Source organism: Dromiciops gliroides, chromosome 6, assembly GCF_019393635.1.
Source record: "Dromiciops gliroides isolate mDroGli1 chromosome 6, mDroGli1.pri, whole genome shotgun sequence".
Lineage (NCBI taxonomy): Eukaryota > Metazoa > Chordata > Mammalia > Microbiotheria > Microbiotheriidae > Dromiciops > Dromiciops gliroides.
Genome location: NC_057866.1, coordinates 9,575,218 through 9,712,829, shown reverse-complemented (window position 1 = coordinate 9,712,829; position 137,612 = coordinate 9,575,218). Strand labels below are relative to the sequence as shown.

The 137,612-nt window shown below is 52.7% G+C and overlaps 6 protein-coding genes and 1 long non-coding RNA gene across 15 annotated transcripts in view; 5 read left to right on the top strand and 2 right to left on the bottom strand.

Annotated features, from left to right (window-relative positions):
* The window catches only part of POLA2 (DNA polymerase alpha 2, accessory subunit), a 22,241-nt gene extending 11,945 nt beyond the window's left edge, over positions 1-10,296 (top strand). Inside the window, exons 8-18 of the mRNA XM_043969663.1 lie at positions 348-503; positions 757-819; positions 1,407-1,449; positions 2,359-2,483; positions 2,922-2,960; positions 3,325-3,398; positions 6,335-6,443; positions 7,607-7,713; positions 8,556-8,615; positions 9,072-9,198; positions 9,906-10,296. Of these exons, the coding sequence (XP_043825598.1) occupies positions 348-503; positions 757-819; positions 1,407-1,449; positions 2,359-2,483; positions 2,922-2,960; positions 3,325-3,398; positions 6,335-6,443; positions 7,607-7,713; positions 8,556-8,615; positions 9,072-9,198; positions 9,906-10,055 (1,053 nt within the window). The 3' untranslated portion in view covers positions 10,056-10,296. The remainder of the gene's footprint in view (positions 1-347; positions 504-756; positions 820-1,406; positions 1,450-2,358; positions 2,484-2,921; positions 2,961-3,324; positions 3,399-6,334; positions 6,444-7,606; positions 7,714-8,555; positions 8,616-9,071; positions 9,199-9,905) is intronic.
* Positions 10,297-30,163: 19,867 nt separating this feature from the next.
* CDC42EP2 (CDC42 effector protein 2) lies at positions 30,164-35,158 on the top strand. The gene is made up of 2 exons (XM_043969656.1): positions 30,164-30,306; positions 33,234-35,158. The coding sequence occupies exon 2, from the start codon at positions 33,557-33,559 to the stop codon at positions 34,208-34,210; it is 654 nt and encodes a 217-aa protein (XP_043825591.1). The 5' UTR covers positions 30,164-30,306; positions 33,234-33,556; the 3' UTR covers positions 34,211-35,158.
* A 10,148-nt stretch (positions 35,159-45,306) lies between these two features.
* On the top strand, positions 45,307-56,793 carry DPF2 (double PHD fingers 2). 3 transcript variants are annotated; one of them, XM_043972463.1, is made up of 12 exons: positions 45,307-45,434; positions 49,141-49,301; positions 49,599-49,706; positions 49,913-50,076; positions 50,499-50,588; positions 50,814-50,892; positions 51,433-51,474; positions 52,650-52,787; positions 53,022-53,150; positions 53,383-53,495; positions 53,661-53,742; positions 55,525-56,793. In XM_043972463.1, exons 1-12 carry the CDS (start codon positions 45,403-45,405, stop codon positions 55,599-55,601), a joined length of 1,215 nt encoding a protein of 404 aa, XP_043828398.1. In that variant the 5' UTR covers positions 45,307-45,402; the 3' UTR covers positions 55,602-56,793. The 3 variants fall into 3 exon arrangements, with proteins under 3 accessions (XP_043828398.1, XP_043828397.1, XP_043828399.1); XM_043972462.1 differs by having other exon boundaries at positions 50,496-50,588; XM_043972464.1 differs by lacking the exon at positions 51,433-51,474 and having other exon boundaries at positions 50,496-50,588.
* A 3,888-nt stretch (positions 56,794-60,681) lies between these two features.
* On the top strand, positions 60,682-65,451 carry TIGD3 (tigger transposable element derived 3). Its single transcript, XM_043971374.1, has 2 exons — positions 60,682-60,814; positions 61,858-65,451. The coding sequence occupies exon 2, from the start codon at positions 61,873-61,875 to the stop codon at positions 63,286-63,288; it is 1,416 nt and encodes a 471-aa protein (XP_043827309.1). The 5' UTR covers positions 60,682-60,814; positions 61,858-61,872; the 3' UTR covers positions 63,289-65,451.
* A 629-nt stretch (positions 65,452-66,080) lies between these two features.
* Positions 66,081-82,808, bottom strand: SLC25A45 (solute carrier family 25 member 45). 5 transcript variants are annotated; one of them, XM_043969818.1, is made up of 7 exons: positions 82,694-82,808; positions 82,100-82,170; positions 80,844-80,887; positions 80,511-80,582; positions 79,556-79,741; positions 67,142-67,400; positions 66,081-66,921 (listed from the first exon to the last, which is right to left on the bottom strand). In XM_043969818.1, the coding sequence occupies exons 2-7, from the start codon at positions 82,134-82,136 to the stop codon at positions 66,653-66,655; spliced, it is 867 nt and encodes a 288-aa protein (XP_043825753.1). In that variant the 5' UTR covers positions 82,137-82,170; positions 82,694-82,808; the 3' UTR covers positions 66,081-66,652. The 5 variants fall into 5 exon arrangements, with proteins under 5 accessions (XP_043825753.1, XP_043825752.1, XP_043825757.1 ...); XM_043969817.1 differs by having other exon boundaries at positions 82,591-82,721; XM_043969822.1 differs by lacking the exon at positions 82,100-82,170 and having other exon boundaries at positions 82,591-82,808.
* Positions 82,809-89,999: 7,191 nt separating this feature from the next.
* FRMD8 (FERM domain containing 8) lies at positions 90,000-110,614 on the top strand. Of its 2 annotated transcripts, none has more exons than XM_043972918.1 (11): positions 90,000-90,101; positions 91,042-91,126; positions 95,060-95,224; positions 99,833-99,934; positions 100,477-100,535; positions 100,735-100,901; positions 101,624-101,842; positions 101,915-102,038; positions 102,749-102,895; positions 103,757-103,964; positions 108,714-110,614. In XM_043972918.1, the coding sequence occupies exons 2-11, from the start codon at positions 91,042-91,044 to the stop codon at positions 108,830-108,832; spliced, it is 1,395 nt and encodes a 464-aa protein (XP_043828853.1). In that variant the 5' UTR covers positions 90,000-90,101; the 3' UTR covers positions 108,833-110,614. The 2 variants fall into 2 exon arrangements, with proteins under 2 accessions (XP_043828853.1, XP_043828852.1); XM_043972917.1 differs by having other exon boundaries at positions 95,057-95,224.
* A 5,055-nt stretch (positions 110,615-115,669) lies between these two features.
* On the bottom strand, positions 115,670-135,127 carry LOC122730433. 2 transcript variants are annotated; one of them, XR_006353506.1, is made up of 4 exons: positions 134,379-135,127; positions 123,039-123,532; positions 116,985-117,044; positions 115,670-115,848 (listed from the first exon to the last, which is right to left on the bottom strand). It is a non-coding gene; the product is annotated as an uncharacterized LOC122730433 (long non-coding RNA). The 2 variants fall into 2 exon arrangements; XR_006353505.1 differs by lacking the exon at positions 115,670-115,848 and having other exon boundaries at positions 116,858-117,044.
* Between the last annotated feature and the right edge of the window lie 2,485 nt (positions 135,128-137,612).

Genomic DNA, 137,612 nt, shown 5'->3' with positions numbered 1-137,612 from the left:
CACATTGGCCTGACCTGAACCTCGAGTCTGAGTGGCTAGACACTACTGGGGGCAGGGGGCTGAGGGCCAGCTGCAGCCCCACTCCTAAGTGGGGTCCTCCCATCGCTTTCCTTTCATGTACCACTTGTATGAACTGAACCTGCTCCCCCGGGGTGCCGTGGCCATCTAGATTTCCCAGGGACCGTTGGCATCGCTAAGCCTCAGGTTCACTTGGGTCAGGGCCATGTGGAGAGCTACGGTCCTGTTCGTTCGTTCCCCTGAACAGCTCTGGGAGCTGGGGGGGGGGGCGGGGCGGGGGGGGTCCCACCTCAGGCTGCCATCTTCCTGTTACCTCTTTTCTTCCCTAGGAACCAGTCACTTTGCTGGGACAGATTGGCTGTGACAGCAATGGGAAGTTGAACTCGAAATCAGTGATTCTGGAAGGAGACCGGGAGCACTCCCTAGGGATGCAGATCCCAGTGGATCTCTCGGAGCTCAAGGAATATTCGCTCTTTCCTGGCCAGGTGAGGCTCCATCATCATCCTTCGGGGACACGGGGCTCAGAGCAGCCTCCTGGCTCTTGGCCCTAGTGGGATGGAGGGAGGCCTCCTCTCAGGAGCTCCCCAGGTGTGAGAGCCAGACAGCGCCAGAGTCAGCTAGTCAGGGGCTGCTCTGCTGGGCATGGGGAGGGCCTAGGGAATAAGCCCCTGAACACATTTGGAGCTTCCTTCAGAGAAGCCTCCTGAGGGGCTGGGGGTTCTGCTCTGTGTGTTTCAGGTGGTCGTTATGGAGGGAACCAACACGACAGGAAAGAGGTTCATTGCCACCAAACTCTACGAGGTGAGACCGAGCTCTGTCCCAGGGTGGCTCCTCCTGGGGGTCGCGCCCCCTTCCTAGGCCTCACAGACAGGAGGGAAATAAGCTGCTGACCACGTGGCCAGAGACGGCCTCCACAGGGGGCTTTTCACTTGCTTCTGAGGCACAGGAGGCCAACCTATGACCTTTGGCTTTAGTGACCCTCAGGGGCCGGACACCCCACACGCAGTCACGGGCAGCACGCGTTAAGCGCTTTGAACGCTTCCAAAGGACAGCCATGGTCCCAGCTTCCTTTCCTTGCCGCCGTCTCTGCACCTTAGCAAGGTGGCAAGAACCAGTCATTAGCCTCTGAAATGATTGAGTGGGGGGCAGCTAGGTGGCGCAGTGGATAAAGCGCTGGCCTTTGATTCAGGAGGACCTGAGTTCAAATCCAGCCTCAGACACTTGACACTTACTAGCTGTGTGACCCTGGGCAAGTCACTTAACCCCAATTGCCTCACCCAAAAAAAAAAAAAGATTGAGGGAGAGGGCTTTGCCACCTCCCCCCAGCCCAAGATTCCTTGCTCCAAATGCAGCAAACACCCTTAATTGAACTTGTTCTTGTTTTTAAGGGCGTGCCTCTTCCCTTCCACCAGCCCACAGAAGAGGATGGAGGTGAGTTTGGGTTTAAAAATAGAATTCCTGGGGGCAGCTAGGTGGCACAGTGGATAGAGCACTGGCCCTGGAGTCAGGAGTACCTGAGTTCAAATCCGACCTCAGACCCTTGACACTTACTAGCTGTGTGACCCTGGGCAAGTCACTTAACCCCCTTTGCCCCACAAAAAAAATAGAATTCCTTTTGGGGAAAGCCGGCAGGGCCACCCTGTAGCTACAGGCCAAGGGTCCTCAAGCGTGGATTCTCCATCATAGAGCGAACATCAGTAACAATGGTGGAGGGAGCTGGGGCTGGTCACATGTGGTTGGGACACTCATGGTTGGGGCCACAGGAGGGGCAGGTGCATGGCCCAGTGCTGATGTATTTGGAACTGGCCAAAGAATTCCTAAGCAGAGGCAGGGTTTGCATGAGGATGTTCTCCCACCACTCTCCCATTGTGGGCTCAGCCCCGCCAGTCCAGGGAAGCCCCTGACCCACAAGAAATGCCAGACCACTGGGGAGCTGCAATCTGCAATGGGGGGTGAAGTCTCATGTCCTGGAAGTGCTGAAGCCCAGATGAGAAACAGGAGGGGAAATAACGTTTGTCGTGAGCATAGAACTGAAGCCCCCCTCCCTACAAGCAAACAGACCCTTGGGGATGGCCACTACCTTCAAGTTCTGGTGCTCGTGTTTAGTGAGCAATGCAGGAAATGATTCCCAGCGGGAGTCAAGGGGCAGGGGCAGTGCAGGGCCCAACAGAGGAGACAGGTCGTCCCTTTAGAGGCATGAAGGGGTGCTGCCTAGCAAGAACCTGGGGGGCAGCTCCCAGCAGAGCTCTGTTACTCCTTTCCCTGAAGCCCCCGGACCCCCCACAGTGCTCATAGCATCAGTCATGTCCACAGCCTCTTGAGTCCTGCTGTCCTTCCCAGATTCAGATCAGCGGATGGTCCTGGTCGCCTGTGGGCCTTACACCACGTCTGACAGCGTCACCTACGACCCCATGATCGACCTGATCAGTGTCATTGCCAGAGACCAGCCGGACGTCTGCATTCTGGTACAAGGCCCCTGGGTAGCTGTGGTGGCCTGAGAGCTGGAGCTATGCCCTCGGGGACTGGCGGCCTGCCTGGCTCCCCCAGCCTGAGATGCTTGGAGCTTGGCTCTCGCCTTGGTTTCCTCTGGCTCTGCCCTGTTCAGGGAGGTGGACGTGTCTCCATCTGCCTTGGGCCGACTCGTCCAGTAGGGAATTGGTTCCTTTCCTCCCTCCTAGGCAGCATGTGGGGGGGTGGGGCTAGCCCCCTCCAACCACGCCCACAAGCATGGCAGCCCTTCTACCTGCGGCTGAGCCGAAAACAGGATTCTGGGGAGGCCTCCCTGTGCCAGGCAGGCTCTGGAGAAGCGTTCCAGTTTGGGGGACCCTCCTTTGTCCCCCACTGTTTGGCTGGTCTTCCCATCAGCCTGCCCTGTTGACACCTCTGTTTCTCTTTCTCTGCAGTTGGGACCTTTCCTTGATGCTAAGCATGAACAGATTGAGGTAAGAGAAGCCACCTGGGAAAACCCTCAGGCCCTCCCAGCAGGCTAGGAGAAGGCTGACCGCCTCTGAAACGTCTACTCCTGCTTGAGAATATACCCGGCCCAGAGGGTCCAAAGGGCCCCTCCCTCCTGGCCAGGACCCTAGCAGAGCATGCTAATGAGGTGTCTCTGGGGCACATCACGTGCCCAGCAGGGCCTTGATGCCAGCACTGAGGAAAGGCTTCCCACCCCACTGACCTGGGCACAGAGCCCTTCAAAGGGCTCTTCCCAGGGACCAGCTTGGTTTTCAGGATGGTGGCTTTGGGGCCCCTGTGGGCAGCACTTGCTGTCCCGCCACCTTCAGCCCATCCCTCCCCTTCTTACAGAACTGTCAGCTGACCACCTCGTTTGAAGAAGTGTTCAGACGTTGTTTGCGGACAATTATCGAAGGGACCAGAAGGTGAGGTTTTGAGTGTGCCAGCTAGCAGGGTCCATAGAAACTTCCACCTTCCCAGATTCCCCACCCCCACTTCATCACCCAACACTGTGTGGGGTATTGATGGTCAGCAGTGAGTGGGAGCTGGTGTCCCCTCCTGCTGTCTCCCTCCTAGGGGCCCACCATGGGAATCTTTCTGGGGTGAATCCTGGAGAAACATTGGAGGGCTTCTCTGGCCTAGAGCCTCAGTCAGGAGCAGGCCACCCATCCACGTTCTCCGGGTCCTGCCCCGACTCCCCTCTCCTCCCTCTCGCTGTTGCTGTGGCAAACGGGGGTGGCAGCTAGAAGCCGCTAACAGTAACAGTAACAAGTTAGAGCAGAGTTTTTGAGCTATTCTCGTAAAGCAGCCTCTAAAAGGGTCATATCAGATACGAAAGAGAGGCCGCATCTAATTTGGGGACTAGAAAGTCATTCAGGAAGCAGACGTCCTCGGCCCCAGGCCTGCCTCCCTCGGGGTGGGGGGGGGGCGCTCACTCTTGTCTGAGAGCAGAGGATGAGCCTAGAAAAAACAAGTCCCTGTCACCAAGGTTTTCTCCAAAGGAGAGGCGTGGCCTTTGCCCCTTAGCCGAGAACTGATCCCTGGATGTGATTAGTAATTGGAGCACTTCCTAACCAGGGAGGTGGAGCCAGGCCTGACCTCAGGCTCCTAGGCAGGCCTTCAGCTCTCCCTCCCAGGGGCCGGCTGGCCCCAGGGGCCGGAGCGCCAGTAAGATCACGCACTGGCTAAGTGAGCCCCCTCAGCGGCTGGGGCAGGTGCTCTTCCTGGCTGCCCTTGGGCCTTCCCAGGGCTCCAGCAGGGCCCGGAGGGTGGGGAGATGCCCGCATGGGAGGGGTTGGTTCTGGTTTTGGCCTCCCACCACTGTGTGGTACCGAGAGTAACAACAAAGAACAGACCCGACATTGTTCCCAAAGGGCCGTACAGGGCACCACCAGGCACTTTCATCTGCTGCTAGTGACTGTTGGGGGGGGGGGGCACCTCCCAAATTTTCCAGACTCCTCAGTGGTGGGATGTCTCTCCCTCCCCTTCCCTTTAGAGAAGTGTCAGGCCCAGCTGAGGTGTGTCCTTGGCCCTGAGCCCGGCAGTCAGTGAGGCCTGGACCCAGGAGGCTCCTGCTGCCCTTGTGGCTCCGGCCAGGGACCGAGTACCCTTGTTCCCATGCTGGGGACTTGAGGAAGAGCCTGTGGGAACCCTCCCACCACGATGTGTGAAGTTGTGAAATCCCGGAACATAGTTGGAATTGTCCTCCCAGTCCCTCCCCCTGCAGCTGGCTCAGAGCCACAAGCAGCCAGGCTGTTTTCTCCTAACAAACACTCTCTGAACGCCTCCAGGGAAGCTGGGCAGCACACACGGCCCCGGGGCCACCTCGTGGACTGGGGCCCCCGTGGGGCCTACCTCCTGGCAGCTCCCACAGAAGCCAGCTGCATAGACCCCTTTGTGAGCGTCACTCTTCAGGATGGGGACAGCTACGACTGATGGGAAAGTCATTCAGGCCCCAGAGCAGTGGTCCAGAGCCCCACCACCCATCAGCCTTGCTGGGCAGCCAGCTTCCCGGGGCCAAAACTTTCCAAATGTCCAATTTCCTCAGGATGAGCTTTCTGGTTCTCCAGTCCATGGTGTTTGTGGAGCATCTGCCGTGGACACGACCTCATCCCTGAGGACCCAGGGACAGGACAATGAGCTGTGGGTGGACATGCCTCCAGTATGGCCCTAACGTGGCCATCTCTACCACAGGTGGCTCATGGAAGCCACAGGAACAGGGTCCCATGTCCTCTGTCTCCTCCCGCAAAGGCACACGACTGAACTCTGAGGGCTTGGCTTTTGCTTTTTGCTGTAGCTCTAACGAGACTGAGCGCTGCTGGTAGCAGCGTGGCTCATTTTCTGTAGGTGGTCTGCAGAGCAGTGCTGGTGGCGGGGGGGGGGGGGGGGGGGGGGGGGGGGGGGGGGGCGCAGGGGGGGGGCGGCTCCACACATAATTAAGTGAAAATGGAGCTTGGTTCTTTCTCCGTCCAGACTCCCTGGAGTGTGCATCTTTATCACCTTGTGGTTGTGACACAATGTTTGCATTAGCAGTATTAGGACCTGTGGCCCAGTGTGAGTCAGCCTGATTTTTCCCAGGAAACAGTGTGAGGTGCCCGCCCCATGCCACTTTACTAGACAAATGGTGAGTCAGGTCCCAAGTGTAGTAAGAACTTGCAGGTTCCTGGCTCTACCACCAGTGAGGCCTCTTTTCCTATGATCTTCCATGGCAGATGGTAAAAATCATCCCTGAGCCTTCCCAGGCAGGGCACTGCCACCAAGGGTCAGGTTTTAGGTGATGAGTCCCCGTGAGAGTCTTGGAACCATCAGATCACAAAACCAAAAGGGTCCTTCAAATAACCTGGAGCCATGAGCCCCAGGGAACTTTCACAACTGACTCAGAGCCAGCCCCAAGCCTGAGCGATCCAGGAGCCCTGCAGACGAGGCCCCAGCAGTTAGGAGGTGGCCCAGTGGTAGGGTCCTTGACCTGCCAGCTCCATGTGGTGTCACTGCAGACTCCACAAACACCAGTGGACGTGAACATTTCCCTAACCAAAGAAGAGGAGGGTAGGATCACCTTTAGATCATGTGTGCGTGTGTGGCTCCTTGTTGGCATCACTGTTCATGTGCACACATGTCCCTTTACAATCTGCCCCCAAAACCCTTCCCTTTTAACCAATGCAGCCTGGTAAAGCAGACTTGCAGGGCTGGCATCTACAAATGTCTGTCTCCCAGTGATTCCCAATCATTCCTCCCTCAGTCCCCCAGGAAAATAGGCCTCCCTGAAAACTTCCCCTGGGAGGTTGGGGCACTGCCTCCTCCCCTCCTGTTCAGCAGCTTCCTGTCATGACTCAGCTGTACCTCTCTGTTCTCTGATGCATAGTTCAGGCACCCACCTTGTGTTCATCCCATCCCTGCGAGATGTGCACCATCAGCCCGTGTACCCCCAGCCACCTTTCAGCTTCCCGGACCTTCCCAAAGAGGACAAACAGGTACTGGTTAACCCCCGCAAGGCAGAGGTAAATCTAAGAAGAAATGGACAGTCTCACCTTTGGGCTTAGAAAATGAAACTTCTGGGGCAGCTAGGTGGCGCAGTGAATAAAGCACTGTCCCTGGATTCAGGAGGACCTGAGTTCAAGTTTGACCTCAGATACTTGACACTTACTAGCTGTGTGACCCTGGGCAAGTCACTTAACCCCCATTGCCCTGCGCAAAAAGAAAAAAAAAGAAAATGAAACTTCTGGATCTGAGATGGGGAGGCTCAGCAGTGAGAAGTATCTGGGGTTTGAGTGGCCTGCCAGTCAGAAGCACGGTGGGCTGAGTTAGGCCAGCCCAGCTTCCAGGGACAAAGGGCACGCTGCGCTGCCCTGGTCAGCCTCCTTCCCTCCTGAGCGTGTGACCTTGAGTGCCTGCCTCCAGTGGAGGGGCAGTTAAAGAGGGCTCTATCAGAAGACACAACCAGGACCGGGGGTGTGAGACACAAAGTGCTTGGGAAAGACTTGAGGCTTCATGTGAAGATGACAAATGGGGCTGTTGAGCGGGGATGTTATGGACAGGGAAGTTCTCGTTCAGGCTTGGGGTCCCTGAAATTCAGTGCTGCTCCATCGGCACATAGGAGATCTGCTTCTCACACGTCTCTTTGGTATCTTGGTAGTGTTCCCAGTGTGCTGGGCAGGTGTGTGTGTGTGTGTGTGTATGAATGTGTATCTATTTGTGTGTGTGTCTGCATGTGTGTATGTGTGTCATACATGGATCTTTTTGTGTATATCTGTATGTGTATTTGCACTTGTGGGTATCTCCATTGTGTGTCTGTGTGGGCATCCACATTGTGTGTATCTGTATTTGCACATGTGTGTATCTGTGTGTGTGTGGGTATCCATATTGTGTGTATCTGTATTTGCACATGTGTGTATCTGTGTGTGTGTGGGTATCCATATTGTGTGTATCTGTATTTGCACATGTATGTATCTGTGTGAGTGTCTCTTAGCACACAAGGCCTCCTGACCTTGCTGTCAGGGATTTTGCCTTTCCTTCCTTGCTGACACACCCAGCTCAGTGGGAGGGCCTTAAAGAGCCCGCCTTTTGTGGGGACAGGGGCCGCTATAGCTTCGATGTCTAAGGAAAGCACCTTTATTTCCATTCTTTCTCCCTTCAGCGGGTACACTTTATGTCTGACCCCTGCACCCTCTCCATAAATGGAGTGATTCTGGGCTTGACCTCAACGGACCTGCTGTTTCACATGGGAGCAGAAGAAATCAGTAGGTGAGAGAGCTGGGGAGCTCATGGCCCAGCAGGCAAAGACGTGGATTCTGGGCCCGCCCCCTCCCCAGGGCCCCTCACAGGGCTAGCGATGGCCTAGGGTGTTGTCTGATATCAGAGGGTGGGCCTTCTTCACAGCCACATTCCCCAGAGGCCCTTGGCAGGTGGCCACCGGCACTCTTGACATTGTCCAGGTGGCAAGGTCATGTTTGTTGCCTTGTTTATTTCCCTTGGCCGGCTCAGTGGCCTATGTCCCTGGCATTCAGACTACTCCTGTCCTCTTTGCCTTCTCACTTCACCGGGCAGGGGTCCCCAATCAGTTTTCTGACTCTCCCACCCATCCCATCTTGAGTTGGAACCTAGACGGGTTGATTTATTTCCACAAAAGTCTCCGGGCCTCTCTGAATATTGTAAGGGGGGAAGCTCCATGGTCTGGGGCTTCCTCCTCTGACTGGAATGGCATGCAGCTCTGGGAGGGGACCAGATCACGTTCAGCCAAGTATTTGAGTTTGGACTTGGAAGCTCAGCCTTCCTAGCACATCATCTGGGGGAAGGAATGTTGGCTGCAGGCGTGGGCTAAGTCAGATGGGCGTGTGCTCATCGGCCGGGTCACCAGGGGATCATAAAGCCTGGCTTGCACAATGTTGTTTCGGGGTCTTCTTCGTGACCGCCCTTGAGTTGGTCCTCAGGTCCGCAGGGAGGGGCCCCTTCACCCGATGAAGACAAGCCGGGTTCTTTTCCCATGTTCGTGAGGGGCGTCCTGCCACCTGGGTCTGTCACAAACCATGACTGGCCCCATGCCAGGTGCCCAGACTGACATGTGTCTCTGGCCCTTCCTTCTCCAGCTCGTCCAGCACCTCGGACAGATTTAGCCGGATCCTCAAACACATCCTGACCCAGAGGAGGTGAGGCCAATCCCTGCCCACTATACCTGAGATCAGGTGCCAGGTTGGAACATGGGCCCTCAGTGGGCCTGGATTCAGGAGCTTTGGCCAGGCTATCGCTGTGACTGATGGCCCCCTGAAGGGGTGGTGGCCTGCAGTGTGGCCATGGACGGGGCAGGAGCCAGCAAGCGATGTTGGCACTGGTGAGAAGAGCCAGGATAGGAGAGCACTGGGTTTGTACCGGAACAGAACATCATGTGGTATTTGTCTTTATGTTGTCCAGCATCTCCCAGTCACATTTAACCTGGATCCAATCCCAGCTCTAGCCCAACTCTCTGTGCCTCAGTTTCCCCAGCTGTACACTGAGGAGGCTGTGCCGATGTCCCTCGTGTGAGCCTCGGCTCTGGCCAGGCCAGCCGGAGAAGGGCTCAACCTCCCCCATGTCGATGTGAACTTGTTCGCTCTGTGTCTCTGCAGCTACTACCCCCTGTACCCCCCCTTCGATGAGATGAGCATCGACTATGAGCATTTCTATTCCTATGCCCAGCTTCCTGTCACACCGGATGTCTTCATTATTCCGTCAGACCTGAGATACTTTGTCAAGGTCCGTTTGAAGTCGCCGTGTCTGACACAGTCCCAAGGGGAAGGAGATGTCGGGGCAGTTACCGGGCCATTGGGGGGCACATGGGCGGGGGCCAGCTGCTTTTCCCCCAGCCACCTGGCTGTGTTCCCGCTGACCTCCTGGTGGGGAGGCGGCAGGAGAGGAGGCCTCTCTGGAAGCTGAGCTGCCAAAGTCAGCCGGATTTGCGCCTCCCATCTTCCCTACCAGCCCAGTGAGGACCTGGCTCACCGTCTGGTTCTCTGGCTTGTTTGACCTTGGCAAGTCACACACTACTTGGGCCTGTTTCCTCATCTGTAAAATGGGGGATGAGAAGGCCTTGAAGGTCTCTTGCAGCTCTATACTCCCTGTGGAGTGGACCCAAGATGGCTGGGCCCCTTCCCAGGGTGGTTGTGGGGAGGGTGATGTTTGTGAAGCACTTAGCACCCGTGCTGGGCACATGGCAGGCTGTTAGTCACTGTTAGAGGTCGCCCCAAAGGCGGCTGCCCAGGAAGGCCTTCCTCTGAGCAGGCCTTAAATCCTGGGCCTCAGAGTCAGCAGACCCTGGATTCGAGATCTGCCTCTGCCCTGACTTCCTGACCCTAAGCCTGTCTGCAGCCAGAGGATTTCCTCTCACGGGTGACACCACAGGCCACTTGCACCCACCCCCAGCCCCTGAAGCCCTCCCGACCCATGTTCTCCTTTCTTTCCAGGACATCTTAGGTTGTGTCTGCATGAACCCGGGCCGCCTCGCCAAGGGGCAGGTAGGGGGCACCTTTGGGCGTCTGTACATCAGCAGGCCGGCTGCCGACGACAGTGGGAGGAAGGGTCCGTGCACGGCGGCCCAGGTGGTCAAGATCTGATTCCCCCTCCCTTTGGGACCCCGGCCCCTGGGCACTGCTAGTGGACAATGGGGGCTCTGGCCAGGGAGACCTTGGCAGTGCCTTTGGCCCAAGTGGGCCCCTCCCTACAGGAGGAAGCAGCCTCCCCTCTCTTAATAGGTACATGTGCACACCCAGCCCTATGTTTGGGGAAGGAACAGGGCAGGGATATTTTCTACATGAAACAAAAATAAACATTTGTAAAAATTCAATCTCTTTACAATCCTGCTTGTGGATGTGATCATTTTGTTCCTGTCTTGGGCTGTCCCTTTTTCTCTCTGAAGAGCATGCTTCCCACACATCCTGTACACAGAGAACAAGAGCATCAGTGGGGCTTGGTCTTTACCCCTCCCCAGTTGACCCTACTTCCAATCCCCTAGGCCCAAGCTGCAGACGAGGGGCTGTTAGAGTGACCGGCCGGCCCGCTTCCCCCCAGCCCCTCCTGTATGTGAGCCGGGAGCGGCGGCCCCACCCCTCTCCATCTGGAGGGGAGGAGACCCCACCATGCGGATTCCCTGGGGATGCCACTTTGCCAAGACACGGAGCAGCCTGTGGCTGGGGGCTCTGGGAGGAGAGTGAACCTTTGCAGCAGCCCCAGCTCAGCCAGCTGCTTATGCCCACGTGGTCTGACCCCAGGCCCACAGGACTGGCCCCTTCTACAGGAGGGAGCTGCTGGCAGGGATGGGTGAAAGGGAGTCATCCTATTGGACGTTGGATCAGGTGGCGGCCCTCCTAACTGCGGGGGTTCCCTCTGGCCCTGATAGCTGCTAAGACCAGAAAGACAGGGCCCTCAGCTAATGAGCACCGGGGCAGCAGAGCCCAGCTGGGGTGGCCTCCCAGACACTGAGAAGGAGGGTTGTGACCTTTGGGCCCCTCTTCCAGAACCGCCAGTGTTTGCTGGAGCCAGAAGCAGGCCCCCTCCCTATCTCAGGGGTGAAGATTAACCAGCGGGCCCCTGGTTAAGATCAGCCAAGACACCAGACCTGCGTGTCCTCTCTGGCCTTATCTCCCACTGCCCACCTACCACCACTGGGAGCAAGCACCTCGTGGGCCCAGATGCCAGGCGGGCATTTAGGCACTGGGGGCAGAGGGCAGTCCATCCCATCCCCCCAACTTCCCTGGCAGAGGCCTAGGAAGAGCTAGACTGAGGGGGGGCCTTCAGGATGCCCCTTCCATTTCTCCTCTCCCCCTCCCCCACCCCCAAGATGGCATCCTGGAAGCTTCTGCTAATGGACATTGGGATCTGGCAACCAACGCAGGTGAGCAGGTGAGCAGACTGCTGTGGAAAGCTCCCTCCCTCTGGACTAGGCCTGGCTTCCAAGCCAGGGGACTCTGGTCCTCAGTCTCTTCTGCTCTAAAAAGAGGGTGAACGAGCAGCCTCCCATGCCCCCTGCGAAGGTCGCCCGAGGTCCCACTCAGATCTCTCCAGGCCCAGCTTTTCATTACTGGCTTTTCGGGCCATCCCGCCCCATGGGGCTGGTGAGAACAGGGGAAGGGGCATCCATTAAAATGCAAAGAGGAGGGCAGGACTTAGGAGTCAGTTGTGGGCCCCAGAGTGCAGTTGCCCCAGCAGGCATTTCAGAATTAAAAGAAGGGGTGCACATGCTTGGCAGAGGACAGGCCTTGGGGATGCTGCTGCTCAGCCATTAGCATGAGGCCTCCTGGGGTCCCCAGACCCCTTCTCTCCCAGGTCACTTCCCACTTCCTCTTCGTGGTGTCTCCCTCATCCTAGAGAATTCTGGCCCCTGCCCCCTCTCCTACAGGCCTTTTAAAGGCCAGGGCAGGGAGGTGAGTGGTGGGCACCAAAGAGTCCTGGACGGGCTCACCCGCAGCCTCAGGGCCTCTAAGCTTTCCCTCCCACAGAGCAGAGGCTGAGGCTCCCTGTGAAATAAGGGCACAAGCCCTTTGTGGACTAACTAGGAGAGGGCAGAGAGAGGAGGGCACACTTCCTCTCACCGTCCTCCTACCTGTTTGACCTGCCTTCCTGCTTCCCTTACCCCTCCCCTGGCATCCATCTGCCCCTTCACAGGGCACTGTTTGGGATTTCAGCCACAGCTGGGGGAGGGAAGGAAGAACAGAGGGCCCTAAGAGCTCGTGGGCAGCAGGCACATGGGAAACCAACTGGGCACCACAGAATCCCACTGGGCCCTCACTGAAGGGGGGAGGGCTGAGGGCAGGGGCCCAGCCTCCGGCCCCACCATCCCTCCCTGACATCTGCAGACCATTCTGGCCACCCCGTGCTTCCTTTCCCTTGACCTTCAGCAGGGGTCACCACCCGGCCCTGCTGCTTCCCTTTGGCTGGGAGTCATCCTCTTGGCTGGGTGGGTGGGCCGTGACTTCTTTGCAATTATCTCCCTTTCCCCTCAGAGGGGCCAGCCCAGGGAGGGGGCAGCATGCAGTTCCAACCACTGGGCTGGGCTTCCTCTTAACCTGCTGTAAGGGGACAGCCTCTTGACCCTGGCACAGCCCAGCCAAGCACAGGAGGAACCTTTGAAGAAACCGGGGAGAGGGGGAAGATGTGCTTGGCTGTCCCTCACTCTGAGAACGGAATTCACAGAATCCGAGTGTCAGGTTTGGAAGGGACCCATAGAACTCTCCCCACAACATGACGGACAAAGGTTCTCCAGTCTCGGCTAGGCAGCCACTAGTGAGACAGTACGGTGCCATGGAGGAGTCCTGGGTTGGGAGACAGGGGTCTTGAGTTCGAAAGCTGTCTGTGCTACCTTGAGCAAGTCACTGACCTCCTCTAGATCTGTTTCCTCATCCATAAAGTGAAGTAGTTGGATTAGGTGCCCTAATTCATGCCCCTGTAACCCTAAATCTATGGTGCAGACAATGGGAGAGCCTCACTTTGCCTCTCCCCCAAATTGATGCTTTTGTAACAGTAAAGGGGCCATCTTTTGTCCCAGTCCTTCGTCACCGAATGAGTGTTACCTCCGACAAACTGAAACCTGGGAAAGACCTTCATTTGAGAAGATCGAGGTCCTCCGCTGCATCCCAGCCCATGACCAGTCATCTTGACTTTTGTCCTCCTGCTGGACTCCCTCAAACCCGATTCACTCGCCAGTCAAGACATCACCCTCGTGATGTCATTCGTCATCCTCAAATAAAGAACATCTGCCTTTGAGGCCAAAAGGAATAAGTCTAATAACTCTTCGGACTTGACAACTCTTCAGATATTTGAAGAAAGCTCCTATGTCACACCCACCAACCCCCAAGTCTTCATGAAACACATTAACCATGCTCCAGCACCGAGCTAAGCACTGAGGGCAAGAATAGAAGTAAAAGACAGTCCCTGGGGCAGCGAGGTGGCAAAGTGGATAGAGCGCCAGTCCTGGAGTCAGGAGGACCTGAGTTCAAATCTGGCCTCAGACACTTAACACTTACTAGCTGTGTGACCCCGGGCAAGTCACTTAACCCCAATTGCCTCAAAAAAAAAAAAAAAGACAGTCTCTGCCCTCAAGGAGTTTACATTCTAATGACTTATTGAACAACAACAACCTTATTACACTGGTCCTTGGACAGCAGTCAGTCAGCAAATATTTATGTTGTTATATATTGCATTATAGTTGTTGAATTATTTTTCAGTTGTGTTTGACTCTGTAATCCCATTTGGGGTTTTCTTGACAAAGATTACCTGAGTGGTTTGCCATTCCCTCTCTAGTTCATTTTATAGATAAGGAAACTGAGGCAAATAGGGTGACATGACTTGCCCAGGATCACACAGATAGTAGGTGTCTGAGGCCATATTTGAACTCATATCTTCTTGATTTCATGCCCAACATTCTATCTACTGCACAACCTAGCTGCCCCATGTTGGTATACAGCAGGTACTTAATAAATGCTTGTTGCTTAATTGATTTGAGAGCTCAGAGCCACCTCCATGTCACAATGAGGAGGTCAGTGAAATAAATGAAAAAATGGAAATGAACATACTTTAGTTGTAAATCACCGTCTGAAGGGGACGCTCATTTTTAGGGACAGGTTTTTCCTAAGTGAATCTACCCACTCTCCTTGTAACAGCTAGAAGACAGAAGTGGTAAGATGTGACGGCTGGCAGCTGGCACCAGGGAAGGTAGGTGCCCAAGTGAGGGTTGAAGTCATAACTTGTAGTTCATTGGTCCTGAGAGGGGCTGGAGACAAACACAAGGGTATATTCACTGAATTGGCTCAGTCAGTCCAGCTGGTGGGAAAGCCTGATACAGGGTTACAGTCCATGAGTCATCGGGAAAGAGGGAGGAAGTAATCAACGTCATACTGTTAGCAACCCAGGGGGAAAGTGGGGGATTTCTATCTTGGGGCCCACTGTGACCATCAAATCACTTTAGGATTACTCTGTCCACCTGCTTCTGCTCCACCCCTCCCCCACATACACAAGAAGGACAACATTTAAAAAGAAGCTGGGGGCAGCTAGGTGGTGCAGTGGATAGAGCACTGGCCCTGGATTTAGGAGGACCTGAGTTCAAATCTGACCTCAGACTCTTGACACTAGCTGTGTGACCCTGGGCAAGTCACTTAACCCCAATTGCCTCACCAAAAAAAAAAAAAAAAAAAGAAGCTGTGGGAGGGGACAGGCAGGCACACAGGCACACACTTGTGCATGCACACACACACACACACACACACCCTGGACCCTAACTCCCCTCCTCAGCTTCTCTTCTCTGGCCTCCTGCTGACTCAGGACTAACTCAGTTTCCCCAGCTGACCCATCTTGCCATCTTGTCCTATGGTTGGGCAGCTGCTTCTCAATGACCCTGCTTCAGGGTGGGAGGGGAAAAGGATGAAAGTTCTCCTTAGAATCACAGATTTAGAGGTTGACTCTTTCATTTTACAGATAAAGAAACTGAGGCCCAGAGAGAGGAAGGGATGTGCCCAGGGTCACACAGCTAAGTGTCTGAAGTGGGACTTACCCCCAGCTCCCAAGTCCAATGCTCTGTTCACTACAGCTCACTGCCCAGTATACCTTGATCTCAATGCTGCTGGGCATCCTAGGCAGACTAAAAGGCTTCCTGCCCTGTGTACACCTGTGACCCCCAGCTCTACTACTTACTGCCTGTGTGACCTTAGGTGAGTCTCTTCCTCTTTCTGGACCTCAGTTTCCCTATCTGTAAGCAAGGATGGGCTCAAAATCAGAAAAGGCTCTGTTGGCCACATATACACAACAGAGGAATTTTACTAGGGTAGGAGAAGATAAGGACCTTGTTCCCTTGGCTTAGAGTCCATCGATCAGAATTTATGAAGGTCCTACTGTGCGCCAGGCCCCCTGCTGGTGCTAGGGACACAAAGACAAAAACAAAACACTGGCTTCAGGGTGCTTACTATTGTCAGGGGAGACAACAGAGACAGATAGAAAAATAGAGTGGGAGAGGGAGCGTTGGACAAATGGATAGGAAAACAGAGACTGGGGAGAAAGAGACCAGAAAGGAGCAATGGGCGGCAGAGCCAGAAGGAGCTACAGTCCCTGGCTCTGTACCATTGTAGATGTAGTTGCCACTCCACACATGTTCCCGACGTGTGTATCCTTCCACATATGTTCCCTGGCCAACATGTTCCCTAAGTGCCTGTGCATGATAGCATTAGTCTGTATCCTCTCCAGGGCGCTACATGTTTTGGAACAGAGTATGCCCCAGATTGATGACAGAAATATTTTATGGCTACTTTTCTTTCTCGGTACTTCATTAAATGTCTTTGCTTTAAATTGTGTCCTCTGGTTGATTCGTAAAGATAACCACACCAGTGGGGGCTTGTGAGCTAGAGGGTTTTTTGGTTTTGGTTTTTGGTTTTTAGTGAGGCAATTGGGGTTAAGTGACTTGCCCAGGGTCACACAGCTAGTAAGTGTTAAGTGTCTGAGGTTGGATTTGACTAAGGTACTCCTGACTCTAGGGCCGGTGCTCTATCCACTGCACCACCTAGCTGCCCCCTGAGCTAGTTTTGATACCTCAATCCTGGAGTATTTTGGTCTAGGAGATCCATGTGTCCCCCAGAGGGAACTCCCAGGTGCTGCTACATGTAAAACGAAGGGAGTGGATGAGATGATCTCTAAAGTCCCTTCTGGCTCTAAGCTAGGTTCCTAGGAATTGGTTGGAGAGAGATGACAAGGAGAGGTTTGTAAATCACCGTGTGACCTCCTTTTCCTTCTTTATTTGTCCTTCCCTCTCCTCTGTTTGGTTTTTGCTTTGGGGGCTTCACCCTTCCCTCTACCTGTTTGTATCATGGGCTTGCTTTCAAATTGCTTCTCTTAAAAAAAAGTGGGGTGGGGGACAGCTGGGTGGTGCAGTGGATAAATCACCAGCCCTGAATTCAGGAGGACCTGAGTTCAAATCTGGCCAAAGACACTTGATACTAGCTGGACAAGTCACTTAACCCTCATTGCCCCACCAAAAAAAAAAATGCTTCTCTTTTTTGATTTCTCTCTCCTAAGTTTTCTAGCATCTGAGGCTGGTGTCAGACACAGGCATCACTTTGAGCCCGAGCCCTGGACCAGTAATCCCAGGGTCCGGCACTCAGCTGCCCTGGGAATGGATATCTACTTAGGATATGAGGCAACCCTTCCCAGCTGGTCCAGGAGCCTCACGGGCCCTGGGGCTGCAACTGGGCAGCTGGCTCTCTCTTGTCCACCAGACTGCCAAGTTTTATGAGCTTGAAAACTCTGAGACCTGGAACCTGGAGATTACTCACAAGGACTCTCCCCTCCCCCTTCTCTCATCTCTCTCCCTCTTTCCCCTTCCCCTCCCCCTCTCTCTTCCCCCTCCGCCTCCTCTCATCTCTCTCCTCCCTTCCCTCTCCCCCCTCCCCCTCCTCTCCCTCTTTTCCCCTCCCCCTTCTCTCATCTCTCTCCTCCCCTCTCTCTCCCCCTCCCCCTCCTCTCCCTCTTTTCCCCTCCCCCTTCTCTCATCTCTCTCCTCCCTTCTCTCTCCCCCGCCCCCTCCTCTCCCTCTTTTCCCCTCCCCCTTCTCTCTCTCTCTCCCCCCTCCCCCTCCTCTCCCTCCTCTCCCTCTTTCCCTCCCCCTTCTCTCATCTCTCTCCTCCCCTCTCTCTCTCTCCCCTCCCCCCTTCTCTCTCTTCCCCTCCCCTCTTCCCCTCTCCCACTCTTTCTCATCTTGTTTCTCTTTTCGTTTTCTCTTGCTCTCTGTCACTCTCTGTCTCTCCTTATCTCTCTCTCCGTGTCTCTCTTGCCCTTAGCCCTCCACAGGCTCCCAAGGGAGCTCCCCCTCATTCTTGCTGGAGCTGGAAGGGGCCTCCTCTGAGGCCCACAGTCCCAGTCCTGTGTGTCCCTGCCTTGTCGGTCAGGTGCGGCCCAGGCTCAGCTGGGAGCAGAGGAGGGGCCCGCAGGTCACCCCGCTCCCGCCCCTGGCCATTTCCCTGCCCTCCAGCCTAGATGTCAGGTCCGGGCCCCTTTGTCCTTGTGGGGTTTGGGGTTTTGAGGAAGGGAGGGAAGAAGGGACTGGCTCTTCCTTCCCCCAGCCCCATGTCCCAGCACAGCTGAGTGTCCCTGTGACTGCCCATTGATCTCTTCCCCGCTAGGCAGCTGGGAGCAGAGGGGACATCTGTGGGTGTGTGACCCTGCCTGACCTCTGAACCCAGCGCGAAGGGCTCTGTGAGAACCCAGGCAGGCCGCCAACTTGGGGCCGCTGCTCCCTTGGCCTCCTCCTCCACTCCCTGCAAATGTTCCCATGCTCGGAAGCATTTCCTGTTGGTAGAATGAACCGGGCACATCCAAGGCCTTTCCAGCCGCCCTCCCAGGGTAGGGCTTCCCCTTCACTGGGAGGGAGCAGGCCTGACAGGCTGACCCCGGTCCAGCTCAGGAATCACAGAACTTCAGGGTCGGACTAGGATTTAGCCACACCCGAAGAATATTTCCTGCTGGAAAGACCAAGGCCTGATAGCAGGGCTTCTGGGCCCAACTCCAGATGAGTGAGCCCTCTTCCGACCCCCCTCTGTCCAGGGAGCCACTAAACCTGGCAGTTCTGCAGGGCCACGGGTGTGTCTGTGGTCCTGACCCTCCATTCCGCCTCTCCCCCCTCCTCATATACACCCTTCCGGTGCAGAGTTCTGCCTGCCCACCACGATCTCTCTCATATCCATCATTCCCTTCTCTCCATTCTCCCAACCCTCATGAGGTCTTTATCGCCTCTCCCCACCTTGCCTCTCTCCTCTCTCCACTCCATTCTCCACACAGCTGTGAACGTGACCCCCTAAAACCCAGCTCAGACCACATCACCCCAGCCCACGAGGATCCAGAGGGCCCCCAGGATCCTCAATCGGTCATCCCTGACAGCCCGTCTTCTGGTTCCAGGGCATCTTGTCTCTGCGGTCTTATTTCACATGAAATGCCCAGTTCACGTGCTCCCCTTTGCACATTCTCCATTCCAGCCAAACTGGCCTGTTTGCTGTTCCCCTCAACTCCATATTCCTTCCCAGGCCTCTGAATCCCAGCCTGGAATGTGCCCCCTCCCTCCTCACCTCCCCTAAGATTTCCTGGCCCACTTCCAGACTCAGCTCAGCCTCAGGCTGAGGGATCTCTCTCTCTCTCTCTCTCTCTCTCTCTCTCTCTCTCTCTCTCTCTCTCTCTCTCTCTCTCTCTCTCTCGCTCACAAATTATCTCGTGTTTACTTCTCCAGGCAATTCTCCCTAAGAAATGTAAGCAACTTGTGGGGAGGCCAGTGAAGTTCGGGCCAAACACCAGGTAAGCACTTAATGCCAATGGAACATTGGGCTTTCCCAGTGCCTCACAGTTCTATTTACCAGGATGTTAACCCTTCAGGGATTGTCCAAAGTTCTTTCTTCACTTAAAGAGGATCCAAAGCAATTCTCACCACAACCCTCAGAGGTGAATACAACTGGGATCCTTAGTCCCATTTTATAGATGAGGAAACAGGCTCAAAAGTAGTATTTCTAGGGGGCAGCTAGGTGGCGCAGTGGATAAAGCACCAGCCCTGGATTCAGGAGGACCTGAGTTCAAATCTGATCTCAGACACTTGACACTTGCTAGCTGTGTGACCCTGGGCAAGTCACTTAACCCCCATTGCCCCCACACACACACAAAAAAAATGTAATTTTAAAAAAAGTAGTATTTCTAAGGCCAAACAAGTAATAATTATCAGACATACCTCCTCTCACTCCAGATCTGGTCCTCCAAGCCTCAGGTTCCCCACCTGCAAAATGTGGGTGATAATTAAGCAGCACACAGGGCTCCCCTGCTGGGAGAAAAGATCTCTGCCAACTTTAATGTGGGATATTAAAATGACAGATTTCCTGGCTTTCATTCATTCATTCAACAAACATGAATCAAGTGCCTGCTGTGTGCACCACTGAAGGAGAGAAGAATCTCCTGGAGCTCACTGTCTCTTAGAGGAAGGCTTCAGTATGTTAACAGTCCTAAGATCTTGAGATAAAATGTTCCCTCCCAAGAATCAGTCACTCTACAAGCATTTTTTAAGGATTCTTTTTTTAATGGATGTTTTCTTTCTTTCCGTCCTTCCTTCTTTCCCTTTCCTTCTTTCCTTCCTTCCTTCTTTCTTTCCTTCTTTCTTTCTTTCTTTCCTTCCTTCCTTCCTTTCTTTTGTATTTTATTTCCCCCCCACTTACATGTAAAGACAGTTTTAACATCTATTTTTAAAAACTTTGAATTCCAAATTCTCTCCCTTCTTCCTCCCCCCCCACTTTGGGATGGCAAGCAATTTGATATAGGTTATATATGTATAGTTATTCCCACATTAGTTCTGTTCTACAAGCACTTTAAAGGGCCCACTATGTGCCAGCAGAGATGCTAGGTGCGGAGGCTGTGAAGACAGAAAATAAAACAAAATAATCCCTGCCTGCCTCCAAGAAGCTCCCATTCCAATGGAGGAGAGGACAGGCACATATGTGGATATATAAAAAATAAATCATAATACAGGGTAATGGTGGAAGGTAAAAGTCCTTGTGGAGAAGGTTACTTGAGCTAGTTGAGGAAAATGGAATTTTAAGGAGTGAGACAAGTAAGACCAGCATGGAGGCAGCCTGGGCAAAGGCCCAGAGATAGACAATTGGAGGGACGTGTGCAGAATGGCAGGAAGACCAGTTGAACTGATCTAGAGGCTGTGGAGGTCATTGAGTAGAGAGCTCAAGGTAAGCAATGAGGTCAGGCCCAGGTTGTAAAGGGCACTAGATGCCAAACAGAAGACCTTAGGGGTAATAGGGAGCCAGTGAAGCTTATGGAGTAGTGGAGTGCATGCAGTCCAAACCCATTCACACCCTCTCCTCTTGTTCACTGCCCCCTTAGCTTCTCCAGGGTTCTTCATGTAGTACTCTGGAGCCTCTGCAGCAATGGGTGATGGGCATCCTCCCATGCTGCCACTCCACAGGGCAAGCTTGCATCTTCTAGCCCTCGATCTCACCCAGGACCAGGCCGCCTCCTTTTCCATCTAACCTCCCTCTGGTGACATCACACAGTTTGGGCCTGCCCTCCCGGGCCTCTCCGCTGCCCTTTGGACAACTTCCAGCTTGCATTCCTCCCAGAAGGCAGCGTTCCATGGCTGGGGGCCACACGCCATTACCCATGAGGTGCCCTTCTCTACAAGTTGGGCCCTTGTTTCCAGAGGAAGCCCGGGGTGGCTAAAGCTACTCAAGCAGTTCCCCAAAGCTGTCTGGCCTGCCCTCTGGTTCCTGCTCGCCCAGGGTCCAGCACAGAGCCAGGCCTTTAAGACATGCTTGCTGACTGACCGTTCTTTTCAGGTCCTACCTCCCTGGCCCTCAGCCACATGCCTCAGACCCCTCCACTGTTGCAGCAAAGGCTCCCACAGAACAATAGGCATTCTTCTGCTTGACTATCCCAGTGTGGAGGGCACCGGCCCCTTTCCTGGCCTCCTCTGCCTACTCCCAGGGCTTTTACCTTGGGGACCCCCGAGTCCACCACCACTGTGGCCCTCTGGTAAGCACCTAATCACTTACCAGCTGACCATCCCATTAGATCAGAGGCCCGTTGGGGGCAAGCACGAGTTTTCAAATCCCTGGAGTTTTAGCTCAGTTCTTGGGGGGACGTATGGAGTCCATGTGGACAGTGAGGCCAGAATTGCGCCTGACCCTAGGCCTCCATGCTAAGGAGGGGGATCTGCACCTGCTTTGCCACAACTGGTCTGGACAGTTTGCCTGGGGGCACTGAGATGCTCAGAGACTTGGCTGGCGGTCACCTCGCCCACCAGGCCCTGATCTTCCTGGGTCCGGATCAGTGCATTAGGAAGCCAAAGAAAACCTCCCTGCTCGTTAAGGGAGGGAAGGCTGGCTCCACTCCTGAAGCCGCCCAGGACAGCACCCTCACTCTCTGGAAGCCCAGCAGCTTCCTGTCCTCCCACAGAGAGCTCCCAGAGAAAGTGGGGGCTTCATTCTGGCCTTGGCTCAATGGCTCAATGCGCAAGTTTTTATTAATTGCCTGTTCTGTGCTAAGGCCAGCGTTAGGGGCCAGGCTGGGGAGAAAATAAAAAAACAGACAAAACAAAACAAAACACTACAACCCTGCCATGCTTATTCTCATCCCTATAGGGATGGGGAAACAAGCCTGTATGCAAGTAAGTCAAATCAAAATATACAGAAAGTAAATACAAAGTAATAAATTGGCTAGGATGCCTGGGTGGTACAGTGGATAGAGCTCCAAGCCTGGTGTCCAGAAGACCTGAGTTCAAATCCAGCCTCGGGTGCTTCCTAGGTGTGTGACCCTGGGCCAGTCACTGTTCCTCTTTCCTCATCTGTAAAAGGAACTGGAGAAGGAAATGGTGAACCACTCCAGTATCTCTCAAAAAAAAACAACAACAAACACAGTGAAGACATGAAGAGTCGGACACAACTGAACAACATAGGGGAATGGAAGGGAGAGCATCTCACCAATTGGGGAAATCAGATGGTCCTGGAGGTGAGAAGGAACAGCATTGCCCAGAGGTAGGAGATGAAATATCAGTCAGGTTTGGAGAACAGGATGTTGGCCGACTTGGCTGGAACATAGAGTGAGGGGAAGTAACATCAAATCAGCCTGAAATGCTGGGCTGAAGGGCTTTAAATGCCAACATGAGGAGCTAGAAGGGGGAGCCTCAAAAGCTTCTTGAGCAGGAGAGAATATCTCTGTGTTAACTGTGTGAAGGGCAGGCTGGAGAGAAGAGAGAGGAGAGAGAGCAGAACACTAATGCTCAGTAATTCGGGGAAGATCCGGACAGGGGTCCAAGTGAAGAGAAACAGGCGGATGGAGGAGGGTGATGTCATGACTTGCAGTAAATTGAAGTGAGGCTGGGCTGTGCAAGGTCACCAGCACCACACTCTCCTCCAGAGCCATCTGGGCCCAGGGCAAGTTGTATAACAAGATGACTGGAGATGTCCCCGGATGTTTAAGGCAATTGTGGTGAAGTGACTTGCCCAGGGTCACACAGCTAGTAAGTGTCTGAGTTAAGATTTGAACTCAGGTCCTCTTGACTCCAGGGCCAGAGCTCTATCCATTGTGCCACCTAGCTGCCCCCCCCCTTTTTTGACAAAAATAAGAAAGTTCTGAAAGGGGGAGGAGCCAGAGATAATGAGCCTGATATGGTTTGGGAGATGCCACCAGGACATCCTACTCCAGATATCTAAAAAGTAGTTGGTGGCACTGCTCTGGAGTCCCTGGTTTGGGGGGAACGATATCTCCCCTCTAAGCTGTTCTCATCCTGTTTGTTACCAAGGAAACCGTGGAGGCCGAGAGCGTCCTATTATTGGCCTTGGAAGAAGCTGGAGAGCTTGCCCAGCCTTTGTTGGGGACCAGAGGCTGCACGCCTGACCTTGTATAAAAGGAAGGAAGAGATGGGGAAGCAGTCAGGGTTGGAGATTGGCAGGGTGCTGAGGAAAGGAAGTAAGAAACAACCCAAGCAAGAAGAAATCACAGAGTCCCGGGGGTTATTTCAGGACACCGTGCTCTCTGGAGGCCAAAGTGGGGCTGGAGCAGGGCTTTGTGGGGAACGACCCTGACCTATCTTCTCTATTCCTCTCTGGTCCTGGGAAGAGGGGAAAGCATTGTTGGACCCTCCCAAGATCTCTGTTGGCCCCATCTGTACCCCACCCTCCATTCCTGGACTCCCGACCCTGGGATTCCTGGGGTGAATGACATCCTGGGCCCTACTCCAGCTAAAATGCAGCGACCAGAGAGCTCAAGGAAAGGGGCTGGAATCAAGCTTCTGGACAGTTTTGGAAGGGTGAGCATCCCTGTAGCCTCCAGTCCCTCCTTCTGTTGTTCCCATCCCCCAAACCGCCCCCTGCCCTAGGGCTTCCACCCTGACCCAGGCCTAGGCTCACAGATCTGGCACTGTCCTCATTAGGTTGTTAAGGCCTGACTGTGTACCAGACAGCAAGCTCGGCGCAGGGATGCAAGGAAAGGCCAAAGCAGGGTCCCTGCTCCCGATGTCTCAGTCCAGTGATTGTGGGATTCTGGGATCATGGGATCACAGAGCCTGGAGATGGGAAGACCTGAGACTTCACCTAGCCTAACTCCCCACATCTGGCAGAGGAAGAAATCAGAACCCAGCAGGGTAAGGGAGCCGAGGTCCTAGGGACGGGAGCTTGGGTGCTCCGTGTCTGGCTCCACTGGCAGCTTCTCAGAGTTAGCCCTGAGAGCACAGAGATCCCCTGGGACACACCCGCCATTTTAGCTGCGGGGAGCCTGAGGTCCAAAGAGGGCAGGTGTCTCCAGGTGTCCTTCGGGGCCTGCTCTCTAACCTCGGCCTCCATCCTCCCACCCCCCTGAACTATAAATGTCTTGGGCCCGGGGAGGCCTGAGCATCCTCAGAAGAAAAGGGAACTGGTGCTTTCTTGGCCCAGACTGGCACCTCCACTTGATTCAGGGCCGGGACCTGCGGATGAGAGGAAGCTGGCCAGTCCACCCCTTCCACTCCCTGCCGCGGCTCAAGTCCTGATGACAACCGCTGATCTCTGTGGAGGAAGCAAGAGTCACTGAGAGGAAGGAAGAGGCAAGGCCAGGGCCCAGCCTCTCATGGCAGATGGATAGGTGAGGCAGGACCAGCCTGGGGTGAGATGAGGGAGAGGGTCTCAGAGCCTGGGGCAGCCTGGGGGGCCTCCTCGGGCTTTTTGCTACTAGGGAGCACCATCTCCCAGATTCCCTTGCTTCAGGAAACCCCAAGGAAATGCCTCTGAGATGGTGGGACAGCAATGGGGAAAACTGGATGGAGGTGGGGGCAGTAGAGTATTGTGGAAAGATGCCCTGGACAGGCAGTCTGCTGATCTGGGGTCAAATCCCAGCTCTGACATTCATTGAACTACATGACCTTGGGCAAGTCACTTTCCCTCTCTGACCCACAATTTGCCCAACTGTAGAATGGGAATAAGCTTACCTGTACTTCCTCCCGTAAGATTAGTTGGAGTCAGGAAGACCTAGGTTCGGTTCTCACCCCTGACTCACTAACTTGACCATGGACAAGTCACACTTTTCTGAGTCTTTTTAGATTAAATTCATTAGATTAAATTACTTCATGAGTAATAATGATTAAATTAAGCACTCTAGGGAGGGCATCTTTTATTAAAGTATGTGCTCCCTGGCCAGAGTCTGCCAGCCCCCTGGGACCTGAGCTTGAGTGAGGAGAGGGGTTTGGTGAGAAAGTCCCCTTCCCCCACTCTCTATACCAGAAGAAAAAGAGGACATGTAGCCAGAGCTCCAGGCCCCTCAACTTCCCAAATGAATCTCCTGGGAACAGGCGAACAGCAGACGGACACTGTCACATCCTGGAAGCCGTGACTGTCTAGTTCCTGGGCTGAGTCGTCAGCTTCCTATCACATCACAGGGCCTGGGATTTTAGGGGAAGTTCAGCTCTGCCAAGAAACAGCAAGGTCCTTCACCCCCAGAAAAGGATGCTGGGCCTCCTCCTCCTTGCTGTGGGCCAGAGAGAGGCACCGGGAGAAGACTAACTCAGAGAACTAGGGATAAAACAAAATAGGGTAGGAGAAATGCATCAGGGTGCAAACACAGGGCTAGAGCAAGGTCCAAGGAGGAAGGGGTGGGGGGAGGAAAACAAGAGCAAGGCTTGTTTGGAGGCGGGGTAGGAGGGGCAGAAAATGACCCAGTTTGGCTAGGGCATAGTGTTCATGGAGTGGAGAGACTGGAAAAGTAGGGCTGTGTCAGATTATGGAGGGCAAAGAAGTGAACTTGATCGGACAACAGGCATTGTGCTCCTGAGAAATTGAATATGAGGCAAGGTTTTGTAAAATGGAACTCTAGTGTGTAATGGAACAGTATGCACCATAAAAAACAAAGAATTCAGAGCAGCAGGCAGTGACTTATATGAATGGAGGCAAGGTGAAGTAGGTAGACTAGAAAACAGTATACATAATGGTTGCAACAATGTACAAGGAAATAACAACAAAAACACCGAATGCGGGGTCAATACAGCAACCAAGCTTGGTCCTAGAGGGAAATCCCCCCCTTGTTTACTTGAGTAAAAAAGACCATGAGGCAGCTAGGTGGCGCAGTGGATAAAGCACCAGCCCTGGATTCAGGAGGACCTGAGTTCAAATCTAGCCTCAGACACTTGACTAGCTGTGTGACCCTGGGCAAGTCACTTAACCCTCATTGCCCTGCAAAAAAAATAAATAAATAAGACTGTCATGGGGTACAGAGCACCCCAGAATTTCTCTGGGGCACACCGAGGAATCTTCTCCTTGAGAGACTAAACCAGAGGACAGATAACGCCTAGAGGAACCAAATCGGACTGAGCTAGCTTGGGATTCCTACCCTTCATTCTGGTCTCCCTTACCCTGGGGAGATAAGTTTGGGTGTGGCTGCGGCCTTTGTGTCCTGAAGAGGGATCCGTAGCCACCCCTCACCCAATTCCTCTAGTCACTACTAGTGGGGGATGGTCCTCCACTCCTCACCCAATTCCCCCAGCTACCACCAGTGGGGGATGGTCCACCTTCATTAAAGGAACTTTCCACAACCCGTACCCGATTTCCCCCATATCAAGACCATGGATGTGAAACATTAGATAAACTATCCATCTCAATATCATATGCTATCAATCTCATCACTTGATGTGACAATTGGTTTTTAGTTTGCTGAACTGATTTTTGGTGGGGTTTTTTGTATTTTGGGGGGGGGGGGCAATGCGGGTTAAGTGACTTGCCCAGGGTCACACAGCTAGTAAGTGTCAAGTGTCGGAGGCTGAATTTGAACTCAGGTCCTCCTGAATCCAAGGCCGGTGCTTTATCCACTTCGCCACCTAGCTGCCCCACCTTTTGTATTTTTTGTTGCAAGGGATAGTTCTCTGGGCAAGGGATGGGGAGAGGTTTATTTAGAGGAAAAAAGGTGATGTTAAAAACAAAAGCTATGAAACAGTAAAAAGTAAATGTAAAGTGTTCCAAAGAGGAAAGGGAACAGAAGAAAATGGATTGCACTAGTTATAGAAAGGCCAGCATCCTATCATAGATAATGATGATAATAACAATAGCTAGCATTTATCCAATGCTTTAAGCTTTCAAAGCACTTTACAAATATTATTTCACCTTAGCCTCACAACAACCCTGTGAGGGAGATGCTATTATCATTCACATTTTACAGGTGAGGAAACTGAAACAGAGGTTTAAGTGTCTTAGCTATGGTCACACACCTTGTGTCTGAGGCAGATTTGAACAGAGCTAGCCTTGGAGTCAGGAAGACCTGGGTTCAGATTCTGCTCTGTGACCTAGGGCAGGTCACTTTACTCTTCAGTGTCCTTAGGCAATTCTGTAAAACTGTGTTACAAAGGGGATGCAAAAGAGGGCGGCTAGGTAGCACAGTGGATGAAGCACCTGTCCTGGATTCAGGAGGACCTGAGTTCAAATTCAATCTCTGACGCTAGACACTAGCTGTGTGATCCTAAGCAAGCCACTTAACCCTCATTGCTCTGCAAAAAAAAAAAAAAAAAAAGCAACAACAAACGGGGCAGCTAGGTGGCACAGTGGATAGAGCACTGGCCCTGGATTCAGGAGGACCTGAGTTCAAATCTGACCTCAGACATTTAACACTTACTAGCTGTGTGACCCTGGGCAAGTTACTTAACCCCAATTGACCAGCAAAAAAAAAAAAAAGGGAAAAAAACAACAAACCGAAAAACCAAAGGGGATGCAAAGACAACATTGAAAGGATCAGTCTCTGGCCTCCCAGAGACTACAGTGGAAGCAGCAATACATTTACTATACTATACATGCATGCATACATGCATGCATGCATATATATTTGTCTGTTGTCTCCCCCATAGGACTTTGAACTCCTTGAAGGCAGTGACTGTGTTTTTGCACAATGTCTGGCACATAGTAGGCACTTAATAAATGTTTTTTACTCGACTATATACAGAAATATGGAAAATGAAAAACTACAAAGTAAGGGTTTTTTCCACTTTATTTTTTTTTAATTCTGGACTTAGTAAACACCAAGTAAAAATAAGTTGTTTCCATATACACTGTAGAATGGGAGAGGGTTACACAGTATACTGCAAATCTCTGTGATGTAGTCTGCTTTTCTTTTTTAAGTGTATAATAAATCCAATCTGTAATTTTCAAAGCTCTCCAACCTGTCTAGGAGTCCTTCTGCCCTTCAGTTTTCTTCTCATTTTGGAGGGGGAGGGTGTCAATCCTATCCCTAGGTTCCCTTTTCCTTTTCCTTCCACCCCCCCCCAAAAAAAACCAGCAACTACTAGTGTAAGGATGTGGTGGAAAACCATTTAGATGCAAAGTCTGGCGATTTGACCAGAGGAAGACCCTTTGTGACTCAATCTGCAAATCGGAACTGAATGACCGGCTCTGCATGCCTCTTGGGATCCCAACTTTTTTGAGAGAGGCTAGACCCTACCCAAAGCAATTGGTGTAGAAGGGAGAGTTTTTATCTCTGGAGATCTCAGAATTTGTCTGTCTTTGTGGATGGGGGCTGGGGAGCGGTGGGATGAGCTTCTGAATGTCTGAATTCCACCGTCATTGGTTCTGCTATCTTGGCAGAGGACTCGGGAAGGTCCCCGGTCCTCTCTGGACACCACATACTATAATATGATCTGTTGTCCACTCTTTGGTTACCAAAATGTTCCCAATAAATTGAATTTTGCCTCAGGGACAAAGAGGTGTTTGGATAAAAAGCTTAACCCCTGCTAGATGTTGGGAATTTTCCTAACTGCAATTGTGATTGAACTCTGGGCTTTTCACCTAAAATAAACTCTCTAAGGGGGAAAAAGGAAGGACTTTTGCCCTTCCCTTTACTTGCGTGAAACTAAGAATTAGCTTCTAACATACTTTTTTTTGGAGCCATTTGGGGTTAAGTGACTTGCCCAGGGTCACACAGCTATTAAGTGTCTGAGGTCACATTTGAACTCAGGTCTTCCTGATTCCAGGGCCATCATGCCCTGAGCCACTCAGCCACTCCAATTTAAGCTTTGTGTCCATATGAACTGTCACATATTTACCTGATTTAAACTAGGGTTTGTCTTGACTCTCCCAGAAAGGATACATAGAATCCTTATAGACTCACAGAATTTCAGAAGGTCAGTTCATAGCAATCACTTTTAAGTAGGGCCCTGGGCCCAAGAACCCTATCTCCCCTTAAGCCAGTGACCCCAAAATTTCCCTCCCCACTTTAATCCAAACCTTGACATGCTCTAATAGCTTTCAGTCTCTATATCTCAGTCTCCTTATCAGTAAAATGGAGATAAAGAGGACCCATTTCACAGGTTGGTGTCAGGGAAAGTACTAAGTACAAAGGTACTAGATCAATCCTTAGTTTCTTTCAAAGTTCAGCTCAAAGGGTCACCTTCTACAAGAGCATTTCTGTGTGTCAGGTATTGGGCTAATGCTGGGGATACAAAGTTTAGAAGAGAAACAGTGCCTGTCCCCAAGCATACATTCCACCAAGGAAAGCTAAGAGACCTGGGGGCAAGATGATTAGGGAAGGGAAAGGCATCTATTTGGTACCTACTGTGTGCTAGGTGCTCATTTAGGGAAGGGGACGGGGGAAGAGGATGTTTGGAGAGCTCCCAGGAAGTTGTCCCAGGGTCTGCTATCTGGGGCCAGCCACGAGTGGGTTAGATGAGTTGGTAGATTCTCCCTCACAAATGACCTCAGTTGGGCTCTTGGGCTGAAGCTGCAGGGATATGGATTGACTTTCCCAGGGACCTGAGTGGGAGGTGGCAGGCTCCACAGCCTTCCCCTAAATAATCCCGTAGTCACGTTTTTGACTTTTTGTAGATTTGGTATCTATTTATGTATATCCAATAGGCCACGTGGCTAGCGACTGAGAGCCAGGATGGACAAAACTGGGAAGACTGGATTCCAGCTCTGGATCTGATTACTACTGGCTCCTAGGTAGGTCCCTTAACTTCTCACTATTAGAACTCCGGTGTTCTCAAGCTGTTTCAGCTCAGGTTCCCATTCCACTCTTAACTGGGAACTCCCCTCAATAATTAAAGAGCGAGCAAGTATGTGGGTCACAGGGAGCAAACCTTACCAGTCAGAATGGAAACGTTTCAGCAGCATTATCAAAGCAGTTTCGAGAACCACTGCTCTGGACAATGAATGGCCTAAGCTTCCAAGTGGCCTCGCGGGAGGGTGGGAGGTGGGGCGGGTAAGGTCCGGGTAAGGGCCTCCTGCCCAGAGCTTCCAGGGCCTGCCCGGACCGAATGTAAGCTTCTTGAAGGCAAGGATTGTGTGTGTGCTCCCGGCCCCTAGCTTGGCCACCCAGAGGGCACTTACTGGGTGTGGGGGCAAGACTGACCTCCTTTGGGAGTGACTGACTGACGGGTGACTGACGGGTCCGAACTCCGCGGCCCGACGGGCCCCAGGCGTCCTTCAAGGCCAAGCCCCAGGCCGGACACGAGCTGGTCTGGGTCCCTTGGGTCTTCCCTCCTCCCTCCTCCCCACACTCACTCCCTTTCCTCCCACTCTCTCCTTCTCCTCCCACCTCACCCCACCCCGGTCTCCCCACCCCACCTCGATGGCCCAGGCAGAGGATGGTCCCAAGCAGCAGCTGGCGGGGCGGGGCGGAGCCGGCTCGGGCCGGGCCTGGCCGGGCCGGGCCAGAGTCAGGGCGGCCATTGGCTCGTCTGGGCCTGGGGCGGGGCCCGCGGAGGCGGAGCTGCTGGCCCCGGGCCTGGGAACAGTTCGGTCCCCGCTTGCCGAGGGTCTTCTGTGCCGTCGCCGCCCGTCCTGCGCTGCTGGCACCGGGACCAGCACCGGGACTGGGACCGGAACTGCTCAGCTTGGCTGCGAGCACCTCACCGTAAGTCCCCGGGCTCAGTGAACTGAAGCAGGGCGGGCGTCCCGGAGGGCGGCACCGCGAGGTCTCCACGCCAGGCTGCGGAATTTCCCTGGCTGGAGGGGGGCCCGGCCTAGCCCAAATCGGGGGTGGGGGTTCCTTGGGAGGGGAAGGTTGGGGGCTCCCAGATCCTCCCGCCTCTTCCAGCCTTTTCTGTCCCTCCCACACTTTAGGGCACCTCTCCCTGCGCCACTCCCCCCCCCCCCGCCCCTCCCGGCAGTGTTGTCCCTTCTGCCTTCAGGGATCTCCGAGGTCCCCTCCCAGTCCGGGACCAGCCTTCCAGCTGAGCGCGCCCTTCCGCAGTACCCCCTGCCTGCCCTCAGCTACCACTCCTGATCCCGAGACCTGGCCCAGGGCTGGGCTGTGGAAGCCTCTGCCCCCACCCCACCCCACCCACGGCCCGCGCACTCTGTCCGGCCCCAGGGGGAGGGAGGGGAAGAGCGCCCCGTATTTTTAGAAAACGGCTGAGGTGTGTGCCTATCTTTAGCCATGCCCTGAAACAGATCCGGGCAGGGCAGGGCTGGGCTGGGCCGGCCGGGCTGGCAGCGCCTGCTGGAGGGCCCGGAGCAGGTCCCCCTGAGTGCTCCTGGCTCAGGAGGAAGCCTCGAGCTGGGGCGCCTTCGTTTTTCTTCGTGCTGGACCCCCGAGCCCTCCAGGAAGCTCACCTGGCGGGAGGGGGGGAGGGTCCCTCCACTTCCGAGGTGTAGCTGGTGAAGTGCTGGGGTCTGGTCCCCTCTTCCTCCCTGACCTGGGCGGGGGGGGGGGCTGCTTCTACCCCCGCCCCATTCAGAGGAAAAGGCACAGGCAAACGGGCGGCAGCCTCGAACTCGCAGCCCCGGCGCCAGGCCGTTCCTTCTCCATCACCCCCCCTCCCGCCCTCGAGTGAAACCCCGCTAGGACCAGGACGCCCAAGTTCTCACCCCTGTTCCCCAAGCTCTCGGTGCAGGGGAGAGCGTGGCGCCATCTAGTGGCCCCCTTGAGTTAGCCGCTTAGCTCCGGCCCCTAAGGGGAATCCGGGGCCACTCCGGGAAAATTCTCATCCTGAAGAATCCCAGGCCCCTGGAGAGTTAGGGGTTAAGATTCTGGGTGTGGGTGTGGGTGTGCTGGTGTCTGTGGGTGTGTGTCTCCTTGGCTGAGGGTCAAAGGACTTGGGTGACTGAGCCTCAGTTTCCTCCTCTGTCAAATAAGGGGGTTGGAGTCCACAGCCGAGGTTACCATCTAGTCACTGTGTGATGCCTCAGGGGGCTCCTATAGGGCCAAAGCTGGAATGGACCTCAGGAAGTGGTGGAGGCCAGTTTTCTAGAGCAGGCAGCTGAGGTCAGGGGGCTTCAGAGTGTCCACCAGAGCACCCAGCTGAGAAGTTGGCAGAGCCAGAGGTCAGCCTCGGGCCTCCAGGTCAGCCCTCTTTCCCCACTTGGTGCTCCCCTGTGAGGAAGGCAGGTTGATGTTCAACACTCATTCATAAAGCTTTGGGGCAATAGGCAAGGACAGGGTGGAAACAAGCCCGATTTGGGGCTAATCCCTCAGGAGGCCCCTAAAGGAAAAGGGACCTCCTGAAGTCACTCAGAGTAAGTGGAGGGACCCAGACCCTCATCCCCAAACCCAGGGCTCTTCCTCCCAGCCACCTGGTCTTCCTGCAGAGCCTGGTGGCCTGGCTCCCACAGGCCTCCCTCCCTCAGCTCGTGTGATTCAGATGACAGGCCGGCCTGGGGCCTGACACCCACAGGACAATTGGGAGGAACTGGTCAACAGCACCTTCCCATCCCACTCTTTCCCTGTTCAGTCCCACATCTGGAAATGGGTGTACACATCTGGCCCAGAATGAGGCAGCTGTCTGGCAAGCAAGTCTGCCCACCCATGGGGCTTAGTTTGTTGTGGAAACCACTTGATCTGTGGGAACAGCCCGATAACCTCTCAGCTGAGCAAGAGGAGGTTGTGCGCCACCCCCCCCCCCCAACTTGGCGTTGGGAAGGATCTGAGCTCTAGAGCTAATGGGGCAGATTTGGGGTGAATCTTACAGGTTACCCCCCAGGGCAGCACCTAGCAGACAGAATGGGCATGATGTCAGCCCACTGACCTGACAGGCCAGGCTGCTGAGAGGAGCGGGAGGGAGAAAGGTCCCCCCACTCTTCTGCCTGTCCTCGCCCTTGGCTCTGTGATGGGATTTCAAGGATGCTGGAGGTTTCTTGTCCTGTCAGCTGTGGCAGCAGGCCCTGGCCCGGCCCCTCTGGCTCAGATCCCCATAGACCTTCCACCATTCCACACTTGGTCCTCACTGGGTGATTCTGGTCAGTCATGGGCACCTCATTAATGAGCCTATCTGTATTTTTCCTGGGATCCCATACAAATGAGGGCTTTGGGAAAGGCGGTGCTAGGAGGAGGCTCCAGCTGGGGCTCTCCTTGTGGGATGCCTAGCTGAGCCCTCTGGGAGCTCAGGGAAAACCACAAGTCATACAGAAGGGCTGTGGTACATGACATGATTTCGGGACGTAGGAGGAAACCTGTGGCAGGAGCTCGGTCTGGATTAGAAGCTGGGAGTCAAGGGGCCTGGGTTCCAGTCTGGCTCTGCCATAGGCTTGCTGCGTCATCTCAAGCAAGCCCCTTCTCTCTGGGCCTCAGTTTCCTCCTCTGTAAAATGAGGGGGTGACACTAAATCCATAAGGTTTGGCTCTGACCATCTCTACTCTAACTCAGGTGTTCTAGAGTGTTCTAAGGTCCTTTCACTGTACTGACACTCTGTTCTAGGATCTGCAGTCCCTCCCTTTAGCTCTTGGGAAACCAGAGGCACTTGGTCTAACAGGATGGCATAGAAGGGTGGGATCCAGGACAAGAAATGGTGGGGACAGCTTCCCACCGAGTGGGCAAACACTCACTTGGATCTTCTCTTCCAGAGTGTGGCAGCTTCCAGACCTGTGGATCCAGGAGAAACAATCGTCTGCCCACTGAGGGAGCAGGGCAGGAGGGCTGCCTCCTAACACCAGCCAGGAAGTACATTGGCTGCTGCTCTGCCCCTCAGCCATTTTTAGAAGACTCATTGTTAACTTTTCCTCAACTTGCTGACTTCTCAATCCACTCTGGTTCAGGTTAGCCCTTGCCCTCTTTGGTCCTGTTCCCACTGGGGAGGCTTAAGGGCACCTACCCTCCAGTAACCATCCTAGCCTGGTGTGGGAGCCAGTCCTTGCTCTACTGGGCCCTTCGTGGATGGTACAGTAACATGTCCACCAAGGTGCCCATCTACCTGAAGCGGGGCAGCCGCAAAGGGAAGAAGGAGAAGCTGCGCGACCTGCTGTCATCAGACATGATCAGCCCGCCCCTGGGTGACTTCCGTCACACCATTCATATTGGCAGTGGTGGTGAGGGCGACATGTTTGGCGACATCTCCTTCCTCCAGGGCAAGTTCCACCTGCTTCCTGGCACAGTGGGCGAGGGGCCCGAGGAGGAGGAAGATGGCACCTTCAACATCCCCTTCCCGTTTGCCCGGACCACCACGGTCTGTGGGCGGGAGCCCTTGGGACTCTCTGATGGGCATTCCCCCCTGCTCAAGAATGCCATCTCCCTCCCAGTCATCGGTGGGCCCCAGGCCCTCACCCTGCCCTCAGCTCAAGCCCCGCCCAAGCCACCCCGCCTGCACCTAGAGCCTTCACTTCCAGCCCCCCAGGAGAACGAGAGCGTGGAGTTGTGGAGGACTCAGGATAGCGACTCTCCCCGAAACGGCTTCATGCCTGAGCAGGGAACTGAGGAGCCATTCCTGTCCCAAGCCAGCTCCCTCCTCTCCCTGCACGTAGACCTGGGGCCTTCCATACTGGACGACGTCCTGCAGATCATGGATCAGCGCCAAGATCTGGACAGAGTGGAGATCCCCACATAAAGCCCTGAGAACAGGGCAGGACAGGTGGTGGCGCTAGGCTCAGGGTGAGCCCGGGGGCGAGACGTGGTCACGGATGCCTTCCATTGCTCATAGCCAAGCCTTCACTTGTGTGGTTGGAGGCCTCCATTTCTCCCCACTTTGTCCCATGGGAAGAACAAACACCAGCAGGAAAGTGCTGTGCACTCCGTGGGGCAGAGGTACTGTGAAGGCAGCTCATCCTTGCTCAGGCAGCTCATCCTTGCTCAGGAAGCTCATCCTTGCTCAGGCTGCCTCAGCTCCGTCCTCAAAGACTCCGGCTGGCAGACTTCTCTTAGTTGTGGGGGGCACCTAGTTCTTCCTTCCTTCAGCCAGGGGGTGAGTGACCAGGAGATGCTCTCTCAAAGGAGTTGGCAGGATGGAGAAGGCTCAAGGACTGACGACAGGAATCCACCCAGCCCTGGGGGGGGGGGGACGGACTGTTTATCCCCTGGGGAGGACCTAGCAGGCAGTGTGGCTGTGGGGTCAGCCCCTCCCCCCCACCCCCGACTTAAAAGTGAGCTGTGATTGCAATAAACTATGCTGGATTGGTGACCGCCTCTTCTGCCTCAGCCTCTTCCCCGTCTCTCCATCTCAAAAACCAAACTTGTATTTAATATGTGCTAGATACCAAGGTGGGTGGCCAGAGGGGCTGAAGGCATGACCCCTGCCTCTAACCCATTTCTAGTCATAGGACTTAGAAGCTGTCTAGCCCAGCTCCTCATTTTACAAATAGGGAAACTGAGGCTCAAGTTTACACACCTTGCCAGAAGTAGGTGGCAGCTAGCTTCTCCAGTGCCAAACAGGACTTTCACCTAAACTTCCCACCCCGCTCTGCCGACCTCTCAGCGCTGCAGAGACCTGCACGTGTTATTTCTTTATTTCCTCCCTAGCATGCATGGGGCCTTGAATGCCGCTGACATTTAATAAAGATCTCCTGAATAAATATGAAATGAGTAATGAAAGATGGGTCAGATTGCAGGGCACAGAATGGGAGGTGGGTACAGTGCAAAAGAACCTCAATTCGAAATCAAAACACCCAGGTTTGGAGCTCTTTACAGCCTGTGTGACCTTGGGCAAGCCAGTAGCCCTTTCTGGGCTCCTTGGGTCCCTGAGGTCCCTCCCAGCATTACATGCCTTGTGATTAAACCAGGAAGGCTTCCCCAAATCCTTCCCCTCTCTTTGGGGGTTCCCTCCCTTTCTTGTCCCCCAGGTTGGGCTGCTGGTTCCTCTGTGGGGTCCTGCTGACCCCCTGATAACAGCCACCATTCCCTTCCCTGCTCCCTAATCCCTGAGTGGATGGTGGTTGCCAGGACAATGGTAGACTCTGGCTTTCTTGAAGAGCCAACAGGTCTTGTGGATAAGGGTGACCCTCGAGGATTCCAGGACGGGGAGGCTGGGGCTAGATGGGAATTCGCTTCCCTAACAAAGGAACCCCAATGAAACTGGTCTTAGGTATAACCTAACTGTGAGCTGACCCAATCATGGGAATTCTCTGAAGGCTGAGATATACTTGACTTTGCATGGCCTCCCATAATCCCTCACAAAGACTCTGAAACACCGCCCCCCCCAACAAAGTGCCTTGCATTTTGTGGGAACCTGGGCCACCACCCCCTTAGTCATATGACTTTCACACCCCATCTTGTGTGCACTTTATCAATTCCACCATTTTTTGTGGAGGGTACACGGATCTGGGTGTCCAAAGCCTACTTACAAAGGACTGGGAAGTAAGAACAAGAGGTCTTTAAAAAAACAAGTCTAAAAATGCATGTAGCCCAATGCCCAATGCCTGTTTCATTACATTCATATCCTAGTGCTAGCACCGAAGGGAGCCTGAGAGGCTATTTGTCCAGCCCCCTCCTTTTACATAGAAGGAAACAGGCCCAAAGAGGGCAGAGGACTTGCTGGGGTCATGGCTAGTAAGCAACCGAACCGGGATTCAAGTCCAGAGCTAGCGTCAAACAACCCTTTCCAATGACCTGACCACGCTTGAGCAATGCCTCCCTGGCTTGGAGGTTAGGGGGCCAGGCCTTGGTGGCCTGGCGGACAGCCCAGGAGGCCGCATTTGCTAACTCCTCCACCATGCAGGTTGTGACACCATTTGTACTGGGCAGGGATTCTCCCTTGCAGCAACAGATGGGCTGTTTCAGTGGAGTCTCTCCACTCTGGAGGGGCCACTGAGCATCTGAGTGACTAACAGTCCTAGGGATGGATAGTTAAACTAGACAGAGCCTCCAAAGATGTCTCCCAGATCTCACACACTGGCTCCCAGGTCCCTCCAAATCCAATATTTTGTGTTTCGAGGATCTTCCCAGCTCCAATAGTCTGTGATTCTAGTCTTTGGTAATATTTTTTAACTAAAAAAGAAATCTGGGGGGCAGCTAGGTGGCGCAGTGGATAAAGCACCGGTCCTGGATTCAGGAGGACCTGAGTTCAAATCCGGCCTCAGACACTTGACACTTACTAGCTGTGTGACCCTGGGCAAGTCACTTAACCCCAATTGCCTCACCAAAAAAAAAAAAAAGAAAGAAAGAAATCTGCAAAAGGGGCAGGATCCTCGAGATGGGAAGAGGACAAATCATGGACTTGGGACCTCCTTACCAAACCTCTATTATCAGACATTTACTAGATGTGCGACCCTGGGCAAGTTCACTTAACCCAATTGCCTTAAATATCCAGGGCCATCTCCAGTCACCCTGATCTATATCTCGCCACTGAACCCAGATGGCTCTGGAAGAGAGAGTGAGGCTGGTGACCTTGCACAGCCCTCCCTCACTTAAATCCAATTCACTGCAAGTCATGATATCACCCCAATGTCATGATTAACCACCACCACAAATCAGTTATTTCCTCTTTAGTGACTTCCATCCCCTACCCCCTCCCCCCTTCACACACACATACACACACCCCTCTCCCCTCCTCCAGTTAAGAATACCTGAGACTTGGGGCAGCTAGGTGGCGCAGTGGATAGAGCACCGGCCCTGGAGTCAGGAGTACCTGAGTTCAAATCCGGCCTCAGACACTTAACATTTACTAGCTGTGTGACCCTAGACAAGTCACTTAACCCCAATTGCCTCACTTTAAAAAAAAAAATAATTAATTAATTAAAAAAAAGAATACCTGAGACCCTCCCTCACAGCATGCATGGAGTATAGAGGATCATTTCCCTGTTACTGAGAGTGGACCAGAGGATATGCTTGGCAGTGTTGTTGCCTAGGGCCACTATTTTTGGTCAGACCTCCCTACCTTCTCTGACATAGTCCAGATTAATCAGGGCTGCCCAGCTCTTAGCAGAGAGGCCTGTGCCTAGGTGGAGTGTGAGTTAGGATTTTTGTGGTTTTTCAGTTGTGTCCAATTCTTCATGACCCCATTTGAGGTTTTCTTGGCAGAGACACTAGAGAGGTTTGCCATTTCTCCAGCTCATGTTACAGATGAAGAAACTGAGGCAAACAGGGTTAAGTGACTTGCCCAGAGTCACACAGCTAGGAAGTGTCTGGAGCTGAAATTGAACACAGGATGATGGGTCTTCCTGACTCCAGGCCAAGAGCTCTGTGCACTGTGGCTCCCCCTAGCTGCCCTGTGATTTCCCCCCCCCCATAGTCTTATTTGAGCTGACCAGGGAATCACTTTCCCTTTGAGACAGTCTCTTGTCACCACAGAAGGAGCAGTATTAGAGGGATGGTAAGACATTTTTTTTTTTTTTAGTGAGGCAATGGGGGTTAAGTGACTTGCCCAGGGTCACACAGCTAGTAAGTGTTAAGTGTCTGAGGCCGGATTTGAACTCAGGTCCTCCTGACTCCAGGGCGGGTGCTCTATCCACTGCGCCACCCAGCTGCCTCTGTGGTAAGACATTTTTAACAATGGCTCAGGTAGAGGCCAAGATGGCAGGCTTCTCAAAGGGGCAGATGACACCAGCCTGAGAGGGAGAACTCCTAATGGGTAACTGGGTGCAAAGAGGTCTGGGCCAACTAAAATGCCGGATCTAATCAGGAAGACGATATTTAATAAGGGCAGATATAACTATCTTTGCTTGGGCTCAGAAATCAACTTCCCAAGCCACAAGATGGGGAGGGTTGGACAGCAGGCATTGTGCTAAACACTGAGGCTACAAAAAGACAAAAGACAATCCCTGCCCTCAATGAGCTACAATCTTATGGGGAGACAACATGCAAACAAATGCTCAGACAAGCTTTTATACAGGACAAACTGGAGGAAATGGACAGAAGGAAGGCATCAGAATTCAAGGGGATTGGGAAAGGCCTTCTGCGGAAGGTGGGGTTTTTAGTTGGCACCTGGAGGAAATCTTAGGTTCATTCTAATCCGATGATGATGGGTGGTGTATATGGTAGAGTTATAGAGTCTCACAAGCTGAAGTTCATTAAAGGGCTTTGGAGCATGGAGATGGGAGAAGGGGTTACCTCAGTTTACCCAAAGCACATAAATAATGAAGGCAGAAGTGGTGTGGTGAATGACACCAATGGGATACGGTGGGCGTGGGTGGCCTGCAAAGAAGAATTCCTTGGGAAACACGGTGCCAAAAATGCTGACGGAGCATCTCAGGGATCCCCCCAAGAAAGGAAGTGGGTCAGTCATGTTTGGTATCCATGCAGGCAAGGCCTAGGTTTGGATACAGGCCCTGTAGTATGTCTTGCTGAGTAACCTCCCTGGGCCTCAGTTCCTTCCTATGTAAAAGGAGGAGGCTGGATTCTAATGTCCTTAGAATCACAGGCGCCAATAGGATCTCTTGACAGGACTCAAGTGGCTGGGGTTTACTCTTTGGGGAGCTAGCCTTTGCAAAGGTTTGCCAGCCAGAGATGGAATGATGAGGTTAGGGATGTCAAAACCAGTTCACTCGGAGCACCCAACCAGCTGTGTTTCAGTGTGAGGCACAACTCCTCCCCCTACCTATAAACACCAACTGGTTGGACCAAATGTTTGGATTCCCCAAGTGTGAGTCTAAACAGACCAATCCGGAGCTCTGCGCGCCCCCTAGTGTCTGGCTCAAGACATTCACTCTCAGCAACATCCCAGGGATCAAGTCACTCTAGCTATAACTGCAATCCCTGCTTCAGAATGCTGGACACCCACTCAGCTCTCTCATCCTGTCCACGTGCTTCTCAGGGGCTTAGCTATACCTGTCGGGCAGCTAGGTGGTGCAGTGGATAAAGCACTGGCCCTGGATTCAGGAGGACCTGAGTTCCAAGTCCGGCCTCAGACACTTGACACTTACTACTGTGTGACCCTGGGCAAATCACTTAACCCTCATTGCCCTGCAAAAAAAAATACATATATATACCTGTCAGGGCATTACTCTACCCCATTCTGCACCCCTAGTCCACCACCTCTGTTCTGAGAGGTGGTAGAAACCGCATTGATGAGAGTTTGGTGTCTCATGGATGTTACTTTCCTTTACATGACTGTAGCCATTCTGTAGATCTCTGTACCACTTACCACATCTCTGCATTGGTTCCTCAGAGTCTCCCGGAGTTTCTCTGAATTCATCATGTTCCTCATTTCTTATTGCAAAATAAAAGTCCTTTACCTTCTGAGGCTTTGGTGTGATCCACCTGTGGGCAGCCACACTGGGGCCATTTCTTGGCCACAACAACAAGCACTGCTCTGAATACTTCTGCACCTATGCATGCAGAATTATTTCTTTGATTAGAAATCATCAAAATTCGTCAAATTTTGTTTTCTCCCTTTTTTTTATTCCTTGGTTGGGGGAGTACAGTGATGTAAAAATAGAAGATATCAATAAACAGGGTATGTAAAGCCTCCAAAAGATCCCTCTTGTAAAGAGCAAGGGAAGTAAGAGCCCTTGGTCAGACCCCAACGGGAGGATTGTGTTACTCTGGGTGCCAAAGTTTAAGAAGGATGTTGAGCATCCAAGGGGAAGGTGATCAGCATGGGGAAGGGCCATGGCAAGAACTCTTGAAAAAACTGGAGATATTTGTGCTGGAGAAGGGGGCATTGGAGGAGGCCATGGTCGCCATAACTGGCTCTAGAGGGTGGCCAGGTGGTGCAGCGGATAGTGCCCAGGGTTACACAGCTAGAAAGTGTCTGAGATCAGATGAACTCAGGTCTTCTTTACTGCAGGCCCAGCATTCTATCCATTCTATCCACCTCACCTCCCGGGGACTCAGTTTCCTCATTTGCCAAATGCTAATAATGATACTTCCAATCTCACTGCACCACTTGGCCATAATGTATGGAGTTAAAAGGAGGCTTCAAAATAATTTGATACAGGGGCAGCTAGGTGGCGCAGTGGATAAAGCACTGGCCTTGGATTCAGGAGGACCCGAGTTCAAATCCAGCCTCAGACACTCGACACTTAACTAGCTGTGTGACCCTGGGCAAGACACTTAACCCTCATTGCCCTACAAAAACAAAAACAAAATAATAATTTGATACAAACCCTTCATTTTACAGATGGGGAAACTGAGGCCCAGGGATTAGAGTAGCCTGCCTAGGACATGTAGTCAATAGGTGGCAGAGCTGACTAAGCTGGATTCTCCCAGATCTTTCTACTCTACCCAAGGAGGCAGGATGATGTCCACGCACAGCTCAGCTTTGCCCCATCCTGCCAGCTATAAGTAAGTGCTCCCTCCCTCTGAACACTTTATGTACATGTCTTTAATTATCTGAACTTGGTCTATTCTAACTTTCAGGGAGTTTGTTGCCTGGGCAGGCTTGGCGCCTCTTCTGCCAAACTCTTAATTCCCTTTTCAATTCTTTCTTCCATAATTGTTATTTCTTTTACATTTTTTCTTCTAGAGCTCTCATTTTATTTGTAAAAATGTTTTGTCTACAGGAAAGAAAAGGAAAGGGTTTATGGAGTGGGGGGGGGGAATAGATGGAGGAGGAACAGGGCAATGAATGAGCCTTACACTCATCAGAATTGGCTCAAAGACCTTAATTTCATCAGAGTTGGCTCAAGGAGGGATTAGCATACACACTCAATTTAGTGGAGTAATCTATCTAACCCTGCGGGAAAGTAGGAGGGGAAGGGGATAAGGAAGGAGGGGTGAAAGAAGGAAGGGCAGATTGGGGGATGGGGCAGTCAGAAGCAAATCCCTTTTAAGGAGGAATAGGGTGAAAGAAGATAGAAAATAGAGTAAATATCATGGGAAAGGGAATAGGATGGAGGGAAACAGTTAACAATAGTAACTGTGAAAAGAAAAAAAAGTTTTGTACTCTTAAAAAATAATTTTTTTTTAGGGGCGGCTAGGTGGCGCAGTGGATAGAGCGCCGGCCCTGGATTCAGGAGTGCCTGAGTTCAAGTCCGGCTTCAGACACTTGACACTTACTAGCTGTGTGACCTTGGGCAAGTCACTTAACTTAAATTTATTTTTTTTGGTGGGGCAATGGGGGTTAAGTGACTTGCCCAAGGTCACACAGCTAGTAAGTGTCAAGTGTCTGAAGCCGGACTTGAACTCAGGCACTCCTGAATCCAGGGCCGGCGCTCTATCCACTGCGCCACCTAGCTGTCCCTAAATTTTTAAAAAATCAGCAAATGGGCTAAAGTCAGCCCCTAAAAGCCAGGTGGAAAGCTCTGTGAGTTCAGAGGGATAGAATTATAGGTTCCTCTTTAATCCGAGATTCCTACCCTGGTTGTTCTGCAGGCTAGGCTAGAAGCTTGGAACCAAGATCCTGTTCTGCCTCTGATATCTGTGCCACATTCCCACTGCTGCTGGCCTCTGAACTTGCTTCTCTCTAAATACACTGACTGGGGCCCTGAACTCCTTATCCCAGAATGCCAAACTTTTCTTCCATCCACCTTGGATGTGTGACCTGGAACTGGATCCAGTGGGCACCTGTTCCTGTCGGCTGCTCAGGGGCTGGGAATGCTCCTGGCTAAACCCTTTCACCAATGTCCACAGACCTCTCTGTCTGTCTCTGCAGGACAAACAGCTCAGTGTAACTTTTCCTTGATTTCTCCATCCAGATTAGATCTGACACACGTTCTATCTGCAAGGGGGGCACTTGGGAGGCACGGCACACCACAGTCCTGGTTGTGGGGCCTTGAGCCATTCTACTGTTTGGGTTCTTCCATTCTAATTCCCATAGGGAAGTGGGGGAGGGGGGAGGGTCATTTGGGTCCAGGAGGAGAGTCCACTGCACCAACAGCTGAGAAACTCATCTTTTTTTTTTTTTTGGCGGGGCAACGGGGGTTAAGTGACTTAACCAGGGTCACACAGCTAGTAAGTGTCAAGTGTCTGAGACCAGATTTGAACTCAGGAACTCCTGAATCCAGGGCCGGTGCTTTATCCACTGTGCCACCTAGCTGCCCCCAGAACTCATCCTTTTGAGGAATGGTTTCCTACAGATGGATTATTGTTCCTTGCACAGTCAGTCGCTTAAGAACCAGACTATTTACTAAGTGCTGAGGATGCTAAAAGACAGTCCCTGATTGTAAAGAGCTTACTTCTTCTTTTTTTTTTTTGTTTTGTTTTTAGTGAGGCAATTGGGGTTAAGTGACTTGCCCAGGGTCACACAGCTAGTAAGTGTCAAGTGTCTGAGGCCGGATTTGAACTCAGGAACTCCTGAATCCAGGGCCGGTGCTTTATCCACTGCGACACCTAGCTGCCCCCAAGAGCTTACTTCTTAATAGGGGAGGTGATGTGCAAACAACCATGAATAAACAAACAGGAGAAACAGGAGATAATCAGCAGAAAGAAGCCAGGGGCATTAAAGGGGGATCCAGAAGCCTTTGGGTAGAAGGTGAGATTTTAGTGGAACAGAAGTAAAAGTCATAGATGGGGGGAGGGGGGGGAACCAGTAGCAGAAACTTGGCCAGAGCCTATCCTGGTGGGTAAAGGTGAGGGGTGGCTCCCTATACTGATTCACCAAGGTAGGGAAGCACCGTCAGAGGCAGAGGGTAGGGAGACACAAGTTGAGTGGTCAGCAGCACTGCCAGAAGATGCCAGAGGGCATCCAATTGAATCCAATTGTTCTGAGCTTGAAAGAGGGTCAGATTCAGCAGTAGTTCATAAGATTCTAGATCTTGGCCTGAAAGGGATTTTATCTGGCCCCAAATCCTCATTTTACAGGAGAAGAAACTGAAGCCCAGAGAAACCGCCATTAAGTGACTTACCCAAGTTTGCTCAGATAGCAAATTATTTCAAGGACCTCAGCTCTGGTGCTGTGACCACAAATTCAGTGAACGCTCTCTCCACCGAGAAACAATAAAACTTTTTTTTTTTAACTTTAGGGTTTGTTTTTTTCCAAAACTAAAAATTATAAATCAGAGGGTTTGAAGTGGGTAACAACAATGTAGGTTGGCAGAAAAGATAGCCTTGAAAAGAGCAAAGAATTCAAGAGAGATATGAGATTTTTTTTTAATTTTTTTTTTTGTGAGGCAATTGGGGTTAAGTGACTTGCCCAGGGTCACACAGCTAGTAAGTGTTAAGTGTCTGAGGCCGGATTTGAACTCAGGTACTCCTGACTCCAGGACTGGTGCTCTATCCACTGCGCCATCTAGCTGCCCAGAGCCTATGTAGAATTAAACAAAAGCAGAAAAACAAATACCACTACAATAATGAAAACAGAAAGAATAGCAACAAAAGAAACTATAATAATCACGACCAAGCTTAAGGCAGAGAAGAGTTGAGAAAATGCACTTCCCTTTCTTCTTTGCACAGACCCAGGACTACAGGTGTAGAATATTGCACCTCCTGTCAAACACAGCTGATGCATGATTAGCTTTGCTGAACCTTTTTCTTCCTTTCTTCCCTCTTTTCTTTTAATTGTTAACGAAAAGATAGCTGGCTAGTTGGGAGGGGGGAGAGGGAAGAGGGTGAGCACTTGCACTTCAGAAATCTGAAATCCCTACAAATCAGGCCTTCATTTGTTGGAATTTTTTAATTGACTAGATTTTTTAAAGTGTAAATAATCAGATTTAACTTAAAAGTGTTTGTGCAAACTTTTTCTTTCCCCCCTGGAGTCTGGTTGTTAAACATTACCAGCATTCCTCTGGTTATATTCGGAAATGAAATTGGTGTGAAAATAGGGTAGAAAAATGCGAGTATACAAACACATACAAAGCAGATGGAGTAACTGGGTGGAGATAAATAAAATGAAAACAATGTAACTTTTTTTTTTTGGCAGGGTAACGGGGTTAAGTGTCTTGCCCAGGATCACACAGCTAGTAAGTGTCAAGTGTCTGAGGCCGGATTTGAACTCAGGTCTTCCTGAATCCGGGGCCAGTGCTTTAACTACTGCACCACCTAGCTGCCCCCAAAATGTAACTTCTTAAGCGTAGCGCAACCTTACGGGATTAAAGAGATCGCGCAATTCCCGGGGGTGGGAGAAGCAGTCCTCGGGTGACTGACTGGTTTTTACCTTTTTAGATATGCCCAGTTTTGCACGGTGCCCGGCAAACAGCAGGCGTTTAATAAATGCTGGCTGCCTGGTGATTCCCACCCACTGCAGAGGTAAAAGTTCATATTTGAGTTTTTTTGTTTTGTTTTGTTTTTGCTATTTTCCCCTCCCACTTCCCGTCTTGATCGTCTCTTCCACGACTGGGGAGCCGCCTGAAGCCCTCGGAGGGTAAAGGAAAACGCCCCAGAATACTCCCGCCACTCCGGCCCGAGGCAAGACCGTCCCAACAGCTAGGTAGGTAGCTTTCTTGGGGATTCAGCGCGCATGCGTCAAGAGACTACCAGGCTCGAACAGAGCGCGTGCGCATTGACTTCGTTCTATTTCCTTTTAACCGAGTACTGGCTCGGCTCTTGCTAATAAAAGAATGGGTCCCTGGCCTACCTTGCTGCGCTCGCGTGATTGGGCTGAGGCGGGGCGGGGAAGTGGGGAACATGGCTGACATTTTTGGTGCTTGCACGTTGGGGCAGGGAACTGCCCGCTTCCTCTGATGTAACTACGGGGGAGACGGAAAGCACTTCGATTTGGGGAGTAGGAGAGGGTGGGGTAGAGTGAGCAAGTCCTGTGGGATCGGCGCCTGCGCGCGGGGTCCACGGTGTGGGCGGGAGAGCAGGCGCGCTCTCCGGGCCCAGCGCACGCGTACTGCCTCTGGAGAAGCCTCGCTCTGCGGGCTGCACGCCTGCGTGCTGGGGTCGCAGCGGGGGCGGGGAGCGCGCGGATACGCGGGCGCGCGCTCCGGGCTGGGCGCCTGCGCACTTCGGCCCCGGGGGCTCCCGGGCTGAGGGAGAGGAGGAGGGAAGATGGCGGCCGTGGTGGAGAATGTAGTGAAGCTGTGAGTGGCGACCGCCGTCTCTCTTCAGAGCCGGGGCGGGCGGGGAGGGGGGAGCGGGCCTGGGCCCGGTGCCGCGGAGGGGGGCGTGGCGGTGGCCTGTGCGGGGGCGCCGCCGGGGCGGGAGTGGGAAGGCCCAGGCCCTGCCGAGGCCGCAGGGGCCGTTGAGCGCCCGGACGGGGCGCGTGGCAGCCTCGGGCGCGAGTACTTCCGGCGGGGGCGCGCGCGGGCCTGCTCCGGCCAGGCGCGCCCCCGAGGGGGAAACTGAGGCCCGAGTTCTGGCACCTGGAAAGGGACCTTAAAGGGGGGGGACCCAATCCTTCCGATCTGACCGAGGGGGTAAACTGAGGCACCTCGGGCAGTGCCGTGTCCAAGGTCACGGAGTCAGTGGGAGAGCCAGGATCCTAAGGCTCTGGAGTTAGAGGCGAGGTGGGGAGGGGTGGGGGTGGGGTTGGAGACCATCTAATCCAGCCTCATCGTTTGACAGGCGGGGAAACTGAGGCACAGAGTGGAACCGTGACTCACCCCAAAGCTTCTTAAACTGTGGGTCGCGATCCTCTAGGGGGTCGTGTCACGGAATGTGGGGTCACAAAGAATCTGGCCGTAGATGTTTTTGGTGAGGCAATTGGGGTTAAGTGACTTGCCCAGGGTCACACAGCTAGTAAGTGTCAAGTGTTTGAGATCAAATTTGAACTCAGGTCTTCCTGAATCCAGGGCCGGTGCTCTATCCACTGTGCCACCTAGCTGCCCCCGTAGATGTTTTTGTAGACCTATTTTATATCCTTGTCTACCTGGGGTAGAAGCCCTGATTTACCCACGTCCCCCTGGGCAGTCAGAAGCTGAGCTAAGATTTGAACTCAGGTCCCTTACTCTAGGCAAATCTCTTACTCCAGGCGTCCTGGGAGAGCATCCCCACAATGGACACTACTGGTTGCCCCGTCACCTTCGGACCTCAGCACCTCGGGCCTGAAAGGGTGGCCATCCTTTAGCCAGGAACCCCTCTTCCTGCCCCCACGAAGGGTCAGAGGCACACTACCATCAAACATTGATACCCGTAGTGCCACACACTGTGCTGAATGCCAAGGTCCAGACACTTGTCTGCTCTCAAGGAGCTCCTGTCCTCCTGGGGACAAAAAGGCATAGGACTGGGACGTTTGGGGAGGGCACTGCCCGCTAAGAGGCCCTCCAGGGACCCTGAGCTGTCATCACCATCACTGGCAATGGGTCTCTTTGCCTGCCTCCCCCTTTCTTTTTTGTTTGTTTTTTGTTTTTTGTGGGGCAGTGGGGGTTAAGTGACTTGCCCAAGGTCACACAGCTAGTAAGTGTCAAGTGTCTGAGGCCAGATTTGAACTCAGGAACTCCTGAATCCAGGGCTGGTGCTTTATCCACTGTGCCACCTAGCTGCCCTACCTGCCCCCCCTTTCTTGACAGGAGCCAGGAAGATTGTTTTAAGTTGGCCCCCAGAGCCACAAGATTGGATTTTGTGAAATAAGGAAAGTGACCCATCCCTGAGCCTGTGGGGTTTACCCTGGTTGGGGAGTTTGGGATACAAAATGTGGCCCCTCTAAGTGGGTTTCTGGAGTGAACTTCCTGAGGATCCAGCCTCAGGTGCACAGAAGTGGGAGGGGCCACCAAAATGGTGGCCACCCTGCCCGGCCCAGAGGAGCCAGGACCGGGCCAGAGGGCAGGCATCCACCTCTGTGTTCTCAGGGGCACTTGAGGTCGACTGCCTCGAAATCATGAAGGGCTCGCTCCGTGCCCTCGGCCAGCCACTGTGAAAGATGGAGAGTGGCCCTGGCCTCTTACCTGGGAGCTTAGCGCTTAGTGGGACTAGAAACACGACAGCTCACCCAGGAGAGGTCCGGCATGCTTTGTGTTCTCGAGGTGCAGGCTGTCAGAAGGGGTTTTCCAGGCCGACTCCTCGGGCTCTGCCCTTGCTTCCCTTTCTGAAGCACTCCCTGATCGCGCTCTGCACAGAAGCCTTTTTGGGGAGGGGGAGACACCCACTGCCTTTGAGCAGGGTTGGTTGGGGGTGCAATGCTTCCTTTCTGCTCTGCTGTCTTTCGAAGCCACCCACCATCCCTCTCCATCACTCGCTTTCTCTCCCATCTGCCCACTCCCTTTCCGCAGCCTCTCCTCCTCGGGCTCACATCTCCCTCGATTCAGAGATGATCATGCTAATCTCCCCCCTCTTCCATCCTCTTCCTTGGGTTTGTAATTTAATTTAATTTTTTTTTTTTTTTAGTGAGGCAATTGGGGTTAAGTGACTTGCCCAGGGTCACACAGCTAGTAAGTGTTAAGTGTCTGAGGCCGGATTTGAACCCAGGTACTCCTGACTCCAGGGCCGGTGCTCTATCCACTGCACCACCTAGCTGCCCCCTTCCTTGGGTTTGTACCCCACGGCCGCACAGCCCCCAGAGGACCCATCGCTGTAGCTTGTCTGGATCCCAGGGGGCATGGCAGGAAGTTAGGAGGGAAAGTTTGACAAAGGCAAGCTTCCTTGGGCAGGGTGTCAGCAGGCCCCTCCTGCAGCTGCCATCTTCTGAGGTGGCAGGCCTGGGTTTCTCCATCCCATCTCTTCAAGGCGGGGGTGGGATTTCAGGTTCCTGTACCCTCCAGGTGGGGAGCCAGCTACTTCTCAGTCCCATCTGCTGGGACTCATGGCGCTTTGACAGTTGAAGCGTGTTGGCCGGGCTTTCCTCCTTTTTCCTATTCTTTATCCCCACCCAGGGAAGCAGCTGTTGTCCCCGTATTCCTTCCAGCGCTATCCCCGGGCTGTTTGTTTTTGTTTCTGTTTGGGGGGGTAGGGGAGGGAGTGCTTAGCCTTAGATTGGGAAGCGGAACACTTCTGTGCTCCGTGTCTGCCAGGCGTCCTGAGCTAGCGCTCTCTCTCCTCGGCATAATGGATGGAAAGGGAATCTCTTTCTGAGGGCTTTTGTAAGGGAGCTGCCCAACTCCCCCAGACACCCAGGATCTGGGCATCCATGTTTGCCTGAGCTTTCTCTGTCCAGGTACTAGGAGCTATAGCAATCTCTGTCTGTTTCTTTCCCCCTGCTGCCCACCCCCTCACCTCCCGCCCCCAGTCATTAGGAGCCATATTCTCTGCCCTTTCCCAAACACATAGTGTTCTTTGAAAAAGCTGTATGGCCCATCTCCTGGTGTGTGCCCGAGGGGAGCTGCCCGGTTCCCAGTCCCTCCGTTGGCAGCCCCAGGATCTCCCTGCTCTCCTTCCATTTCCTTCTGAATGTCACTCTCAATCCCCATCAGTGGAAACAAAGGGGCTGTGCTCCTCAGCCTTGTTTATCCAATTTGCTTCTCTGGCGGGAGGGGTGTGGAGGCCGATTTCTGAAAGCAAGCTAATGTGGACCCATTGCCTCCTCCTCACAGAAGAGGCCTACCTCAAATTACAGTAATTACAGCTCATTGAATTAAGCCGGGCGCTGCCTTTTGGTTTGTTTTGGTTTGGGGGTGGGGATTTTTCCCAGCTGCTCAAAGCACTGAGCTGTTGAGAGCTGGGCAGATCACAGAGCTGGGACATGCAGGGGCAGCTTGGGCAGCCAAGGACTCGACCCAGCTTCGCTTCCTCCCTGTGACACTTGAACCAAGTCAAGTCCTCTATGGCAGAAGGGCCCGGCGCCCCCCCCCCAGCCTTCCCTCTGACCCGAGGCAGCTCCTGACCCCGTCTCCCGGCCCTCTTCTCCCCCTGCAGCCTGGGGGAGCAGTACTACAGAGATGCTATGGAGCAGTGTCACAATTACAACGCTCGCCTGTGTGCCGAACGGAGCGTGCGCCTGCCCTTCTTGGACTCCCAGACTGGGGTGGCCCAGAGCAACTGTTACATCTGGATGGAGAAGCGGCACCGGGGGCCAGGTGAGCACCTGGGGGTGGGAAGAGGTGTTCCTGGCCCTTCTCTGCTGGCTGCTTTTCGGAGGCCTCTGGCTTCTTCGCTTCCCTGCATCCTCTTGACAGACACCAGCTGATTCTGCTCCACTTTCTCCCCTCTCCCTCGTTCTTCCTTCTTTCCCCACCCAGTTCCCTACAGTCCTGCCCGTTATCTGGAATCTCTTCTCCCCACCATGATTACTCTAGCCTTATAGTGAGCAGGGAGTCCACTGGTCCAGAAGGCATTCCCATTCTCAGGTTACTGACCCAGATCATCTCCTACAGGATTGGCTTCAGGACAACTGTACTCCTATCCTGCCCGGCGTTGGCGGAAAAAGCGCCGAGCCCACCCTCCTGAAGACCCCCGACTCACCTTCCCATCCATCAAGCCAGGTAGGGGCAGGATTCTGCCGTGGGCCGGGAGGACAGTGCCCTGGTCAGCATCTGCTGGCTGAGAGAGCGGCTGAAGGGAGAGAATGCATAGGAAACCTGGAGGCTCTGGGGTGCTGGAGGGCAGAGGTGACTCCCAGTGTGACAGTCTCAGGGCTGTCTAGTCCCATGCCCCTTCCTGGCTCAGTGGAACCTGGCCCTGCTTTCAGACACAGACCAGACCCTGAAGAAGGAAGGCCTGATCTCTCAGGATGGAAGCAGCTTGGAGGCCCTGCTGCGCACTGACCCCCTGGAGAAGCGGGGGGCCCCCAATCCCCAGGCAGATGACGATAGCTTGGGAGAGTTCCCTGTTACGAACAGCCGAGCAAGGAAGGTACCAGCTTCTTTCCCAAACTGGAGGAGCCTCTCAGGAGACAAGGGACCCCTCACTGGAAGGAAGCTGGGGCAGCCTGGTTTAAACCAGCCAGGTGGACTTCCAGGGCGGGAGGGGGCCACCCAATATGATTCTCTCCTCACCCCTTGATTTCCTGGACAGTCCTAAGGAAAGCGTAGGCTCTCGGCTGCTGCTTCTCCTTGTTCCTCCCCGCTCGGGCGTCCCTCTGATTCCCGGGACCCCCACGGCGAGTGTAGCCCCTGGAGAAGTTTCTGACTCCCGAGTTAGGTTTGTCGCCCATGGGCAGGGTAACTGCCCGGGGAGGGCAGGTGGGCAAGCGGCGTGCCCGGCAGCCTCGGCTGGCTGGGGGGGTGGCAGCGCCCTCGCTCCTCGCCACCCAGCCTGCTCTCCCCCCCCAGCGGATCCTGGAGCCCGAGGACTTCCTGGATGACCTGGACGATGAGGACTATGAGGAAGACACGCCCAAGCGCCGAGGCAAGGGCAAAGCCAAGGTGAGCTGGGTGAGGCCTGGCCCGCCTCTCCTCCCCAGGTGGGGCACGGCCAGTAGGCCCATGCAGCGCCTCATTCCACAGATACTGACCAGGTACCTGGGGTGCCAGGCAAGGGAAGGGGGAGCACGGGTTACTGTGGAGAGATTTTCAACCACTTCTAGGGAAGCTCAGCTCACCAGGGCCTGAGCTCGGGCCTGAAGGAATCTTCTTCATTCCCATTGCCAGGGCAAAGGAGTGAGCAACGCCCGTAAGAAGCTGGATGCTGCTGTCCTGGAGGATCGGGACAAACCCTATGCCTGTGACAGTGAGTGCCTCTGGACCTGGGGGCGGGGGGAGGCCAGGGCAGTCCCTCCGTGGGGTGGGGGGAGGGAAGAAGGCATTCATTGCCTGCATCGTGCCCACCTTGGCACGTAGGCCCAGGCTGTCATCTCACTTTCTGCCATGCCCCTATCCTGTAACTCCTTGCTGCTGGGGGTCCCTGGCCTCCAGTGCCAAGTGGGCAGGTGGGACCCCGCACATTCTGGGAGGCATCAAACTGACCACAGAGTGGGGCCCATGGGATCCTGCCAGCTGGTGCCTTTGGAGCCCCCAAATAAGTCTTTTTAATGCACCATTCTCTCTTCCTTTCACTTTTTTCTCTCTTTCTCCTGCCTCCCCCCACCCCTTCCTGTCCCTCCAAGCGCCCCCATGCTGGGGGCCTTCTCTCCTTGTTGGGCTCTTATGCTGCAGCTGCTGCTCCTGTCGTGTGTGTCTGTGCACGTGGGTGCACGTGTGCGGTCTGGTGTGCGTGGATGTGTGCGTGTGTGCGTGCCTTCCTCTCACGACTTTTCTTTCTGTCTTTCAGATAGTTTCAAACAAAAGCATACCTCGAAAGCACCCCAGAGAGGTAGCCGTCCTCTCTCGGCACTCTGCCTTTGTGTTCCCCTTTCCCTTGCCTCCTTCCTCCGACGCTCCTCCTGCCTCTGTCTTCTCCTGCAGCTAGTCTGAAAATCTCGGGAATGACCGGGGGCGGGGCGGGGGGCAGGGAGGGAGTCTTTGCTCTGCTGCACTCCCTCGCCCCTGACACCTGCCTCTGCCCCATGGGTTATGCACAGACTTGCTCCCCTGGCACGCGGGCCCTGGCATTGGATGGCTTCTAAAAAGAGTTGGAGGGCACCAGTTAGAGTGCGTGGAAGGGGGTCTCCTAGGCCCCCGAAGTAACACTAGGTGGTGGGGAATTGATGTGTCTCCCTCCCTCCTTGCCTGTTCTCCCCTCCCTCCCTCTACCTTGTAGTGCTTCTCATGATAATGAAGGCAAGCTTTCGGGGCTGGGGGGCTGGGAGGCTGGGGGCTGGGGCCAGGGGCTAGCATGGGAGAAGACAGGGATTCCTGCCCGGTCACTGCCGTATTCTGCCTCTGTTGCCTGAGCAACCCCATGAGTCCTGGCCGACCATGAGGCAGGACCCTTAATGGGGCTGACTTTCCCAGCTCCCCACTTGACCCCTATGACCTACAAGCACACCTTGCTGGCCTTCATCCCACCTACCCTCCACCTTCCCATGATTCTTCTGTTACCCACAGCTTCCCCCGGTTGTGTTGCCTGACACCACTTGGGTCCATTTACTTTAGGTGGGGAGTTTGGTGGGTTCCCTGACAACTTAGTGCGTTCCAGGGCCCTGGGGCTGAGGGCATGCCTGGGAAGCAGCCTCCCACCCCTCCACCCTTCCAGCAGCCTGGCCCAAGAGGTTCCCTCTTTCCCATTCCCCCTCTTGGCCTGGAGCCGCTATTAGCTGTGCAGGGATGGAACAGAAGGCCCAGGCTTCAGAGCAGCCACTTGGGCATAAGTGGGGCCCACTCCTGAGGGTGGGATTAGGAAGGCCTGAGGAGAGCACACGTGCCTGGCCCACCCTCTTCCCTCATCGGTAACATCCATTCAAGCTCTGTCCCAGAACTGAGCTGATGTTCTGGGTTGGGGAGGGAGGAGTGGGTGCCTCCTTGCAACCTGCCAGAGCCCCAGACTTTGCAGGGAGCAGGGAAGCAGTGCTTGTGTCCTCATGCCTTTCTCCGGCATCTTCTCCCCAGTCTGTGGGAAGCGTTACAAGAACCGCCCGGGCCTCAGTTACCACTATGCTCACTCTCACCTGGCAGAGGAGGAAGGTGAAGACAAAGAGGACTCTCAGCCTCCCACCCCCGTGTCCCAGAGGTCTGAGGAGCAGAAATGTAAGATCATTGGGGCGGGGCTGGGGAGGGAGAAATGGGCCAACCCCCGTCTGCTCCTCACTCTTCCTCCTTGGTGTGGTCCTGCTCATAGACCCTGCCTGTCGTCCCCGGAGCCTGCCCTCTCTCCTCCAAAGCAGGAGTTGGCTCTTGCCTTGCCCTTCCTGCCACAGGGGGCCCAGGGGGGTTTCCCTTGGCTGGGAAAGTTGGCCCCACCACTTTCCTTTTTCCCCATAGCCAAGAAGGGCCCTGATGGGCTGGCCCTTCCCAACAACTACTGTGACTTCTGCCTGGGAGACTCCAAGATCAACAAGAAGACAGGGCAACCTGAGGAGCTGGTGTCCTGCTCTGACTGTGGCCGCTCAGGTACCTCGGCGGGCAGCCTGGGGGCTCCAAGGGTCGGGCAGGCCCCTGACTGGCCATTTGTAGGGTGCCTCCCCCACCAGGCACAGCCCCTCTCCCTCCCAGCACCTCGGCCTCTAGGTTCTGAAGCATGCCGTGGCCGGCCAAGGCCTGCAGGCTGGCTCTGTGTGGTGTGAGGGCGCTTGGGAGCCCGGCAGGCCTGGCTTCCCTCTGCTGAGACCTCTCCTGCCCCCAGGGCACCCGTCCTGCCTCCAGTTCACCCCCGTCATGATGGCTGCTGTGAAGACCTACCGCTGGCAGTGCATTGAGTGTAAATGCTGCAACATCTGCGGCACGTCTGAGAATGACGTGAGTGCCTCCTGGGCCCTTCCTTCTTGTGCCAGTCGCCCCCACGGGCCCCTGCTGCCCACTGTGGCCTGCTGCCCACAGCACAGGCTCCCCTGGCCCTCTCCCCATGATTCCTCCGCCCACGGCTTGACCAAGGCCTGTTAACCACCCCCACCCCCTTTCCAGGATCAGCTGCTCTTCTGTGACGACTGTGACCGTGGCTACCATATGTACTGTCTCACCCCCTCGATGTCGGAGCCGCCTGAAGGTGAGTAGGCCCTGTTTATTAAGCACCCTACTGTGTGCTGGGCACGTGCAACTGGGTACAAAGACACACACAAACGGTCCCTACTCTCACCTCAAAGTGTAGACACCACCAATCAGAGATAATTGGGGGAAGAAGGCTTTATGGCTTCTCCCTGAGCTCAGATGAGGAAGTGACAGGGAGGGCATGAAGGGGAGTGACGGGTAATGCCTGGTAAGGTCGTAAAGGACTTCAGACAGAGATGGTTCAACCTGCGGGTGGCAGGGAGTCCCTGAGTGACATGGGCAGACTTGTGGCGGCTTTGTGGAGGCTGGATTGGAAAGGAATGATTGGGGGGCCCCTGCAGTGTGAAGTGATGGGCCCATCCCCACAGCTGTGTGATGAGCAAGAAGAGTTAAGATGTACAGGAGGTTGGTCATCAGGGACCCCCAAGAACCCAGCTTGGCAACTGAGGAGGTCTGGGGGCTAAGGGAGGAGAAGGAAGACAGAGCCTTCAACAGAAAAGCGGCGAGTTGGGGTCAGGGGTTGGGCTTGAGAAGCCCCTAGCACAGCTTGTCGGGAAGAAAAGTCTTGTTCTACAAATTCAGATTGAGATTCAGAAAGAGAGTGGACACTAGGAAGCTCTTAGTGTCTGTAGGAGACGCTCTGAGCCCTGGCAGGACCCCAGTCCCAAAAGGAAAGAACAGTTGCCCTTTGTTGCCCTTCCCCCACCTGGCCCCTGGGAGAGGTTAACCAGATGAGGTGAGAAGGAAGGGCAGGGCTATGCACTGTGGGCTGACTGGAAGGTGACTGTTGGCTAGAAGAAGAGGAGCCCTGCCCTCACATCTTGGCCCGGCCATTTAGCTCTGAGGTTTCCTCAAAGTCTCTGTAACAAGGACATTGGACCAGGTGCCTCCAGTGTCCCTTGTGGTTCTAAATCGATGATCCTCAGGGAGTGGCAGGTCTTTCCTGAGGGAGTGGGTGACGGCAGTTGGCTCCACCAGTGCAGCCCTTGTCGCTGTTCCCAGCCAAGCTTAGGGCGGGCTCAGCCACTGGCATGGGTCTCATGTCAGGTCCTGCTCTCCAGCGTGGAGCAGCCACAGGGCAGGAGCTGCCAGCTGTGACTTTGACCTGGCACTGTTAGAAGGCCACAGCTTGTCTGTCTTTCCCAGGAGAACCTCAGAGTCAGCAGCCTGGGGTCCGTGGGTGGGTTTTTGGTTCTTGTGTGGGTGTTTTTAAATATTTTTATGACGATATTGCAGTAGAATTGCTTTTCTTTGGCATCTTTTACCCCTCTAAGAACATGTTTCTCAGAAGAGGCAGTGGAAGGTGAAAAGCCTCTGCTCAAGGGGGATGGCGGGGGAGGGGGGGCACTTGACTGAGGGAGACAGGCCTGGAGGGAATGCCAGAGAGGCCCTGGGGGCAAGTCCTAGTGCTGCCACGGGCCTGGCCCACCTGGAAACCTCTGGGCCTCCTTGGCGACCTCTGTACATAACTCACTAGGGGGCGCCACAGAGCACCTGGCCTGGAGTTAGCAAGAACCATCTCCGAATGTGGCCTTAGATACTTCCTAGCTGTGTGACCCTGGGCAAGTCACTTCATCCTGTTGGCATCCGTTTCCTCATCTACAACAGAAGGAAATGGCAAACCGCCCCAGTGTCTCTGCCAAGAAAATCCCCAGTGGGGTCATGAAGACTCCGACCCAAACGTCCAACCGAGGGTCCTTGCGGCTCCAGATCCCGCGGTGCGGTGTTGGGTCTTTACCAGAGAGCCCGGCCTCTGTGTAACCTGTGGTCCTCTCTGCAGGGAGCTGGAGTTGCCATCTGTGTCTGGACCTGCTGAAGGAGAAGGCTTCGATCTACCAGAACCAGCACTCGTCTTGATGTGGCCGGGAGTCCGGACACCCCGGCCCCTCCCACATGCGGGGCTCTGTCTTTTGAACCTCTCTCGTTTCCCGGTTTCTCCTCTCTCATCCTTCTCTTTGGCAGGCCCAGGGATGGCACTACCAGGTTGTCTGGGGCAGCAGGCAGGCTGAACTGGCAGCTCTGACGTTGTGGCCCCAGCCCCCACCCCACCCCCCGAAGGTGGGGGAGACAGGCTGCCCCTAGGAAGAAACGGGCCCTGGCTTCTCCTTGCTCCTTTGCTCTCCATAAAGTGCATTCACTCTGCCTGCCTTGGGCCCCGGCCCTGGTTCTCACAGGGTTCAGCTGTGCCCTCCACGCTGGAGCAGGAGGGCAGCTCACTTCTTTGCCAGCTCTGCCCACTCTGCCTCCTGGGTTTGCCCTCCTTCCTTTCTGAGGGCATCCATGAGGGGCTGCGTGAGCTGGGCAAGCCTGGGGGGTTCTCTGGCTCCCCCCACCCCCCCTTGCCCCTGCAGGGAGGCTCTCCGTGGCTCTCTGTGCCTGCTGCAGAAGGGCACCTGGGGCATGGCATGATGCGCTCGGGCACCCCCGCCCCTTGGTGCTGCCACAGCCGCAGCCTGGCTTCTCCCTCCCAGCTCATTTTCATAGCCCTCTTCAGTGGCAAAAGTGATTCTCTACCTTGTGCGTCCACTCTCTTTCCTCAATTCCCCTTCTCCTTGTTCTTCTTTTGTTTTGTGGGGAGAAGGGAAGCATCAGGGGGCCGTCCAAGCAGTGTGGGGGCCAGAGGGAGATGTTGGATAATGTGCCTGTTTTTTAACTCTACTTCAAGCCTACCTCCAAAATCCCCTTTCCGTTCTTCCTCCTCCCTCCCTGGGTCTTCAGCCTTCTGCCCTCAATTGAATTGGGAGCTGCCAGGCCCCCCGCCCCCTGCACCCGAGCTCCTCAGTCACAGGGGAGTGTCTCCGACATCCCCTCCTCCCCTCGCACGCTTGCTAGCAGCTGGTAAGGCCTTGATGCCCCTGGTTCCTCAGGCTTCTGCCGGGCGAGGCCGGCCGTGGGGTGGGAGGGGCACAGGACGTGGCAGTGCCCCCAGGGAGCCCTTTCTGCTCGGCGCCAAGGCTGGGCCTCTCTCACTGTCACTTTGGAGTCGAGGTGTCATTTTTTTTAAGTTCCGGTATTCCAGACATTAGTACAATAAACATTTTTACATGGAGCCTCTGCTGCTTTGTTGGGCTTGCTGAAGGGGAAGTTGCCTTTGGTGGCTGCTGGGACTCTCCGGCTCAGACTGGTGCTTTGGTCTTGTCAACTCATCAGACCACCTGCCCTGTTCACACCCAGTGTCTGAAGAAGGAAGTGTTTTGGGACACTCCTGTTTTGAAAGGGGCGGGGGGAGCGGGAATCAGTGCCCAATTGTTAGGTCTGATGGTTTTCGTTTTTGTTACAAGGGTATTTCCAGAAATGGCTGCCATGTGTTAGGTTTTGTTGGGAGCCCGTTAAAGGTGGGGCGGTGCCTTTGGCAGAACATCCAAGGTCTAAGCCTCCTGCCCTCTCATCTGTCGATCCCAGCATTTTGTCTCTCATCTGTCCACCCGCCCATTCAGGGCACCAAACAATTGTCTGTGCCCACTTGGTCCTGAGCACCTGAGCAGTAGTTACTTAGATGTCCTGTCTGGGGCTTGAAGTGTAAGGTAGCCCAGGGGATGGCTGGGACGTCAGGCCACTGGAGATCAGAGTGGATGGTATTTACTAGGAAGGAGAGAAGCCTCGGAGGGACTGGGCCGACTAAAGTACTTGGGGAGGTCTGCCTACGAAAGGGTTGGACTTAAGCCTGACTGCAGAGGGCAGAGCCAGGGAGCATGGGAAACGTTCTCTTCACATTCTGCCTCCCCCTGCAGAAATAGCCCAGGGTCATTCAGCATCTGTTTCCTACCTTCTCCTGGCAGAAGACTTTAGGGGTCAGCCTCTTGGTGATCAGCAAACATCGAGTGCCTGCTGTGTGCCAGGCACCATGCCTGATGCCAACCATCAAACGACCCTTCCCTGCTCCCAAGGAGTTTGGGGCCTTTCAGGGTTGATGTAAATAGGTACAAAATACAAGGGGAAGGGGGGATGCTTTTTGGAGTCAGCTCCAGTTGTTAAACTGGTAGTTTGAGCAGTTATGCCTCAGAAATCAAGTGTCACAAGGCAGAACTTGATGTGTTATTTTTAGGGATTCTAAGACGCAGAGGTGAGGAAAACATGGGTTCTACATCCTGGTGAGTGGAGAAGCAGTCCAGGCCAAGTTCGAGAGAGGAGAGACTTGTCTATATCAAGTGTGTGAAGGGGCGTGACATGGAACAAGCCTAAAACAGCTCCCTGAATCCCTGAATTCAGTTGAGGAAGAGCTTTACATGTTTGGTACTGATCCTGGAGGAGATAGGAAGCCACTGCAACATTGAGCAGTGGCCATCAGTCCATCCATTGCTGCTTAGGCTAGACCTTGACCAGACTCGAGGGCTGTGCTTTTCTAGCATGAGAGAACCTGCGTGAATGGGTGCCCAGCAGGCATATAAGTAAGATATTTAAGGAGGTTCCTGACTGCCAGTGGGAGGGAAGAAAACTCTGAGAAGACATTCTCTGCCAGTGTGGTAAAAATGGCACCAAAACCCCTGCCAGTCTTGGGGGGGATTCTGCATATGCTAACCTTGTAGAGCACTATCTAACGTTGCCATGGGGAGGGCTGGATGGCCTTTCTCTGCCCTCCCTCCACATTCCTGGGCAACCAGAAGACATCTCCCTGAGCTCCTGCCAGTCACCAGCCTCTGTCCTATCCAAGGAAACAGGTTGGACAAGCCTTGAAAGCTAGTGACCTCTTCCAGTTCACTCTCCTAGTCTGGGACTCAAGAGTTCAGATTTTATGTGGGCTTCATGTATCACACTGTGGGCTTTTGGTGTGGATGCAAAAGCACAAAGACACTTGTCCAGGTTTGGACCCTGGTGCTGGAGCCTCTTGAAGGGCATGGTTGTCCAGCAGTCATTTCCAGTCATGCCCTACTCTTCATGACCCAATTTGGGATTTTCTTGGCAGAGATACTGGAGGGGTTTGCCATTTCCTTCTCCAGTTCATTTTTTTGTTTGGTTTGGTTTTGGTTTTTTGGTTGGGCAATGAGGGTTAAGTGACTTGAAGTGACTTGTCCAAGGTCACACAGCTAGTGAGTGTTAAGTGTCTGAGGCCACATTTGAACTCAGGTCCTCCTGACTCCAGGGCAGGTGCTCTATCCACTGTGACACCTAGCTTCCCCATCCAGTTCCTTTTTTTTATAGATGAGGAAACCGAGACAAACAGGGCAAAGTGACTTGCCCAGGGTCACACAGCTAGTGAAAGTTTGAGGCCAGATCTGAACTCAGGAAGATGAGTCTTCCAGACTCCAAGGTTTATAATCTATCCACTTCACTACCTAGCTGCCCCTTGAAGGGGATATAGGTTAATTAGCCATCCCTGGATTGGCTCCCCATCAGCAAGGATTTTTCTGTTCAGGCTGATAATACAGGTGAGCCAGGAGATGCAGAGCTGTATCCAGGATTGCACCTTGGGCAAGAAGTTGGGTAGCTCACCTGAGGTGTTCCAGGGTGGAGGAAGCAAACCCTGACTTACCGCAAGGTTTCAATGCACCCCTGCTGAGGAAACAAGGAGGCAGGTGGGTCAGGGAACACAGGTGCAATGGCCTGAGGGAACGAATCTGGTTATAAAACAAGGCTGCCATCAAGGTGAGGAGCGGCTCATCGTAGGTGCAGCTATTTCAGAAGAGCTCAAACGAGATTCAAGTGCCTGGGATAAAACCCTGACTGTTCCACCCTAGCTACAGTTCTGAACAGAGAGAATGAACAGCCTCTCCGACAGGATGGGGCTTCCTTCCCGTCTGCTCTTCCCTCTTCTCCCCTTCTGCCCCGCATCCCTCTGCACCCCCAGCTCACTTAGCCCGGTTGGGTTCTAGCTCTCCTCTCACTCTCGGGCATCTAAGCACCCTCACTTAGCTCCATGTCTTCACACAGGACAGGAGACCCTCCCAACCCAACACCTCCTTAAGTGGTCAGCTTGAAGACACCCGAGAAGGGGAAACCACCACCTCCCCCAGACCTGGTTTGGGAGAGGGGTCAAGCTCAAGTCTGCCTCTTAGCAACGCCCCCCACTCCCAGGTGCTGGACCTGCCCCCGCCCCAGGCGCAGCTGAACCCGCCTCTCCTAAAATGCCCCGCGGACAAAAGCCTTAGGGCTCCGCCTGCCGGGGGCGGGGGAGGGAGGTTCTGGATGAGTGTTTACGCCCCTTCCCCTTACACCTGGGCCCCCTCCTCCCCAAGCCCGGTTCCCTGTCCATCACCTGTCAGCCCCGCCCTCTGGCCCTCCCTCCCCTCAATGCCCGCCTTTACCCCGCCTCCATCCTGTCCATCATCGCAAAGGACAGCCCCTGGCACCTGCCTGTTCCACCCCCCCTCCCCATTCCCTTAGGCCCCGCCCCTAGCATCTGCCTTACTCCTCACTTCCTAGTCCTGTCTATTACCACGAAGGCCCGCCCCTGGCACCTGCCTTTATCCCGCCCCTGTCCTCCCGTCAATCACCACGAAGGACAGCCCCTGGCACCTGCTGTCCCTCCCGCCCCATTCTCTTACGCCCCGCCCCCAGCACGGGCCTTACCCCCTCACTTCCGGGTCTTGGCCCGCCCCTGGCACCTGCCTTTCTTCTTATTCCCTAGTCCAGTCTATCCACACAAAGACCCGCCCCTCAACACCAGCCTTTCTCCTCACTGCCAAGCCCGGCCCAATAACCTTGGGCTCCGCCTCCAGCACCTGCTTTTCTCCTCACTCCTTGGTCCCGCCCCCAGGGGCGGGGCTAATGCCGGTTTTGTACCAAGGCGGCCAAACTGCGGCCTGGGCTAAACCCTCCCTTCCACGGCTGCCAATGAAGACCAATTGGAGGCGGGACTGGGTCACTATGGAAGCCAATCAATCATCTTGTTCTGGAGGGAAGGGCCCTGTGGCTTCTGGGTACCGGAGTGGTTGTCCCTCCCCTCATCCCGGAGCCCGGGAAAACCCGGAGCGGGGAGTAGACAGAGCCAGGCCAGGCCTGGCCGGGCCAGGCAGAGCCGAGCGCAGTCGGGCCCGGGCCGGGGTCGGCATCTGGTGGAGTCCTCTCCCACAAGGTCCCCCCAGCCCGACGCCACAGGGACCGGGCCCAGGGGGCAGGAGCGCGCCCGGGAGGTGGGTGACGGGGATTGTCGGGGGATGCCAGGGGGACCCCCGCGCCCCCTCTCTGTGCTCTCCCCCACTTTTGTGTCTCCCCCAGCCCTTCCCGACCCCTGACCCCCTCTTTCCCTCTCTTGTCCCCCCTTGTACCCCTTCTCCCTCACTCTTTTCCCCCCTCCCCTCCCCTACTTTTGGCCCTTCCTCCCCTACTCTTGATCCCCCCTTGTCCCTCCTCCCATCTCCCATTCTTGCCTCCCTCCCCTACTCTTGTTTCCCCCCACACACACTCTTGACCCCCATCCCCATTCTTCGCTCTCCCTGGCCTCCATGCCCTCAGTCTGGTGCCCCGCTCCCCCTCTCCTTCTCCCCAGGGTATCCCCCTTCTCTCTCCCCTCCCCCACTCAGTGGCCTCCACATCTGCTCCCTTTGTGTCCCCACCTGGCCCTGGGCTTCTCCATCCCCTTCTCTTTCCTCCCCCTCGGGCTCCCTCTCCAGTGGCCCCTCCTTTCCTCCATCACCCTCCACCCCATGGTCTCCCCTACCCGGGTCTCTTCACTGTCCCCTCTTCCCCATCTTCTCACCCCAGCGAGCCTCCCTCCATCTCTCCTCCTCTAACCCTGGTCCCGCCCCCTCCACGCTTGTCAACTCAGCACCCAGATTTTAGAGACATCCTTCCCTCCCGGGGACTTGTTTTGCTGAACAGGTGGGAGAGTATTCAATGACTGATCGATTGATATTAGCGCTGAGTAAAGACAGCATCACTAACAAGTGCTTCTCATGGTGGGCGCAGCAGCTCATGAGGTGATGAATAAGGACTTTCCCCCCTGCTCCCCTGTAGTCCCTTCCAGCTCTCCCCACCTGTTTTACACACACACACACACACACACACACACACACACACACACACACACACACGCCCCCTGTCCATCTACTCCTCCCCTGCCTGCTTCTCTTGCCTTGTTGCCTTGTCGACCCTCTCCTCTTCATCCACCCCACCTCCCTCTTTCCTTCTCTTGGCCCTCTCCACCTACCTGTCTTACGCGGCTCCCCTCTCACAGGCGCCCAGAGAAGCCATGGAACTGAGCGGCAAGAAGAAGCTTCACGCCCTGTCCCTGGCGGAGAAGATCCAGGTGCTCGAGCTCCTGGATGAGTCCAAGATGTCCCAGTCGGAGGTGGCGCGCCGTTTCCAGGTCTCTCAGCCTCAGATCTCCCGAATCTGTAAGAATAAGGAGAAGCTGCTGGCGGACTGGTGCAGCGGCACGGCCAACCGCGAGCGCAAGCGCAAGCGCGAGTCCAAGTACAGTGGCATCGACGAGGCGCTCCTGTGCTGGTACCACATAGCGCAGGCCAAGGCCTGGGACGTCACGGGCCCCATGCTGCTGCACAAAGCCAAGGAGCTGGCCGACCTCATGGGCCAGCACTTTGTGCCCAGCATCGGCTGGCTGGTGCGCTGGAAGCGCCGCAACAACGTGGGTTTGGGGGCCCGCCACGTCCTCCCCCCTCCTCACACTTCCCCAGAGCCTCCCACCATGGGCACTGACCCCCATACTCCCATTACCCTGAAAGACTTTTCCCCAGAGGATATTTTTGGCTGTACCGAGGTGCCCTTATTGTATAGGGCGGTCCCAGGTGGAGTGGCGTCAGGCGATCGGTTACAGGTGTTACTGTGTGCCAACAGTGGTGGCACGGAGAAGCGGCGGCTGGTGGTCGTGGGGGGCCGGCAGCCTTCTCCCCGGTGCTTCTTTGGGCTCAGCAGCGAGGCTCTGCCGGTCCTGTACCGCCCAGGGCCTCGGATCCCCTGGGCAGACTGGCTGGCCCAGCTGGACCACGACATGGGGCAGCAAGGCCGACAAGTGGCCTTGTTGCTGCCTGCCCACCCAGCCGGAGGGGCCACCGAGCTGCCTGAGCTTCAGCACGTGAGGCTGTTGCCTCTGCCTGCTGATGGCACCATCCCCTGCTTACCTGCTCCTGTGGTGCGGGACTTCAAGACCCGTTACCGGCACCGCCTCCTGAGTAAGCTGGCTGCTGGCTGCGGGCAGGAAGAAGGCACATCTCTGGCTGCTGCTGGGGCGGGCATCACAGTGCTTGATGCTTTGCACGTGATGGCAGCCGCCTGGGACAGAGTGCCCGCTGGCTTCATCAGGAGCAGCTTTGCCCTGGCTGGCCTGTGGCCCGGCAGATCTCCCCCATCTACAAGAGAAGTGCCCAAGATGCCCCCCCTGCCTGGCGGGCTGAGACCCGAAGAATTTTCCCGCTTTGTGGACCTAGAGGGTGAGGAGACAGACGAGGGAGGATGCAAGGAAGAAGCGATGAGTGAGAGTGAGGAGGAGAATGGGGATGGTGGCTTCACACCTTTGCCGACCAAAGCAGATGCCTTGCGGGCACTGGGCACCTTGAGGCGGTGGCTTGAGTGTAATGGGGCTTCCCCTGAACTTTTTGGGAAGTTTTACGACTGTGAAGAGGAGGTAGAACGAATGTGCTACCAGTGAGGGGTCCCCAGTCCCCTCAGAGTCCCCCGCCTTCTTGTTTCCCATGGAAACGCTACCAGGGGGCCCTTGGGGGAGTTCTTTCCAGTGGAAATAAGACTGTTTTGTGTTGAGAGGAGAGAAGCTGAGACACCCAAGGCCAAGCTATGAAGGTTTCTTCATCCTTGAGCAGAGGGTTTCAACTGGGACTGTCCATGGGGCAGATCATTCCAGATACGTTGCCTATTATTAATACCTTAACCCTCTTGGAAATTCTAGGGTGTTAGATAAGAAACCATCAACAGGCAAACAGGGAGCTTGGGTATGGGAATCTAGGCTTCACAGCCAGCATGAAACTCCATGAATTCTGACTTTAAAACCAGTTCTGCTGATGGCGGGGAGCTGGGTGTCCCTTGGCTAAAACCAGAGAGATTTGGGCAGTGAGCAGAAGGTGGCTCATTGACACCTGCCCATGTCCCAGACCAAGCCGCTGCCTCCTCCCCCTCAGATCACAGGGATGGTGCTGGGGCTCAGGCTTCTAATCAGGATGAGCAAAGAGAATTTCCTTTCAGAAGGATCCCAGAGGGCCTCAAGAGAAAGAGAAGCTGCATTAACCTCTCAGTAGATCCTTCATATCCCCTCAGAGATCCCTTGGAGTCCAAGAAATAACAGGGAAGGAGCGTCCCAGCCAAGGGGCCCTGAGTCCCATGGAGAAAACAAGAGGGAATGGTCCTTTGGCATATCAAGGCCAGGGCGCTAATTTTCCTTATGATGTTTTCTGGGTTTGGTTCTTACTCAGCTTTCTGTAGATGTCTCCTAGGAGAAAGGTCAGGAAGCTGAGCAACTGATGAGGACACTGGTCAGTCCTGTTACTTGTTCAAAGCTCAGAATTTCTAGACTAGAGGAGAGGACATTGGTCACCAGGGAAGCTGGTGGGAAGGGTTTTTTTTGTAACTCGACCTGGGTCTCCAAAGTCAGTGTGGGTCAGGAAAGACGCCAGACTTCCTTTGCTACCACAAAGGCTGAGGTATACACTCTGACCTCAACAGGGAGTATGCTCACACACAATCCCCCGCTCTGTCTGATGTTGGGAGAGGTGTACCAGGTGACTTTGGCCAACTCACCTCAGACTGGGTGGGTTGGAGTAGATACTGTTCCTTACATTTCTGACAGTCTGTTTTCTAAGGTAGCTTCAAACCGAGGGCCTGAATTTCAAAGCCCACAGTTTCAAGGGATTTTTGAGTGTTTTTCTTGCTGAATGCCTGGGGTAGTGAATGACTGAAAGCCACCTCAAGATTGTGGGAGAAAATCGTGCCCTACAGTCAGTGGTTATCTTCATTTCCTAGTCCATAATGCCCCGAGTGCCCAGCATGGTTCCTAGCTTCGGGGATAGGCCAGCCTGGGACAAGCCAGCGCTTGCACTTGTTTGACACCAGCATCTACTTGACCTTACATACCAGCTTTAGCCATGGGTATGGTAGTCCCAGCTAGCAAGAAGCAAACTTAAGAATATTTGTTGACAACTTTATACAAATGTCTTATCCAGCTGGAATGGGGAGGGAGGGAGGAAGTGTCTATTAGCCTGACGAAAGTGCCTTGATCCAGGTACTTCGGGATCCATCTACCTTACTCAGGACTGCACAGGCACGGTTTTCCTTCTTATCATCCCTCCTCTTTTTCTCCCCAGGATGTTAAGCCATTTTAAGAAAACATTCCAAAATCCTTTGAAATTTCCATTTCAGACTTTAGGTTAGGTATTATAGACACCTGCTCCACTACCACTGACCCTTTTAGTTAAAGGGTTCGGGGAGAGGAAGAACCCAAAGGGAAATGACAGCCATGAATGTCTTCTGAACATAGTAGGATCGAAGAGTAAAAGCCGGAAGGGACCTTGGGGTTAATTATTCCCTTTACGGATGATGCAGGAAGGCTCAACAATGATTTGCCCAAGGTAACATAGCTAGCAAGTAGCAGATCTAGTAATTAGCCAGGCCAGGATTTGATCGCTAGTCTTCTGACCCTATATCTAGTGCTCTCTAGGTAGAATCAGAGTAACTTCTCCCCTAGAATTAGAGAGTTGGAAGAAAGAGGTCATCTTCTCTGGCCTCTGCCCCTTGGAAGGTCCGTGATGCACCAATTTCTATTTTTAAAAGGTCTTAAAGAATAAAGATTCTATTTCCTCCCTTGGGAGCTTTTCCAGTGTTTAATTTTCTTTTCTTTTCTTTTTTTTTTTAATTTTTGCAGGGCAATGAGGGTTAAGTGACTTGCCCAGGGTCACACAGCTAGTTAAGTGTCAAGTGTCTGAGGCTGGATTTGAACTTGGGTACTCTGGATACTCCTGAATCCAAGGCCAGTGCTTTATCCACTATGCCACCTAGCTGCCCCCAGTGTTGAATTTTCTTACAGGCACATAGTTCTTCCTTTGATCTAATCTTAATCTCTTGCTGGAACATATTAGCCCTGACCTCTCTCTATCCTCACTGGAGATAAACTAGTTAATGTTTTAGGCTCATGAGAAGTCCTCCCATTTCTGGAGATGCCCATGAAGTCACTGCTTGCTTGGCCCTCTATTTTCCAAAGCACAGAGCCTCCATACTGCTGGTCTTTTTCCTCAGGGGTTATGTTTCCAGACCTTGAATTTCCTTACCACTTTTAAAATGTAGACATGTACATCAGACATGGCTTGATGGAGGCCAAGGCAAACATAAGGAAGAGCTACCATCCATCTCATATGTTAGCAGGAAAGAGAACGGTCATTCAGTTTCTGGTCCACTAAGACCTCAGGAGGAGAAGCAACAGAAAGGGAATGAGCCTTTATTTGTGACCCAGCCCAACCACTTATGCTAAATTCCACCACAGTCCTTCTCCAGTGGGGGAGAGGAGGCCTTGGGCACATTAGCAGTAGCAGGTCCTACCAGGCTAGAAAGGCTTCAGGGGTGAACCCAGGGACAGGCTGTCTGTCCCCGGAGGACAGACCTGTTCCCTGGCTGGCTGCAGTGGAAATTGATTTTTAGCCACAGGTGGCAGTGGTCAGACTCAGGTCATGCATCCAAATAAGCAGGCACGCCTCCCCAGTCACCTCCTTAGGATCCTCCTCTAGCGCTGGAAGGACCCTCAGTGGCCATCCCGGCTACCCCAGCCCAGCCCAGCCCAGCCCAGAATGGCCTGTTCTTTGCTGTCCTTTATGCTTGTCTTCATTCCCTCCATCCCACTCTTCATGGGTCACTGTCACCCAGGCCAAGCCCGAGTCCTTTTGCTCAGTTTAGGTAATGGAGGCAGATTGGCTGGTGGTCCTCTACCACTGACACCAGATTTTGGCTACCAAATTAGGATTCAGGCTCTCAGGGTTAGAACTTGCTGGGGGAGCGGCTGACACCACACAAAAGGCTCAGCTCATTAACCGGAGGAGATGCTCGTAGCTGAAGAAGGTCACGGCATTGACCGGAAAGGCCCGGGCGCTGTTGAGGGTCAGTCCCCGGAAGAAGACCCCTAGCCCTTCTTGCCGGGCACTGGTCACCATACAGTCCAGCAGCCCCCGGTACTCTCGATGCTTAAGCCCATCCATTTGCATCCGTGACTTGACCACATCCATAGGAGTGGCTGTGGCCCACGACATTATCCCTGCAAAGCCCCCAGCCACCAGCATTGTAGCTGAGCCTGCAATTAAGAAGTGGAGAAAAAAGACCTGAGAGCCAAGTGGGATCTGCCATCTTGGAGTGAGGGCATCCAACCTTCTCATCCCATCATGGCACCAGCAAAAGCCCAGCTCTTTCCCTACACACTCCTACCATCCCCGTCCCTCCCCCCACCTTCTCCAGCCATGTTGTACAAATGATGTATTCAGCCCCCCTCCCCTTCCTACCGAGCCAGTGCTCACCAGGTTCCTTACTGTCTGACGTAAGCCACCGACTGAGACCCTCATAAGTGAGGAAGTAGAGGCCCAGAGTCGGGGTATCCCTCAGCACCAGAGCCCAAGCTCCCCGGAACAAGCCTCGGGGCCCCTCCTCCCGGAGGATGGTCCTGGCGCAGTGCAGGGGACCCCTGTACTGTGGTGAGGCCACTCCTGGCCCAGCCCGTGGCTCTGTCTGGTTCTGCAAGCGAACTTTGATGAGGTCAAAAGGAGCCAAGCAGTAGGCCTGTAAGGAAGCAAAGGGGACCAGTTAGGGGGAGGGAAGGCCGGCCCACTGCAGCCTGCAGAGAGAACCCCTCTCCTGCTCACCAGAGGAGTGTGCAAGCAGGAAGAGGCCGAGTTTCACCTTGGGAAGATGACAGATAAGGAAATGAGACCCTGACAAAGTGAGGGACTCCCCCATGGTCACACAACTAATCAGTGATGAGGCTTCTGGCCCCTAAGGCTAGGGTTCTTCCTACTTGAATCCCCTGGGTGCTTAGCCTCACTGCACATGGTTATGTATATTGTTTTCCTGGTTCCGTTGACATCAGTTCATGTTTTCTTATGATAACCCTAAGCCATCTTCCCTAACCCTAACCAACTACCACCCTTTCCATTTTATCTTCTGGAAACTCAAATCTAATCCATACTACTATTGCTTCTGGAAAGGGCATGTCAGTTATGGTGTTCCCCTAAGCAGCACTGAGACTTCCCAGAGCAAAACCACCTTTCCTAGCCACCACTCTGCTATGCATGTCATCTGCCCCTTTAGAATGCTAGCTCCTTGAAGGCAGGAACTGGCTTTGCTTTTCTGTCTGTATATCTCTAGTGCTTATTAAGTGCTTTTCTATTCATTTATTCATTCTTTCCAACCTCAGACTGGTTCTTGGAGACTAGTTCATCACTGTGACCATACTCAAAGTCATTACAGCATAACAGATTCTGCCAGAGGTCTCTAAAACCCAGGCTCACCTCCTTGCCACAACATAGCATCAGCTCACTTCACATTGTGCTGTTCTAGTCAGCTGTATCAGTGCCAAAGGATCCCAGTTCCATGCCTTCATGATGTTACTCCCTGGTAACCCCAGTGGCTTTTTAAAGTCTCAGGACCTTGGTGCCTCAGTGGCCTCCCCCGTTCCCATAGAGGAGCATGATGTCATGACTTGCACTGAATTGGACTGAAGTGAGGGAGGGCTGTGCAAAGTCACCAACCTCACTTTCTCCTCCAGAGCCATCTGGGTCCAGTGGCACGATATAGATCAGGATGACTGGACATGGCCCCAGATGTTAAGGCAATTGGGATTAAGTGACTTGAAGTATCTGAAGTGAGATTTGAACTCCCGACTTCAGGGCCAGTGCTCTATCCACTGTGCCACCTAGCTGCCCCCAATTAGCAGCACTAGAAATTTTCAATAGAAGGTTGAATTAGAGAGAAGATTGTGGAAGCTTGTAGACTGGAATTATTGAGATTAGACCATGGGAACCTCACCAGCCCGTCACCAAAGTGATGGAGGGCTTCTGTTATCCAGCCATAAATTGGAGCACTCTCTGACCAAAACAGGATAACTGTTACCTCCTTGATTTGCCTTAATGATCATTTCATTGGGCAACGAGGTGGCACAGTGGATAAAGCACCAGCCCTGGATTCAGGAGGACCTGAGTTCAAATTTGACCTCAGACACTTGATACTAGCTGTGTGACCTTGGGCAAGTCACTTAACCCTCACTGCCCTGCCCCTCCCCCCAAAAAAATTATAATAATTTCATCTTTCAAAAGGTGAAGGGGCCACCAAGGGGAAAACACATGTCGAATCTGAGTCTCACTTACCGGGAGGAAATGGTTACTGGGATTGAAATGGAAAGAACCTTAAGGAAAAGTGACTACTCCCTCCTAGAGCCTGTGATAGAGGAAAGGAAATGCAGAAACAATATGATACACGCCCTCAGTTTGAGGAAAACTGATTTCAGGGGGTTTAGAAGAAGGCTAGTGTAATGGGGTTGGGACCACTACAATAGGGAAAACTTTATGGAGTCCTGCTCTACAGTGGAAGTCAGACCAGAAGGAATAGGAAATGCTCAAGAATGAAAACTTGAGGAGCCGCTAGGTGGCGCAGTGGATAAGGTACTGTCCTTGGATTCAGGAGGACCTGAGTTCAAATGTGGCCTCAGACACTTGACACTTACTAGCTGTGTGACCCTGGGCAAGTCACTCAACCCCAACTGCTTCACTAAAAAACAAACCAAAAAAACCCACCATATACCAAATAATAATTAGCACTTACATGGCATTTTAAAGTTTACAAAGCACTGTACACATCTCACTTAACTTTCACAGAAACTCTGTAAGGTAGGTGCTATTATTAGACCCATTCTACAAATGAAGAAACTAAGACTTGCCCAGCATCACTAGTAAATGTCTATCTTAGTAAATGTGAGATGGATTTGAGCACGTCTTGTTTTTCTGACGGCTGCTAGGGGGCGTTGTACTCTCACCCACTACACCACCACCTAGCTGCCTAGAAGATAGAACCAAGGTCAGGTATCAGAAGATGGATACAAGAGTTTGGAAGCATCCTATAAAATTAGCTTCAAGAAGGCTGAAGCTTAGGAGAAGCTGACGCTGGAGAGGAAAGCTAAGGACACTAAAAGGGGACAGGATGTGGGGGAGCTGTGCCAGGGGAAATAAAAGAAGAGATGGGATGATAACCAGCAAGAGGGGGATGGTTTGCTCCTCTTCTCTGCTGGAGAACGACTCAAATTGTCAGGACAAGAAATGGTTAACTCAGCGATAAGGAAGGAAGTGGTCAGAAAGCAGCTGGCAGCCCTGGATGAATCCAACTGAAGTCTACCTTCAGGTCCTGAGTGGGCAGACATGATGCCCCCATCAGTGATGGGTAAAAGGTCATAGAAAATGAGAGGGGGGAGAGAGAGAGAGAGAGAGAGAGAGAGAGAGAGAGAGAGAGAGAGAGAGAGAGAGAGAGAGAACAACACAAAATGGGAGAAGGGCAAATGTCCCAGTGTCTAAAAAGCAGGAAAGTGAGCTTTAGGTGAATGAGCCTGACCCCTAACCCCTTAGAGGCATTGTTAAAGAGAGGGCTGGCAAACTGAGAAAGGGAGACTGCGTTTGGACAGACAGCCTGGCTCCCTCAAGCGCGTCATGCCAGGCGGATCTCATTTCTTTTGTTGATAGGAGAATACTTCAATTTCAGCCACATATTTGATAAAGTAGCTCAGTATTCTTGGGGGGAAATGGAGTGATGTAGACTCCCAATAACACATTTGATGAGTTAAGAATTAGTTGAGTGAGCAGCTGCCAAGAACAGCCATTGATGGGTGGGTGTCAGCTTGGCAAGAGGTCCCCAGGACTCTGTGCCTGGCTTCGGTGTGGTTACTTTTATTGTTGATCTGTGTAAGTCACAGAGAGCATGTTCTGCAGATTTGCAGACGACATCCTTGATAACTGGACCATGATCCAAAAGTCGACAGGCTCAAGCATCAGACTCTAGTCAGATGAAATTCAACAGATACAAAATGTCCTACACTTGGATACAAAAAAATCAACTACCCAAGTGCAGGAGGATTTGTTAGCAGCTTGTCTGAAACAGAGCTGGGGCTTTAGCACACAGCAAACTCCCTATGTCAGCAAGAAAGCTAATGGGACCTTGGGCTGCATGGGGAGGGACAGAGAAGAGAGAGGGGAGAGTCCTCTAGTCCTCTGCCTTTCTCTGACCTCATCCGAAACACCAGGGTTAGCACCGGACACCATGGGCTCTCAATACACTGGAGAGTGTCCAGAGGGGGGCAATTGATACTTATTAAGTACCTACTATGTGCCGGAGTGATTAAGAGGCAAGCCCTGGGGCAGCTAGGTGGTACAGTGGATAGAGCACTGGCCCTGGAGTCAGGAGTACCTGAGTTCAAATCCAGCCTCAGACATTTATCACTTACTAGCTGTGTGACCCTGGGCAAGTCACTTAACCCCAATTGCTTCACAAAAAAAAAAAAAAGAGAGACAATCCCTTCCTGTGAAGAACATGCAAACAAGCCATATACAGGATGTGTGTGTGTGTGTGTGTGTGTGTGTGAAATATATTTTTTTTGTGGGACAATAAGGGTTAAGTGACTTGCCCAGGGCCACACAGCTAGTAAGTATCGGATTTGAACTCAGCTCCTCCTGAATCCAGGGCTGGTGCTTTATCCACTGTGCCACCTAGCTGCTCCTCATATACAGGATGAATAGGAATAATTAACAGAGAGAAGACAGTATCATTAAGCAGCACTGGGGAAGGCTTCTTGTGGAAGGTGGGGCTTTAGCTGGGTCTTAAAGGAGGCCTGGGAAATCAGCCAGCAGCGATGAGGAGGGAGGGCCTTGCAGGCATGGAAGCAGCCAGAGGAAATGCCCAGAGTTGGGAAATGGAGGCTCTGGTCTGTGGACCAGCCAGAGGCCGGTGTCACTGGTAGAAGAAAACATGTTGGGGAGTAAGATGTAAGAGTAACAGAAAGGTAGGAGGGGCTGATGATGAAGGGCTCCGAATGCCAAGCAGGGCATTTTGTGTTGGGTCCTGGAGGACACAGGGAGCCATTGAAGTTTACTGAGTACGGGGTGACATGGTCAGACCCGTGTTTTAGGAAAATCACTCTGGCGGGTGAGTGGCGGATGGACTGGAGGGCACAGAAATATTGGACAGGCCTCATTGGTAGATTGGGTCGGGGGGGGGGGAGGAGTGGAGGATGATGAGACCAGGGTGTACAAAGACCTTGAGCTCATGGCATGAGGACTGGGGCATGGAACTTGGCCTGTTAAACCTGGATCACAGAGGACTAGGTGGGGCTTAGGGTGGGGGACAGCACAGTAGCTGCCTTCAGATATTTGAAGGGCTGTCGGGTATCCAATAGGTTAAACTTGTTCTGACGGGCCCAGAGAACAGACTCAGGAACTTTGGGGGTAATGCTGAAGAGGCAAATCGAGACTGGATGGAATGGGTGGGGTTACCCCTCACTGGGGGCTTGGAAGCAGAGGGCTGCTGGACCACTTGTCAAGGATGCTCCTGCCAGGCATGCTGTGCAGCGGATAGCTGCTGAGCTGTCCCCCTGCTCTGGAAAAGTGAGATTCTGTAACAGATGAGGACCTGAGGCCTTGATTAGGCTGGGGGTGGGGGGAGTAGGCTTAGGTTTCACTCATTCTCTAAGTAATAATCAACTCTCACTGATATGAGTCTGCCTCACACAGGCCCCCTCCCTGTCAGAACATGTACTGATTGTTCCCATGTCACAGATGAAGAAACCGAGGTCAGTCCATTGGCCCACAGAGCTCCTGCCCAGGGCCCTGGACTTCATCTCTCCTTACTACCCATATGGCTTCTGCACCAAAACCTCAGGGATGCCACAGGAAGCTCTGGGCCGGCTCAGGCTGGTGAAAAAGAACAGGCCCCTAGAGAGAAGCAAGACGAATAGTGAAATGAGGGGATGGGCTGACTTATCATGTGGACCTGAACTGCTCCCGGGGTCAAGCCAAGGGTCGGACTGGACATCTACAAGGATCACACATGGGATTGAGGTTACGTTGGAGATGGAGTCTTGATTTCTGCCTAAACTTGAAAGCCTCAGTTCTCCTTAACCAGAGGACAACAAGCTATCGACTGTCAGCACAGCAGCTGGCCTGTCTGTTGCTGTTAGGCCAACCAACCCTCCTGGCCCTCCCTGGATGATGCCCCACCTGACAGTACCCACAATTCCTCATCATCGATTCTTGGCAGACAGGTGGCACAGTGGATAGAGTACCAGGCCTGGAGTCAGGCACACCTGAGTTCAATTCCAGCCTCAGGCTCTTCCTAGCTGTGTGGCCCTGGACAAGTTACTTTACCCTGTTTGCCTCAGGTTCCTCAATCTGTAAAAATGACCAGGAGAAGGAAATGGCAAGCCAGTCCAGTATCTGTGCTAAGAAAACCCCAAACAGGGTCAGAAAGCGTCAGACACGACTGAAACAAGTCAAGAAGAGCCAAGAATTCACCTCCTCCGAGGCTTAGAAAGAAACCTCCCCCCATTCCCAAACTCCCACTGCTCCATAATCTCTGTCCCATCCTTCCACTCCCCAGCCTCCCTCTCAGACTCTCCAGATATCTTTGTTTTCACAGCAAAGTCCGGTGACCTTGAGAGTGGGAGCAGGGGCTGAGCAGAGAGAGGAACTATGCCTGGAGCCCCTTTCATTTCTCTTCTAGGAAGGAGGCTGGCCTGTCCTTAGAGCCTAGATCACAAAGCACGGAGTTAGAGCTAAAAGGGCCCTGGGAGGTCACTGAGTCACACCCCTTCATTTCTGGGGGTAAAGAAACAGGCTCAGAGAGTAATCTGCCCAAGGTCACACAGTTAAGTAATTTATAGGGTCAGAATTAGACCCCAAATCTTCTTTCCCCAAGTCTACTACATGACACTAGTTTCTATCTTCACAATTTTGCTCACGTCCAACCCCAAGCTAGCCCCTCCAAACTGTCCAGTGCACATGCCATGGGGTACCAGTCCTTCTGCTCCTGTTGTTCAGTCGTGTCTGACTCTCCATGACCCCATCTGGGGTTTTCTTGGCAGAGACACTGGAACGGTTTGCCATTGCCTTCCCCACTATAGAACCTGAGGCAGACAGGGTGAAGTGACTTGCCCAGGGTCACACAACTAGTGACCTCACTAAGATGAATCTTCCAGACTCCAGGCCCACTCCTCTGTGCATTGTGGCACCACCTAGCGGCCTCTCCCTTCTATTGTCCCTATTACTATAGAGGGCATCACCATCTTCCTATCCTCAGGCTCACAAGCCGGGGTCACCCTGGTCTCTCTCACCCCCCCCATATCCAAGTTATTACCAAAGCCTGTCTATGTCACCTTTGCAGCATCTCTGGGACATGTCCCCTTCTCTCTGACCCTGCCCCCACCCCCAAGCAGGCCTTCATCCCCTCACATCTGGCCTACTGCAATGGATGCTGGTGGCTCTGCCCCTGCTGTCTACAAGTGAGCTGAGAAAAATGACTTGGGAGCTGGGCCAAGACTAAATCAGGCCCCAATGTCCTTGTTTTAGAGGACTCCAGTCTGGAGGCTTTGGGGAGATTAGGGGCCTGTACCCCCAGCCACACCAGGAATGAAGAAAAACTCAAAGCTTCTGGGGGGGGCTACAAATCATTAACTTCAGCAAACAACCCAACCCTTTGTCATCACTGTGGACTGTGATCCTCATTAGGAATGAGAGATGTTGGGGGGGGAGCTAGGTGGTGCAGTGGATAAAGCACCAGCCCTGGAGTCAGGAGGACCTGAGTTCAAATCTGACCTCGGACACTTAACACTTACTAGCTGTGTGACCCTGGGCAAGTCACTTAACCCTCATTGCCCCGCAAAACAAAAACAAAAACAAAAAAATAAATCCTCAAATCTGGCCTCAGACACTTGACACTTACTAGCTGTGTGGCCCTGGGCAAGTCACTTAACCCCCATAGCCCCTCGAAAAAAAAAAAAAGGAATAAGAGATGTGGTACTAAATAGAGCTTGGCTGAAGGGTCCTGGGGACTGAGCTAGGAGATGCCATGAATGGGGGAGGAAGAACTTGGGTTCTAATCCCTGTCAAATGGCTACAATAACACTCACTGTCCTGATGTGAGAAAAGCATCTTGTGAACCTCCAAAGTGCTAGCCGGCTCTTCCACTCTGATCCCTTCCCTACATGCTCTATCTAGGGGGAGAGCTACGCACTTGGCACACGTAGCACTTGGTAGTTGCTCATAGCATATGTTGTTGCTATTGCTCAGTCATGTACCCCTCTCAGTCACCCCATTTAGGCTTTCCTTGACAAAGTTACTAAAGTGGTTGGCCATTCCTTTCTCCAGCTCATTTGACATATGAGGAAACTGAGGCAAATAGGGTGAAGTGACTCGCCCAGGCTCACATAGCTATTAAGTGTCTGAAGCTGGATTTGAACTCAGGAAGATGAGTATCCCTGACTCCAAACCCAGTGCTCTCTGCACCGCATCCCCTGCATGTGGTAGGTGCTTAATGAATATTTATTGACCGACTACCTGATGCTCTTTCCTTCTCAAATAGCTCCCTCCTAGAACTTGACTCCCTTCAACCCCACCCCCAAAAGGCTCATGAAAAAAAGATTAAGGACAAAGACCAAAACCAAGTTATCTGAGTTACTTAATGATTAATATATTATCACCTCTCTCCCTGGGACCCGTGGAACCAAGTGTTTATTAATAGTCAAGCCGTCAGCAGCGCTACAGCGCTCTGGCTACTGGGCCTGGCCAGGAGGGAGCTGGGATTAGGGCGAGGAGAGGGAAGGATGTCAGGGTTACCTGTCAGTAAGGCCTCAAGCCTGGTGCTGGCCACATGGCTATCAGCATCCCATTGAGAAGAAAGGTCAGGTTTATTATAAAATAGAGCATTAGACTGCACAGTCCTTTAGGGTTTGTTTCGACAATTCATTTTTTTAAAAATACACTTATTAGACACTTACTGTGTGCCAGAGGCTGTGCTAAGTGCTGAGGGTACAAAGACAAAAGTAAAAAATGAGTCCCGGTCTGGCAGGACACCATGCTTTCTTGGGGAAGTACAACCAGCCCACTGATAAGTGGGAACAAGATAGTTTGGGGGGAGGGGGACACTAGCGACTGAGGGGAATCAGGAAGGGAACCTATGATGAGCCTTGAAAGACACTAAAGCGTCTAAGGAGTGGGCGTGGGCAGGGAGGACACTCTACACCTAGAGTATCACCTAGTGCAAAGATGGGATGCCCAAGGCCAGGGAGCAAACTGGCTGGCTGGGACAGAGACGCCTTCTGTGAGGGGGAGAATCAGAGAAGGAAGCCTAGGAAAGCTGAGCGGCAAATTGTAAGCTCCCTGAGGGCAGAGACCGTCTTTTGCCTCCTTTTGTATGCCCAGTGAATGGCCTGGCACAGAGTAGGCCCCTAATAAATGCTTATTGATTGATGGAGCCATTTGTAGTTTATCAAAGAGGCAAGAGGGAGCCACTGACAGCTCTGGGGCTGGAGCTGGCCTTGGGCAGACCCAGGCCTTAGGCAGATCCTATTGGCAACTGGGTGGAAGATGAATTGGAGAGAGAAGAGAGCACAAGTAGGGGAGACCAATTGGGGGCCGCAGCTGCTGAGCCAGGGCAGTGGCTACATGGGTAAAGGGAGGGGACAGGATTCAGGAGAGGTAGAACTGACATCTGGCAACCAATGAGACATTGGGGGAGAGGGAAGAGTCAAGTGCCACCCCAAGGTGGCACACCCAGATGACTAGAAGGATAGTAGTACCCTCACCAGAAATAGGAGAGTTTGAGTGTTTTTCTTTATCCTTGGGTTTTTGTGGGGCAGGCAGGGTGGAGTGGCTTATGTCTGGGGTTGGACGTGGGCTCGGGGCCTCCTGGCTCCACAGCTGGTGCTTTGTCCATTGTGTCACCTAGCTGACCCATGATGACATCTTCAAAATAAAGTTAAGGGGTTAGGGGAATGAATTGGAAGAAAGGGAAAGGGAGAGGTGGACTGAGGAAAAGTAGCTCACATAAAAGAAACAAGAAAAAGCTTATGGAGGGGAGGGGAAGAGGGGGAAGGAGCAGGGGAGTGAGTGAGCCTTACTCTCATCAGAATTGGCTTTAAGGGGCAGCTAGATGGCGCAGTGGATAAAGCACCAGCCCTGGAGTCAGGAGTAGCTGAGTTCAAATCTGGCCTCAGACACTTAACACTTACTAGCTGTGTGACCCTGGGCAAGTCACTTAACCCCAATTGCCTGACTAAAAAAAAAAAGAGAATTGGCTTTAAAGAGGGAATAACATACACACTCAAGTGGGTATAGTAATATGTTGTCCCTGAGGGAAAATGGGAGAGGAAGGAGATGGAGAGGGGGGGAGAGGTGAAAGAAGGAAGGGCAGATTGGGGGAGAGGGCAGTAAAAAGCAAAACACTTTTGAGGAGGAATAGGTTGAAGGAAGATAGAAAATAGAGTCAATATCAAGGGGAGGGAATAAGATGGAGGGTAATCCAGTTAGCAATAGTAACTATGAAAGAAGTGATGAGCAGGATGCTATCAGAAGAACATATGAAAAATACAAACCATCAACAAAGAACTGAGGGCATCTGAATACAGACTGAAGTACAATTTTATTTGTTAGCTTCTCTTTCTAAAGGTATTTTGTCTATTTTCTTTCACAACCTAACTGATGAGAAGATATTTTACATGGCTGCACATATATGACTTATACTGAATTGCTGGACTTCATAGGGAGGGACGAGGAGGCAGGGAGGAAGAAAATTTAGAACACAAAGTTTTAAAAAATCAAGGTGGGGGCAGCTAGGTGGTGCAGTGGATAGAGCACTGGCCCTGGAGTCAGTAGGACCTGAGTTCAAATCTGGCCTCAGACACTTAACACTTACTAGCTGTGTGACCCTCGGCAAGTCACTTAACTCCAATTGCCTCACTAAAAAAAAAAAATCAAAGTGAAGGGGTAGCTAGGTGGTGCAGTGGATAGAGCACCAGTCCTGGATTCAGGAGGACCTGAGTTCAAATCCAGCTTCAAACACTTGACACTTACTAGCTGTGTGACCCTGGGCAAGTCATTTAACCCCAATTGCCTCACAAAAAAAAAAAATCAAGGTGAAAAGTAATGATGAGGGGCAGCTAGGTGGCACAGTGGATAAAGCACCAACCCTGGATTTAGGAGGACCTGAGTTCAAATGTGACCTCAGACCCTTGACACTAGCTGTGTGACTCTGGGCAAGTCACTTAACCCTTATTGCCCTGCCCCCCCCAAAAAAAAGTAATGATGAGTAGGAGGAGTTCAGAGAAACCTGGAAGGACTTACATAAACTGATACTGACTGAGAGGAGCAGAACCAGAAGAATATTGTACACAGTAACAGCAACATTGTGTGATGAACAATGGGGATAGACTTGGCTCTTTTTAGCAATGTAATGTTCCAAGAAAATTTCAAGGAACTTCATGATAGAAAATGTTCTCAACATCCAGAAAAAAGAACTGTGGTTTATGAATGCAGATTGAACTATACTGTTTCTACTTTGGGGCTGGGTTTTTTCCCTTCTTTTTTGAGCTTTTTCCCTTGCACTCTGATTCTTCTTTCACAATATGACTAAAGCAGAAATATGTTTAATGTGATTGCACATGTATAATCTATATTAGATTGCTTTCTGTCTTGGGGAAGAGGGAGGGAAGGGAGGGTGGGAAAAATTTGGAACTAAAATCCTATGAAAACAAATGTTGAAAAAAATAGGAGAGTTTGGGGACAATGAGAAAATGAGTTGCTTGAGGCTTGCTAAGTTCGAGATGTCAAAGGGCCATCCAATGAGAGAAGTCCAACAGGCAGCTGGTGATGAGGGAATGGTGCTCAGAAGAGGGTGGGGCTGAACCTAAAGACATGGGAATTGTCTGCCTAGAGATGATGGTTAAACACATGGGAGTACAGGAGATCATCAAGGAAGAAAGTGTGAAGGGAGAAGAGAAGAGGCTCCCAACAGCACCTCAAAAGATACTCATGGCTAGGGGGTGGGAGAAGGATGACGGAAGGAGGCGAGCCAGGAGAGGGTGGTGACACTACACCAGAGGAAAAAGGGAAGTCGAGGAAGATGAGGCATGAGAAGAGAGTGGGCTTTACTCCTTGGAGCACGACCTAGAGCCAAAAGTAATCTCATCAGACTCATTCATCAGGGACTGGGCCAAAGTCACACAGAAAGCAAACATCAGAGGCAGGATGTAAACACAGCTCCTCTGATTCCAGAGCCCCACGAGCTTCCAAATAGTCCACCATTATGAGTCAAGAAAACACTTCCAGGGGTCAGGAGGTGCCACCCTAGGACTAGACTGCCAGGATGTTGACCCTAGGGTTAAAGATTAGCTTTCCCTCCTTGGTCACCTGGTCCTACTCTGAAGTTTCCCAGCTCCCTCCCTTGAGCCTCACAGTGCCCATCTTGGATCCAGCCGTCCTTGGGGCTCTTTCTAGACATCTCTCACTGCCTCTCTCCCGCCTCTGGTGCTCCTCACCTCTAGTGTCCAGACCCCAGGCCTGTGCAGACCGCCAACTTGGCCAGTATTCCAAGACAGCCTCCAGAAGTGGGAACAAGGCTCTTTCCTGAGAATTCTGCATTCACCCCAAGTGGAAGGCTTTGGGGTCTTCTGTAAGGGGGGAGGGGTTGGCTTGTCTTCTACAGAGAAACTTTGACCTTATCTGCCAGAGAAGAAGCCTTGAAGAGAAACATTCCTTTTCTAGTCATCTCTGGTGACGACATGACGTCATCACTGGTCTTAAGCTCAAAGAAGGGATGGCCAAGAGACGTGGCCGCCTCTGAGTGTGTGGTGGCCTCCAGCGGAAGGAAGGTCAACCTTCCTGGGCGCCAGCATGGTGGGCCGCACTTACCTGCACAAACCCTGCAATGCTGCCTGACACAAAGATGTGGACATAGTTGGGGGGCTGGGCCTTGCGGTCCTGGTGGGAGGTAGAGCTGAGCAGGAGCAGGGAGTTGCTGTAGGTCCCGAAGAGAACAGAGTTGACCACGGCCACGCTGCCGATGGGGAAGCTCATTCCCTTAAAGAAGCCCAGGACCTGCAGTCAGAGACACAGAGCGGCCTGGGCTGGAGACGGGCCCTGCTGGGCATGCTCAGATGGGCCTCCCAGGGGGCTGGCTCTCGGCCTTCTCATTCACTCCATCCATCCCACAGGCATTTATTAAGGGCTTACTATGGACCAGGCTTTGAACTAGGGGCTGGCTGCCCAAACTCCCCCCCCCCCCAATAGCCCCTGCCCTCAAGGGGTTGACACTCTACGGAAATAGAACCTACTCTTTGCCTGCAGGACCCAGAGGCGGCAGAAATCTTGAAGTCCTATCACAGTGCAGAACATCAGCACTGGAAACAACCCCTGAGGTCACCTAGTCCAAAGCCCCTCATTTGACAGGTGAGGAAGGTCGGCCCCAGAGAGGGAGAAGAGGAAGAAGGGAGAGGCCTGGCCCAAGCCTGAAGTCCTCTTCTGCACTCACTACCTGTGTGCCCTCACACCAGACGCTTTGAGCTCTGAAACTCAGTTTCCTCATCTGTAAAATCAGGGTGGGGGGTGTCAAATGACTCTAAGGTGCTTCTGGCTTTGGCCCTAAGGCAGCCAGTGGCGAGGCCCGGACAAGAACCTGGGTATCTGAGCCTCCCGGGCAAGGTCGTGTTTCCCATGGCATTCGCCCCTCCTTCCCCAGTAGCCCAAACCTCATCTCATCTCTGCATGGGGATGGAGGGGCGCTGGTGCACCCTGGGAGAGGGGAGGGGGAGAAGACACCTGCTCCTGCCCAGGCTGCCCCCTCCTCTGGAGAATCAGAGCTTCTTACTGACTCCCGGCGGTATGTTTTGATCACACAGTCCATGATGCCCCTATACGTGTTCTGGGTCTGCAGCCGAACCTGGAGACAGAGGAAACCATGGGCTCACCTTAGGAGGTGAAGGGAGGGCAGTGGAACTTGTCCCGGCGTGGGGGTGCTGCAGCCGTCCCCCACAAGCCAATGGATCCCTTGTAACTGTCTGTGTTCCACTGCCCAGGAGCCGGCCCAACTATTGCTTTGGGGGAGGGAAGGATTCCTGGGAAGCCACAAGCCCTGACCTCAAGTGGTCCCGGTGCTCGGCCCCTGCTGCCAGATGTTTGTCCCAGATTTTCTCAGTCTTACCTTCACTGTGTCTATGGGGTGTCCCAGCATCAAGCCCACAGCTCCTGTAGACAAGGAGAAAGAGCTGGGCCACAGTGCCACTGGGACAGAGGCAGAAAGAGAATGTGGCCCCTGAGGGGAGAGGGAGCAGAATACAACTTGGACCCGCTCCCCAGGAATCCAAGGAGCAGGAGCTGCATCCTCCTCTTCTCGGTCCCAGGGAGGACCAGGATGCTCCCAGGTGCTCTCACCTGCTGCCTCTGCTCTAGCACTGGGGGCTGGGGGCCATCTGGCCTTTGGTTTTCCTGACCCCCTTCCCACCTAGATTTCTTTGGTACTCCTGACTCCAGGGCCAGTGCTCTATCCACTGCGCCATCTAGCTGCCCCACCACCTAGATTTCTTAATGGGATTCTGATCTGGAAGGAGCTTCAGAGACCACGAGAGAAAGGCCAAGGAGGGGGTGGGGGGTGGAAAGAGGCTCAGCTTTCCAGCCTCCACTTTTTCCCATCCAACCCTCCTATCCCAGCCAGAGGCCAGGAAGGTATGACTTTGGGACCCTGGGGGGGAGATTTAAGGGAACCGACTCCCTGCATCTGTTTGGAGTGCTGAGAGGCCTACAGGGAGAGTGGATGGAGGGCCTTGGGTTCAGTGGTGAAGCCCACAGCTCCAGGGGCAGGTCTGCCAGGAGTCCAAGTTCCCAGGGTCCCCTGAGTAGGACAGTAGCCTGAGAAGCACTGGAGGCTGGGTCCTACACAGACTCACCAAGAAACGGGGTAGGGACAGCCATGATGAGTATAGATCAGAACTGGGAAAGCGGCCACCCTACAGCCGTGGCTCTGACACAGACAAACAGATGCCAGGTCAGACGACACCAAGGGGCACCTGGCCAGAAAGCCTCTTGTGTGCCATTTTCAGGGGGCACTATGGGGTGGTTGGGGAGATGGAAGAGAGTCAGGGTCTCAGAACAGGGGAAGCCCTTTCTCTAATGGTTGAATGAGTTAACATAGCCAGACACAGGAAGTCCAGCCAGCCCTATGCCCAACCATGGCTTATCACACTAGGCCTGGCCTTGGTACACAGCCCTCACTGATGTCTCCTCTCTCTCGTTCTCTCTCTCTGCTCTCTTGTTCTCTCACTCTTTCCTCTCTGTCTCTCCTCTCTCTTGTTCTCTCTCTCAATCTCTCTCCCTCTGTCTGTCTGTCTCTCTCTCACATGCCCCACATAGTGATGCCCTATTGAAGGGTACTCTGACACACCAGAAAGAAAAACTTCTCACCAGAGATCCAGCCAGCCACAAACTCTTCCACAGGCATTGTCCAAGGCACACAGGGCCAGGAACCAGGGGCTCTGGCAAAGGCGGAGAAGTTGGCCCAAGTGTAACTCAGCTCCTCCTCCAGGCCTGAGCTGATAGACTCTCACTAATGTTTAAACCTAGGTGCAGGGGGTGAGAAATGGCCCAGTGCCCAGACCCAAGGGCCTTGGAGGGGAGGGACAGATCCTGGGTAAAGTACAAGAAGGGAAGAAGGAGAAACTGAACTGTTCCAGAGGCGGAGACAGGAGATGAGCAAGTTTCCCAGAGGCCCCCTGGGCTCTGAGTCCTCAGCGCCATGACAGAAAGAACCCCCTCTTCATAGGCATGTTGGACGTCCACAGAGTGGGCCCAGTGTTTTGCCTCCCAGCCTGGGAAATCCTTAAGGAGTCAGCCATATGCCTGGCACATCCCAGTCTAGCATGGAAGTTGGTCTCTGCTTCCCGAAGCTTTCTTACCCCATTCACTCTGCCTCAGTCCTGTCATTAGCCGCTTTGAGGAAGCAAACTGGTCGGAGCAGTCGAGAGGGCAGAGAGCCACTAGATGGCAATGCCGACTCACCATAGGTAACAGAGCAGCCGGTCCATGGGAGTCACCTACCCCAATACTGGATGGGCTGTTTATGCCTCCCACATCTGAGTGACTCAGCCTTTCTTTCCCTGAGTCTGACGCTGGCCTGCCTCTGTTGTGCACGGAGGGAGGCCCTGGAAGGGGGAAGGGCCTAGTTCTGAGAGGCTGAAGCTTCCTTTGACCTTTGTGCTGCCAAGCCCCAAGCAAGGGGGCGGCACTGGGGAGGCCCAGGGAGCAAAAGGAGGAGCCATGCCAAGTGGTGCTCTCCAGGAGCACCGTGTGTCCTCTCCCGCCCGCCACTCAAGTCTTCGAGTCCTCTTGCCCAGCAGCTTCCCTATGATCCCTGGGAGCAGGGCCTCAAACCAGGAGCCCCCACGACCACCCTCAAACCCTTCTAGGCCTATTTCCTCACCTGTAGAAGCACAGCTTTAAAGCTGGGAGGGACCTACGGGGCCATTTGGTCAAACCCCTAGTTTCACAGATGGGGAAACTGAGGTCCAGAAAGGCTAAGAGACTTGTCCAGAGCCACACAGCTGGTAAGGGACAGAAGTGGGCCTTCCACGACTTTTTCTAGCAGACTGCACCCCTCCACCCTTGCCCTTCCCACAGGTCAGCCATCTCTTTTCATCGCACAATTTGGGGGTGACATCTTTTAGGGCTACCCTTTGGCATTCCTCATTGGTTATGGGTGTACACATGCTCTTGGGTTAATAGTATTCAGAGAAGTAAATGCAAACTAGTCGTTTCATGAGGGAGGGCACCAGTCACTAGTAGGAGCTGGGGGGGAGGGGTTCCTATAGAAGTTGGCCCTTGAACTGAGCTTCGAGGATTCTAGGAGGGAGACATGAAGGATGGAACCGTAGGAATGTGGAATAGCAAAAAGACTAATTTGGCCTTTAATGGAGAATGGGTGAAGGAGAGTCATGTGGCATCCACCTGTGAGGTAGGTGGGAGTCAGACTGGGGGGAAGACTTCATACTTCCTCCCAGAGGCAAGAGGCTACAGAAGCCTCTTGAATAGGGGAATGACCTGGTCAGACCTGTGCTTTAAGAATAGCAGGGGGGATAGGAGCAGCTAGGTGGTGCAGTGGATAGAGTACCAGTCCTGGAGTCAGGAGGACCTGACTTCAAATCCGACCTTAGACACTTGACACTTACTAGCTGTGTGACCCTGGATAAGTCACTTAGCCTCAATTGCCTCACCAAAAAAAAGAATAGCAGGCAGCTAGGTGGCACAGTGGATAAAGCACCAGCCCTGGATTTCAGGAGGACCTGAGTTCAAATCCAGCCTCAGACACTTGACACTTACTAGCTGCATGACCCTTACTTACAAATCACTTAATCCTCATTGCCCTACAAAAAAACAAACAAAACAAACAAACAAACAAAAAAGAATAGCAGAGATAAAAGGGAAAAGGATCCACATATACAAAAATATTTACAGCAGCTCTTTGTGGTGGCAAAGAATTGAAAGTTGAGGCAATGCCCATCAGTTGGGAAATGGCTGAACAAGTTGTGGTATATGAATGTGATGAACACAATTGTGCTGTAAGAAATGACAAGCAGGCAGATTTCAGAAAAATCTGGAAAGACTTAAATGAACTGATGCTGAGTGAAGTGAGCAGAACCAGAAGAAAATTGTATACAGCAACCGCAACATTGTGTGATGATCAACTGTGAAGGATTCAATTCATTTCAGCAATACAATGATCCAAGACAATTCCAAAAGATTTATGATGGAAAATGCTCTCCACATCCAGAAAAAGAACAGTGGAGTCTGAATGCAGATCAAAGCATACTATTTTCACTTTATTTGTTGTTGTTTTTTTCTTTCTTGTGGTTTTCCCCTTTTGTTCTGATCCTTCTTCTTTTTAAAATCTTAATGATATTTTTTCCATGTAGATAGTTTTCAACATTTGTTTTTATAAGATTTTGAGTTTCAAATTTTCTCCCTCCCTCCCCTCCCCCTCCCCAAGACAGCAAGCAATCTGATAAGAGGTTATATATGTACAATCACATTAAACATATTTCTGCATTAGTCATGTTGTGAACAAAGTGTTCTGATTCTTCTCTTACAACATGACTAATATGGAAATATGTATTACATGATTGTACTGTATAACTTATATCTGGTTGGTTGCTTGCTGTCTTGGGGAGAGGGAAGGGAAGGAAGGAGAAAAATTGGAACTCAAAACCTTATAAAAATGAATGTTGAAAACAATCTTTACATGTAATTGGAAAATAAAATACTACCATGATGATTAAAAAAAAAAAGAATAGCAGGGATGGATAATGAGTAACTGAACAAGGTGACCATGATGGGAGGGAGCCCTAGACTTAGATTTGGGAAGACAGAGGTCCACAATCTGCCTGATATCTACTGTGTGATCATGATCAAATCATACACTTTGGCCCAGTGGTACCACTGCTAGGTCTGTATCCCAAAGAGACCACAGAAAAGGGAAAAGGACCCACATGTACAAAAATATTTATAGCAGCTCTCTTTGAGGTGGAAAAGAATTGGAAATCAAGGGAATGCCCATCAATAGGGGAATGGCTAAATAAATTATGGTATATGAATGTAATGGAATACTATTGTGCTGTAAGAAACAATGAGTAGGAGGAGTTCAGAGAATCCTGGAAGGACTTATATGAATTGAAGCAGAACCAGGAAAACATTGTACACAGTAACAGCAACATTGTGTGATGAACAATGGGGATAGATGGCTCTTCTCAGCAGTGCAACAATCCAAAACAGTTTCAAAGAACACGTGATAGAAAATATTCTCAACATCCAGAAAAAAAGAACTGTGAATTATGAAAGCAGACTGAATCATACTGTTTCTACTTTTGGACTGGATTTTTTTGTTTGAGGTTTTTCCTTTGTGCTCTGATTGTTCTTTCACAAGATGACTAATGTAGAAATATGTTTGATACGATTGTACATCTACAACCTATATCACACTGCTTTCCGTCTTGGGGAGGAGGGAGGGCAGGGAGCGGGAGAGAAAATAAAAATTTGGAACTAAAAATCCAGTCTAAACAAATGTTGAAAACTATCCTTATATCTAATATGTAACTGGAAAATAATAAAATTAAATTTAAAAAAATCATACTCTGGGGGCAGCTAGGTGGCGCAGTAGATAGAGCACTGGCCCTGGAATCAGGAGTACCTGAGTTCAAATCCAGCCTCAGACACTTAACACTTAACACTGTGTGACTCTGGGCAAGTCACTTAACCCCAATTGCCTCACTAAAAAAAAAAAAATCATACTCTGAACCTTGGTTTCCTGGATGTAAAAAAAGCATGAAGGATACACCCTCAGGGTTGTCATGAGGCTGAAATAAGCTAATGTGAGTAAACTTCTAGGAAAACCCTAAAGCAGCTTTGTGGACAGGAGTTATGAATATTCCTACTGCCCTGCAAAGCCCCTGGGGGCACCATCTTCACAAGCCCCTTGGAGTTGGATTGTCTTCACTAAGAACTTAGCTCTCTATTAGAACTCTGCTGAATGTTCAAACTGGCCCTGAGGACCAGAGCACTGGAAGTCAGGAAGTCAGAAGACCTGGAAGCGAATGTTGACTCTGCCACTCACTCCCTGAGACTCTGGATAAACTATTTAGTCTCTTTGGGCCTGTTACCACATCTAGAAAATGAAGAAGTTGGACTAGAGCAGGGGTTCTTCACATGGGACCCCTGAACTTGTGTTTGGAAAATAATTTGAACACTTTAGTAGGTTTCCCCTGGAATGCTTTATAGTCTTACACATTTAAAAACATGATTCTGAGAAAGGCTTCTGTGACCACAGGCTTCACCAAGCTGCCAAAGGAGTCCATGACACAAACAAAGGCTACAAACCCCTGGACTGGATGGTCTCTGGGATCCCTTCTAACTTTAGATCCTGGGGCAGCTAGGTGGCATAACGAATCCCTGGATTCAGGAGGACCTGAGTTCAAATCCAGCCTCAGACACTTGACACTTACTAGCTGTGTGACTCTGGGCAAGTCACTTAACCCTCATTTCCCCCACCCAAAAAAAAGAAAGAAAGAAAGAAACAGAGGGGGAGTCCTCCACCCCTCAAGTCAGTCCATTTTAGATCTTGTGGTCCAGACCAGGCCTTATCAGTCTCTCCCTGCTCACCCCCAACTTCCCCTTAGATCAGGGAGTAGACTGAAACCCTCCTCCATTATCTGTAGAGGAAGGGACTCACTTCCAAGCCTTCTCCTAATCCCCATTCCCTAGGTGCTCCCCCATAGTTTTATTCCCACTACCTGAGCTGCAGGCTGAAGGCTGATATTCAAGACTTTCCCACGTTTGACTTCCCTTGGGGCTGTTTGACTTCACCCTGCTTCTGAAAACACCACTCACCTCATAGTTTGTTTGGGGAGGTAGCTCCGTGCCTACACTGAGATCTTTCAAGGGGTAGGAAGCTGAGAACAGAGACAAGGATCCTCCTAGCCCTAGGTATTTTTTCAGTGCCCACTCATCCACTAGGGAAGGCTAGGAGAGAGAATGACTTGTACTGTGGAGGGAGGGCAGAGGGTCATCTATCCAGCCAGGAGTGACTCTGTCTCTTGCCCCAGGTTTACAATCAACATCCCGGAACAATTCAGAGCTCCTTCCTGAACAGCTAAGACATGTTCATCCTCCATGACTTGTGGGGAAACAGGAAGAGTACTAGAAATGCCATGGGCTTTCCTGCTCACCATCCCCTAGTCAGTAGATACCCACTTTCTTTCTTGTTTTTTGGCACCACAAAAAGGGCTCTTCCAAATAGCTTGGTGCACATGGAGACTGTCTGTGTTTGAACTCCTTCAGAAGTTCAGTAGTAGTCGATCAATCAATCAGCATTTATTAAGTGCTTTCTGTTTGCCAGGCCCTGTGTAATCATTACGTCAAAGGGTAGTAACGGTTTAGTGATTTTTCTCACACAATTATTTCCCATATTGATGATGCCAATGCAATATATTCAGGTACCCGTCTTCCCACAGCCCTTCAGCATAGACTACTAACATCTCTGACCATCTTTCCTGTCTTGAGAGCTATGAAACGAAACTTCAGCTTGCTTTAACTTGAATTTCTCTTATTATTGGTATCTTGGAGGTCTTTCATATAGTGATTGATGGTAAGCAATTCTTTTGAAAACCATTCATCTCTTTTGACTTCTGATTTCTTTGTTCTCATCCATGTTTGTTTGTTTTTTTTATATCTTATGTGATTCTTGTCCATAACCTCTCACAAATCTTCCATGGAAGATCTGTCCAATGCATTGGAAGTCTTCCTCTACATCTTTAAGCATCTTGTGACTATCCAAGTGGCACTTGGGCTCTCCATCTCTTATCCTCTACCCTCATGGGTACATGATCAGTTCACCTCCTTTTCTGATCCTCAGTCTGGAAATGTATGCCTTTTATCCCACTACTCATGTCTAAGTCATATGGCAATATGACTGGTTACATGCTGCGTACTTCTCACCTTGCATCTTTGGGGTCATCGATAGTTTTGTTTGGAGATTCTTCCATGAGTTGCATCCCCAGAATATTCATGTTAAAACGCAATGAAAGAAGGGGCAGCTAGGTGGCGCAGTAGATAGAGCACCGGCCCTGGAGTCAGGAGTACCTGAGTTCAAATCTGACCTCAGACACTTAACACTTACTAGCTGTGTGACCCTGGGCAAGTCACTTAACCCCAATTGCCTCACAAAAAAAAAAAAACAAAACCCGCAATGAGGTTTTCTGTAGGAGGTGGTTTGGGATTGTGAAAGCACTGCGCAATTTCTGAAAAGCAATCTGGGGGCAGCTGGGTGGTGCAGTGGATAGAGCACTGGCCTTGGAGTCAGGAGTACCTGAGTTCAAATCCGGCCTCAGACACTTAACACTTACTAGCTGTGTGACCCTGGGCAAGTCACTTAACCCCAACTGCCTCACTAAAAAAAAAAAACAAATCCAGCCTCAGACACTTGAACTTACTAGCTGTGTGACCCTGGACAAGTCACTTAACCCTCATTGCCCCACCAAAAAAAAAAAGAAAAAAAGAAAAGAAAAGCAATCTGGACTGCTCTGTTCCTCTCCTCCACCTCTGGACCTAGCTCATTCACTATTTGCTTCCCAAGCCTCTGGGAGTCATCCAGTTAGTCAAGGAGATGTCTAAGTCCTACATAACACCAACTCACTGTAGTTAAAATATTCTCATTGATATGGATGTAGCTTCCAGCTTGATGCAAACTGCAGCCCATCTAGATGTTGACTAACATCTGGTCAACACAAGGGACTACCTCAGGTTGCTGGGTGGGTAGGGGCTCCCTTGCCTTCTCTCGACATGGCCAGGGTGCCAGTGGAGCCCATTGGGCATCCCTCCCTCTTGCCACGTGACCAGCTCATCTGACCCTTCGGCAACATCCTTGATTGGCTCTTCTTTAGAGTTCCTGGTCACTTGGTGCAGCTTGCCCACTAGATGCCCCTTCATTGCCTTCTACTCAGTTTTAGTTCCTGGGAGACTGTCTGTGTTACAGGACCTGCCCACCTGGAGTGAGTCATCCCGTGCCCTTCCTTGCCCCTGAAGGCCGCCTTCTGCCAAGGTCAGAACATCTGGCTCATTTTCTTCCTGGCCCTCCAGGATGATAATCAAAGCAATCAGTTCAGGTTCCCTGAATTTGGTTTCCTTGGTTGTCTGGGGCCAAACACTTTTATGAGGCCACCAAGGAATGGAAGCTATGGGAGGGCAGGCAGTCTATAAGTATTCATTGGGCGGCAGCAGCAGGCCCCCATTTGGGGTTTTCTCTGCATCTCCTTCTCTGGCTCATTTTGTTTTTGGTTTTGGTTTTGGTTTTTTTGTTTTTTTGGTGAGGCAATTGGGGTTAAGTGACTTGCCCAGGGTCACACAGCTAGTAAGTGTTAAGTGTCTGAGATCAGATTTGAACTCAGGTACTCCTGACTCCAGGGCCGGTGCTCTATCCACTGCGCCACCTAGCTGCACCTTCTCCAGCTCATTTTACAGATGAAGAAACTGAGGCAAACAGGGAGAAGTGATTTGTCTACGGTCACACAGTCAGGAGATGTCTGAGGCTGGATTGGAACTCAGGGGTCTATCCACTGCGCCCCAAGCGCTGCGACTACGGAGAAAGATAAAGGATGAGCTCACGCAGACCAAGGCGGTTTCACCAAGTTGCAGACCAAAGAAAGTATTCAAAACACCCAAAGTGCCCCGCGGGCAGAACCACGTGGGCGGGCTAAGGGGTGGGACCCAACAGCTCCAAGGCGCCAGAGAGATGCGCACGCGCTACATCCCTGCCCTCGGATTGGCTCTCTCGGGCCGCGGGGGCGGGAACCGTGGGGCTTGGCGCTTCCTGCTGCGGTCCCTTCCGTATACCCGAAGCCGAAGTCGCCGGGTTTGCTTCGAGGTGAGATTTCGGGCCGGCGGAGCAAAGGAAAGGGGTTGGGGGGACCGACCCCCGCCGCCCTGGGGTGGGAGCCCCCCGACCTCGAGTTCAGCTGTCGGCTGCCCGCCCCCATGGTGGCCGAGCTGGTTTCTCTGCCCCCTCCCCAGCCTCGCTCTGACAACCTCCTCCCCTTCCCCCCTCCCCAGCCTCACTCTCACAGCCTCCTCCCCCCTCCCCAGCCTCGCCCTGACATCCCGCTTTGAGCCTCCCTCTGGTCCCCCTCCCCAGCCCCCAGCCTCGCTCTGACAACCTCCTCCCCTTCCCCCCTCCTCAGCCTCCCTCTGACATCCCGCTTTGAGCCTCCCTCTGGTCCCCCTCCCCAGCCCCCAGCCTCACTCTCACAGCCTCCTCCCCCCTCCCCAGCCTCGCCCTGACATCCTCGCCCCCTCGACATCCTCGCCCCCTCCTCAGCCTCCCTCTGACATCCCGCTTTGAGCCTCCCTCTGGTCCCCCTCCCCAGCCTCACTCTCACAGCCTCCTCCCCCCTCCCCAGCCTCCCCCTGACCCCCTCCATCCTCTCCAAAGCTTTCTTTCAGAGCTTCCCCAAACCAGCATTGACCTTCCCCGTCCCAGTCTTCCGTGGACCTCAGCCCCCCCCCAACGAGGGGCTTGGGTTGTCTGACTCCTCAGGTCCCCCCTCCCAGGCCTGGCTCTGTGGTCCCAGGAGGCCTTGCCCCGACCCCCAGCCTCACCCTTCTCCCCTCCCAGCTTGGGCTCCCCACTCTCCCTCCCTGCAGCTTCTGGCCCAGCCCCGCAGTAAGTTAAGACCGGGCCTGAGTCCAATGTGGCCTCAGAGGCTCACTAGGCCAAGTCTGTGAGATGGGGAGGCCGGCAGCGCAGCCCCGGGGTGATAGCGAGGGCCTGGCACACAGTAGGCACCACATAAATGCTCTCTCTGCAGATGGATGGAGGCGAGGGGGGTTCCGGGCCACTTGGCCCAGCTGAGCGCTCCCATCGAAGCAGCGTGTCCTCCGTGGGAACCCGAGGTGGGTCCTCTTCCCCTCCCCTTCCTTTGGAAGTTCTACACCTTTGTAAAGGGGTCCTTGACTGAGGTGAAGGAGCCTGGGGCAGCCTGGGAGGTTGTGTCCAGCCAGGTGTGGCCCCTGAGGAGGAGGTGAGAGGTGATGGAGGTGGGCCTAGGATGGTGGCCTGGATGGAGGAGAAGGGGGCAGCCCCAGCTCTCCAGGGCCTCCTTTGTTTTCCTCCTGTGGGTGGGGTCTGGGGGGCCTCTGATTGGTCTGTGTCCCCAAGGGGACCTTCTTTCCCAGACCCTTCCCACCATGCCAAGGGTTTCTTCCCTTTATTGGAATTTTTTAAGTGGAAGTAATCCGAGGGTCATGGAGCTAGAAGGGGCCTTGGAAGCCATGCAGGCTCCCCATTCTGTGGCCCAAAGAGATGAAGGACTGATCCAAGATCCAACGAGTAGTGACAGAAGCAGAATCTGAACCCAGGTCCCTGAGATGCCTAAGTCTCATCCTAGCCAGGTGAGTGGAGGGCGTTGTGCGTCTCCCCCACACGTCTCGCTCCACTCCTAAGTTTTAGAACTTGAATCTCCCAGGGCCCTTTGTGAGCTAACATGGCGCTCAAACACTCCACATTTGGCCAAGATTGATGGACAGGGGCTGTGCACAGGCACCTGGGATGTGTGTCTTAAATGCCTGTCCCCCGACCCCTGTTCTTACTGCCCCTCGTTGGCTCCCGGGGGGCCTCCACGCAGATGAATCCAAAGCCCTGTCGAGAGAGGGAGTAGAGTTAGACTGGCTTGGAATCCCGTGCCTGGCCCTTAGGAGCCACATGCCCCTGGGCCCATCCAACCCAACAAGCTTCATTCACTGACCCCTGTGGGCCAGGCTCTGGACTAGGCCTGAGGAGAAAGAGAATGGTTTGTCCCTGCTCCTGCATTCCTCCTCCTCCTCCGGCCTCAGCCCATTGTGACCCTTCAATAAAGGCCGCTGGGCTTCTCTCCCTCAGCTCTTGCTCCTGGCCTGCAGGCGTCCATTTCCATCCCTCTGTTCATCACCTCCAGCATCCTGTCATCTTCCTTCCTCTCAGCCCCATCTGCCTCATAATTCAGGCCCTCATGACCCCTCACCTGGACCAGAGTCTCCATCCTCCTCCACCCACCATCTTCCCAGGGCACAGTCCCACCACAGACCCTGTAGTTTGGCTCCCTCCCACCAATCTGGCCAGACTAACTTCATGTGTGGCCCCTTTACACACGCTGAGTTCCAGCCAAATCGGCCTCTTTGCTGCTGCCTGAGTTTGGCACCATCTCCCATCTCTGAGCCTTTGCATAGGCTGACTCCTGGTCCTGGTCCCGAGTGCCCTCCCTCCTCCCTTCTGTCCTTTAGAGTCCCCAGTTTCTTTTGGGGCTCAGCCCAGGGACTGTTTCCTCTGGGAACAGGGCTCTTCTGAATCATCCTCAACCCAATTGTTAGTGCTGTCTCCCCTGAACCACTTAGTATTCTCTGTATACAAGTCCTGCAGTGGCTTCTAGCTGGGAAGAGGTGCCTAATTCCTGTTTGAGGTGAGGACCTGCCTGCTGAGAGGTGGGCCAGATGCACCGCAGGCCTTCATCTCTGACTGCTCTGCTGTTGTTAGTAAGAAAAAGCAGGGCAGCTAGGTGGCGCAGTGGATAAAGCACTGGCCCTGGATTCAGGACGACCTGAGTTCAAATGTGACCTCAGACACTTGACACTTACTAGCTGTGTGACCCTGGGCAAGTCACTTAACCCCCATTGCCCCACCAAAAAAAAAAAACAAGGAAAAGGAAAGGAGCCTGGGTAGGTACTTCATTTCTTAAAGGTCATTAAGTTAAACACAATGTATTAAGCACCTACTGTGTACTCCTACCAGACAGGCAGGAGAAAATGAACTAGGGAAGACTTTCTGGAGAGGGTGAAATGTTAGCTAGGACTTAAAGAAAGCCAGGGAGGTCAGTGGTCAGAGGAGAAGAGGTAGAGCCTTCCAGACCTGGGGGAAGGGCACAGCCAGAGAGAAGGCCTGGATGGGGGGGGGGGGCACGTGTCACTGGAGGATGTGGCAAGGGCCGTGTAAGGAGACTGGGAAGGTGGGAGGGGGCAGGTGAGGAAGGGCTCTGAAGGCCCCACAGAGGGCTTGTTTGCTCCTGAAGGGGATTGGGATGATGTAAAATATTTATTGCTCCTTCCTTTCCATCCCACTCACTTCCTAAGTGACCTTCCTCCCCCATAGAATCCTCCCTGGAGGGGAGGCCGAACCCATCCGGGCAGGCAGACGAGCCAAAACCTGGGCCTCATGGGGCACCTGGAATCTGGCCCGGCTCTCTCAGCTTCACCACCAGGCCCAGAGTCCGTGCTGCCCTGCAGCCGCCCCTTCCCTTATGACCGGCCAGCATCAGGGTTGTTTCCCTCCCCCTTATTTGCTGGGTGTCTATTCACTGGTTTCTCTGGCACTTCTCAAGCTCCTCTGAATCTATAATTTCTTACTCTGCCCAATTCCATTCTCAGGGTTTGTGGGACCATCCCCCCAAGGAGCCCACTTTGCTTCTTTTTATAGTATTCTTTTTTTTTTTTTAATTTTTTTGGTGAGGCAATTGGGGTTAAGTGACTTGCCCAAGGTCAAATGTAAGGTAAGTCAAGGTAAGTGTCAAATGTCTGAGGCCAGGTTTGAACTCAGGTCCTCCTGAATCCAGGGCTGATGCTCTATCCACTGCGCCACCTAGCTGCCCCCCACTTTGCTTCTTGTTTGCTGCTGTCACCGTCATCCTTGTGCCTCCCTCCCATCATTGGCTGCTTGGGGTGGGTGCTCAGAGTGGTGTCAGCAGAGCAGAAGGACCATACAATTTGACAACTTCTAGTGTGACACCAAATGGTTTGCCAGAATTGGGGGGTCAGGTCCCAGCACCACCCCATCATCAGTGGCTGTTGATATCACTCATTGTTTTTATAAAGGCGGAGGCCCCGGGGAGTTAGTGAATTTGCCTGAGGTCACACAGCTGGTGAGGTCAAAGGTGGGACATGGCCCCCCCCACCCAACCATACAAACATTACTGTACCACTGTGAGCCTTACAAAGCAGTGTCTTTCCCCTGTGTGGGAGGGAATGCAGGTATACTCATCTTCCAGATGAGTAAACTGAGGCTCAGAAAGATTCAGAGATTTGCCTAGGCTCCCACTTTGCACTCACAGACTGTGCTCCTTCAATTGATGAGCCAGCATTTATTAGGCCTCTACTGTATATACACTGCTCGACATTGGGGATACAGAGACAAAAATGAATGCGGGTCTGCCCTCAGGAAGCTGCCCTTCTCCCATGTACAGATACAGAGTGAAAATCAAGATGATTTGGGGATAAGCAGCTGCAGAAAGCAGCAAGGACTTCAAGTAGAAAGTAATTCTTGAGCTGAACTGTGAAGAGCCCAGAGAATCCTACAGGCAGAGACAAGGAGAGAGAATGTTCCAGGGATGGGGGACAGTGTACCGGCGGCAGCAGGCCGGCTGGTCTGGTGGACAGGGAGGACACTCGGTCAGGCTCCCATGCTGCCCTCCAGGGCCTGGGCCCTTCACGTGTCCCTCTGCCATCTCTGGAGTCCTGAGTATTGTCACCCCGCTAATAAGTGACTGTGGCCGTGATTGGAAGCAGACCTTTGTCCAGTGCTCTTCCCATTACACCTCTGTGGGTCTGCCATCACACACAGCGTGCTGGCCCCTGGAAGATCTTGGCACATCTGATTCTGCTCTTGTGGTCTGGGTCCCAGTCCCTAGGATCCCACAGAGATAGGGCCCATTTCCCTGGGCGTGCTGGGCAAAGGATGGCTGACAGAAGAGCTCAGAGACCCTCCCTGCCCTGCAGGCCCCCTTGGGGCTGGAGTGGGGAGAGTTGGCTTCTCTCTAAGAGGCCAGGACTGCAGCAGCTTGACACCGGTCTGTGTTACAGCAGCTGATGTGCTGGTGTACCTCATGGATGACTCAGTGGTGCCGCTGGCCGTGGAGAACGTGACCTCCATCACTGCCCAGGAGCTTCACCGCATCGTCCGCGAGGCCCTGCAGCTCCCCGACATTGCTGTGGAAGCCTTTGCCCTGTGGCTCATCTCACCCTTACTTGGTAAGGACCCTCAGGCATTATCAACTGAACAAGGGAAAAGGGGGCTGACTTTGAATCCTCCCTGTCACATTTCCGTACTATGGGGCCCAGTCACTCCCCCTCCCTGGGCCTCAGTTTCCTTTTCTGTAAAATAAGGGGGAGAACGATGGCTTCTGAGGCCCCTCAAGCTTGAGACCCGTGAGCCTATGAACCTGAATATGAGGGCTGCTTTTGGAAACAAAACAGTGTGTCGGGAGGTCGTATTCTTGGCCTCGAGGGGGAGAACTTGGTGAATGGGCCAACAGAAAAGGCCTTTCCAGGGTCCCCCAGGCCCTCACCAGTGTTGGATGGGGAGCGTGGAGGTGAGCATAGGGTACATGGCTTTGGACCCAGGAATGAAACCCAAGGGGGCTCAGAGACTTAGGGGGCAGGGGGGACAGAGAGCAGGAGCCAAGGGGATTTGGGGGGTGGGCATGAGGCCCAAGGGGATGGAGGGAGGGAGAATAGACAGCTCCCAGGTATGAGAGCTGAAAGTACAATGAAGGTTGCCGGCAAAGCATTTTCCAGACTTCTGTCTCCAAGCTTCCCGACAGCTGCTGTGGTTCAGACTCCAGGTGTTATTGCCCCTGCTTCTCAGGTGTGGCACCTGAGGCTCACCTGCCCATGGTCACAATTTGGACCCAGCTTCCTCCTGACTTGACTGATCTGCCAGGTGCTAAGGCTGTGCAGAAAATAACAGGCAGCTGGGAGACCTAGAGTCAGGAAGAACGGCTTAAGACACTTGAACTCTGTCTGCCTCAGTTTCCACATCCTTAAAATGGGGGTGATGCTAACAATAGCACCTTCCTCCTGCTGTGAGGACCAAGTCAGGCTGAGCCTTAGGATGCTGGAGCACTGTTTCCTGTTATTTCTGGTTTGGGTGTCCCAAGATAAAGGTTCGAATCCTTGGTTTTTTGATGTTTGACCTTGGGCTCAGTGTCTTCACCTGTACTCAGAGGGTTTGGGACCAGTCTCTAGACCCTTGGATCGCGCTTCTTTTTATTTGAGGGAGGGGCTCTGATGGAGCCTGGGCCCTGGAGACAATATGCCTGTGTATTTGTGGCCTTGGCAAAGGTTACCTCTGCTCTGCTCTGCCCTCCCCTTAAGGGGGTTGGCTCAGCCCTTCCCAATGGAAGTAAGAGCGAGCAGGGGCCGCAGGGGCCTTTGAACTGCTGTCCTCCATCACCTCAGACCCTAACCTTGGTTCTCTTCGGTTCTGACGCTGACAGCCACTGTACCAAAGGCATGGATTAGAGGGGGGCTGTGGGACAGGGATTCCGGCAGCCTGGCTGTTGGCATCGTTCCTGTCCTGCCCCGCCCGCCGGTCTGCTCTCCTCAGCAGCCTCCTTGCCAGTAGCCCCAGCTCTTGTCCTCACCTTCCCCAGGGCTTTTCCAAATCCTCCAGGCCCTGGGGCTTCCCTGGTTGGTTTGTGAAGGACTCTCCGGCCCTGGGGGTAAGGGGTGGGGGGCAGGGGGCGAGGCTCCCTCCCGCTGGCCTCCCAACCCCTTCCCCTCTCCACTCTGCTCCTATGGAGGGAAAAGAGGGGGCGTGCTGTCCCTGACAGATGGCATTCCGGGCTCTCCAGCTGTGGGAATCGGCTACTTGTCTAGCATGGGCTGACTGCCCCAGCTAGAGTCCCTTTTCCACCCTGGCCCTAGGCATACTAAAGAGGATGGATCATCGAAGAGACTTCTTCATGGCCCAACAAGTCAGGACCCTGACTGAATGCCCAGCATGGTATCAGGGAGCTTCCCTGGCAGTGCCCAGCCATGGTTCCCCCATAGAAGCCTGTTGCCCATGGCAGGAGAGCATAGGGAGGGCATGGCCCATAAAGGCCGAGTGAGGCATCTGGGGCCCAGGCTTCTGCCTCTATTCCCCAGGTGGGAATAAAAGAACTCCTGGCACCTGGGAGACTAAATGCTCAAAGACACCAAGATGATGGCAGTGGGTGCTTACCTTCCCCCCATGGGGCCAGGGGCCCAGGCCAGGGCAGCCAGGACGGGATCCATGTGTCTCAGTGACTCAGCCAGTGATATTGCAAGCAGGGGCCCACTGCTTGCAGAGCTGTGCCCCTAGGAGCTCATCCTCTCGAGGGAGCTGCTGTCTACAGAACTGTGTAGGGACACACTGCCAGCTTGACCCCGGGGGTGGGGAGTTGGGGGTTGGGGGGGCACTGGTGAAAACAAGGGGTTTTCAAATTGGGTGGTGTAATCTATTTAATCTGGGCAGTAAATGAGCCTAATACTCATCAGAATTGGCTCAAGGAGGGAATGACATACACACTCAATTGGGTGGAGTAATCTATCTAACCCTGCAGGAAAATAGGAGAGGAAGGGGATAAAGAGAGAGGGGGGCAAAAGAAGGGAGGTCAGATTGGGGGAGGGGACAGACAGAAGCAAATCCCTTTTGAAAAGGGATAAGGTGAAAGAAGATAGATAATAGAGTAAATACCATGGGCAAGAGAATAGGATGGAAGGGAAACAGTTAATAATAATCCCTTTTTCTTTTTTCTTTTTGGGGGGCAATGGGGGTTAAGTGACTTGCCCAGGGTCACACAGTAAGTGTCAAGTGTCTGAAGCTGGATTTGAACTCAGGTCCTCCTGAATCCAGGGCTGGTGCTTTATCCACTGCACCACCTAGCTGCCCCTAATAGTAATCCTGAAAAAGAGAAAAGGGGAGAAAATTGTACAAAAAATATTTCTAGCAACTCTTTGTGGTGGCTAAGAATTAAGAATTACGGGAATGTCCATCAATTGAGGAATGACTGAAGAAGCTGTGCTATATGATTGCAGTGGAGTGGTCTTGTGCTGTAGGAAATGACAAACAGGATGATCTCAGAAAAACCCGGAAAGACTCATATGAACTGATGTATAGTGAAGTGAGCAGAGCTGGGAGGACATTGTGCATAGTGACAGCAGCATTGTCCATGAGCAATTGTGAATGACTTAACTACTCTCAGCAATACAAGGATCCAAGACAATCCCCAGGGACTAATGATGAAGCATACTATCCACTCCCAGAGAAAGAACTGATAAAAAGAGCACTTGTGGATATATAACCTAGATCAGACTGGCTGATGTCTTGTGGAGGGGGAAAGAAAGGGAGGGAGGGAGAAAAATTTGGAACTCTAAATCTTATGAAAATGAATGTTGGGGGCAGCTAGGTGGCGCAGTGGATAAAGCACCAGCCCTGGATTCAGGAGGACCTGAGTTCAAATCTGACCTCAGACACTTGACACTTACTAGCTGTGTGACCCTGGGCAAGTCACTTAACCCCCATTGCCCCGCAAAAAAAAAAAAAAACCACGAAAATGAATGTTGAAAACTACCCTTACATGTAAGTGGAAAAAATAAAATAAATGTATAAATGTTTGTTGCATTGGGGGGGGAATTTTTTTAAAACAAAGAATGACCCTGGGCAAGTCACTTAACCCCAATTGCCTCACTAAAAAAAAAAAAAAGAAAGAAGACAGGTTTGGAGGTGGGAGATGAGAGAATAAGGCCACCAGAAAGAATGGTTTTGGCCAAGGGGATCGGAGAGCACTGAAGAATAGGGTTGGTGACATTAGGAATGGTTGGGGGCAGGGGCAGGACCCTGAAGATCAAGGAGAGGTCTGTGGGAGTCCCAGGCACAGCCACACAGCCCGAGGCCTGCAGGATTCCCAGAAAGGCTGTGCTTGGGCAGCTCCACCAGGGCAGCAGGCAGAGGTGCAGTGGTGCCGGGGCGGGGGGGGGGGGGGGGGGGGGCGGTGCCAGATCGGCAGCTGAGAGCCTGGGAGGAGTCGGAGCTAGGGGTCTAGTGGGGGCCACCGTGGGAGGAAGGTGGAAGGGGCCATGTGGAGAGGCGCAGCAGTGTAAAATGTGGTGAGGGGTGTGGAGGTGCTATAGACACTCAGGAATCACAGGGTCCTAGGCTGAGAAGAGCCTCCGAGGCCACTGAATCTGTACCCCTCAATTTACAGAGGGGAAAACCAAGGCCCAGGAGCTTACGTGACAGGAAAGAGGCAGCAGTGGGATCTGAACCCCATTGTTCCACTCATGCTATAATTCTTTTTTTTTTTTTTTTTTTTTTTGGTGAGGCAGTTGGGGTTAAGTGACTTGCCCAGGGTCACACAGCTAGTAAGTGTTAAGTGTCTGGGGCCAAATTTGAACTCAGGTCCTCCTGACTCCAGGGCCAGTGCTCTATCCACTGCGCCACCTAGCTGCCCCTGTTCCACTCATTCTAAATCCAGGACCCTTTCCACTATACCCAGATTCTGGAGAACAAAATCACTTTGTGAACTGTTAAGGACCAGGTGTCAACAGGACTCAGAGACTGCTGCCTCTGGGGGCGTGGGGGGCACAGCATAGACCCCCACAAAAGGGAAGTTGTGGGCTTGCTGCCCTGAAAAGGCCTGCCCGACCTCAGGTTTCTGGAGAGAGGGGCCTTGCAGGCTTGGCTCAGTCTGAGCCACCTGCTCAAGGCCTGAGCTGTACCCAGCAGCTCAGCCTTGTTGGAGGCATCCCAAGAGCCAGGACAGGAGGGAGCAGGGAGGCGAAGGAGGGACATCTGCCCCGCTGAAGGGCCCTTGTCTTCTCCCTTGTCTGCAGAGGTGCAGCTGAAACCCAAACACCAGCCGTACAAGGTGTGCCGCCAGTGGCCCGACCTGCTCTTGCGCTTCACGGATGCCCCAGAGGAGGACATTGCTGTGGGTCTGTAGCACTTCCCTTCTTCACCCCCTGGGCCTTTCTTCACCCTTTCTCCCTCCCTCCTATTTCCATTTTGGCTTAGCAGCAGCAGGTTTCCTGTTTAAATCAGCCCAGTTCTCTAATCATGAGACTGTTGGCCTTTAACCCTGGGGAAGCCCAAGCTGAAGATGGTGCCTGCAGCCAGGTCCTCCTGGCCTTGGGCCCAAACCTCTCAGAGCCCAGGCCCCTCTGGTGACCTGCTGGCCACAACTGCCAAGCCGGACCGGGCGGAGCAGGCCCGAGATGAGCCGAAAACCTCCTTGAGGCTCTGCCTGCCTAGCCTTTGCCTCTGCAGCTGGCAGAGGATTTGAAAGGCCAGCCATCGTCCCTGCCCCCTGGGGTGTCACTAGCGGGTCTGCTTCATGAACCATGGCACGTGAGGCAAGAATGGGGCATGGGAACAAAGGCAGAGCAAGAGAAACGGTGCCGGACGAAGCATTGGGGAGTTGGGGGAGCACAGCCTGGGAAGGGGGCAGGGCCAGTGACTGTCTGGTCTCTCTCCCCAGATGAGCCTTCCCTACAGTTCCGGCGGAATGTCTTTTTCCCAAAGCGCAAGGAGCTGCAGGTGAGGCTGCCTGGCCCCGCACGGCCCAGAACAGACTCCAGAGTGCTTCCTGTCTCTGCCTCCTCTCCTATCTCCCTCTGCCCTTCACATGCTCCCATGGCCCGTCCTGCCCTCCCTGCTCTGCCCCCCTCCCCCCTTAGGCCTCTCTCCTCAGGCCTCCCTGGCCAGGCCCTGTCTGAGAGGGTCCTTTGCTTCCTAGGTCAACCATGAGGCCATCCTGAGGCTGTTGTATGAAGAAGCCAAATCCAATGTGTTGGAGGTGCGCTATCCCTGTGACGCGGAGGACTGCGAGAAGCTCGGGGCCCTGGTGTGCCGGCTGGAACTGGGGCCTTACCGCCAGGGCCAGCAGACGGCCTGTGCTGTGAAGTAAGGACCACGAGGCTCATTGAGCTTGGAGGAGAAAATGTTTCTCTTTCTCTTCACTTGTCTCTAAGCGATACTTAGCGATTCCTTCGATTATTTAAAAACATCATGCACCAAGGGCCCCAGGGCTCACAGGACAGCCAGAGGGCTAGACCTCAGTGAAGCAGAGGCTCAGACAGGAGACTCCAGTAGGGAAGGGGCCGCCCCAGAACTTAGACCCATCTTCTGAGGGAGGCAGAATCGGGCGTGCCCTCACTGGGCCCTGACTCCTCACGGTCTGAGGAGGTTACCTGTCTCCTCTGAGGCTCCAAGGCCGAGCCAGCTCAGCTCTGGCCACCTCCGTGGGGGGCCCTGGGCCTCCCATGGTGGCCTGCTTGTCCCCTGCCCTGGGTTGTCCGGAAGGGCAGGTCTTCTCTCCCTCTGATGAGCCATTTGCTCCTCATCCTCCCAGGCCCCAGCCAGGTCCTAACCTGTTACAAGAGAGCAGTCCTAAGAAGGACAGGCTGTTGAGAACGACTTCTCCTGGGGCTTGCCCACACTCACTTCCCCAGGTGGGAAGGGGGCTGTGACCCGGGGGCAGTGCCCTCGTCTCACAGGAGGCAGTTCAGACACTCAGCATCTGGAAGAGAGGGTGGTTGTCGTGGCTGATGTCATCAGTGACAGCCTGACGGGGGCTCTGCTCCCTTGGGGAGGCCGCAGGGTGACAGCTCACATCTGCTCTCCAGAGAGAAGCTTGGATCCTTCCTGCCTGCCCATCTCTGCAAGAGGCCTGCCAGCCTCTTCACAGCCTTCCGCAGCCGGGGACCCCGGCTGGTGCCTGGGGAGCAGGGCCTGTTGAGGGCCTATCAGGAGGTAAAGGAAGAGGCGGCGGGCGCAGAGGCTGAGCTGCTCAGCCAGCATTACCATGCCTACCTGCACAAATGCCACGAGCTGCCTTATTACGGGTGAGTCACGGGGAAGGGGGCTCTCTGAGCAGGTGAGTCTCCGAGCCTAACGAGGGCCTCCTGTGCCCCCAGGTGCGCCTTCTTTGGTGGTGAGGTCGACAAGCCTGCCCAGGGCTTCCTGCACCGGGGTGGGCGCAAGGCTGTGACTGTGGCCATCAACCTGGAGGGTGTCCACGTCATTGACGTCAAGGAGAAGGTACGGTCCTGCTCGGGGCCCATTCTGAGTGTCCCGTCAGAGTCTGGGCTATGTCCGAGGCATAGTTTGCAAAGGGACTCACACCCAGACCCTTTGCTCTGCCATCGTACCATGGTATTTGGACCGTGCTGGGCTCTGATACCTTGGACATTTCTTCCCGGTGCCTCAGTTTCCTCTTCTGTAAGATGGGGAGCACTGACCTCCCAGGGTGGTTGTGGGCTCAGGTGAGACCATAGGAAAGCCCTTTGCAGATGCGGATGGCCCCAAGTCAGTCCCTCAGCCTTTATCGTTTCTCTCACAAAACTCTCACGAGTTCCTTTCTGGAGACTCAGGAGCGGGTCTGCACATCCCCTTGCCCATCTCCTCACCTCTTCCTGCTTTGCTGACCATTCCTCACCACCACCAGGACCCTTCCCTGGGGCAGAGAGGAGGCTGTGACGGTGATTTCAGAGCCCCAGGTTTGGGGAGTCTGGCAGAGTCCCATGGAGGGTTCTGAGGGAGGCCTTGGCCACCACAGCCCTCGAAACCTGGGGATGGGGGGGGAAGTCTCCTTCCTTTTAACTGATTGGCGACGAGTGTGTCCTCTCAGCCACTCCCCTGCAACAGGCGGGTCTTGCCCTGAAGCCGCATCCTCCCACGTGGTGTCCCTGGTTGGTGGCCGTGGCCTCGGCCCCTTCCTTCTGCCCATGCCCTCCCTGTCTCATTGCCAGCACGTCCTCCTGGGTCTGCGCTTTCAAGAACTGTCCTGGGATTACACCTGCTCAGGTGAGGACGACGAGCACATCCTGTGGCTGGAGTTCGATGGGGAGAGCGAGGGCACACCTGTCAACAAACTACTGAAGGTCTACTCCAAGCAGGTAGCGGCCTCGGCAGAAGGGACAGGCGCGTCCCACTCTGTGTCTAAACCCCCAGGGTGGAAGGAAACTCCCCCCTCTCCCCAGGTCATACAGATAGTGGCAGGATTGGAACCCAGGGCCTCTGGCTCTTTCCCCTGTGCCAGGCTGCCTCTCAGGGTCCTGGGCAGAGACGTTCCAAACCCAGGCAACCTCCAGTGGCTGGCACTGGCTCCAACCAGGAGAGGGTTTTGGTGGGTGGGAATGCACAGGCAGTTCAGGGGAGGGCTCCCCATGGCCCTGGGGTCAGGAGCCTGGCCTGGTGGCTTTGACGTCTCAGCCTGCCCACGTGTGCCTCTCGCCCTCCTCCAGCCTCTCGGCTGTTTTGACAGCTTGGAAGTGGCTGCTTTGGAGGCAAGGAAGGAAGCCAGACTCCACTGGGGGCTGAGGCCGCTTTGGTCTCTTGGCAGGGGTTTGGTTGGGGCAGGTTTCTGGGTTTTTTCCATCCTTTCATGATCTCCTCATCCTTGGTTCTCCTCAGTCCCCTTCCCTGTAAAAGGTGGGAGTCCAACTAATTGACCCTTGGATTTACAACCAGGGTTGCATAGCTTTATAACCCTGTGAAACAGGTGATGAAAAGATGGTTGGGCCCATTTTACAGAAGAGGACACTGAGTTTCAGAAGCGAGCCGACCTGCCGCCTGTCACAGAGCAGGAAGCAGGACTCGCCCTGCGTCCTCAGACTCAAAAGGCCCTTTGTGCATGGAGGGCGGGCAGGCGTGGGTGCCTCCTCTTGCAGGCAGCTCTGTCTCCTCTGTGGCCGCCAAGTTCCATCCGGCTGACTGTCGTGAGCCTACTTTGCCCTTTCCTTTTCTTGGCTTCCTAGGCAGAGCTGATGAGTGGCCTCATTGAGTATTGCATTGAGCTGAGCCTGGCCAAGGAGGCTGCCCCAACCCAGGAGACAAAAGTCAGCCCCACGGCCATCCCCGGGCCTCAGCCTCCCTCAGCCTCTCAGCGCCACAAGCTGCGGAGGCAGAGCAGTGTGGTCTGCAGCCGACTACAGCACCTGGCCACCATTGACTATGTGGATGATGGTGAGTGGCTCCAAGACCCTGGGGAGGGTCGTGCTATGGGCTTCCCACAAGCACCAGGACACCTTGATCCAAGGCTCAGAAGCCGTGAGGGGTGACAGGTCATCTGCTCGTGCACAACGCACTGGCAATGGGGCCCCAGCCTCTGCTCGAAGGCCCTCCAGGGAGGAGCAAGGAGGGAGCTGAGCAGCCCCTGATGCTCTTCAGCCTTTGTTAGACACATGTAATGGGCCAGTCTGGACCTCCTAAAGTAGCCCTTTCCACTTGGGCTTAACCAGTACGCCACAGCCAAGTCTGCCTCTTCCCAGCTTCTCTCCACTGCCGTGAGCTCTGCCCTCAGGTAGCCAAACAGAGCAGCCCCCTCCCTCTGACACCCTCTGCTCCACCTTCCAGTCGCACCAGCTAAGGGATCCTCGGTGTGCTCACTAATTGCTCCGCCTTATCCATCAGGGACCTTCCTGAGATAGGATACCCAGTGCTGGGTGAGAGGAAATGCCCAGATGTTATCTGACACGGGCACAGGGTCCTGCACGGCCTAAGTTTGCATTCCTGGCCGCCACATTATGTTATTGACTCATCACACTCACAAACCTGATTTGTCCCTCAGCCGTCACCCCGGGCCTCCCCCACCCCCTGTACTGGGGAGGTTGGTTTTCTGTGCCCAAGTAGAAGGCTTTCTTTCTGCCCCTGTTTAACTTCATTATGGTAGATTCTGCCCAACATTCTGGTCTTTCAAGACCTTTTTGAGTTCTGACTCAGCTAGCAGGGTGGCCATTCCTCCCGGCTTTGCGACATCTGCAGATTTGAAGAGCAAATCTGGCTCCTTCTGTCCAGGCTGGTGATGAACAGCATCGGGCCAAACTCACATCCCTCCTCCCAAGTTGAGAATAGGGTAGGAAGCCTGCCCTACTGCTCCTAGGGCTGGGCCTTTGGCCTCTTCCAGATGAGCCTGACCACATTGGTTCTCTCTCTCTCCCATCCCCTGCCCCCCATCCCCCACACCACCAATGGCATGAGACACTGTTGGTTTTTGCCAAAGTATAGGTGAATTTCTATCCATTGCGCTCTGCAGCTGCCAACCCAGTGATCTTGTCACAAAATTAGAGAGAAGGTCAGTCCGGCCTGCCTTGGTCTGATGCCAATTCCTCATGACTCTTGCTTTTTCGATGTCCACTACTGACGCCTTAAATGACACATTACAGAACCTCGAACAGAACTGGGTGGAGCTCACTGGTCCACCACCAGCAGACTCCATTCTCAGTGTTCACCAGCATGCACCTCACCTAGATGACACAGTCTCTCTTGGACAGCAGCTCAGCACTGACCAATTCTTTCAGGCTCTGCGGGTATGGTTCATCTCTGCCTGACCCCTTGAGCTCTTACGGGCCACTGGGCTCTTCCCATCGCTATTCTTGCCATGGGGAGTGGCTCCCGCTTGGCCGTGTTTGTGTGGTTTTCATTCTGAAAATCATCCTTGGCAGCAAAATGAGCCTTGGGCCACTCTGCTCACCTGCTCTTTGTCCCCTCCTCCCTGAGTCGGCTCCAGCCCTTCTACACGTCTTCCAGCGACTTCTCCTCACTCTCCCCACAGGTCCTCACACTTCGGACCCTATTTTTACAGAACCTCACTGTGCTTTTGTCTTCATCCCCTGTCACCTGCTCTGGGCTTCTCAGTCCCGTCTTTGTCTTATTTTGTTATTAAATACAGGTTAAATAATAGCATCCTAGGCACTCATTAAGGCAAGTACAGTCATAATAAAGGCATAACTGTCCGCTCGAGCCTGCGGGGAGCATGTAGGCTCAGCCTAACTCTGGCTTTGATGCCATTGGTTTATTCAGGAATATCTGTCACACTTGAAACTGCTTGTGACCCTCCTTCCCCTGCTGGGTCCCACAGATCATTTATAAGCACTTCACCTGTGTTCGTGTGGTGGTCCCCTTTGAGCCTCCAGCCAGTCACAGGACTCTCAGAGCTGAAGCCCTCTGTCATCTGACCACTTCTGCCCCTGTCAGTGCTGCTAAGTCTTCTGCCTGGTCTCAATCACCATGCCAGTCTCAGGCCTCTTAAGTCAAAGCTTCCTGGTGCTCAGTGACTCACTTTTCACTTCACAAATTACTAAATTCCCCCTAAGAAATTTACTGGGCCTGTCTTTTAAAAAACCTGGATTGGGGGGCAGCTAGGTGGTGCAGTGGATAGAGCACTGGCCCTGGAGTCAGGAGGACCTGAATTCAAATCTGACCTTAGACACTTGACACTTACTAGCTGTGTGACCCTGGGTAAGTCACTTAACCCCAATTGCCTCACCCACAAAAAAACCAAAAACCAAAACCTGGATTAGTCAATAATTCCCATTGCATCCACAAACATCTCTTTGGGTAACTCCCCTCCCCTTTTTCTTCATGATTTCTCTTTTTATCATTAGAATTTAATTCCCAAGTGCTTCCTTCCCCTCTTGGAATGTTTCCTCAGGGTAACTTCAGTGCATGGAATCCTACCTACCACAGCTCTCAACTCTTTGAGGTCTGCTTTCTCCAAGTCAAGGACCCATGTTGGACAGCACCTGGTTGTCCTCTGCTCTATCCCAGATTCTGAGATGCTCCTCTTTATCCCACGGTCCCCACCCTTTCCACCCCAGCAGTCAGATTCTCCTTATTGGTCAGTAAGCACTTACTAAGCACCAACTATATGCCAGGCCCTGTGCTGAGCACTAGGGATAGAGAGGGAGTTTCCACTCTAATGAGGGAAACAATAGGAAAATAACCAGGTCAGGGGCAGCTAGGTGGCGCAGTGGGTAAAGCACTGGCCCTGGAGTCAAGAGGACCTAAATCCAAATCTGGCCTCAGACACTTGACACTTACTAGCTGTGTGACCCTGGGCAAGTCACTTAATCCCAGTTTCCTAACAAAAGAAAGAAAGAAAATAACCAGGTCCATGTAAGATGGAGATAAAAGATAAATTCAGAATCAGCTCTAGGTGCTGGTTTCTCTCTTTTGAAGAATGAAGTTTTCATGAAAGTAAATCAAAGATTTATCCACTGCTCTGCTTCAGGCAGAGAGTGTTCCCCCATTCCTACTCTGCCATGCCCAAGCTGCAGGCTTGTTCCGTTTCTTCAACGATTGCCTCTGTTGCCAGTGGAGGATAATTATTGCTTCTCTTGTCCCTCCACTGGTTTTCACCCAAGTGCTCTCCCCCATCTACCACCCACCCTGGTTCCTCGATTTCCTCACATGAGTGCATTCGTTCATTCATTCATTCATTCAGGAAGCCTTCACCAAATACCTACTGTGTGCTGAGCACAAAGATGGAAGAGTCCCTGCCCTGGAGGGCTTGTGCAAAGAGCTGTCCCACCACCACTGCCACCACCTTACCTCTCTCTGCCTCTGCTATTTCTTCTTTTTTGTTTCTGTTTTTGTTGGGTTTTATTTTGGTGAGGCATTTGATGTTAAGTGATTTGCCCAGAGTCACACAGCTAGTAAGTGTCAAGTGTCTAAGGTCAGATTTGAACTCAGGTCCTCCTGACTCCAGGGCTGGTGCTCTATCCACTGTGCCACCTAGCTGCCCCCTCTGCTGTTTCTTCTTAAGAAGACAGACCTTTAGAGAGCCACAGTCAGTCATGGATGTCATCGCACTGAGGCTCGTGGATGCCTCTTGAGGTTAAATTTGCTTCCTTGCATTAGGGCCTCTCATTCATCTTGCTTGTTACCCATACTTCGTGTGTTTGTGAAGAGACATCTGAAGTTAAAAGCTTTATTAGGACAGGAGGGGAAAAGCCAGTATTTATTAAGCACCTACTATGTGCAGGGCACTGTGCTAAGCACTTTACAGATACTCTCTCATTTGTTCCTCACAACAACCCTGTGAGGTAGGTGTCACTATTATCCTCATTCTACATTTGAGGCAACTGAGGCAAAGAGAGGTGCCTTCCCAGGGTCACACAGCTAGTAAGTATCTGGGGCTACATGTGAGCTTGTCTTCCTGATTCCAGGCCCAGCCTTCCCCACTGGGCCAGAGCAGCATAGTAGATCAAGGACTCTGATTGGCTTCCTCTCCTACAGGCATCGGGCTTGGAGGGGATCAGTGTCCATCTGGAACATTGGGAAGCAGCAGTGCCTGCTCTCCTCCTGGGCCCTGTGGGGCCAGGTGGGATCTGGGTATAACATAGTCAGTTTTTTCCCTCCTCCTTCCCTTTCATTTTAAATCTCTTCTTGTATTTAGTAGGACACACCAGGCCATTACCTGTCCTTGTTAGGTACACTCCATCCTTGGGCAGTTATTCCCGTATTTTGTAGTGTGTTCTGGAAAGCCAAATCTCATTTTCAGACGCCATCTGAACACCACGGAAGGGAAAGGAGAGACCGCAGCCCCCATGGGTGCTGCTCTAATGACCCTGAGCAGAGGAAATACTCCTCTATTTTATTTCACACCAGTCTCAGCATACCCAGGCCCAGAGCAGGGCTGATGTACTGTTCTTGGCTGGATTTGATAAGAATGTCTCAAATCCCTCCTGCCAGCCACACTTCAATCACACGCCATCCCCTCTTGTCACCCCCCCTTCTCTGTGGCCCTCTCCCCCAGCTGTGTAGCACTAAGCTAAGCTGGTGGGCATGCCCTGGCCCATGACAGCTCTGTCTGAGCCCAGTGCTCTGGGACAGTGACCTTCAGACCATTCCCATCACCAGCCCCAGGCTAAAGGACTGAGCTGATCCTGGACCCCACAGAACCAAATCTCCTCCTTCCCTTTTCAATTGCAGGCAAGGAGATCAAGCGAGTGAAGCCCAAGCGTACAACTTCCTTCTTCAGTCGCCAGCTGTCCCTGGGCCCGGCAACGTATTCTGCGGTCCAGCCCACGGAGAGTCTGGAGCAGGGCTGAAGGGGAGAGAACAGAGCCCCCTGCCTGAGCCGAAGCCAGCACCAGATTGGGGGCACCTGTACTGTCTGTGCCACCCTTGACCGGGGAGACAGCAGAGACGCATGGACAGATGCATGCTCTGCCAAGTTATTCCTGTTACGTGCTTCCCTCTTGTGTGCAGCTGTGGCCAGGTGATTGGGGACTTGGCATTCTCAAACGCCAAATTATCAATACCTTGCATGACTGTGGGGCCTCGCCAGCTGGCTCGGGTTCATGCTTGGGCAGCCTATGGGGCTCCCCCAGTGTCATCTGCTCACCTGTGCCCTGGATCTGTGGGCATCTTCTCCACACCCAGAAAGGAGGGCTTTGTGCCTTCCCCCTCTGCAGAGGGGACCAGCCTTCTCCCCAAAGTGCCTGCTACTGTCTAAACAAGCTGGATCTGGAAGAAGCAGCCAAAGGGTCCTCCAGTTTGGGATCAAACCAGCAGAGTGTGGTTCAGACACCCCTCTCTGAGCCCAGTGGGGTTGGCATCTGCATCACCCACATTCCTTCTGCTACACACGTCATCACACTCCTGGGGCTGCTGATAAGAAACCAACCTCCAGGCTGCCTGCCAGAGGTCTTGAGCTCTGGCCCTTGCTCACCCTCCCGCTCACCCTCGTTGTAGGCGCTCCCAGCCTACTCCAGGATGCCCTAGCCTTTCCTCCAGCATGTTCTGCATGGCAGCTGTTGTGTGACAGAAGGCTGGCACAAGGGTGGGTTGGCGGCACTCTAGTGGGCAGATCTGGGCAGGGTTAGGATTCCTGTTGACCAAAAAACAAGCTCCTTTTCATCCGATGGAGGTTCTGCTTTCTGGGAAGAGGCTGAAATACCAGCAAGCCTGTGCCACCCATTGTGCTGCCAAGGGCTTCTGGGAACTCCAGCTCCAGCACTTTACTCAGCCTCCCTAAGTGGCACTGGGGCTCCACCAAGCCAAAAGAACTGAGAGCATTCGGATTCCCCAGGTTGGCTCAGTGACATCCCTTAGGTTGGAGAAAACATCAGTACCAAAGGCCTTCAGGGGCCCTGCTGCCATGGTTCTAAGCTGGTCAGCATCCTGCACTCAGTCTGGACAGCTGGAGGACTCCCTGTCACTTAAGGCCAGAATTCAACTCTCTCCCAAGCACAATTTGAATGGAAATTGTAATGAAAAATTGCTTTCTAATCAGTTTGGTTGATGTCTCCCTCCACCAGAACCTTTCAACGGGGACTTTTCCCCACTGCAGTCAGAATTGGGTTTGGGATTTCTTGCGAGGCTTTCCTGTCACTACTAATCCCATATGGAAAGGAAATCTGCCCTAGTGGAAAGGGGCAAGTGAGGCCACTGCCATTTACTTTGTGTTCCCTTCGTGTTGCTGGGAAAGGTGACCTGAGGTATATCCTCGACATAGGCTCGTCATCAGGGGCTCTCCCATCATCCCAAAGGTTTGGCATTTTGTTGCCTTCTCTGAGCGGCAGCATGCTTCAAGGAGGTTGAGACTGAGATGTGCCAGGAGGACCCTGGTGCCCACCCTTGGCACCTGTGGGAGCTCACCTGCTCTAGGCCATCTGTGGGTGAAAGCTGCCCCTTGGTTCTGAGCGAGTGAGTGAGGGGATTCTCTTTGGGTCCTTTTTCAGGAAGGGATGCAGGTCAGTGATGTACCTGTTACCAATCCGTGGTTTTTTCTTTATTCTCTCCCCATTCTTAGCAACAAGTGCTGTTTCTTTTACTAATTATTGTTACTCTTTAAGTGGACACACTAATTTTTTTGTATTCTATAAATAAAGAACAATAATAAAGATTGTTTCTAGCATGTTTTGGAGTCGTTTGTGGCACAAAATAATGATAAATTAGAAGTTGTTGATCGAAGTAGGAATCCGAGGTGTGGTGATCCTTGGGTCTTTCAGACATTGGCCAGTTGAGAAAGAAACCAGAATGACATTTCCTTGGTGTGTTTGGTTGGGGATGCAGAATTATTCCCACCCCAGCATCCCCTTTCCTGCTAGAGGTTGAGGTAAGACTGCTTCAAGCCCGAGGTGGAGCAGGGGGCTCTGCATTTGGGCCAGTGTAGAGGCTGAAGCCCCAGGGGCCTCTCCCAGACAGGCCTCTCTGACTCTTGTCTGGGGGCTGGCACCCCATTCTCCGTCAAGACCATCCACCTCTTCATATCCTCGATAATGACAGCTGACATTTCCACACCATGTTAAGGCAGGCTTTAGAGACTGGTTTAGAATGAGGGCTCCGGCACCCACCACCTAGAATCTTTGCCGCCCCTCGAGAGGATCCCTTCCATGTAAGTTGGGTAATCGCTGAGGTCTCTTCTAAATTCCATTCCGTGCCACAAGTAAGACCTTAGAGGAGGCCTAGGCGTCCTGGATGGTCACCCTCCATCTGAGCCCTTCCTGGGCCGGCACACTGGCCATCCAGCTGCAAGTACTCTGGTCGGTAAGACCTAGAAGCACTCTTAGCCATGCGGCCCGGTGAGCCGGGTCCTGTACCCGTCTTGTGGAGGAGGAGCTTGAGGACAGTGGCTCGCCCAAGGACTTTGGTCCTAATCACACAGCTAGTCAGTCCTAGGCTGCCGCCCAGACTCCTCTAGAATATGCTGATGTAGGAGCAAGGAGACTCCCATGAACTTCCAGAACCTGCCCCAGGCAAGCTGCTTCAGAAGGTAGTTACCAACCTCTGCCGGGAGTCTTGCCTATTGACTCATTCTTATTGCACCGAATCGCCAATGACAGGCATTCATTTCTAAATTGGATATTTTCTGTCAATGAATGGACAAGATACTCATTCAACAAGATCTCTGTTAGGCACTGGGATCAAAAAGATAAAACCCTAGGAGGAAATAAAATACTTGATGGACGACAAAAATTGGCCAACACTTCTGAGCACCTACTGTGTGCCAGACACTGGACTACATGCCGAGGATGCAAAGAAAGGCAGGAGCTTGTCCCTGCTCTCAATCAGAGAAGGCTTTAGCATGAAGGGGACCTGAGAGGCTTCATGCAGAAAATGGGATCTGGGCTGATAAGTGAGGGCAGCCAGGAGTCAGAGGTGAGGAGGGAGCAAGCACAGGGGCCAGCTAGGGAAAATGAACAGAGGTAAGAAATGGCAGGCACGGCTTGGGCATGAAAGAGCAAAGACCCCGGTGTTACTGAATGGCAGAGAATATAGAAAGGAGTCAGTTTTGGAAGACTGGAAAGGCAAGAAGCCATGAAGGGCTTTAAAAATCAAACAAAGGGGCAGCTGGGTGGTGCAGTGGATAGAGCACCGGCCCTGGATTCAGGAGGACCTGAGTTCAAATCTGGTCCCAGACACTTGACACTTACTAGCTGTGTGACCCTGGGCAAGTCACTTAACCCTCATTGCCCTGCCCCCCCTAAAAAAAATCAAACAAAGGATTTTCTTTTTTATTCTGGAAGTAATAGGGGGTGACATGATCAGACCGAGTGGAGGAAAGGCTATTGCAGGAGTCTAAGGTCACACCAGCAGAGCAGCCAGAAGGGGGCGTATTGCATAGATGCTGCAAAGGACATCAACAAGCCTTGGCACTATATTGGATAGGCCGAGAGGCAGGTGGGAGGAGTCCAGGACAACCGCTAGGTTAGGAGGGGGAGAGGCTGGGAGTGGGGCACAATAGGGAAGGTGGGCGTGGAGTTAAGTGGGAAGGATCATGAGTTCAATTTTGGGTAGGTTGAGTTTATAATGTCCGCCATTTCAAGATGTCTGAAAGGCAGCTGGGGACATGAGTTTGAGGTCAGCACCATCTAGTGGATAGAATGCTGGACCTAAAATCAAGAAGCACTGTGTTCAAATCCTGCCCACACTCAGCACCTGTGTGTCCCCATGGGTACCTGGCAACCTCTGAGTCTGTTTTTTTATCTAAGTAGGAAACTTAATCCCTGCATCACCTCACAAGGTTATTGTGCAGAAAGCACTTTGCCAATGTGATCGCACAATCTGAGTTCTATTAATTACTGTCAAATATGTATAAAATAAGTGCAAACTTGGCCTAGGGAGAGACTAGGGTGTGCTAGTGGGGGGGGGGGCACATAGGCCTCATGAGAGTCAGCCTAGAAAAAAGCTTCCAAAGACCTGACGTGTCTTGGACCAAGGGGATTAGCAATGGTATTCTCACTAAGACTACAGCTGTGTCTCCTTGAGGCAGTGTGGTCCAGTGGAAAGAGTCCTGGAGTTCTTCTTGGCCTTGAACAAGTCCTTCAAGTGCTCAGGCCTGTTCCTCCTTTGGGGAATGAGAGCATTGCTCTCAGCAGCCCCTAAGACATTTACTTCCCCTGCAGACTCTACAACTTGTACTGGAGACAAGGCTCCCACTCAAGTCTGGGCAGGGCAGGTCCAGGACCCCCTCCACACCAATACCCCCGCAGGGGCGGGGCTTCCTCCGGGCCTGTGTTCTTGATTGCTACAGTGACTGCTCAGACCCCAGAGCCAAGGGTCAGCTTCCTTCCTGAATTACTGCCATTGTGCCCCTGTCCTTGTTCTTCTTCTGAAGCCCCAGGAACAATCTTGGCATTGTCTCAGTGAACATTTATTGAGTGACTGAGTGTTGACTCTGTCTCCTGCACTCAGCGAAGAGCTAGGCAGAAGGGCAGAGTCACCCCGAGCAGCTCCACATGCGAAGAGCTGTTTTCATACAGGATACAGACAGGCTGCACGGAAGGCAATCTGACAGAGAAGGGACTAGGTGTGCAGGAGGGAGGGGAAGCTGAACTTGAATTCTTGAATTCTATACATTGGAGGCTGAACCCTGGGAAAGCCCGGAGGTAACGCCTGTTTTCTCGGGAAGGAAGAAGGTTTATTTTAAGTCTCTGAGCTCATTCTCACTGTCACACTCCAGTCAAGTCCTAGCTAAGAGCTCCCACATGCTCAGAGCAGGAAGTTGAGGGGGCAGCAGCAGCTGGGCCTTTGTTGTTCCTCTGAGGAGTGACATCAACAATGTGGAGGGTTTGGGCAAAGCATCTTGGGATCATCAGGAAAGGGGCTGGCCTTCAGCCCCAGCCTTCCTGACTCTGGACAGCAGCTCCCACCCAGGCTCCCCTGAGGCACTCCGACACTGGTGTTGGGGCCATCACACACACACCCAGATGGCAAAGATTGGGAGCCAGGGAGAGCTGCAGAGGACATCTGAGCCTACTTTCCCATTTAACAGATGAGGAAAGGAGGTTCACAGAGGGCTAGGCACTCATCAAAGGTCCCACAGGAAGGGTCAGAGGGAAGGATTTTAACTCAGTACTTCTGAATCCAGAGCCAAGGCTCTTTCCACTGACTTCCCCAGCTTGTCTGCATCTTAAAAGGGCTATACTTAAACGTTACTGCTGTTGTAGTCAGCCTCATCATCTTCCTTCCCCAGGATATCCCCCTGCCCTCTTCCACTCTTGGAGAGACATTTCTTATAACAAAGGATAAAAGGGGGAGACCCCATTTCAGCCAAATCAATCCATCAGCCCAGTCCAACATTAGAAATGCAGCCCTGGGGCAGCTAGGTGGTGCAGTGGATAGAGCACTGGCCCTGGAGTCAGGAGGACCTGAGTTCAAATCTGGCCTCAGACACATAACACTTACTAGCTGTGTGACCCTAGGCAAGTCACTTAACCCCCATTGCCTCACCAAAACAAAACAAAACAAAGAAATGCAGCCCTTCTGGTCTCCGAGGAAGACGCTGCCTGCCGGCATCCATATGCCAGAGGCAGCTTAGGCAAAGAGAGCCTCAGTGACCTGCCCACCAGCAATGCACTGGGAAGAGGCAGGATTTGAACCCAGGTCTTCTTTACAAAAGTGCGGCACGATTCCCACTCAGGTCTTCATGATTCTGTGGCCCAGACCCTATGGATTCACTGAGCCATCTAGTTACCGCTCTATTCTCTCCATAATGACCTTGGGCAAGTGACTCCAACTCCCTGGGCCTCTGTAACGATTGGAATGACGCCACCTGCTGGATACTTACTGTAGAAGAGTTCTGCCCATGAAGGGAAGGTCTTTGAGGGCAAGACCAGGAGTCAGGAAGTGACGCGGGCTAGTGGGAGGAGGAAGGAAGAGACTGGCGCTCAGTCTCGGGCTCTTTCCTTTGGACTCTGGTGGAGAGTGGAGCTAGAAATGCGCTCTCCCTTTAATAGATAGGAATCTAGGCCTTTCTCTCTCTCTTTACCAAATTCTTATTCTCCTTAATAAATACTTAAAAACCTAACTCTTGCTAAAGCTTATAATTTATTGGCGACCACTCATTAGATATTTTAGACAGTTTAGCTAGAATTTTAACCCTTAACACCTCCATTTCCTCACCTGTAAGATGAAGGCAAGGATTTAAGCCCTCTCTCCCATCCCTTCCTGCACTAGATGTGCTGCCCAGGACCAAGCCACAGCAGCCCGGTGCTCTGCCCTGGAGGAGACTCTAGTTAGACCGGAGCAGGAGTAGCACTTGGCTGCTGGCTGGCTGGCTGGCTGACCATCTGTTGGGTCTATGATGGTGGGAATTCATTGGTGAGTGGGCTGGATAGAAGCCACTGAGGTCTCTTGCAACCCTCAAATTGTGTGATCAGAGATTTCAGAGCTGGGAGAGAGAGACCAACCCTCTGTCTTCTGGTGGAGAAAAAGGAATGGATGAGTTTAAAGTCCACTAACCAAACTCCGGCCATGGACAAAGCACTGTGCTAAGTGCCGAAGATACAATAGCAAAGGCAAAGAGGCCCCACCTTCAAGGGGCTGACTGACTTTTGTGAGACGCCTATGTCGGGTGTGCCCACATGGGCTGCCAAAATGCATAGACAGAGTTTGGGAAGGACATGGAGAGAGGTGGTCTGAGGCTCAGCTCACCTCTGTGAAGACGAGGAGCTCTGCAGGAGGAGGGACACGGAGAGAGGCAGGCTCCAGGGGCCTGCAAGGATCAACTTCTTTCCAGTCTCCAAGAGAGCTAGAATCATCTTCATCTTCCCCTCCAATATCTTGCTCTAGGAGTATAAGGTCTTAGTGCCCAGAAGGAAGTCTGTGTCCTTGGTCACTGTTAAGAGGGAGGTAGCCCTTAGCTTAAACTCACCAGCTCAGCTCCATCCAACCAATTGCTGGTTACACAAAAAACCATCAGAAATCTTGAATGATGGCTGAACAAGTTGTGGGAACTTTTAAATAACAGCTTGTTTTTTCAAATTACGTGTAAAACCGATTTTAATATTCATTTTTTCAATTTTGAGTTCCAAGTTCTCTCCCTCTCTCCCCTCCCTCTTCCCTGAGATGGTAAACAACTTAAAATAGGTTATACATGAGCAATCGTGCAAAACATATTTCTATATTAATCATGTTGTGAAAGAAAACACAGAACAAAGAGAAACACCAAAAATACCATGAAAAAGTAAAGTGAGGGGCAGTTAGGTGGCACAGTGGATAAAGCACCAGCCCTGGATTCAAGAGGACCTGAGTTTAAATCCAGCCTCACACTTGACACTTACTAGCTGTGTGACCCTGGGCAAGTCACTTAACCCTCATTGCCTGCCCCCCTCCCCCCCCCCAAAAAAAGAAAAGGAAAGGGAAATAAAGGAAATTCATCTGCTTTGATCTGCATCATTCAGACTCCAACAGTTGTTTTTCTGCAGGTAGAGAGCATCTTTCATCATGAGTCCTTTGCAATTGTCTTGTGGTATATGATTATGATGGAATACTATTTTGCTATAAGAAATTATAAAGGGCACAGTTCCAGAAAAGCCTGGGAAGACGTTTAGGACTGATACAAAGGGAAGTGAGCAGAACCAGGAGAACATTGTACAAAGGAACTTCATAAAAGTATTTTATTATTTTCCAGTTACACGTAAAGATCGTTTTCAACATTTATTTTTATGATTTCAAGTTCCAAATTTTTCTCCTTCCCTTCCTTCCCTCCCCCCTCCCCAAGACAGCAAGCAATCTGATATAGGTTATATAAGTTCAATCACATTAAACATTACAAAGTAACTTCAACACTGTAATAATGATCAACTGTGAAAGACTTGACTACTCAGATCAAGACAATTATCCAAGACAATTAATGTGTTGTATGTATGTGTATTTTCTTTTGCAACATGAGTGATATGGAAATATGTTTTGCATAAGGTTGGGAAGGTATATTGAGGGCCTTAAAAGCCAGGCACCTGAGTTTGCGCTTACCCATGGGAGCCGGCCAGGCCCTGCTGAAGACCTCGGGGCATGTCACTGGTCTGGCCAACCCTGTGGACAAAGGGAGACAAGGTTTGATGTTCACCTGACTTCGAAGACCCCCACATGTGTATCCATGAGCTGTGATTAATACCTGTTACCTCCTATGCTAAGTAGCCCTAGCTTTGGATAAGCCCCTTGCTTGGCCAAGTCAATCATGTGTATCTTCGGGCCACCAAGGTTTGGGATGGCTTCCTGAGCCTCCTCCCACTGCATCATTCCTTATTCAAGAAGCCTGGGGGGGCTCCCATGGGTGAGCCGCAATCTCAGGTGCTTGGCTTTAAGGCCCTCAATATACCTTCCCAACCTTATTGACCATCCTCCTTCTACCTCGGAACCGCCAGGGGCACCTCAACCCAGTCATTCCTCACCTGCCCTACTGACTTTACTAGTCTGCCCCCCATTGGGGAAGGCATCCCCTCCTCATCTTGGCCCATTAGCAGCCTCCCCTCCAACACAGAGCCTCCCCTGACCCTCCCAGTCCCTCAGGGATCATCTAAGAGCTGACTCTGTGCCAGGCACAAAACACCCTTACCCCCAGAGAGCTCAAGTTCTGGTGGGGGAGACAGCACTTGAAATATATGTGTACGTGTATGTGTATGTGTGCACACACATATAAGATCCATAAAGTGCAGATTGGAGCTAATCCCAGAGGAAAGGCATTGGGGGTTGGGGAGGGGGGTCCCAGAAAGCCTATGGAAGGTGGGGTTAGGGCCCAGGGCAGCTGCTAGCACCCAGTACAAGGCACTTTTTTTGTTACCACAAAGCACTTAATAAATGTTTGCCCAATTAAATTAAACTTCACAACAAGATGGGCTCTGTTGGCCCAGGCTCAGGGAGCCCTGGTACTTGGGGGGGGGGGGGGCGTCGTTGTCTGGAATGTTGCCAAGATGACTCACACCTCCAGGGATAGACCAAATGACCACTGTGGTCCTCCTGACTCAAAGTTTCTAAGATTCCCATCTCCCAGATGTCTACTACAGACAATGGCTTCATTCAGAAAGGAGAGAGGTTCATGCTGGCAGAGTGACAGGGCGGGCTTCCTAGAGAAGCAGGATGGGGAGGGGGGTAGGAGGACCTTCCCAATAAGGGGAGCAGAGAAGACCAGTGTAGACACAGGTCCCACAGGACTAGATGCCTAAGGCAGCCCTTCTTTGATGGGTTATTGATAAAAGTCAAGCAAGAAGTGACATCATTAGAGGGGTCTGGGGGCCCCTATTGCATACACAGGTTCTCTGTCTCTGTCTCCCTCCCTCCCTCCTCTGTCTGTCTGTCTGTCTCTCTCCCTCTCTCTCTCTCCCTCCCTTCCTCCTCTGTCTGTCTGTCTGTCTCCCTCCCCCTCCCTCCCTCTCTCCCCCTCCCTCCCTCTCTTTCCCTCCCCCCCATATGCAGAAGAGCACCTGGCACCTAATAGCACTGACTGACAGCTCTCAACCCAATGGCATTGTTGGAGCCCTCTACAATCCTAACGGGGAGAACTGGGGGCCAGGGCTTGGTCAGCCTTTTGTCTGGGTGCCCCCGGAGCAGTCTAGGAGCTCATTCTCAGAATCGTGTTTTTATAAGAAATCAAGACTTGTTTTCCTTCAGCATCTTTTCCGTTGCTATTAGAATACCTGGGGTAAAGCTTAGGACCACTCTGTGGTAGTTCCTACCCACTCAGTGGCAGCTACAGACCTGTCCTAGAATCGTGTATCTAAATGCACAACATAAAAGCCATACCAGAGGACAGAGGAAACCAAAAATATGGAGACACAGAGATTGGAATGTTTTTAAAACCAAGTCCATAGATTGACACCCCCACCCACCCACCCACCCCCACGAGGAGCCCCTGATCCAGCCAGCTGGACTGGACTCCCCAGGAGCCCCTTCCGGGGTCTCTGAAAGGAAGGCGAGGCACGGAGAGCTTTCTGTGCAGTCGGGTTTTGTGGTGCCTAGCCCACAGAGAGCCCCGCCCTGCATGAGAGGGGCCCCGAAGCCGTTTCAAGGAAGACAGACGGTGTGGGCGGCAGGGCTTGCTACGCTGCGTCTGACCAGCAGATGGCGTGGGAGCCCCACTCTCCTTTCTCTGGCCGGCCCCTGCAATTAAAACCTCTGCAATGCAGCAAAGCGGGGGAGGGCCCTTGTGGGGGCTAAGAGGAACAAAGGACACGAGGACACCGATCGGGGGACAAAAAGGGAACCAGGGACTCCGGATAAGGCTCTGGAGCTGGCCTGGAGGGACCACGCAGGGCGTCAGGTCCAAGCCCCTCATTTTACAAAAGAGGAGACAGGCTGCGGGGAGTGAGGGCTGGCAGAGCCAACCCCAGGGCCCTGCGCCCAGACCCGGGCAGGGGGGAGGGGCCAGGCTGGCTTCCTTCCCTGCACTGACACTGGCGGGGGAGGGGGGGGGAAGCAGGGTAAGATCAGGGGTTCAGGGGCTCCGAGATCTATGGCTGGAAGGGGCCACAAAGGCGGCTAGCTCAGCCTCCTCCTGTACAGATGGGGAAACAGAAGCAAAACGACTTGCCCAAAGTTATCTAAGCAGCAGGCTTCATAGGCAGGAGCTCAGAACCAGTGCCTTCTATTGCTCTTCAGCTAACACGGGACTCTCTGTGGGGTCTCCAGGTGTAGAGTCAATGATAGGATTTATGGGGGAACCAATCCCACCTGGAGTCAGGAAGACCTGAATTCAATTCCAGCTTCAGACACTTCCTAGCTGTGTGACCCTGGGCAAGTCATCTATCTAACCTCCGTCTCAGTTTCTTTATCTGTAAAATGAGAGTAATAACACCTACCTCTCAGTGCTATCTTGAGGACGAAATGAAATAATGATTGTAAAGCAGTTACCACAGGGCCCAGCCCATGGAAATGTTTATTATTATTATTATTATTATTATTAATTATTATCCTGCGATAGAGAGCCAGTGAGACCCCTTACTGGGCCTTACCCACCAGCTAAGAACTGCTTCTCTGGAGGCAGCAGGGAGGGGACCCTGACCCAGGAGCCCAATCTGTCCTCCCCCAGTCTCTGCCTCTCTCCCCTTGGCATTGTCCCCCACTCCCCAGGCACTGGCAGCTCCCAGAACAGGCTCTATTTTTAACCAGAGGACAGAGCGTCATTGCAGCCAGGAGACAAACAGTCTGCAGAGTGGGACAGAGATGTCCATCTGCAGTCCTTGGGAGGGGCAGAGAATCTGGGGTTCATGAGGGCCTGAGGCTGTACAGGGCTGGTGACTTCAGCATGTTAGAGGTTGCTGGGAGCTGGGTCAGTGCTGAAGCTTAGGTTCCCATATGGGCCAGTAATTTCAACAGAGGAAAAATCTTGTTGCCTAAGACTGGGGTCTTAGGCTAAGTCCTGTCAACAGGCTCTGTTCTATAAATCAACAGGAAGTTATTAAGCCCCTCTTATCTGCAGAGCTCTGGGCTAGACACTGGTGCAGGTAGCAAGCTGAGATATGGTGGCAATTGAAATCTGCAGTAAAGATAAACTGAGGCAACAACGTTCTGAATGTGTTTCATTTTTAGTCATGTCTAACTTTTTTACCCTATTTGGGGTTTTCTTGGCAAAAATACTGGAGTAGGGGGTGGCTAGGTGGCGCAGTGGAAAAAGCACCAGCCCTGGATTCAGGAGTAGCTGAGTTTAAATCCGGCCTCAGACACTTGACACTTACTAGCTGTGTGACCCTGGGCAAGTCACTTAACCCCATTGCCCTGCAAAATTAAATAAATAAATAAAAATACTGGAGTAGTTACCATTTCCTTCTCCAGCTCATTTTACAGATGAGGAAACTGAGGCAAACAGGGGGAAGTGACTTGCCCAGGATCACCCAGCCCAAGTGTCTGAGGCCAAATTTATGTTTTTGTTTTTGTTTTTTAGTGAGGCAATTGGGGTTAAGTGACTTGCCCAGGGTCACACAGCTAGTAAGTGTCAAGTGTCTGAGGCCAGATTTGAACTCAGGTACTCCTGAATCCAGGGCCAGTGCTCTATCCACTGCACCATCTAGCTGCCCCTTTGAGGCCAAATTTAAACCAAGCTCTTCTTCAGACTCCAGGCCCAGCACTCTGTGCCATATAGAGCCCCCAGCAACCTATTAGCAAGGCTAGTTATTGCCAAGAAATGGGGTCCGAGGTTCCTCAGTAACCAAGAAGCCCATAGAGACTTTATAAAGCATTCTTATGGTCCACAAAGAGGAACCAAGACGAGTGACAGAATCTGGAGTAACATGGATGTTACTCATGCCTGGTTGGTTGGCACAGGTTGTATCCATTTGTCACGAAATGGGCTAACAGATCTGGGGCATCCTGAACAAGGACGAGAATAAGGAAATTGTGGCTGGAAATAGGTTAGAAACAGGGAGCCTCTTTCTGGGAATGGGGAACTGGAAAGTTGTATGACCTCTGAGTAGGGAACACCCTTTTCTCTGATTGGCCAGACATTCTGAAAGCCTGTTGTTTAGTAAGCTTTAACATCAGCATTGGGAGTTTAGCATTTGTGCAAAGTTGGTGATTTCCCATGAGTCCAAATGAGAAATTAGCTCCCATGAAAAAGGGGAACTTTGTTGTTGTTGTTGTTTTTCGGGGCAATGAGGGTTAAGTGACTTGCCCAGGGTCACACAGCTAGTGTCAAGTGTCCACCTAGCTGCCCCAAAACGGAACTTTGACTCACAAAAAAGGGGAATCTAACAAAAGAAGCAACTTGGGTTCACCTGAGTGGGGAAGTTAAAGAATAACAAATTACTAATACAAGCTAATTTAGTTAGGTTTAATCATTCATAGCAGGCTTCAGCTAAAAATCAAGTCTGATAATACTGAGTAAACAGAATTCCCAATTTGCATTTCTCAGTAAGATCCTGACCCTTGCCCTCAGTGGGCTTACAGTCCAGTAGAATGACCCTGACCCAGATATCTGTTACACCCAATATTACTCAGTGAATATCTAAGATCTGAAGAGGAAGGTCTGGACCAAGGTGGAGATGGGGCCTGGAGAACAGGGAAGCCGCTCTGGAGGTGGTAGGCTTTGAAGTCACCTTTTAAGAATACACGGGGGGGGGGGGGGGGGGGGGGGGGACACAGCTAGGTGGTGCAGTGGATAAAGCACCGGCCCTGGATTCAGGAGTACCTGAGTTCAAATCCGGCCTCAGACGCTTGACACTTACCAGCTGTGTGACCCTGGGCAAGTCACTTAACCCCCATTGCCCCGCAAAAAAAAAAAAAAAAAAGAATACACAGCGGGGCAGCTAGGTGGCACAGTGGATAGAGCACCCGCCCTGGAGTCAGGAGGACCTGAGTTCAAATCCGGCCTCAGACACTTAACACTTACTAGCTGTGTGACCCTGGGCAAGTCACTTAACCCCAATTGCCTAAACAAAAAACAAAACAAATAAACAAACAAAAAAGAATACACAGCAAGGGGGGGCAGCTAGGTGGTACAGTGGATAAAGCACCAGCCCTGGAATCAGGAGGACTTGAGTTCAAATCTGGCCTCAGACACTGGACACTTACTAGCTGTGTAGCCTTGGGCAAGTCACTTAACCCCCTCATTGCCCTGCAAAAACAAAAAAAAGAAAATTGTCTTTACATATAATTGGAAAAAATAAAATATTATTTAAAAAGATACATAGCAATTCATGTTGCAAGGAGGGAACAGACCCGGCAAAGGCTCTGGGACAGGAGAGCACAGGTGAGAATTGTTTCCAGTTTGGCTGGAAAGCAAAGTGCATGGAAGGAGCCGTATGGGATGAAGCCGGATAAGTAGGAGGTAGCGAGGTTGTAGAGGGCCCTGAATGCCAGGCCAAGGAGCTGGAAGTAAGGGCGCCTACAGGGATTGTTTGGGGAGAAGTGGGAAATGGACTGGTCAAGCAGGGTGGGCCACAGGCTTGTTTTGCTCCCATGGGCCTGGGGACCCCGATGAGATCTGTGAGAGCATGACTCTGACGGATGTTTGGATAATGTAGGTTGCCCTCCCTTTGAGGCTCATTGCCTCATCACCAGGCCTAAGCTTGATTTCCACCCTCTTCCCCAAATTACCTCGTTATGATTTGTAGATACTCTTGTTATCAGGGGATCTCTCATTTCTCCCTTGGACTTCAGGCTTCCTGAGGGCAGGCACCGTCTTCTATCTTTGTGCCCCTGGTGCTCAGCATAGCGTCCAAGCACGGAACAGGTAAAGAGGAAACAAGGTCAGAACCGATATCACGGAATGCTGGGAGATTCAGGCCCTTCTGGACTGAGGGATAGCAGGAGGGAGGGCGGAGCAGGCAGATAGCCTTGGAAGGCCAGGCCTGGACTCAGGCCGAAGGGGCAGCTGTGGGGCAGAGAAGGGTCCAGTCTAGGACACCTAAGGGGACTCCTGCTGGATTCAGCAGCACATTTGGCAGCCAGGCAGCCTGTACCTCCTTCTTTGGAGCAGGTCCTAGGCCCCTGTCTTCAGACAAGCCATAGGTGGTGAGGCAACCACTGAGCACAGTTTTAGACCTGGAGAGGACTGCTCTCGGTGACCTTCAGGCCAGGGGCTTCTTCACCTGTTTGAAAGTATACAGAGGGGCACCTTTTCAGAATCGTGTTCCTGAGGACATAAAATTAAAGACACGGCTTGCAAAAGAAACCAAAGATACTGAAAAGAAAGGGGAACATTTTTTCCCATTCAAGTTCACTGATTCTCTGAAATCTAAAGGTTCCTAATTCCTAGTACAATGCCCCACCCCCCCCATTTTACAGAGGGGGAAACTGAGGCAGGGAGTTGGGAAGGAACTTGGCCTGGATCAAAGCTTCTTAACTGTGGGTCTCGACCCCAGATGGGGTCATGAAAAATGTGGCAGCAGTAAAAGGTTGTGTGTACCTATCTTATATACCTATGTACCCGGGGTGGTGAGTGGAAAAAGTGCAACAAGCTCTGGCCTAGATTCCAAAGGGAGGAAGTGACAAAGCTCTACCTCCTCTCTGCCCCCAACGCTCCTTTCCCAAACTCGGCTGAGCGGTAGAGACAGGCAGCAGGCCACCTTATTTCTCGTGATGACAACTAAGATAAACTTGTTGTTGTAGTTTGAAGCAGGGCAAACCCCTCCCCCACATGAGAGAGATCATGGGGCTGGCAACACAGAAACCCAAGAAGCCAGAACCGGTTTGTGATTCATTGGTTCTAAGGTTTTCCATGCTGGCATTTCTGATGAAAGGATTGGGAGTATGGAAACATCCCAGCGTCAGAGGCCCTTCAGTATACCCATGCCCTGTGATTTTGTAGGCTTCAGTGATCCTAGGGGAGGGGCCCTCCCTCCATGGATGCAGTCTGTCTATAATCCATGCCCGGAAAATGGAAACTAGGAGGGGTTGTAGGACCTGCCCACAGTCAGTGTCAGAGGCTAGACAAGACCACATTCTCCTGACGCCAAGCCTGGCACACAGTAGGTGTCTCCGAGCCAAGCACTCTAACCACTTTCCTACGATGCCTTTCCTTTGCTTAGGACTTTGTTAGTCTTCATTCCTTGAATAGCTGATGAGATGGGGGTTGGGGTCCCCTTGCCTGTCCACAGCATCTTTCCTCATTGTTTCCCTAAGGCCTGGTGCATAGTGGGTGGTTAATAAGTGCTTGTTGATTGATTGTGTCCCTCCGATCAGTCAAAACTTCCTTTAAAATGCTTTCCAGCTTGTCTTCTCCGTCTCTCTCTCCTTCCTTCCCTCCTCCCCCAGCCCCTGATGATTTTCACTCAGGGGCCTCTCAGGGGTGACAGGTCAAATATTGCGCTAAAATCCCAGGCTCAGAGATGTAGCCTGTGAAGGACCTTAGAGGTCTTCTACACCAACTCCCCCACTTTACGAAGGACAAAACTGAAGCTCAGAGAAACTAAGGCACTTGTCCAGGCCACACAGCAGAGCTAGTACTGGAACAAATGCCCTCCGGTCTCCTGTCCCACCTCTTTCCCACTAACCCTGGCTGCCTCCCATGCTGAGAATCAAGTTCTAGTATTCACAGTGGCCCTCAGTTTGTTGGGTCTGTTCACAGCCAGGGTAAGAATTCCTCTGACCATGATCTCTGCGGCGGCTGCCTCAGTTTATTTTATTTGAAATCTTGTTTTTACTGATAGCTGATTCTGACACCACTCCTTCCGAAGACTTCACTCTGGCCTCTCCTGCCCAGCAGGCCATCCCTTGTAACAAAGATTTTAAAAGCTGGAGGGGAAAAGCAGGACTGCCTAACTAGCCAATTCCCTGGCCAAGTCTGCTGGTTCAGTGGGCACAACATACCCAGAGTTCCCCATCTCCAAAGAGGGGAAGGGGCTGGGCAGCACCTTCTTGGCCTATCTGTGACTCCCCTGTGGGCCAGGCTGGCCTTCTGGCTGTTCCTCCCACCTGACATGCTATCTCCCACCCTGGCCCTTTGGACCCACTGGCTGATGACCCCCACACTTGGATCCTCACCTCCGCCTCTCAGAATCTCTGGTTTCCCCCATAATCCCATTCACCTTATAAGTGCTCTGTGTCTGCCTCAGTTTCCTCATCTGTAAAATGGGCATGATGAGAACACCTACCTGGAAGGGTTGTCATAAGGATCAAATGAGAGAACATTTGCACAGTGGCTGGCACATGGCCCGTGCTATAGAAATGTTAGCTGTTCTTTTTTTTTGGTGAGGCAATTGGGGTTAAGTGACTTGCCCAGGGTCACATAGCTAGTAAGTGTTAAGTGCTTGAGGGCGGATTTGAACTCAGGTCCTCCTGACTCCAGGGCCGGCTCCACCTAGTTGCCCCAGCTATTCTTCTTATTGTCCATGGTGAGAGCCATGTTGACTCAGGATCCCATTGTCCCCGGCCCTACTTATCAGCCAGTGTTGGAGAAGCTCTGGGGACACCAAGGGGACACCAAGTCTGCAACTTTTGTATTACCTACTCTTTGTCACCTACCCCTACTGGCAAATTGTCACATTCTTGCTACCTTGGGGAGGAACTGAGATGCGAGGGCTCAGCCTCTTCTGCTGAGGTGGACCTCTCTGGATTGTCTTAAAGTCTGTCCCCACCTTGAAGCCATTGCTAATGTCGAGTCTTTTTTTTTTTTTTTGTGAGGCAACTGGGGCTAAGTGACTTGCCCAAGGTCACACAGCTAGTAAGTGTTAAGTGTCTGAGGCCGGATTTGAACTCAGATACTCCTGACTCCAGGGCTGGTGCTCTATCCACTGCGCCACCTAGCTGCCCCCTGATGTCAAGTCTTAAAATAAATCAAAGTCATGAATTGAGGAATAAAGCATCTTTAACTGAGATAAGAGGGTAACAGACCTGCCATCCTAGAGGATGTCCAGTGGATTTTCCCAACCAAAGAGACCCATGAAAAAGTTTTTCTAGTTTTAGGAGGAGGGGGAAGAGATAGGTGGGGTAGCAAGGCCTGGTCATGAGACCACAGTGGCCCTTGGCAATCCGAGCAAGGAAAAGCCACTTCATTGTGGCTGGTTTGCCCTTCAAGGCATGAGTCCCAATGGAAGGGGTTAAGGACACTAGAGCTGAGGTCTAGCTTGGGCTGGGCCTTGCACAAGGCACCACCCCTGGGTGGGAGGACAGGTGTGGTTCAGCTCAAGCTAATCTCATTATTTTAAGGGTAGGAATGTAAGGACATCGCTGGAACTTTGACACAATCTGGATGCCTAAGGTTTAGGCAGTCCATATTACAATGGGTATTCTTCAGTGATCAGCCCAATGTGTTGCTACCTTGATGTACTTAGAATAAAATCCTTTTAATTCTCTTTGTCCTGAGTTTGGCCTCCTCGATCAGGGTGAAAAGCCCAAATGAAGAATTCTCCTTTCCACAGTATATGTCAGGGGGCAGCTAGGTGTCACAGTGGATAAAGCACCGGCCCTGGAGTCAGGAGGACCTGAGTTCAAATCCAGCTTCAGACACTTGACACTTACTAGCTGTGTGACCCTGGGCAAGTCACTTAACCCTCACTGCCCCACCAAAAACCCCCAAAACCAAAGAGTATACGTCACATGTGTCTCCCCCAATTAGATGTAAGCTCTAATGCAGGGACTGTTAAACTTCTGCCTCTATCTACCCCCAGCGCCTAACACGTTGCCAGGCAAACAGTAGGGGCTTAATGAATGCTTGCTCATTGATCTGGACAAACTGGAGCAAAGGGAAGTTGGCCACCAGGGGAGTGATTTGGGGGCCCCAACAGCTCATGAAGACTGTTACTGAATATAGCAGCAAGGAGGGATTGACTTTAAGCAAGGATGGGCAGGACCCTGCCCTGGGCAAAAGCCAATCTTTAAAATCTTGGTCCATAAACCATGCTGTCCAGAACCAGGAGAACACTGTGCGATGATCAGCTGTGATAGACTTGGCTCTTCTCAGCAATGCAATGATCTAAGACCATTCCAAAGGACTCATGATGGGAAATGTTCTGCACATCCAGAAAAAAGAACTGTGGAATCTGAACGCAGATTGAAACATATTATTTTCACTTTTTCTTTTGTTTGTTTGTTTTTCTTTCTTGAGGTTTTTCCCTTTTGTTCTGATTCTTCTTTCACAACATGACTAATGTGGAAATCTGTTCAGTGTAACTGTATCTATATCAATGTGATAACCTATATCAGATTGCTTTCCGAGTAAGGGAAAGGGGAGGGAAGGGAGAACAATTTGGAACTCAAGATCTTATAAAAATGAATGTTAAAAACTAGCCTTGGGGCAGCTTGGTGGTACAGTGGATAGAGCACTGGCCTTGGATTCAGGAGTACCTGAGTTCAAATCTGGTCTCAGACACTTAACACTTACTAGCTGTGTGACCCTGGGCAAGTCACTTAACCCCAATTGCCTCACTAAAAAAAAACTAGCCTTACATGTAACTGGAAAAAAGTGCCCTGCCTGCCAGCACCCTCTTCTCCCCCACCCCCACTTCCCGGCCACCATTTCTGAACCATGCTGTGACAGGCAGGACATTTCCCTTCCCCCTCTCCTTCTAGCTCCCCTTTTTGTGTTCTCTTCCCTCCATAGGGTAAGCTCTTTGAGGATAAGGACTGTCTGGAGAAAGCTCAGTGGATAGAGTGCCAGGCCTGGAGTCAGGAAGACCTGAGTTCAAATCTGACCTCCAACACTTACTAGCTATATGACTCTGGGCAAGGCACTTCACCCTGTTTGCCTCAGTTTCCCCATCTGTAAAATGAGCTGGAGAAGGAAGCCTCTCCAGTATCTATGCTAAGAAAACCTCAAATGGGGTCACAAAGAGTCGGACACAACTGAACGACTGTCTGGTTTGTGTATGCTTAGATCCCCAGTAGCTTGGCACAGGGCTTGGCACATAGCAGTTCCTTCCTGCGGAGGCAGGCCCATCCCAAGTTTCTCGGGCCTGCCTTCCCAGGATAATTCGAGGTACCCACCCTTGCTTCCTGACCCCCATGGCCAAGGTCCGGAGCAGGGCTTCTTATCCGGGCCCAGGCCCCATGACATTCCCACTCAGCATTTTGAGAAGCGGCCCCGCCCTGTGCTGCACGGGAAAGGCTCTAGGGGACAAGTTCTCACATCAGCACCACGAGATCCGGCCAGTTCCGCGGGGCCGCGGCTGGGAGCCCGGCTCCCGGGACCGCCTCTTCCCTCCCCCACTCAGAACTGCAGAAACTGACTCCCGATGGAAAGTTACCCAGCTTTCTCCCTGCAAGCCTGGCAGCTGCTGCGTGGTGGGAGGTGGTTCTTCAGCTGTTGGAATGAGGGGGAGAGCAGGGAGTGGGGCGTGGGGGAAGGGAACGTATGGAGTTTTAAAATTTTCCCCTAAAAGGCAAAGAATGACTTCGGACGCCCATTCTAGGGCCGGTGGCGGAAGAAACCCGTAGTGAAAAGATAAACATCCCTCCCCTGTTTATCTTCCTGCTCCCTTCCCCCAGGGCTCCCCAAAGCACGCGAGCATGGGAGGGAAGGGGGGCAAGGAGTGCCCCGAGACAGTTTGGAAGGCAAACTACCGAGGATTCGGACCTGGGGCCATGGGGGCGCAGTGGGGTAGCGGGGAAAGAAGGGAGGGAGAAGGGAGGGGAAGGATGGAAAGCACCTAGCACCTGCAGGAAGGGGCCAGCCCACCCCAGGCGGCTTCTACCTGCCGGCCCGAGGAATCCTGGGTTAACGCGCAGAGGGGCCTCTCCTCTTTCAGACAGCCCTTCCTCCGCCCACCTCCCCACACCTGATACCCCACAAACCCCTCCCTCTCATCTCTGCTTGGTTTTTTCCCCTAGGGAATAAGCATCTTTATTGTGAGCCTACTAAGTGCCAGGCACTAACTGAGCTGACTTCTTTACAATAATGATCTCATTTGATTATCTCATTGACTCGAGTTTATTTATTGCTCCTTTTTCCAAGCAACCATCGCTTCCCAACAAACAACGTATTTTCCCCAGGAAAAACAAAAGGAGTCATCAGATTATTATTAACCAGAGAGGGCGGTGTGGCCTTTAATTCTCACAGCTCTCTCCTAATTTCTTTTCCCCTCCCCCTTTCTTCCAGTCTTTTTTCTCTCCCTGTCTCTTCTCTCTGTCCCTCTCTGCATCTGTCTCCCTCTCTGTTTTTGTCTTTTGCTGTCTCTGTTCTCTCCCTGTCTCTCTGTCCCTCTTTGTGTCTGTTTCCCTGTCTCTTTCAGTTCTCTCTCCCCTTCCCTGTCTTTCTATGTTCCTCTCTTTCCCTCTTTGTCTTTCTCTTCTTCCCTGAGTCTGTCTCCCTCTCCGTCTCTCTCTGTCTCTTTCTGTTTCTTCCTGTGTCTGTTTTCCTGTCCCTTTCTCTGTCTCTCTTTGTCTCTTTTTGTTCCTTTCTGTCCCTCCCTGTGTCTCTATTTCTCTCTCTCCCTCTGTCTCTCCCTGTTTTTTGTCTCTTCCTGTGTCCCTCTGCTTTCCTGTCTCTCCATCTCTCTGTCCTTCTCTTTTTCTGTGTCTCTGTTCTCTATTCCTGTCTTCCTGTATTTGTCTCTTTCCCTGTCTTTCTTTGTCCCTTTCTGTGTCTGTCTCCCTCCCTCTCTGGCTCTCTCTCCCTGTCTCTGTCTCTTTCTGTGTCTCTATTTTCCTGTCTTTGTCTCTTTCTGTCCCTCTCTGTCTCTCCCCCTCTTCTCCTCTCCTTCATCCACCCAGCAGTGGATTAAAACTCGTGTGTTAGGTGCCTGCCCTGTGCTAGGCAGTGCTGGGCAATGGCTAGACAAAGAAATGGCCCATCGGGCCCCTGGCGTCCAAAGCCGTTTCCTCCTGTTTCTCTTCTGTTTGGGCACATATATTTCCACCTTTTTTTGTTGCCATAAGCGACGACCACTTCTGTTCCTGTGGGCTCTTTCTCACTGCCAAGAATCTCTGGTTTATGGCCCAGTTGCTAGGACAGAGCCAGAACAATCCAATATTTTCTCTTGTGTAATTGGGCATTATTTCCCTGAAAGGCAGCTGGGAATTTTCCTGCCCCTCTCCTTGGGCTGCCCCAGGGGGTTCTGGGATGGGGGGAGGGGCTCTCCTTCCTCCTCTGCTAGTCACCCCCTCCTCACTTCACTTTTCCATAACAGCAACCCTGCCTCCTTTCCCCACAAACCCTACTCCTTCTCTTGGAGACAGTTGTGGGGCTCATACTGAAACCCTTAGAATAAGAGAGGAAATAAACCAAGGAGACCCCAAGGGCCTTCTTTAGTCTCTTCAGGTATGACCCAGCCTGGCCTGTTCTTGTGCAGTCTCTGGTCTGCTGACTGCACAGGAGGCTGGTACCTGAATTGAGAAAAGATGTTGAGCCTCTGGCTTTTAGCACGGGTGGGCTAAAGACCTGGAGCTTCACACACAAGGTGGTCCTTTGTAGGGAACTAGGCAATGGCTAACCCTTGGCTCACTATGTCAGGCTACTCAAAATCCCTCTCAGAGGCACTATGGCCATGGACAGAATCCCAGGGCGGGCCATTTGGAGAAGATTCTTTCCCAGTAAGATCGGGAGTTAGAAGGGACCCCCAGAGGCCACTGAATCCAGCCTTCCCCTCCCCCCATGCTCTGGACATAGGGCTTAGGAGAAGCAAAAACCAAAGATGACCAGATAACAGGACAGACATCTCAATGAATCAAGTTTAGATAGACCCACTAGATATCGGCACAGATACACCTAAGAAGTCTGGGGAGAGAAAATTCCATACCAGAAGGAATGTCAATTAGGTGTGGCTGCTATTGGAGCTAGGAGACAGATAACCCCAAAGGTCAGGACCATCATTTCAAAAAAATCCCCCTGGACTCTCAGGAATCTGAGAAGTATCCAGGCTTTTCCCACCCGCCCCAAAAGGGAACTTTCCATTGTCAGGGGGTCACCCCATCTACCCTCCTTTGTCTGGCTTGGGGAGATGAGGAGGCTAAAGTTCTAGACTTTCCTCCCAGCCACATCCCCTTGTGAAGAATAAAAACATGGCCTTTATCTTTAATCAGGACGTGTGCTACTTTTAATTCTTTAATAGAGGAAATCCAAAGACCAGCAGTTTTTCACCTTTTCCCTTGCCACACTCAGGAGGCCAGGGAGGCTACTTGTTGTGCCCAAGGTCACATGGGGGGTAAACTGCCCAGGCAGGGTCTGAAGAAAAGGCTCAGACCCCAGACCGGGAGCTCCGGGGAGCATTGTCCCTGGGGTCAGGGTCCCCTGCTCCTGCTGGGGCTTTGGGGTGCAAACACTCCCTCCCCCCAAATAAATGCAGAAATGTCGAAGATGGAGCTAGAACAAGCCGGGACTTGTCCTCCACCTCCTACGTGTTGCTCAATGCTTCCTGGCACAGTTGCGGTTCTAAGGACAGCTGGCTGGCTGGCGGAGGGGTGGTGGCTCCTTGGCTCCCAGCCCAGTGATTGCCGGCGCCATCTTGGAGCTGCTGCCCCAGGCTGGACGCCTTGCAGTCTTCTCTGTTTATCAGCTCCCCCTCCCAGTTACCAAGGTCTCCTGGTTGTTTTTTGTTTGTCCCCGTTGTACAGGGCCTCACGTCCTTACCCCAAATGGCCTCCGTTGCCTGGCCAAGGGGCCCATCCCCCTCCCTCCTCCAGAGCAGCAGCATGGGCGGGGTCCCTGCCGCGGACAGACATTCCGTTCTGCTCCCCCAGAGCAGAGCACTGGGGGCCGCAGCCCTGTGGCCTGCGTGGCTTTCCATCTGTGTGACCGTGGGCAGTCATTGTCCTCTCATTCCAAATGGGAGGGGTTGGGGTTGGGGTGGATCAGGGGGTCTTGGCAGGGCAGGGGTCTGTGGGTGGATCTCAGGGGGTTGGTGAACTTTGGTGGGGAAAATCTGAGGTGGTGAATTTCACTAACTGAAATTGAGCATTTCCTCCAATTGTTTAAAAATATTTTTCTGAGAAGGGGCCTTTGGGCTTCCCCAGCCAGGCAGCCCCAGGGGGCCAGGAGGCAACGTGGTTAGGGTCAGATCCCTCCCAGCCCCAGGAGTTTATCTAAATTTGAGATTATAATGTATACAAAACCCAGAATATGGGTTCAAATCTTGTCTGCTACTTAGCACCCAGGTGACTTTGGGCTAGTTCCTTCCCCAGCCTCAGTTTCCCCACTTGTAAAATGGAGACGTTACTTAGTCGAGGAGGCATCTTAATGTTGTGGGCAGAACACTGGCTTGGGAGTCAGCCGTCCAGGGTTCAAATCCTGCGGCTCCTACACCACCTGGGGGCCCCCAGAGTCCCTTCCCTTCTTCCTCCCCTTGTTTACTTTGCGAAAAGAGTAGAACTCACTGGGCGTGGCCATCTGTCTGAGGAAGCCAAGGAGCCCCTCCTTAAAATCCTGTTTTTAAGCAATTCGAGGACTCGGCTTGGAGGGGACTAAAATTCCTTTCCAACTCCAAATTTGCTGATCCCAGTACTCTCAGGCCTTTCCCAGCCGGGTGGTACAGTGGGTAGAGAGAGGCCACACCTGGAGCCAGGAAGACCTGAGTTCAAACGCAGCCTCATTTACAAGCTGTGTGAACCTGGACAAGTCACTTCAACCTGTCTGCCTCAGTTTCCTCATCTGTCAAATGAGCTGGAGAAGGACATGGTAAATCATTCATGTCTTTGCCAAGGAAACCCCATAGAAGTCACCAAGAGTCATACACGACAAAGTCACAACCTGTTGCCTCAACTGTAAAAGGGGATGTCAATCCCTTCCTCGAAGGATTGTAGGAGGCCAGAAGATGTCTGAGAAGTGCCAGGCGCAGTGCTAGGCTCCTCGAAGGCACTTACATGCCTGTTTCCCACCCCTCACTCCTCCCGGCACCAGCCCCGGAATCCCCCTTGCTTGATCCAGGCCCACAGGCCACTTGGGGGGGCTGTGTCCCCTTCTTGCTAGATGGGGGCCCTGGGGCTTGGCCAGCATTTTGTAAAGAGTATTTCTACTGCCAATAGCGGCTTGGGTGGAGCCTCTCCCGAGGTTAATGGGGACTGGGAGCTAGAGACCACCTTCTATTGGTCTAAAGGCCTGGCGTCTGCCTGGGCCCAGGTCACCTTGTGACCACCCTAGTGACCATCAGGCCAAGGCCACGCCTTCCTCTGGCCGGCTCCTGCTCCTTTCGGACACACAAGGTGGACCCCAACCCCCGGAGGGTCCCTGGCCTCCAGGTGCTGGAGGGGAGGCTGCCTGGGAGGGGAAGGTGGGGTCTGAGCTGGGCCCTGAAGGAAGCGAGCGAGGAGGGGTTGCCCCAGGCACCCGTCGGCTGCTGGACATGGGGCCCGATCCCGGGTATCTGTACAGGAAGGAAGTGTCCGGAGTCTGGCCCGGAGGTAACAGGAGCCGCCCGAGCTCGCTGACCAGGGGCATCGGGATGACCTGTTTCCAGCCCCCTCGTACAAGAGGACTGGACTGGCTGAGGCCTCTGACCCCTTCCCCTCTCTGAGCCTCAGTTTCCCCTTGTGTACATGGGAGGATGGACGGGCCAAACTCTTAAGGCCTTTCCCCCGAATATGGGGGGTGGGGAGAGATAACCCCGCCCTTCTTGCTTTCCCGCTCTGACCCCCGACCCACTTTTTTTCTAGAACCAAGGCTCCACCCCGGCTTCAACCCCCATTTTACAGCCGTTGGGTTCTTTCTGAGCACGCGCAACCAGCCTCCCGCCCGAGCCCCTGCGGAGCGCGGAGCAGCGCTGACGTCAATGAACAAATCACAAGGCCGCAGCTGCTGCCGCCCCCGCCCCGAGTCACGCGCTTCTGCACACGGCCCCAGAATGACTGTGCATTCCCCCCCCCCCCCCGTCTCCCGCCCCTCCCGCGCCCTCTGGGAGGACGCGGCGCCCTTCTAGAGTTATGCGGTTCCTCTGCAGAGATCCGTTCGCCAGCCGCACCCCAGGGAGCGCCGGATCTTTTTTCTTCCCTTTGTTTTGAGAGCGGGAAACGGGGTCAGGGTGGGGGTCGGGCCCCTGCCCACAAAAAGAGGGGGCCCCCAAGGCTTACCTGGAAACGTGAGACCCTATCAAAAACATTTCCAGTAATTTTCCTTAAGTTTGCGTCTGTATCGGAGAACTGTAAGACCTTCAGGGGTACAGTGCGGTGGAGTGGGTGCGGGGCCCCCTCCACCCCGAACCCCAATGTTTCGACTTTGAATTCGGGAGGGTTTGGAAAGAGAAGCCAAGGCCAAAGGCCCTAGAGGAACTCTTTTTCGGAGGCCGCGGAGGAATCGTCCCGATGAACGTCAACTCAGTGATGCGGCTCTAACCCTATATAAATTGCTCTTCCTGGCTGTGGGAAGGCATAGAGCAGGAGGGGAGCGAGTGTAGCTTTTGTAGCACGTAGAGTAGCTAGACGTCAGAGGGAGTCGGGTGGGGGGGGGGTGGTAGGGATGGCCAGGTCAGAGAAAGAAAGGATTTCGGGGAGAAAGGGGGACTTAATAGGAAGCTGGAGGGAGCTGAGTGGGCTAGGGAAAGAAGACAAGAGGGGGAGGGTGGAGGAAAGTTTAGCGAGGTGAGATGTCAGGGTGAGGAGCCTCCTGGCGCAGGAGGAAAGAGAAAGTTTTCCAAAAGGGCACTCCCTGAGATTCTGGTTCAGGGAGGCGGGGGGTGCCCTTCTTTGTATAGAGGGAGGAGTTGGTGCTAAGAATTATGGATTGGGGTAAAACTCGATGCCCACCGGCGGCTTCTTAACGCTGTTAATGCAGACCGGAAGGGAGCAGTTGACTTTCTAGAATAGAAGGCTCTGGGGGAGAAGCGAGGATGGGGCGGAGTGATGTCGGGGTGGGGGACTGAGCTCGAACGTGTCAAACTAGCAGTCCCTTTTTTTTCCAGGCAAAGGGTTTGTGGACCATCCTGGGGTTGAGAAACTGGGAAAGCCCCAGGAGGTGCTGAGCACAGATGTTGTGGAAAAGGCCTTAGCTCCTGGAGGCTCAGGGTGGTATGTAATGGTGTCGACCAGCAGGGTGGGCTTCAGTGGATGCTGGCGGGGCCCCGGGTGGTCCAGGGACAGCTCCACGAAGTAGGGTTGTGAGCACTTCCTCTCCTGGCCGGCTAGGTGGCGCTGCAGGGCTTGCCGTGTTCGTAAGTTGCAGGGGCGGGGCGGGGCGGGCAATTTGACACCTTTTATCTTCCAGATGGCAGGATTCTGCGTGGGGAACCTTTCTTTCCTTGTAGGTTGGAAGCTAACTTTAGGTGTGACGTCTGCTCCCTCTACCTCTGCTTCTCCTTCCTTTATTTCACGAGGTTTTCAGTCGATAAGTTCAGGTTTTAAATGTTCTGGTTCTGGTGAGGCGTAAGTAAAAAGGGGAGTGGTCGTGATCACGACCTTTGCGTATCGGCTCGATGTAGCGTCAGGATTGGCTACAAGCCAAACTGACTTGGCAGCCATAGGGGAGTGCCCTCTAAGCCCTTGGGGGTGGGGCAGTATCCTAAGGTTTAAGGCCCCCCCCACCCCATCCTAATACGGGAATGAGGCTTCAAGGAAGCAGGGTGTTGCAAAAAAGATGGAAAAGGGTGGGGCCTCCTGTAACGCTTGTGACGTGACTTTGGCTGACCTTTGGGGCTGGGGGGTTTCTAAGCAAGCAAATTTCCACGTGGGTTTTGCAGTCGAGTAAAATGCCTTTTGGAACATGATTGATTATAGTGTTCATCCGGACCATCTAATGGCACCATCAGAATGGAGCAGTTTGCCCAAAGTGAGTCCCTAGCAAGCAGCAGTGCAGCAGGGAGAGGAGAGAGCCAACGAGAAAGCTTGTTCCCTTGTCTTCCGAGCGAGCCATCGTAGCTGATGCCTCCCACCTTGTAAAGGAAGTTGAGCAGAGCCCGTTCAGGAAGTTCTGCCCTTAAGGTTGCTGGCCTTTTAAAATGTTCAGATGGGGGTGTTGGGAATTCGTCCGCAGCTGTCAGTGAGCAGCAACCTCAGGAAAAGTGAAGCCAGGTCACATCCCTGTGTATCTGCTGCGGACGTGCTGCCGCCTTGGAGCTCTTGCCCCGTTGGGCAGTGAGGCCAGCAGTCCCTCTGCTGACCTCTCTTAAAGAGTTTCGGGTGGGTGGGGTTTGGGGTTTGATGTCAGGTGCTACCTTCCAAATTTGAGGCTTCTTCGATTAAGTTAATGCCCTGTTTGGTGCAAGAAGACTTGCTGTAAGATTTGGTCGATGCCACAAACTCTTGTAAAACCGGAACTTAACTGAAATTATGGACCCACCCCCGCGGCCATTACTAGAATGGCTGGTTGGTTTTGTGCTGAGATGAAGAGTGGAATCACGAGAAGGGGTTTGGGTATTTAGACATAGGAGGGACTTTAGGTTAAATACGGAGGGAAAGCTGGGGGTGGTGTGGAAACAACCTGAAATGGGGGGGAAAGGACTTGTAGGCTATGTCAGGTCTTCCAAGACCTACAGAGGGCGCTAAATGGGGGGGGTCATTAACTGAACCAAGAATATGCTGGCTGAGTCAGCTAATTTTATTTGGAGAGTTAGAAGGGGGGGAAGAAGGGAGTTTCTCCAAGGGGGAGGAGGGGAAGCTTCTAGGGTGGGTTGTGGGGGGAAGAGTGAAGGAAGCCTGGGTATGGGTGGTTGGGGATTGGGGGAGGCTGGTGACCCCCACAATAAAATGGCGGGGGGGGGGGGGGAGCCAATAAGGGAAATTTAGGCCTAAAACACTAACTTAGCTGGTAACGCCCATACCCTAGATCCTTTGGGGTGAGCCTGGCCCAGCCAGCTATTTGCCCAAGGATTTGGGGAGCTTAGGAAACGTCTTAGGCATTTTACATAATGGCAACTGCAAATAGGAGAAGACCCAGAGTAGTCCATTGTCAACTTGTAGCTATTTCGAGGGCAAGCTCACCTTTTGGCAGCAAGCCTATGTAGGAAGATGACAGTCTGCCCTTGGAAACAATTAGAAACTGTAGGGAATTGGCCTTGTAGAAAAGGAATTGTTTGCTTTAATGAGGTCACAGCAAACACAGTAAGGATGGTATATCTTAAGGTTTTAAGTATTGTAAGAACGATCTTTTTAGATGACTGTGGGGGTATTGACCAGCTGCAGGATCTGTGTATGTACAATTTCTTTTTAAATGGGTCATTGTAAAATTTCAATAAAATACTACCAGAACTCTGTGCTGTGAACTTGGGGAACAAGGGATGTGCTGTTGGGACTAACTTGGACTGGATAACATGTAACTGTGAATTGAGACTGGGGACTTTGTGAAACAAGATTGGACTTTTCAAAGGAACAGGT

Coding starts and splice junctions, on each gene's coding strand:
- DPF2 (XM_043972462.1), top strand. CDS start 45,403: ATGGCGGCCGTGGTGGAGAATGTAGTGAAGCT. Junction 49,707..49,912: donor CTTCCCATCCATCAAGCCAG/GTAGGGGCAGGA, acceptor CCCTGCTTTCAG/ACACAGACCAGACCCTGAAG. Junction 53,743..55,524: donor GATGTCGGAGCCGCCTGAAG/GTGAGTAGGCCC, acceptor TCCTCTCTGCAG/GGAGCTGGAGTTGCCATCTG.
- TIGD3 (XM_043971374.1), top strand. CDS start 61,873: ATGGAACTGAGCGGCAAGAAGAAGCTTCACGCCCTGTCCCTGGCGGAG.
- SLC25A45 (XM_043969822.1), bottom strand. CDS start 82,696: ATGGTGAGTCGGCATTGCCATCTAGTGGCTCTCTGCCCTCTCGACTGC. Junction 80,888..82,590: donor ACTGAGGCAGAGTGAATGGG/GTAAGAAAGCTT, acceptor CCTTGTCTACAG/GAGCTGTGGGCTTGATGCTG. Junction 80,583..80,843: donor ACCCCATAGACACAGTGAAG/GTAAGACTGAGA, acceptor CTCTGTCTCCAG/GTTCGGCTGCAGACCCAGAA.
- FRMD8 (XM_043972917.1), top strand. CDS start 91,042: ATGGATGGAGGCGAGGGGGGTTCCGGGCCACTTGGCCCAGCTGAGCGC. Junction 95,225..99,832: donor GCTCATCTCACCCTTACTTG/GTAAGGACCCTC, acceptor CCTTGTCTGCAG/AGGTGCAGCTGAAACCCAAA. Junction 102,039..102,748: donor TCATTGACGTCAAGGAGAAG/GTACGGTCCTGC, acceptor TCTCATTGCCAG/CACGTCCTCCTGGGTCTGCG.
- CDC42EP2 (XM_043969656.1), top strand. CDS start 33,557: ATGTCCACCAAGGTGCCCATCTACCTGAAGCGGGGCAGCCGCAAAGGG.